The sequence below is a fragment of the Rhinolophus sinicus genome, linkage group LG03, assembly GCF_036562045.2.
Source record: "Rhinolophus sinicus isolate RSC01 linkage group LG03, ASM3656204v1, whole genome shotgun sequence".
In the NCBI taxonomy this organism is placed as follows: domain Eukaryota; kingdom Metazoa; phylum Chordata; class Mammalia; order Chiroptera; family Rhinolophidae; genus Rhinolophus; species Rhinolophus sinicus.
The window spans coordinates 34,616,730-34,760,908 of record NC_133753.1 but is presented as its reverse complement, the minus strand read 5'-3'; the positions used below and the strand labels follow the sequence as shown (position 1 = coordinate 34,760,908).

At 37.9% G+C, this 144,179-nt stretch overlaps 1 protein-coding gene across 8 annotated transcripts; it reads left to right on the top strand.

Moving 5' to 3' along the window:
- Positions 1-47,951: 47,951 nt before the first annotated feature.
- PPM1A (protein phosphatase, Mg2+/Mn2+ dependent 1A) lies at positions 47,952-90,235 on the top strand. 8 transcript variants are annotated; one of them, XM_019750765.2, is made up of 7 exons: positions 47,952-48,089; positions 73,670-74,523; positions 75,915-76,032; positions 80,786-80,894; positions 82,542-82,599; positions 82,676-82,771; positions 83,586-90,235. In XM_019750765.2, exons 2-6 carry the CDS (start codon positions 73,690-73,692, stop codon positions 82,712-82,714), a joined length of 1,158 nt encoding a protein of 385 aa, XP_019606324.1. In that variant the 5' UTR covers positions 47,952-48,089; positions 73,670-73,689; the 3' UTR covers positions 82,715-82,771; positions 83,586-90,235. The 8 variants fall into 8 exon arrangements, with proteins under 8 accessions (XP_019606324.1, XP_074183507.1, XP_074183506.1 ...); XM_074327405.1 differs by lacking the exons at positions 47,952-48,089; positions 82,676-82,771 and adding exons at positions 48,738-49,197; positions 49,916-50,006; XM_074327402.1 differs by lacking the exon at positions 47,952-48,089 and adding an exon at positions 48,792-49,197.
- The last annotated feature ends 53,944 nt before the right edge of the window (positions 90,236-144,179 follow it).

Here is a 144,179-nt window from a genome sequence, read left to right as displayed (position 1 = left end):
AAGAATCCAAAAAATAAATGAAGATAGTTAAGGGACCTCTGGGACAACATCAAGCATGCCAACATTTGCATCATAAGAGTACCAGAAGGAGAAGAGAGAGAACAAGGAATTGAAAACCCATTTGAAGAAATAATGATTGAAAACTTCCATAATCTGGCAAAGGAAATAGACATACAAGCCCAGGAAGCACAGATAGTCCCCAACAAAGTGAACCCAAAGAGATACACACCAAGACACATCATAATTAAAATGGCAAAGGTTAAAGACAAAGAGAGAATCTTAAAAGCAGCAAGAGAAAAGCAGTTAGTTACCTACAAGGGAGCACCCATAAAACTGTCAGCTGATTTCTCAACAGAAACTTTGCATGTCAGAAGGGATTGGCAGGAAATATTCAAAGTGATGAAAAGCAAGGACTTACAATCAAGATTACTCCACCCAGCAAAGCTATCATTTAGAATCAAAGGGCAGATAAAGAGTTTCCCAGACAAGAAAAAAACTAAAGGAGTTTATCACCATCAAACCTGAATTACAAGGAATCTTAGAGGGACTTCTTTAAGACGAAAAAAAGAATGATAAAGAAAAGAATAATAAAATAGCAATAATTACATGTCTATGAACATTTACTTTAAATTCTCCAATCAAAAGATAGGGTGGCTGAATGGATAAGACAATGAAGGACCCAGTAATCCCACTTCTGGGTATCCAAAAAATCCCAAAACGCTACTTCGAGAGGACATGTGCATCCATGTGTTCATTGTAGCACTGCTTACCATGGCTAAAATGTGGAAGCAGCCTGGGTGTTGAATGGATAAAGAGGAGGTGGTACATATATACAATGGAATATTGCTCAGCCATGGAAGGGAATGGGTTCTTGCCACTGCTGCAGCATGGATGGACCTGGTGGGTATTATGCTGAGTGAAGTATGGCAGACAGAGAAAGACAGATGCCATGTGATTTCAATTATACTTGGACTCTAAAGAACAAAATAAATAAACAGACAGAAGAGAAAGAAACTCATAAATACTGAGAACATTTTGATGGTTGCCTGATGGCAGAGGTGTTGGGGGTTAGGTGAAAAAGGGAAAAGGATTAAGAAGAACAAATTGGTTGTTACAAAGTAGTCATGTGGATGTAGGGTATAGCGTAAGGAACATCATCAATAATATTATAATAACTATGTATGGTATCAGATGGGACTAGATTTATCAGAGTGATAGATGGGAGAAAAGTTGGGGGACAGACTGAAAAAGGTGAAGGGATTAAAAAGTACAAATTGGTAGTTTCAAAATAGTCATTGGGATGTAAAATAAAGCACAAGGAATATAGTCAATATTGGTGATAACTATGTATAGAGCCAGGTGGGCACGAAACTAGGCAGGTGGATCCCTTCTTAAATTACATAAGTGTCTAACCACTATGCTGTACACCTGAAATTAATATAAAATCATATTAAATATCAACAGTAATTGAAAAATTAAGAAAGGGGGGAATGGGTGAAGGGGAATAAGAGGTTCAGGTTTCTAGATATATAACAAATAAGTCATGGAGGTATAATGCACAACATAGGGAATATAGTCAATAATATTGTGACAACGTGGTACAGTATCAAGTGGTTACTGGGTCTATCATGGTAATCACTTCTTTAGATATACAAATGTTGAATAACTACAGTGTACACCTGAAACCAATATAATATTGTATGTTAGATTATTTTAATAAAAATCTTAAAAAAAAGAAAAGGCTTTCATTACCAAATTTTGCTTCTATTAAATATGTCCATGAATAAGTCAGCACTGCCCTCTACTGGATTATCTGTGTTTATTACTCAGTAGTTGTGTCCAAGATGCTTTAAATAGAATTTTTGATATTTTTTTCTTCACTTCAATGAAAGATGCTTGGAAACCCGAGCTGTCTCGATGTTCCTCCATGCCTATTAATATGGTCAGACAAAATGTTCCTCAAATGAAGCTTTCATTTACTAGTTGTAAGCATTACAAGTTTAAAAAGTAAATTCCAACGTGTTAACAAAGAGAAAGAAAGAGTTAGAGATACAGCAAAATAGATAAGGAAGTGGGAGAGAAAGAGATACAGAGTCAGTTCTCATCAGAGTAAATTGGGATGGCTTTCCAACTTTGCAAACTCCAAAATAACTTCAAGTGAATGCTTTCTTTATGACATCACCAGCTGCAGTTTTTATAGTGCATATATGAATTCTATCTCATGGGATAAACCTTTTATCTCTTTGAGACAAAATTTAAGCTGTGAGCGTGGTTAGGTATTGGTCCTCCTGCTATGAAAATGTTATTCTCCTATCAAAACAAATTAAATTGTGGTTGGTTGATAGTTAGCCAGAAAACTGTTGTAACAAACATAATAACAGCATTAAGAATGACTGAAATCTAGTCCAAATTTTGCCTTATAAGGTAAGAAGAAGTAAATAGTAATTAAAAGATACTACTACATAAATAGCGCTTAGAAAGAAAGAAAGGAAGAAAAGGAGGGAGGGAGAGAAACAAAAAAGAGCGAAGAAAAGAAAAAAGAGGAATACCTAATATAAATTAAACTATATGCTATAAATTACTGTGACAAGAACACTTGGATGCAATTTTAATAAGACAAATGCAAATGCAGAATGAGCCATCATTTGGGACTTAAAGACTCCCACATCAGACTCTCCAACCCTAACCTGCATCATGTCACTCAGAAGCAGTCTCTGATTCTGGAAAGACCATGGGTTTTAGCACAGACAACCTGGATTTAAATTCTCCCTGTGCCATTGTGGCCCTGAGAAACACCTTGTTTTCCTTGTCTGTAAGGTGGAGATAATAACAGGTAACTCATAGAGTCTGAGGAAAATTACATGAGATAAAGCATGTAAATTGCTTAACACTGTATGTGGCATATAATAGGTTTTCAATAAAAATTTGGTTTTCTTTTTTTCCCTCTCCTCCAAACTCCCATATTCACCATTACTAAACAACTCCGGGTGATACACAGGGCATCATTTCCAAGCAACGTGTCTAAAACTCTTCTTCCTCTAAATTCTCTTTCCTAATTACTGCCACCATTATCCACCCAGTTGTCCAAGCCAGACATTTGAACATTATTACCCTAGTTGCCATTCTGCTTATCTCACATGTGCTTGAAAAACGCCTTCTCTGCCTTCAAGGCTCAACTCAGATGTCAACTATCCTGAGAAGAGCTTGGATTTTTTGCTTCTCTCAGAATGAGTTAAATTCGTGTTCCCAAAGCACTCCATGTATATGTCTATTAAGAAACTGGTTGTACTACGTTGTCGTGACTTGATTGTCTTCCTCACTCGGTTGTGAGGACTGTTAGAACAGAAATTGTGTCTTATTCAAAGTTTTATCCCCAGGTTCCAGTATTGTACACGCCACAAGAAGATGCTGAAAAACATTTCTGGAAAAAATGAGTAAATGGATGCATAGATTTATGAGTATGTTGTTGGAGTTTCTGAGATGCTAATCTCCTCCCTTACCTCTATGAAGCAATAGAATTAGGAGTCAGATGGAGAATGCCGCGTGGACCTGCAGCCAGGATCAGGCTTCCTATTCCTTCCCCCAACTTTAGAATTCTAGACCCTGGAAGTCAGGCAAGGTTTGCTGAGCAGCCACCTTCCCACAGGGGAAATGGCCAGCTGCTTCATACCTGTCGAGCACAGCGTAGAGACAGGTCTGCCTCTGGAAACCAGTCCTTGGGGCTTGACCCAGGTGTGCTTACCTACTGAACCAGGGGCAGAGGAAAACGATGCTCTTTGCAGGCAGGGCAGTTCTAAAGTGAAAATGCATTCACTAGTGCACACTGTTCCCTGAACAGGGTGTCAGCTGAGGGGCAGGTGGGGGCTGAAATCCAGTCCACACTCCACTAGCCAAGCTGGGCACACTGGTGTGAGTCTGCGTTGCATAAAAATATTGTTGCTAATTAAGCCCTGTGGTCAGAGGGCTGTGTCCATTCAGAGTGGGACCTTTGTCTTATTTGTAAAAAATCTCCATGTGAACTCATGGTGCTCTACCAAATACACTTTCCTCAAATCTCACCAATCAGGTGAGTCTTCCCTCCTCCTATGAGTTCTCCCATGGAGAAGAATATAACAGATGGGAGCAAGGACAGAAGCTCCCTTCCCAGTCCTTCCAAAAGGGTAGACATTTCATTTTTATGAGCTAGAAGAGGAAGGGAAGTGTTCTCCGTAAGAAAAATAGGTGGGGAGATGAGATTTACCATTAATGAACATAACTATGTGCCAGGCACTGGAGCACATGATTTGGATAAACCATTTCATGTCGTTCAAACAAGCCTGTAAAAATCACTATCTTCAGATGAGTATAGTGAGGATTAGAGCTAGAAGACCACTCATCCAAAAGTGATGACATTTGGATCCAAAGCCCATCATTCTACCACCACCCCCTGACACTTTCTACTCTTCCAACAGAAGGTCCTACTATCAGTGACTTATTCTTTAGTATTTCCAGGAGCTAAAGAGCATAAAGTTTAACAATGCAGACACAAACTACTATCCCAATGATCTGAATTGAAGACGCTATCAAGGTAGCAGCCAGTTTTCAAATAAGTTCATTCCAAGACTAGAACTTAGCAAATATTTTTTTTCTAAGTTCTAAATGAAAGTTAGGTTCTTGGGCTAACTCACAACATTGTTTTTAGTGTGGTTTGGAACCTTAAACCTTGAAATATGGCTTCTCTGATCCTTTGTGAACATTGAGTCCTACTGGGTATCCTCGTGAGCTGGTAAGCTCCAAGATAGACTGACTAGCTGTGCATACAAGGGGTTTATAAGACAAGCAACACAAAATGAAGGGTATGTGTAAAAAGTCCTATCATTATTAAATCTCAATCCTATCACTATTAACATTCTGGGCCAGATAAATCTTTGTTGTAGGGGGCTACTTGGTGCATTGTAGGATATCTAGCAGCATCTCTGGCCTCAATCCACAAGATGCCAGTAACAACATCCTACCACCAGTTTTCTGTTTATAGCCCAAGAAAGGTTCCCTGGGGGACTGAAATTGCTCTCCATTGAGACGTTGGAATGCAATGGTCTCTGAACAATAGCTTACAACCACTTCCATCTTCTGCAACTCTCAAAGGCCAGCAACCCAGGTTTCTGTGAATAAATTACTAATTTAAAAAGTAAAACATAATTTCTGAGGGCTGTGAAGAATAATTTTTAATACCTTTAAAGATTTAATACAGTTAAAAATCTAGGCCTTTTTAATACATAGAAAGATTTAACACCATTTTCTTAAATAAGGGATGATTGAAAATTTCATTCCAGTCTCAAATAAAATATACTGTTCCCCAGGACAGTCTAAGATATTTTAGGTGAATTATGATACTGTTGTTTTCAAATGGTGATTTGGCATCAACAATGGGCCTTTTCTTTGGCCGTAAACAGAAAAATGTGGGTGTGGACATAATGAAGCAATTGTATGGCTGGAAATAGTGACTAACTCACACCCCTCATTGACAGAGGGTCATGCTACCTTCACAGGGCAGGCCAAGAAAATTCCCATGATGCTAAACCACATAGAAGAGTTTCAGATTCTACAAAATGCTTTGAGTCCCCTACTTTTTTCTCCCATCCCACTATTCTCTGCTTTCAAATGAACAAAAAGTGAAGTTTTCTTCACAGGCCAACAAGCTAATGCTCAATTGCCCCCTGGGGGAGTTCAACCTGCTTTTATAGGAAAATTAAAATTCTTATCTGACCAACTTCGAAATCTCCATTCAAAGATGAATACAGAGGTAGCAAGTTGCTGTATAGCTCTCCAAATGTTACACAAAGCAGAAGAAGGAATCAAATTCCAGGTCTCATATCTCCTGAGTCTTCTGTAGACATTATTAGATATTCTCCACCTGAAAGCTGAATTCTGTGAACTAGCAGTTACCGTTAAGCTGAACTCTCTCCTCCCCTAATACCAAAGCTTTCAAAGAGACTTCAAATATCCACAGTTTGTATATGAGCAGAATGCAGTGGTTAAAAAGTGAGATTCTGGAGCCACATCTGGACATGGCCCCAGAATCTCAGTTCTGTCACTTACTATCTAGTGACCTTGGGATGCTCATCTCAACCTCTGGACGCCTCCTTCCTCATCTATTCGATGGAGACAATAAAAGTGCTTACTTCTTAAGGTTGTTATGAAGAATAAGTTAGTTAATATTTGTAAAATGCATAGAGTGGTGTCTAGTAACATCTAGTAAGTGCTATGAAAGTATTTGTGAAACAAAATTATAAAATAAACAAAGCAGCCTGAGGCTTTTGCCCCATTGTTGTAACCAAGCAATGCTATAGGAGAAAATTAGGAAATAGGCTTTTTGTCTTCCCTACCCACACTTTCTTTGTTCTGTCCCTTCTTTCTTTTTCTATGTTCATGTTGAACCCGTTTCCAGGTTCCTACCAAGGTGTTAGCAGATCACAACTAATGGTATTTGAAGTGCCAACCTAAGCTTCCTTCTCCCAGGGGCCTTTGAATTCCCCCTGGAGACTCTGAAAGGCTGAAAAGTCACCAGAGCTTAAATAAATGAATCTCCAATACTGACATGTCATTGAGGAGCTGTATTTTCAGGTAGGGGGACCCTTTCATGCCTGGTCTGCACGTTTCTGAGGCTGGCCCTGGGGAGAACGGTAATGTGAATTCATACCTTTGAGCTTAAAAATTAAATTTAAAAAATAAACAGCCCAAATTTCTGTATTCTAGCATATGGCAATTGTGGCACTGTCTTGAAATGAGTCATCCTAAGCCCAAGTTAGAAGCAGACATAATTTCCAGATGTCAAAAAAATTTTACTTTTCACTGAATAAAAAAGCAAGCAAAATGGAGTGCGATTTTTAAGATTGCTTATTTTACTAGCCGTTATTGTTTACTCACTTCTGATTTTTCTAAGACTATCCTCTTGTAAGCTGTGGCCTAAATGCATTTAAAATGCCTTTGAATAACTCAAGCAATCCTTACTACCATGGAAACAGAACCAAGGATATGCAAAGATGACTCCTCTGGGGCATAATTTGGTGCTTTAGATACTTCTGGTTGGCTGATCCCTGCACTGCCACCCCTTCTCTGAAATGCAATCATGTTGGTTGGATTTATTTTTATTATCCATGAGAGCACACAATTCACCAAGTAGTGGAAAGTGCCATTCATCCATCAAAGTCCTTCCACACACATTCACAATCATGGGCAGCATTAGCAAAGGCAAATCTGTGTGTGTTAAAAATCATGTGCAAATTGATCCGGAAGAATTTAGGCATTTACCCAGTGGTCTGTGAGGTAACCTGCACATTTTGTACTTTTATTGGTGGAGGAGAAAAGAGCATGGCTTGGTGCCCCAAAGAATGCTGCCTAATGCCCTGGCTCCTGAGAACGTGACTTGGCAGTTGTACAATTCTGTATAAAGGGCATATGAGATAGTAACAATAAGGGACTATCCAACTTCTGACTCTGTTGGTAAAGTACTTATAACCTTATAAAATAACTTAGTTGTTTTTTCCCCATATGTAAAATGGCCATTTATAGAATGTAGAATTAGGCTTGGGTTCAGTTTGAGGTCAGTGTTTATAAATTTAATGATCCTTTGGATGAAAGATTAGACATAAAGAACAAATATTATTTACCTAACTTGTTTCATCAATCCATGATGAAGATGAGAGAAAAATGTCAAGGTCAAGTCTATCTTTCTTGTTCAAAAAATACCATCTGAGACATGAGTATCTCTCTCAGCCACTTAAAGACATAATGTTCTTATGCTTCCCAAAATCACTAGATTTATGAAATGCGCAAAGGCATAAAACAAATATTTGTGATTCTGAATTCATTTTTTTCTTCCCTTTTTAAGAGTTACTTGGAATGCTCTGGGCATACGTCAATAGACTACCTGCTTCTTAGAATAAATGATATCATGGTGGTGAAAGGACACAAGGGCCAGACAATCTGAGACTACCTGACCTTCACCTTGCATAGAAATGATGGTGACAGTGAGGTGTTGAAAGATGAAAACATTGACAAAGTTAACCTCTATGGTATATAAAAGTCCCTATACATCTATGAGAAATATAAATATATTCACAGGTATTTCTAATAGAAATCTTTATAATATTTCTAATAGATGAAGAAGGTGGACTGATAGTTTAGTGAGTAGATATACAATTAGTACATAGAAACTTGAAAAGAAATGTAAATAGTAATCAGATAAATGAAAAGAACTATTCTATAACTGATTAGCAAAAGCAACTTAGTTATCTAATGCTGGCAGGTATGGAAGGTGAGACAGACGTATATCATGTCTGTGGCCACCAGCATCTTTTGAACAACCTTCTTGTATTTGGGGAAGTTGTCAAATCGTGAGTCCTGCCTCTTAAGGAGAATACACAACTCTTTTTCCCAAGCTCCTTTGCAACAGGGATGTAAACATGTAACCTATAAATACATCCAATTAAGAGTTTCATATAGAAGAGGGAAACAGGAGGAAGCAGATGATGCAAAGAATTCATTTTCTGATAATGATGACCCAGAGGTGCCAAGCTTTGGGGGCAGCGAAGTTTCTGGCATCAGCCAGTGCCCAGACATAGCAGGTGAGTTTCAATGGTGTCTCCTGATGACAACACTATCTTTTCTGAACATAATGTGTTGTGCACATCCTTCATGGCAGTGGAGCCTCCAAGCCTTACTCTGTGAACTTCTGGAAGCACCAATAAATTTCTTAGTTTGCACCTAAGGACCCTGATTAATATAGTGTGCACATTCATACATTGGTGCAAATATAAGTTGGAACACCACTTCTGTAAAGTGGTGTAGTATTAAATATCAAGATTCAGAAAACATCTCTGACCCATTCACCCTCTTCTAAGAATTTATGCTAAGGAAATAGTCCAAAGGAAGTAAAATGGCCGTATGAATGATCACGATTTAAAATTTTAAAGGATTAGAAACAATCTGAAGGCTACCCAACAGGGGAACAATTAAATCGGTTATGGTATACCCTTGGTAGTCAGTAGAATGCCAGCATTTCTACACAGTAAGGGGTTGGGATAGACGATTTTGTTGGAGGAAGGCCAGGCGTCTTAAAGCTGCATTTAGATAGAGTGCATGCTCTTTTTCTTTAGACTGAATATTTATTTGGGGTTCCTTGTGGTGAATGAAGAATGGGATTGGAGGGCACTAAAATATGCCCAAACTATCTCTCTTGGAGCTGCCACTATTGGCAAAATATTAAACAAAACATAATAATTATTAGGACTCTTATGTAGCATGTAGTAAAAATGTGCATGATATCTTGTTAAGGGAATAGAGCAAAACACCAAATTTAGTCTGTGTTGTGACTACAGTTATGTAAAACATTGAAAAAGTAAATTGAACCAGGTCTGGAAGGAAACACAGAATAACTGTATGATTTGGTGAAGTAACAGGATTGTCAATAAAGATTTGGTTCTTGTTTTCTGCTAATGTCGTTTAATTCAACAAATCTTTTTATGCTTTACAAAGTTATCTTAAGTGTTCAAAATTATATCTTTTCTTTGGCAACATCTCAGTGATATGATGGCAATACTGCCACCTGCTCAGTAAGGGTGACTTTGACTCCTATTGTCTTTTGGCAGAGTGAGACTCAGCCTGAGCGCTAGATAGCATGGCTACTTTCGGTGTGCACGGATCCACAGGGAAAGTGGTTTAGCATTATATATCACCAAAGGAAAATGGCATCACTCTATGAAATCACCAGACACAGGCCATTCCACCAGAACTCTAAAGTACACCTGTTCACATGGGACAATGGGGACTGCTGGTGAGAGAGTAAATTGGAAAACCTCTTTGGTTAAATCTAGTAAAGTTGGAGGTACCCATACACTATGATCCAGTAATTCCATTCCTAGGTATTTACCCTGGAGAAACTATTGGCTCATTTGCACCAGCAAATATGTACTAGAATATTTATAGTAGCACTATTCCTATTTACCAAAAATTGAAAACAGCTTGTGTTAATCAACAGAATGGATTAAACAAAAGGGAGGGTAAATATATGGTGTAGTCAGATAACACTATGTAAAAATGAATATATACAACTAAATTTAGACTCAAAATGAATGAAGTTCATAAACATAATGGTTAATGAAAGACGCAAGATATACAACTTCTTTCATAAAAAGTTTAAAAGCAGGCAAATTTTAACTATGCTATTTAGGGATGCATACAAAATTGGTAAAACTATAAAGTAAGGAAATGATTAACTCAAATGTCAAGATAGTAGTCACCTCTGGGGAGGGAAGGGAGGGAGGAGTTGTGTTTGGAAAGGGACACACTTGGGACTTCTGACCTGGCAGTGTTCTTTATGATTCGGTGCTTTTGCAGATTTCACTTTATAATTTTGCATGAAACAGTGGTACATTTGTGTTCTATGCTCCTTTCTTTGTGGATGTTATAGTTTATATATTTCAGAAAGAAAGAGAGGAGACTAATAAAAAGGTCTACCTGAGGAGAGGGTGGAGAAATCACCTTTTCTAGAAACAGAAACCACGTTCAGGTCATTGTAGTAGGAGTTGAAGGGTAGCGAAGTTAGTTGAAACCTTGATTAATGAAATAGAGTCACCAGAAGGATTGGGTTATCCAGGAGAAGGGTTTAGAAGCACTACTTACTGAACAAACGTGCTCTTTTGAATTCCTCAAAGCAAGGTATTAGACCACCAGGAATTGTGCTTTTGAAAGGCTCCAAACGGTGGAAATGAGAGCTCTCTGCAGACCCTGGAGGTTGGTGCACCAGCAAAAAGAGTCCTCTCATGCCAGCACTTTCTCTTGCTAACTGAGAGCTCCAGGTTGCAGCTTCTGGATGCAAATTAGAGTTGTCCACCACTGTCATGAACGCAGGCATGTTTATTAACTGGCCAATCCCCATAGGGTTTGGTGGCCCATGAATGTGCCCTGAGATGAAGGGGGAAGCATTCCAGGGACTGTTAACCTGGAGGCAGGACTCCAAGAATTTTAAATGGAACCTAGATTGACAGAATAGTGAGGAGAGTGTGGTCACTACATTTTGCCATGAACAATGAGGCCACCTGACTTACACCCCTGGTTATAAACTGCTGCCCAGGAATATTTAAATTAAGCCTATTGAACCTTCCTCAAACTGACTTGGAAAGCAAAATACCTAGCAATTTGTTCAGTTGATTGGTCAGCATGAATGGTCTGTCTCAAACTAAACATTTTACCAAGAACCAGAAGTTTGTATCGTTACCTGTCTGAAATCTATCATTTAAAGCTCAAGACCTGAGGATTCTCACTGCCTTTAACTTAATTTTGTGTTCCTGGCATACTATTAAATTTGGGAAGAAGCAAAAGAGATTATTACTTAGTGCTCTTGCAATGTAGTGCTGAGCTTGACTTTCTATTGTCTGGGCTATTTACAACTCTGTAGGAGTGGAGGTGAACTTACAGATTCTTGTCAGGTAGAGATGCAGATTATTTCTGTCTGGTTGAACAGATAACCCTAAAGGTTAGAGTATGGACATTTGGACATTAACTAGCTTTTTATATAACCCAGCAATTTTACACTAGCACTGTCAAAAATACCTACTTTCTCAAATGCTCTTCAGAGAGGTTTTAAAATCAAATAAATATTCATAGGCCAAAAAAAAGAACGTTGCTCTGTGGGGAAAGAAAGAAAAAAACCATATGAACAGGATAAACAGACAAACTACAGACTGAGAGAAAATATTTGCAAACCACATATCCAACAAAGGACTGGTATCTAGAATATATAAAAATTAAAACTCAACACTTAAAAAAACCCAAATATATGAAAATGGGTCAGAGTCATAAACCAATATTTCAATGAATATGGTAAATAAACAAGTGAAAAGATGTCTACCATCATTAGCTACCAGAGAAATTCAAATTTAAACCACAATGCAATATCACTATACACCTCTCAGAATGGTGAAAATAAAAATTAGTGATAAAACCAAGGAATAAAGGCAAGGAATGAACAGAAACTGAATCACTCTTACATTGCCGGTGAGAATATAAATTGTAGAGTCACTCTGTAAAACAATTTGGTAGTTTCTCAGAAAACTAAACACACAAGTATCGTACAATGTAGCAATTGCACTCTTGGGCATTTATCACAAAGAAATGAATATTTATGTCCAAGTGAAAATCTGCTCACAAATGTTCATAGCAGCTTTATTCATAGTAGCCCCAAAAGGAAATACCCCAGAGGCCCTTCAATAGATGATGGTTAAACAAACTGTGACACAGCCAATCATGAAATACTACTCAGAAAAGAAGGGACGGAGGGAGAGAGAGAGACAGAGAGAGAGAGAGAGAGAGAGAGAGAATATTGGTACATTAATATTAAACATTAACGGTTAATGTTTACCATTTAATGTCCATTTATTTAACATTCCATATTTTAAATTATTGAACAGATTTAAACACTTATGTAGCATACAATTTTAGAAATAGAGAACAAATTAGTCGTTTCCAGGGTGAGGGATCAGGAGGGAGGATGGGAGAAGAGGGACGTATGTGTGGGTATAAAAGAGAACAAGAGGGATGCTTCTTACGGTAAAGGAACTGTTCTGTGTCTTGCCTGTGATGATGCGTACACAAACATACAGATGCAGTAAAATTATATAGAACTAAACACACATACACACACACACACACACACACACACACAAGTACAATAAAATAAGAAATCTGTACAAGATCAGTGGATTGTCTCAATGTCAGTACCCTCGTTGTGATATTGTACTACAGTTTTGCAAGATGTTTCCATTGTGGGAAACTAGGTAGAGGGTATCTGGGCTCTCTTAGTATTACTTCTTACAATTGCCTGTGAGTATATAATTATTTCAATTAACATTTCAACTAAACTAATACATGCTCTCTACAGAAAATATAGAAGATAAAGAAAAAGTATAAAGAAGAAAAATAAAATAATCCTCAATTTCATCACTTAGAAATAAACAACTGTAAAGACTTGAAAGTGTATCCTCCCACATCATATTCAGTTTCTGGAATGAATAACTTAATATTAATTGTTAGCATTATTATGTGAGCCCTTCTAAGAATATGGTATTTCATTTCATTTGTTTGTATTTTGGGTCCTCCAGTAGTATTTTAGTTTGCTCCATGTAGATCTTGCATATTATTTGTCAAGATTTTTCTTTCATGTTTGTTTTTTCTTATTTCATTCTTGTCCATTCTTTCCTGAAAATGGGATATTTTAAATATGGGCCAGGAATTTTTATTTTTAAAGGAGGAGAGAGTTAGTCTGGAATAAAAGATGCATGATAAGGAGTGGCTGGATTCACTCCTTATGACTGGGGAAGAATATTGGGGTCAAGTTTTCAAAAGCCTTGAATGTCATGAATTTTGAATCTTATTTTTTTTTTTTTGTTCATTTTAAAAATTACATTAAATTTAATTTTTGCTGAATATATTTGACATGTAACATTTTGGAAAAAAAAAAAAGTATATCCTTCCAGGCTTTAAAAAATTCGTATTAAAAATATTGGTATTGCTGTGTTCTAACTGAACATACTGTGAGCAGCTTTCCATATCATTATATAGTCTCTTAAAACATTATTTTTTTATTAGTTTCAGGTGTACAAAACAATGTAATAGCTAGACATTTACACCCTTCACAAAGTGATAACCACCCCCCAATCTACTACCCATCTGACATCGTATATAGCTGTTACAATTCCATTGACTCTATTCCCTGTGCTGTCCTCCATATCCCATCTAAAACATTATTTTTAATGACTACATATTATCCCTTCATATAGAAAAAGCATAATCTATTTACTTAATGCCTTGTTTTGTTCTATTTTTCTCTATTATGAGAAATGGTCAACGAGTATCTTTGCAAATAAACCTTGGCCACCATCCCTGATTATTTCCCACAGATAAATTTTAAGTGGAATTACTATTTAAAGGGTATAAGCATTTTTAAGACCTTTGACACTTATCACTAAAATGTCCTAAAGAAAGGTTGTAGCAAAATACACTCCCATTAACAAAAACTAAAAATATTTATTTCCCAAACCCTCACAAATAATGACTACAATTTATTAAAAGTTAATAATTTTTAATAAAATTTTATGAGAAATATGCTATCTCATTTTAAAACATTGTAGTCCTTTAAATATTAGTCCAATTAAAATTTTTGATATATTAGCTATTAAATTTCTTCCTTTAGGAATTGACCTTCTATGTCCTTTATCCATTTTTCTGTTTCAGTGGGTACTGTATTTTCTTATTAATTTGTAAATGAGCTTTATACATTAAGGCTCTTAACCTCATATGCAATGTTTTTCCCAAATCTTTACATTATTTTTTTTAATGTACAGAAGTTTCACGTTTTTGTATATTCAAATTAAGCTGTTTCATTGGAGCTTTTTATATTTTCAAGCTTATTAAGTCCTTTCTCACCCTAGTGACTGATTAGTAGTTATCTTTATCATCTATGTTTATTTTTCATCTTTACATATTTTCATTTTGTTTTTACATTTAACTTTAATCCACCTGGGTTTGGGTGTAAATTATAAAAAACAGATCTGACAACTTTTCTTAATTGTTCACCATTTGTCTCACCACTAGTTATAGGGTGGCTCAACTTTTCTTCCCAAATTTTAAATGTCAATTTTGAAAGATACTAAATTCTTGTGTGCTTTACGATTACTTTCAAAGATTTCTATTCTGTTCCATTGTTGCAATAGTCTCACTTTGTTTTACTGATTTTGTTGATTGTATTTACATATTGTAGTGCCTGGAAATGCAAGCCTTTATTTATTATTGTTTTTTAAAAAGTTTTCCTGATTATTCTCGCCAATATATTTGACATATTTCTTGCTGACTTTAGGATCCAACTAAATGTATATGTAGATTATGACCCATATTTCCATTTCACCAACCGCTGATTTTAATAGAGAACATCTATTGAGTGCTTTGTGCCAGGTATTGTTCTGTTTTTATGTGCATCAACTCATTTAATGCTGGTGACCCTATATGGTGGGTACTTTTACTATCTGTGTTTTATAGAAAAGGAAATGGAAACATGGAGAGGTTACATAAACTTGCCCCAAATCACATAGCTAGTATGTGACTGAGCTACCTGTTCCATGTAATATGCTCGCTAAATCCAGGTAGTCTGGCTCCAGAACTCACTATCTGTCAACCAGTACAGCTGGGGTTAAATGATCTTGATTTTTTTTTTTTTTTTTGCCTTAAACTGGAAATCCTATAGTATAATATGCCTTTGAGATAACACAATGACAAAAAACACTGTTCAAACCAGCTTTGTGTACATATTCTATAGCAATATATTTTTTCCCTTTAAAGTGATGAAAATGGGTTTTTCTTTACATTATAAAATAGTGCAAAAAGTGGTGAATCTTAATAAAGGAGAAAACAAGAAGCAGTGAATTATTGCTGCAAGGGTCCTGCACTAGGCGACAAGGAAAAAGGGTTCTTAGTCCTTATATTGGTGCTAACTAGCTTCCCCCCACTCCAAATATCTTCCATATTAGTATGTAACTCTGGCTAAAATTCCACTATTACAGATTAATTGCTTCAGGTTAACTCTCTTTCTAGGATGTGACTAGCTCTGGTGACATAATTCTTGTTAGGGTATTTATTATGTATACCATGGTGTGATTTCACGTCCTCCTAACTAAGAAACTAGCCCTGAGACAATAGGTGGTTCAACAGGAAGATGGGAATAGAAGGCAACTTTATTCTGGAGCCCGGAGAGAATGAGGGCTGCGAGAAGAACCTATGCGTGATGGGAGAGCACAACTGACAAAAACAGGCAGTTGGAGAGTAGACTCAGGTGACAAAGGGTGGTGAGCAGGGAGGTTGGGCAGAATAAGAGGGTCCCATGGGGAGAGTCTCTTCTACTGGAAGTTTTCCCAGGACTGGCGCTGGGTACAGCTGAGCATTCTAAAAGGAGGACTTCCTCTGGGGAATCAGAGAGGGGGGAAGGGAACATGAAAAGAGTCCCAAACATTGACATTCATCCAGAGGCTCTGAGTTTCACTGGAAAAGATGCATGAGAAGGAAGCTATGTCTGAGGACATGCAACCACACACACACACACCATAAAAGGAGATGATAGCTTTTTAGACTTTCTTTAAATCCTCAGGCCTGTGAATTTCTTCAACAAATTTCTTGAAACCTCATCATGTCTCTATCAAACCTTCCCCCATTTGTCACTGCCATGGAGATATTGACCTTAAATTCCAATACCAGGGGAAAAAAGGAGTGTGTATATATGGCGTGGGGGGACGGGGCGGGGGCCAATAGCATTACCTTTTATGTAAATTCTTCTAACTAGCTGACCCAAATAATTTTTGGTTTTTTGTTTTTTATAAGGGTTGTGAGTGGAATAATTTAAGTGGTTCTGCCGATTATGAAAGCAATGAATGCTTATTGTAAAAAATCAATGACATAGAAAAAGAAGAAAGTGAGCTTCTCTTCTCACCATGCCACATTATGTCTCTTTCAGATTTTTCAAAATGGTATCACACTGTTCTGCCATTGGCACTTTTACTTAACATAATATTGTGGACACCTATTTGTGTCAATAAATGTAGCATTCCATCATCTTTATCAATGGCTCCAGAGTAATCCACTATGTTTTCTGTACTACAGTTTATTCAAAAAATTTAGTTGACGGGCCAGCCTGGTGGCTCAGGCGGTTAGAGCTCCGTGCTCCTAACTCCGAAAGCTGCTGGTTCAATTCCCACATGGGCCAGTAGGCTCTCAACCAAAGGTTGCCAGTTCGACTCCTGCAAGGGATGGTGGGCTGCGCCCCCTGCAACTAGCAACGGCAACTGGACCTGGAGCTGAGCTGTGCCCTCCACAACTAAGACTGAAAGGACAACAACTTGAAGCTGAATGGCACCCTCCACAACTAAGATTGAAAGGACAACAACTTGACTTGGAAAAAAGTCCTGGAAGTACACACTGTTCCCCAATAAAGTCCTGTTCCCCTTCCCCAATTAAACAAAAAATCTAGTTGATGAATATTTAGGTCATTGTAATCTCTATTATGTATTATTCTTGTACTAATTGTCTCCAATATTAATTTCCTAAGAAAAGAATTACTAAGCCAATTGACAGATACATTGAATTTTACTGTATATTTCTCCACACATCTCCACTGCTTGTTTATATCCTTTGCCATGACCTTTGGTGGTGTGTTCAGCTTTTTTCAAGAATCATTTTAAACTTGTCCTATTGTTCCCTTGTTCCATTTCACAATTGGTAGAATATTGGTTAGGTTAACAGGAAATTCACAGATTCTCAAATTTGGGGCATCTTTTATTCTTTAGATCTTCAAGAGACCTTTTTAGGAGCATCAGACATCAAGCTGCTGAAAAATTAAAAGTCTACTTGAAAAGACCACCACAAAAGGAGTGATATTCTCACTATTCATTGTCATATAATTAAATCTTCTTTATGATTGCTCTGATTAAAATGAGTTAGGGAGAAAAGTGCACTTTTTTGGTTTGGTTATCTTGAACCACATGAGGGAATCTGGAAAGACGCTACTGAGCCCAATAACTCCCCTTCCCCTTTGTGCTGAACACTATATAAAGAGATCAAAGTCTTGGGTGTAATCTCTTCCTGGGCCACTTAGCTGCATTTTCTTCCTTGGCTCCTATTGTACCTTCAAACCTTGCCAAACTTAATAAATGAGAGCTGGAGATTATGAGAAGCCTGATCAAGACCAAATGGATGGCACCAAGGCAGATCTATTGGTCCCATTCAAAGAGTCGCAGCATAACGTCTGAGCAAATTACAATGCATTACACTTAGTTCATGGACTGCAGGCTGAGCTAAACTGGGCTGAGAATCAGGCCATGTGCCTATTGTATGATCAATGGGAGAAAGAAAAAAGAATTAAAAATTCGCAGAGTCAGAAGAGGACGGTCTTCAAAATCTCTCAGATTAAGGCCATCATCATCCACATCCAGTGTTGGAATGTGGCTGCTAAAGAAAGTCACAAATTCAATTGATGAGAACCCCAAAAATATGTGCCTAATATCAACTGGATCTTCTCTTCTCTCCCACCGACCATGTAAATCTGTACATCTTTGTTCTCTTGTGTCCTCTCTTTCTCTCTCTCCTTTTGGCTCCCTCCCTTTCCTTCTTTCATTCTTCCTATCCTAGGTGCAGAAAATCCAGGGGCAAAGAGACCTATATCACTTCTTTCTCTCTATGAATGCCTTCTCTCTTGCCTACAAACTGTTTCAGGCTTTCTCCATTGGAAAGGATTTCTTCTTTCAACTATGTTCTCCTATTCTGGGGAAATAGTTTACATGCAGTGAATACCGTAGTGTCAGTGCCTCAGCAAATAAGTGTCATAAATATAACAAAGCAATCCATATTGGTATCGCAATAAAATCTTAGCTACAGATTTCAGCAGGTGGCCTACGTGGCCCAGCAATCTTACTTTTGTTCACTAGGAAAGCCTGAGTTTCCATTTTCTAACCCCCTTCCTCCCCTCACTCTCAGAAGAACACCTACTGCAGACATTGTAGGTTTGTCCTTGTTTACAGAATCCTAATTTTATGTCAGTGAGATTGAATCACATTTGGGCTAAACCAGCAGTTTTTTAACCTGTGTTATGTGAGCTTTCAGGAGAACACAAACACTTTCCAAGGAGATATGAACTCAGACCCTCAACTATCTTTTGTAAATTTTTCTGAACTGATCCATCTGAAAATGCCCTACCAGGCCTCTGTTCTCACTGCCCCTCTTACAATTACCATTCTTTGACTTTATGGAAGAAATTAATACATTTCACCATTCTTAAATCTTACTCTAGGAAACCGTACAGTGATGTAAGCTCTGATGTACTAATGTTTTAAATATTAGTGTTTCAAATTTTGCTCTCAGAGAAGCTTTCTTTAATGAAGGCACCATATCGCATGATAGGGATTCATGTGTTTATAACATATTTCCATTTAGAATGAAGCATAGTTTTACATGGGGCATTGGTTCTATATTGGGATGTTTTGAATTAAGTTGTTAACCATAGTTATTCAGCATTTATATACCTAAAGAAGTGATCACCATGATAAGTCCAGCAAACATCTGACACCGTACCACGCTATCACAATATCATTGACCATATTCCCTATGCTGTATATTACATCCCCAGGACTTATTTGGGGTTTTTGTTGTTGTTGTTGTTGTTTAGTTTCAGGATGACTGACTTATTTGTTTTATACCTGCAAATTTTAACTTATTCCCCTTCAGCTCCCCCCGTTTTAAAAAACTTTTCAATTATAGTTGACATTCAATATTATTTTATATTAATTTCAGGTATAGAGCATAGTGGCTAGACATTTATATAATTTAAGAAGTGATCCCCTGACTAGTCTAGTACCTATGGGGCACTATACATAGTTATTACAATATTATTGACTATATTCCCTATGCTTTCCTTTACATCCCCATGACTATTTTATACTACAAATTTTACTTCTTAATCCCTTCTCCTTTTTCACCCGCCCCCTCAATCCCCCTCCCATCTGGCAACCATCAGCTTCTTCCCTGCATCTATGAGTCTGTTTCTGTTTTGTCTGTTCATTTATTCTGTTTTTTAGATTCCACATATAAGTGAGATCATATGGTATTGTCTTTCTCGGTCTGACTTATTTCACTTAGCATAATAAGGAGATGAAAAATTCTGTGCTGACTTCCGACAGGTAAACAATACTGCTCAGAATAAGAGGATTGTGGATCAAAGTTCATGTTTTATTCATTTTTTCAGACTAGTAGGAAAACATTTTCACTAATATGTACCAAAACATTACTGGTTACTGTAAATTCACATTTATTTTTCCTTAAGTGAACTTCTCCTACTAGCTGTCAGCATCAAACACTTCTCTACTAGTTTATTTATACATACCATCCTCTTACATGTTTTGGACTATTCCAACAAGAATATGTAGCAGATTCCACTATGCACTGAACAACTAGTGCTGCAAAATTACACAACTCCAGGGGCCACCTTTCTGGGCATCCCTGACAACAAACATTCACAGTCCTTTGGTAAGCTTGACTGTACAAAGGCCTTCTTTCTCCTTATTTTCTGCAACTTTTCACAAAGAAGACTAAACTGCACTATAAAAAGTAGAATTTCTGTTTATGTACAAGTGTAGGACAATAAGTTCGTTGAATGCAACCTAGGATGTAAAGCTGGCCTCACCCTCTAGATGAAGATATTCAAGTCTAAAAGTGCCAAATGCATAGCTATAAACTTCATCATTTTTAATTATGAAATAAAATTATTTATCTATAAATTGTAATTCCCAAGCATTCCTTCTTGGTATACCTGTTTCACCTTCCTCTGGTTGGACCTAAAAAATTGATATTTGGTATGAATATATGTTTTTGTTTATAACCAAAAGGAAAAAAATCTAAATGTACAATTTACAATTGTACAGTGTGTTAACAGGTTTGAGCCAATTTTAGCTCCATAAACAAGGTGAAGCTAAATGAAACAGTAGTTGTATAATTAATGGTCATTTAGTAAAAGACACTTCATAAGTCCTTTTTAATATTTTTCTCAGATATTGAGAAAAATGAATGAATAATATCTGGTTAACAAATTTCTTTGCAAATCAGATGAATTCAAATTCTTTCTTTTTCAACAGAACTGAAAGAGGACCTAGTTAAGCATGATAGATAACTAAAAATAATTTTGATTATAAGTAGCTGGGATTTTGTTATATAACTCAGAAAGAATTCAAAGAGTTGTGTAGTAGTAGTGCATGCCAAAACTCCTTTTATTACCATCTACCTATTTGTATGAACAAGGTTTTTCAATAATTTACTTTTATAAAAACAAAAAATAGGAAGAGACTTGATGCTGAACCCTGTTTCTTTCAAAAAGAAATGATTTTCATCCATGGATAAAGAAACTAATTTTTGAAAAGATCCTATCCATTTCCTCAAAAGATGCATTCTAATAGATTTTTACTTTGTATGTTTAATAAACATTATTCACAATATATATTTATATTGTTCTGATCTATGCTATACTAATAATGATGGTAATGATAGCTCAATCCAGAAAAATGTTTTAACATTTTGAACCCATTTATTCAATTTTTAAAATAAATTTAATGCATAAGAATATTGTTACTGCAAGGACATGTGACAGAGTGACAAGTTAAAGACTTTAAAGCATAAACATATTATATTAGGATAAAATTCTATGATAGAACTGGAATAAAAATAAGATTTCAAGAAAAAAATAACTGATGAAATGTACAACTGTTAAAGAAGGGCTTTATGTTTATGTTTTAATGAATACTAGTGAGTATCAGATCACTATGGTACTTGTGGTACCATAACATTTGAAAAAATGATATAAGAGTTTTATTACTTAATAGCAGTTTTATATTGTAGCGGAAATTACATTTTTATTAACCATTTACACTTTGGGTGAAAATGTTCAGATATCAACTTAAACATATGAAAGGGGGTACCCAATTTTCAAAATTATTCTAAAGACTACTGAAGCAAAATGGTGGAATGTTGCTCTCGTAAGCCAACCATAATATTCCTACTTCTCTTTGCCAGTGATTGGTCTATGGGCGAGCATGTGACCAATCCCTAGCTAATTAGGCCTCAGAGGAATTTGGCAGCAGGTTTCCTTAGAAAAGAATCTTTCTTCCCTTTCTTTTTGTTTTAATGTTTCTTGTGATGATACAACTGTTTTTACAGATGCAGCCATTCTGCAGGTTTGGGGGAGGTATCCCTGTCAGACTGAGCACAGTGGAATGAAAGGATGGGAAAGCTTGGGCCCTTGATCATGTTGCTGAGCTACTGATCCATCCCTGGAACTACTCAGCCCTCAACTTTATATTAAATGAGAAAAATAAAACTTTATTTCTTTAAGTTGCTTTTTGTTGGGTATTCTGTTACTTGCAGCCAAAGCATCCAAACTGACTCACCCTATTAACTCATCTCTCATGGCGAATATCTCATTCATCACACAGGAACTCCCAACCAACAAGCCCTCTTTCTCCTTCATTTCAAGAATAGGAGACATCCCTCCACAGACGGAAAGCCATTCTGCCACACATGGTCTGCCTTCCATCTGAGGACCTTGCTCTGGTGGTTATCCTCTCTATTTTGCATCTTTAGCCTCTTATTCTCTACTCAAGCCTTCCAAACAGTAGTCAGACATCCTCTTGTATCTTTCATCCTCAAACAACAAACAAAAATATCTCCTTTGATGACACATTATTCCCATCACTCTTCTCTCCTTTCCAGCTAACATTCACAAGAGTTATGTGCACTTGCTGTCTCTCCTTCCTTTCATTCTTCTACTCCCACCAATCTATAAAAACAGCTCCTGCTAAGGTCACCATGACATTTATGTTACTAAATCCAAAAGACACTTCTCAGTCTCATCATATTTAAGTTCTTAACAGCATTTGACACTGTTGACTACTGACCAATTCTTTGTGTGTGTGTGTGTGTGTGTGTGTGTGTGTGTGTGTGTGTGATAATAAATGTTTATTAATTTCATCTGGTACACTTTGATGTAAATTTTTATACATTTATAAGTAGCTAATGCACGAAAAATTTCCAACACTGAAATTTTTTTATAAAAAAAATAAAAAAAAATTATGAGCAGGATAAACACAAGAAAATTATACTAAACACCTAAGAACCAAACTACTAAAATGACCAATTCTTAAACCATTCTCTTCTTTTGGCACCTATGAGACCACACACTCTTGACTTACTGCTACCCCTGTGGTCATGGTTCCTCAGACTCCAGGTCTGATTTCTCCTTCTCAAGACACTTCTGAAAGTCGGGTCTCCTCGTGGCTCTATCTTGGTCTTTCTCCCCTGCTCTGTTCTGTCATCCCAGACTGGTCTTGACTGTAGAGGCTGCTAACTCTTGAATGGGAATCTCCGGTCTGATTTCCTTGCTGAACTCCAGCTTTGCATAGATCATTGCTAACTTGACTTCTCTATTTGGACGACTCACAGGCCCCTCAGACTTATGATTTACAAAACCAAACTCTTAAACTTTACCCACTCAAATGTGCTCCCCCTTTGATTTTTACATCAATAAATACCTTCATAGACCCAGATGTTCTTTCTAAAATATAAGGTACATTTATCCTTGACATAGGCCTTCAATCTCATTTCCCTCTTTTAACCCCAAATTCAATCCCAAATAAGTCATCACCAAGTCCTATAGATTATACCTGTAAAATATTCTTGTATCAACCATTTTCTCTGTTTCCACTCTAATCAAATCCAAACGAAGATTCTTACAATAGTTTCCTAACTGTGTTTCCTCCACCCATTTTCTAATCCATTCTTCACACAGAAGCCCAGCTCAATGGTTGAAAAGATAAATTTAATCATGTCATTTTCCAGTTTAAAACCGTTCAGTGGCCACCCATTGCATCTGGATAAAAACCGGCTATCTTTAATATTGCCTTCAAAGTATTGCATAATTTATCTCCCACCTACTATTCCAATCTCATCACACGTCTTTCCCCTTAGCTTACTGTGACCCAACTACATTAGCCTCCTTCAGTTCCTTGAGGGTTCCAAGTTCCTTGCTAATTCAAGGCCTGCTCAGTGTACAATACTCTTTGCCAAGCTTTGCCTTCTAGTCTAAATTTAAATGTCATTTCCTAAGAAAGTTCTTTCCTAATACTCAATGGAAGTTATACCTGTACAATTACTATATATGCACGTCTATCATTAGCCATATTCATATCCCACTTCTTTGCTATTTCAAACAATGTTACTATGGACACTTTTACATATGCGCTCAAGAGTTTCTCTAAAGCAGTGTTTTTCAAACTATGGGTCCCAACCTGCTGGTGGGTAGTAATATCATTTTTTTAAAAAAAAGAAGAAGAAGAAGAAAAATAAATAAATAATAGAATGGAAAATACTAGAGTATGTTGCATATAACAAGTGTAAGCTTTGTTTTATGAAACTTATGTCAGGTGTGTGTGTGTGTGTGTATGTGTTGGATCACAAGGTAAAATAGATTTACTACTGCAGGTCAAAATCAAAACGTGTTGAAAAGCCATTATTCCAGAGTATATTTTAGGAATGGATAATTTGCTACATCCTGTTAAATTGTAATTTTAAACACAAGTATTGGAAATTAAAAGCACTTTGACCTTAGTTTACTCATGTTAGTTTCCATAAAAGTTTATTAACATTAATAGTACCTTTTTTAAAGGGGGGAAAATTCTTTAATTTTTTTTTTTAATTGGGGGGGATTCTTAAAGTAAAATATCTTACAAATATTGTATAAGAGGTGAGTTATTTACATAAAAATCAGTGTTGTTTAAGCACGCAGCACACTGACAGAAACCAGGAGGTCTAAAGTTTTAGCATGCATTCTTTTGTCATAACTTTCCACATCACCAATTTACATTATGGCTAGAAATAAATCCTCCATGTTTATTTAAACACTAAAAGTACAGGACACATTTGTTTTATTATATAAAACTCTACTGGAAAAATCCTGGCTGCTTAGGATAGTAATCCCCAATCCATGGACAAAATGCCATCTCCATGCGCTGTTTTCTATTCTCGGTTCCATTTGGTGCACTGCTGCCCTTTGACCTACCTTTACTCCACAGCAAAGATCTGTGACTGTGCCAGTCCTATCAAGCTAGAGCAGACAGCTGCCTTTGTATAGGACCTGAAGGGGTCGGTCTATCCTACTGCCTGACTTCTCACCCTTAGGGTGACTTGTTTGGTTCCAGCCAGAAGACCCTCATTAAAAGCCAAATGCTTTACGTAGGAGGAAGTCACATGTTTAAACCATTCATTTCGAAAGTAGCATCAGGACTTGAAGAAATGGGATGGAGATAAGTTAGATCCTAGACAGACTGAGGGGAGAGGCAGCAGTGGTGCCTTTAGGGAGGAGGCAGTCTGAGTTCCCAGCTGAATGTGGAAAAGATCTAGAGACAAACGCTTCCTATTTAGCAGTTTTGCGCTGCCTCTAAACACTATCCCTGATAATGTGCGGACATCTTGGAAGCAGCAGGAATCACAGTCAACGTTTCGATTCAACCTCATTTACACACTGCATCCCCTGCGGGGTTTTCAGGCATTGCCCCATGCTCACATTCAAATAGTTTCTCAGAAGTCAATTTTTGAAATATAGAAACCAACCAGGTTTGGAAACCCAGCTGGTTTATGTGTCACCCTTTTATTTCTGTTATAATTATCTTTAGGACTAGCCTGACCCTTCTTTGAGCCAGCTTTGTTTTTTCAATCAACTCCAAATAGATATGCCAATTGAGTGAAACCACTACTGCCCTGTAGTCCAAGCCAGCAATGAAAAGAGGAATGCTGGATTTCAAAAACAATAAAAGAAAGAAAAAAAAACCAGGAGAGAGCAGGTCTGTTTCTTGGGACACATCAACCTTAACTGCGTTGTCAGAGTCACTTTTAATTGAAGATGACAAACAGATAAGATCCCTCCACAGCTGCTATAAGTAAGAAGTCTTTTGGTAAGAATAGCAGTAAAGAGAGCTCAGGTCCACCAGGTTGAGATTGCTAGGCCAAGACTCAGTTGTGGAAGATGAGTGGTGATCAGCCCACTTGCCTCGATATACAAGACATGACCTGATTTTGCTCCTAGGTGCCCCGGACTCTGCATTTGGGGGCAGGCTGGAGATAGTCAGTGTTCCTCACCTTCAGAGCCCACAACTTTTTCTACTATCCCATCACTCACTCCCTGGTAAGGTTTTCATTAAACTCATTCATTGCTCGGCATAAATGACAAATGCGGTTCCTTGTTCAGTTTTGACAATCCTCCTACTGGATATTCATAACGCTCATTAGTATATAATATATATTAGCATATAATGCACAGCAGACATTGGCGCCCTCATTTTCCAGAGGAGGAAACTAAGGTCAGAGAATCATGTGACCTTCCCAAGAGCATACAGCTACTCAGGGGGCAGAGTCAGGATTTAAACTCAAGTCTGCCTGAGTTCAAAGTCATGTGCCAAACTCACAACCTCCTGAAGGCAGCTACCTGTGCAAAAGGCCTGGTGCCATCGCCCATTCCCTCCCTAGAGCACCTAGTTCCTAAAGGCTTCTGTGTAGACCCTGGTCCCTGTGGAAGGTGCAGCAGATGACGACAAGTGTAGATGTCACATTCAGTGTTAGAAAGCATGACAGTAGGACACCAAAAGGCACCCTTCCGGACTCAAAGTACAATTCTGAGTACTGAAAGTGGACACCATTTTTCATTTCATGCTTTAAGCTAAGCTGTACTCCCCAGCGCAGAAGGGAAGACCAATGTGCCCTTTGAAAGTCTTGATTTCCCTGTAGTTCTGAGTCCTGAAAGGTGGCCGTGGTCTTTAGACATCCTAGGAACTGTAATAAGCTTGTGGCTTCCTGTGGGCCTCCATGCCAGCACTGCTGACCCCAGACCCTTCTGGAAGAGGGGTTGGTGATATGGATGTGGCCTAAGGAGATTCACAGCTTCCAATGAGGACTTGAGCTGCAGGGGAAGGGGAAGGGAGTTGGTTTCAAGGCTTTTTAGAAGATCTAAGTGTCTAGTAACCTGTTTCACCTGTAGAGTAGAAGCATGTGCTCAAAAAGCCCTAGGTCTAACTATTTCTTCTCTGGACTTTCATAAATGTAGAGTATCAGATGGGGCCAGAACCCATGCTTCTGACATTCTCTACACCATACAATTGTGTGCATATGTGTGTAAGTGTGCATGTGAACACACACACACACACACACACACACACACACACAAACACACAATTCTTTCCATCTCAGCACATTGCATGTTGTACCTGCTGTGGCCCTAACAACCAGTTGAATTTCAGAAATTCTGGAGCCTCTTATATCTAATAACTGTTCTGGTTGGAGATGCCCCAGTGAAATGTTATCTTTGGGGCTGAAATACCCCTCAGGGTTCTCCCTCACGCTAATACCCACTGGCCTATACAGGGACATAGTGGGAGACTCCAAGGGTACAACTAATTCCTGTAGCTCCTACTTGCCCTTCAGAACATTACTGCACAGGCTTTGACCATAAATACATCTGAGTTTGACTCATGGCTTGCTATGTGACTCTGAGCAAGACAATCAGCCTCAGTTTCTGCATCTGTAAAATGGAGCTAATATCTTCCTGCTGGGATTGTTGTAATGATAACATAAACTCATGTAAGTCAGTTTATAAAGTCCTTGGCACATGGGAAGGCTTTAATAAATGGTAGCAATTATTTCCTCAGTGATTACCAAGCAGAGGTCAAGGGCCAGAGAGAGACGGGTAAGCAGGAAGGACTAGCAAAGAAAATCTGCAGCAGTGTAATTTCTGACTCTGGCTCTGGCAACCCCACCCCTTCCTACTTTGATCTGCATTACATCTAAGGGTCCCTGAATGAACTGAAAAGTGGCCCAGCTCTTGGCCATCTTCCTGAGTCACAGCATGTCTTCAGAACTGAGACCACATGGGATAGCAGATCAGGAATTATCCCCACACTAGTCTTGCCATCATTTTTTCTTGACTATTTTATCTTAGGCAAATCATTTATACTCCCTACATCTCACTTCTCTCGTTTGCAAAATGAGAATAATAATGACACCTATCCCACAGGACATTTGTGCACATTAATGAGATAATGTAGAAAAGGTGCTTTAGGGTGTAGTTATGTTTTATGACGGAGAAAGAAGAGTAATTGTTCATAAATATGGCCTCTGCCAGAAAACTTCTGGTAACAATGAGTTCACAGAAAGCATGATTACATTGTCACTCAGTTATGGTTGTTTAAAGTTTTCCTTTTACATTAAGTAAATGCCTGTTCTTCATCTCAACTCTGACACATTTGGATGTTGTAGAAGCAGCCCCGGACTCTCTAAATCAGAATCACTGAGGACAGGACTTGACTTGTATCATTAAAATCCCCACAGGTGACTGAGGGACAGCCACCAGTAACCTAGAGACCAAGAATGACCTGGAGTTGGGCAGAACTCGCAGACTAACGTTGATGTGATCAAGTTCTGTGGACGGCAAGGACAGGAAACTACCCAGTATGATTCAAACTACCCCTGGGCAGGAGTCAGCTAGAGTGTGAAAAGATGTGGAAACTCTCCACTGGCTTAGACCTTCTGGGTTTATCAAACGTAACCTCCAAATGACCAAATCTCAATTTCTTCCTCTAATTGCTGCCCCCAGGTATCTCCAAAGTGATTTGGGGTGGGGGTGGGAAAGAGCAAGGAGAATGGTCACAGCGAAGGTGGCTGAAGCATTGAAGAAACTGAACAGAGCCAGGCTCAGGGGCTGTCAAACAGTGTAGTCAGAACAAAGTGAGACGTGAGTGAGGAGATTTCTCTACTGTCCTCCATCCCCTTTTACTGGTGCCTGTATGTATTTGGACTAAAAGGAACACATTCTAAAGTAATAAGAAACTTTAGCCATTATTAGCTTGTGGGTACATGAGAGATTCAGCTCATGAATCTCAGGTCAAGAAAGTGTTGCATGACACTTAATGTGTTTTGTATAGTAAGTTATTTAAAGCGTAGAATGTAAGTAATATCAGAAAAAGATACTGAATTCTATTATAGCATTCTTTTTCCATGCTCTTCACTTTGGGACATATTTATACACATTTTTACATGGCCATTTTATATAAAATTATGCCGTTTTCCCAAGGAGATTAAGAGCTCCTTGAGGGAAGGGATTCTGTCCTATGCAAACTGATACAGAATTCTGGGTGTTTGGGAGGTGCTCATCAAATACTTGATGAAATAATGAATAATGTGGGACCTTGTACTGCTGCTAACCTTGGGTCCAAGAGAGGTCTGGCTTGTTTGGAAAATACCATCCAGCACCTCATGTCAGACATGACAAAACATCTCTGGGAAGCCCCCAGAAGTTTCTCTGGCTGCTTTCTATAGCTGTCATCACCTGAATGACAGGATATGTGGGTCTCTAGAGACCAGGACTGCGGGATTCACTTTCTCTTCCCCTTTTCCTCACATTGCAGTCTTGACTGTAGGGCATCTCCTTTGCCTAGAGGGCAGGTTACATTACAGATAGATACTATCTCCATTTCTCAATTCACTGGGCACAGATTTGGGGCAATAAGCAGTCTCCCGCCTGCTGCCGTGGGTGGGTTCATTCTAACTCAATCCTTAGACTCCTACCCTTTCTTTTATTTTTCTTCTCTTATTTTTTTATTGAGATATAATTGAGATATAGCATTATATTAGTTTCAGGTATACAACATAAAGACCCCATATTTGTGTATATTGATCACCACAATAAGTCTAGCTAACATCCATCATATATATAATAGTTACAATTTTTTTCTTGTGATGAGAACTTTTACTAAGATGTACTCTTAGCAACTTTCAAATATGCAATACCATATTATTAACTATAATCACCATGCTGTACATAACGTTCCCATGACTTATTTATTTTATAACCGGAAGTTTGTACCTTTTGGCCCCCTTCTCCCATCTTGCCCCACACCCCTGCTCCCAACCTATCTTGGTAATTTGTCGTCCTTCTGCCGTTTTGTTTTAAGGTCTCTGATTTCTGAAGGTATAAAGTAACTTATGCCTGGGACCTGAGTTTCTCTCCTGGAATTATCTCTTTTTCTAACCACCAGAGCCCACCGTCAACCAAATGTCCTGAAGTGTTATTAAGGCTCAATATTATGTGCTGCCTTGATATCTTATAAAATCCAGAGGGTCTTTTATGGCCCAACTGCAAGTTCCTCTCCCTGTTCTGTTCTTGTGGATAAGGTCTCTGAGCCAAACGACCCTCCTTATCAAATGGACCAGGCACAGTGCCTGCTTACCTCTGAGCAGCAGATTTCAGTTCTTGCCAGCTCACAGAGTTATTCAGACAAGCTAATCACACCCTCCTGCGGGAATAAGAGGGCACCACACCCTCTTGATATTACAAAGCCTGCCTTCCACAGCCCCTGCTTGGTCACTCTGTCCCCATGTGTAACCCCCATGTGGCCCTGCATGCATTATGTGCCCTCCTCCCCAGGCTGTAAGTATATATGATTAATAAACTGCTGTTGATTTCATCTGTCCTGTGTTGGGTGTTTGGCCATCCTTATAATCCTAGAGCAGGAATCCTTCTGTCACTGAGGGGGGTGAAGAGGAGGCAATTAAAACATCTATGCCCACACCATTCCTAAAGTGAACCCTGTGGTGATTAGCTCTCATGCCCATTTCTCAGCACTCCTAAGCCACATCTGTTCCTTGCAGATGCTGAACTCCTTCTGCTGCCCTTCTGAAGTGCTATGTGCTGCATTTTCCCATACTTTCCCACCTTCAGTTTTTCATGCTCAGCAAGTTACCAACTCTTGCAATATCAACAGCCACATGGGACTGATTCAGAAGCACCTTGTTCCATGTCAATAAAATGTACTAATTGAGCATTTCACTTTCTTTCTCTGGAACATTAATGTATTCCAAATTCTCTATAATATTTTACTATATCTATCCCACCACTCTAAGGGTTATCCACACATATTCTGAGAGTAAAGGGAGTTTTTGCTATGGAGATTCAAATGTCAGATAGTTATACAGTAATATATCTTCTTTAAAACAAAAACCTCTCCACTACTTTGAATGAGAAGACGCTTTTTTTTTTTTCCACTTCCTGGCAACACTTAAACTGATTAAAGTATAGCCATAATAGAATGTATTATTAACTGACCAACATACTTCTAACATACAGTTTCTTCAGCAGGCTTTGACCTGCCCTCAGAAGCAATGAAGGGAAAAGAACATCCCCCTTTGCTGTCGCTATTGAATTTTGGTGGATTCTTCCCATAATCTAGGATACAGATCAGAACTCCCTTCTGCAACTTCCTGACAGTTTGATTAGTTCACCGGAAGATTTAGAAATTAGATTTACTTAGATTATCCAGAAATACAGGTAAATGGTAATCTAACTTTTGATTAGGGAAGGCCTAAGCTTAAAAGCAGAGTAAAAAAATATGAGAAAAGCTGATAGAGTTAACTTTATAAAATAGACAAACTTCTGCAGGCTAAAATTAAAAATTCCTAAATGAAGTTAAAGGTCAACTTGGAGAAAAGATGAAACATATACAGCTGTCAAAGTATTCATAGATGACTGTTACAGGAGCACTTACAAAAAACATAAATAAATGTTCCAGCAGAAAATTAATTTTTCCTATAGAAAAGTCATCAAAAGATCTGATTAGGTAGTTAACAAAAGAAAAAAATCACAAACTACAAATTGGTCTATCCAAAAAGTCCATCATCTCTAGCAAATAACTAAATGAAAATTAAAATAAGACTAGGGTACTATTTTTGCCTGTTAAACTAGTAGTGAGTGGACTTTCCCACCTCATGAGTGTTGCAAGAAGGCAGGGTTCAGCTATCTCTATGGGAGGTACACACACCGGGTACTCTCGGTCCCAGCCCCTAGGCTTGGGCACTCAGATGTGACGACCCAAGATTGTGTATCTGTTGCCTGTCACACTGAAAAGCTGGGAGAGAGCAGAACTCTTTCTGGCTGCAGTAGCACCATCCAGTTTCGAGGAGCTGCAGGGCCGTCGTGCCAGCATGGTGTCTGATGTCCAGTGTCCAGTGTCTAGGCCCAGAGCCAGCAGTGGCAGCAGAGCAAGTACAGCTCTCATTCAGCCTCAGTGCAATGGCAGAGAAGTCCTCAATGCACTGGATCTGTGCCATCCTTAACTGGGTCTCTGGCTGCACAGCCTTCCTCTGTTTCTGCCCATTTTCTAAGCGTGAGGCTCTAGCTTTCCTGACAAACTTGTGGGCTGCCCGACATGCTGCAGTCAATTCCTGAAATGTCTTCTTTTGCTTGACTGATATAGTAATATATAAAGAAAGTCCCCCAACCTAATATCTTCACTCCTCAGGACATGCCCTATGAAATAATTAGAAATGTGTGCATTTAAGTAAAATGATATTTTTGTAAACCCTGATTAGAGCAGCAAAAACATGGATACAATCTGCATATTTTACCATAGAGAATCGGTTAAATGGATTGTAATACATCTATAACATAGAATATTATATAGTAATTAAAAATCATGTTCTTACAACAAAAGAACAAGACAAACAAATGAGAAACAAAAACTCATAGACATAGACAATAGTTTAGTGGTTACCAGAGGGCAAGGGGTGGGGGGTGGAAGATGAGGGTAAGGGGGATCAAATATATGGTGATGGAAGGAGAACTGACTCTGGGTGGTGAACACACAATGGGATTTATAGATGATGTAATACATCTTGTACACCTGAAATCTATGTAATTTTACTAATAATTGTCACCCCTATAAATTTAAAAAATAAATTAAAAAAAACTCATGTTCTTAAACAATATTAAAAGACATGAAAAAGACTCATAATATAATGAATTTAAAAAGCAAAGTGTTCATAAAAGTTCAATTCTTCATAACCAAAATGTTAACAGTTGCTTTCTCTTGAGAAAGAGACATGGGATATGGGATTACTGGTGAGGTTTATTTTCTTTGTACTTATTGGGTATCTTTTAATTCTTTATAATGAACATGTATTTTTTTGCCAATATCAAAAAAAGTAAGAGCTAAGTTAGAAAAAAATATTTATGTACAATTGTCCGCTGTGTTAATTGGTCTTTCGTTTGATTGTGTGTTTGCTTTTTGCAGTTTGGTAATAGATCTACTGGCAAAGGACAGGGGAGATTCAACAAGTTTCTGCAGAGATCTAATACTCTGTTTTCTGCACATTATAGACTGAATGTTTGCATGCTCCCAAAATTCATATGTTGAAATCCTAAGCCCCAAAGTGATGGTATTCGGAAGTGGAGTCTTTGAGAGTTGATTAGGTCATGAGAGTGGAGTCCTTATGAATAGGATTAGTGCCCTTATATAAAAAAAACAAAAACAAAACAAAACAAAACAAAAACAGAGAACTCTCTTAATCCTTCTGCCACTGAGGACACAGTGAGAAGATGGCCATCTATGAACCAGGAACCAGGAACCAGGCCCTCACCAGACACTTGATTTGTTGGTGTCTTGATCTTGGATTTTCCAGCTTCCAGAACAAAGAAATAAATTTCTTTTGTTTATAAGCCACCCAGTCTGTGATACTTTGTTTTAACAGCCCAAACTAAGACACTATTTTTTTTCACAACTACCCAAAGAACTGCCTCAATGAAACAATGGTGTTAACTTAGAAAACTTGTTTTTCATTTGTTTGTTTTTAAAGTAGCCTGGAATTCTTTTGTACACTCAAGGCAGGTAGTTAACAAAAGAAAATTCAGGTCTGAATTGGGGGAAAGATCTGAAGATAGGGGTATGGACTTACAGAGAGACTCACATAAGGAGGGTGGAGGGTCATAAAAGCAACACAAACTCTAAAAACCTACGGAGAATACATCATCATTCTCCACAGAGAATATGTTAATTGTCTTTGCCTTATGCTGCTGCTGCTCTTAATAACTTTTATTACAGTAGCAGGATGCTTTACAGTTTATGAAATAGTTGAACTTCCCCAGATATTATTATTAGGCTCATTTTACTAAAGAGAAAATTAAGCCCTAGAGAAGTTAAATGATTTATTGACTGTCTCATGCTTATTATGTGGCAGAACTGCGCCTACAAACCAGGTTTTCTGCTCTTTTGACGATTCCTGGAGGTGGCAGAGCAAAGTGATTGAAAGCTTGGGCTTTGGAGCCAGAGAAATCTGGGTATGCACCCAGCTCTAGCCCCATATAACCGTGTGAACGTGGAGAAATTGCCTAGCTCCTCTCAGCCTCAGTTTCCTCATCTCTGAGGTAGAGATTTTACCGTGGAGAGTCCCTGTGAGAATAAAAGGTTAGCTGTTATTATTACCATCCCCCCATCTTCTTGACAAGCCTTGTTTTCCGTCTCCCAAGACTTACATCCCTGTTATGGGTTGAATTGTATCCTCTCAAAACTCATATGTTGAAGTCCTAACCCCCAGAACCTCAGAATGCAGCCTTATTTGAAAATAGGGTCTGTGCAGATGGAATGAGTGAAGATGTGATCATGCTGAAGTAAGGTGAGTTCCTCACCCAATATGACCGGTGTCCCCATGAAGAAGGGACATTTGAAGACAGACAGACACAGGGAGAATGCCATGCGAAGGTTTTAGTTATGCTGCCATAAGCCAAGGAACTATCAGAAGCTAAGAGAGAGGCCTGGAAAGACCCTTCCTACTGCCTTCCAAGGGGAACATGGCCCTGCTGCTACCTTGATTTTGGACTTCTGGCCCCTAAACTGTGAAACAGTACATTTTGGTTGTTTAAGCCAGTCAGTTTGTGGTACTTTGTTGTGATAGCCCTAAGAAAAAGCAGTCCAAAGATATTAAATACAAATTTCAGAAATAAACAATTCATAAGTTTTAACTTGAATGCTATCCTGAGTAGTGTGATGAAATCTCCCGCCATCCTGCTCAGTTCTACCTTCAACATGACTCATCCCTTTGCCCAGTGTACCCACACTGTATACACTACCCACCCCTCAGTCCCTTAATAGCTGTTTGAATTATCAGATTGACTGTCACAGTATTACAGTTTTTGTGTTCAAGAAACCCTTATTTTACTTGATAATAGCCCCAAAGCACAAGAGTAATGATTCTGGCAATTCGGATATGCCAAAGAGAAGCTGTCAAGTTCTTTCTTTAAGTGAAAAGGTATGTATACGAGTATATAAGAAAAAACATAATATGTACAGAGGCTGCCCAAAAAAATCTATATACATTTTAAGAAAGGAAAAAAACTATTAAAACTATAATAATATATACCGACAACAAAAGATGAATATAAGTCACGTTTGACTTCTGTAATTACAAGAGGTGCTCAAAGTAGTTACCATCAGCATCCAGACACTTCTGATTATGGCAAACTACTGCTTGAGCAACGTTGACCAAAGTGTCCACTTGTATACATGTTTTTTTGGCACCCCCATATATTTTATGGTTCAATACTATCCACAATTTCAGGCATCCACTGGGGGTCTTGGAATTTATCCCCCATGAATAAATGGGGACTACTATATATACATTAGTTTTCTATTGCTGCTGTAAAAAATTACCATAAACTTGTGTGGCTTAAAATAACCCAAATTTATTATCATACAGTTCTGGAGGTCAGAAGTAGTAAGATCTGTCTGTAGCACTATGTTCCTCCTGGAGAAGAATCAGTCTCCTTGCCTTTTCCACCTTCTAGAGGCCACCTGCTCTCCTTGGCTTGTGACCCCTTCCTATCACTCTGACTTTTGCTTCCATCATCACATCTCCTCCGACTCCGCCCTTCCTGCCTCCATTTTATAAGGACACTGTGATTACATTGGGCCTACCCTCCCAGCACATCAATGTGTGACAATATGCAGAGTATTGCCAACCATGGAAGCTCACCCAAACTTCAGTCTCCAGAGTTTCCATTAGGGTCTCATTGCATAGGAATGACTAATTAAATCACTGGCCATGTAACTCAATCTCCAGTTCCCACTTCCTCCCCATAGGTTGCACTGATATTACTCAATTCAAAAGCCCAACCCTCTGATCACATGGTGCGGTCAGCTTCTGTCCTGAGTCATCCCATTTGTTTAAACTAAGGGCCCACCATTTGTCACCTCATCAGCGTAAACTATCAGGGAACATACGAATAACCAAGACACTGCTATCATTTGATAAATACAGGGTTTTAGAGGCTACTTCCCAGGCACTGGGACAAAGGCCAATTTTCTTTATTACACGTATTGTCAACTAGAACACCTACACATGGCCTCCTCATATTACCTGGGCTTCCTCACAACATGGTAGTGTGGTTCCAAGGGCAAACGTTCTGAAAGAGAGAGAACCTGGGTAGAAACTATATTGCTTTTTATGACCTAGCCTTTGAAGTAATGTGGCATCATTTTAATCGCATTCTATTTGTTAAGGAATTTCCGAAAACTCACCCAAAACATCTAGGTCTTCTCCCACCTCTTCATGAAAGAATGGTAATGTTTGGAAGAAGAGAGTTGGAACAAGAAATACCATAAAGGCCTTTTTCAAAAAATAAATCTGATATAACCATAAGTCTAAAGTTCTCCTATATGACTTTCCTAAGTTGTACACTTTGGCATAGCATCAAAGCCAAGACTAAAACCCTGTGTTCTCTCTTTGTATAGCCTGATGTTTTAATAGACACCAAGATTATATTTTAAATTTCAGTTTTGTGTTATAAAGAACAGGCAAAACTAGAATCACATGGGCTTTGTATTCTACCCAGTCATTTGCTCTACTAATTCAGACAAGTGACTTAACCTCCTGAGCCTCCATTTTGCATCTGCAAAATATAGCAATAACAGCTACCTTGAAGGGATATTGTCAGGATTACATTAAATATTGTAGAAATAAAAATTCTAGCAAACAGGAAATGCTCAATAAATAGTAGCTGTTATTTGTATCTCTTGCCATGTTCAAAAGGGTTTGACACATATTCCATACTTGGTGTTTGACTTACTTAATTCTTTTCATAGGTGAGGGGTTAAGGGTTATATCATCCGGAGCATTTATTGAGAAGTCAGTGAAAGTTCTTGCCCTTGACAATCTTCAAATAAATATTAAATAATCAAAAAGGAACTAGCTAATCCAAATTATATAGAATTAGAAGGAGATTTCATGGACTTTTGAACACCCTTTTGCAGCATTGCGTTTGGGAATCCAAGAGTAGGACAGCAGAAATTTTATGTTGTCCATTCCATGTGTTTCTATATTTTACTTTTTGCTTTTCAAATTCAGGCAGGACTGACATGTGATGATGAGTTTGATGATGACAGTCTAAATAGCCTGACTGCCTTTAAGCCAATGTTTATGGGTACATACCCCAGATATGATACACATGACTCACCAGGCCATATAAATCACTGGTATTTTATATCAAGCCAAAATTTTTCTTTTGGCATTGCATGTTTCAAGTACTCACAATGTTCCCTTTAACCTTTCCATGCTTTTGTTGTGATTGACAACACAAAACAATTTTGTATGTCTTGCCTACTTGGACAAAGGTCAGTACTTTTACTGACCTCCAAGAGATGTACATATGATTCTTTAAAAGAACAGATGCATGTGTTTATTAAATATATCTTTCAAGAACTTATAATTTCCATAAAGTGTAACTTGTTTCTAACAGATATTTTGACTAGAACCGACATGACACTTATAAGAGTCTGTAAGTAAGAGGTCTGCAATATAATACAGCAGCTATTATTTGCATCCCTCTCTATGTTTAATGGTGTTTGACACATGGTAGGTTCTTATTCAGTACTGGCTCTGAATGATTGATTATTATTTCCAATGGTAGGTGCTTATGATTTACACCATCTAGTGCATAGGCTGAATTTGGCACCATAGGCAGAAATTATCGTTTGGCTCATCAATGTAGAAATTACAGCTTCTACAGTTGTAATATAATAGCCATATAATTTTTATTATGAAATATTATTTGGATACTTATAATGTGCTAGTCATAAGATTAAACATAAAATTAGTCATGGTCCTTTGCCAAAGGCCTGTTCTAGTTTTACTTTGAAGACTACTAATATATGACCATCAAAGTAAATGAAGAAAACCCAGTATCAATAAGAAGACTAAATGTATGAAATACATGTATTTCTTTCATAGGTCCATGAGCAAGACTGAACCTTGGCATGGTTGTGGAAGAACTAGAATTCATCTTTGGTGTTACTGAGGTCTTTACTAAATTCCTTCTTAAATTTCTTTTACCACCTACACACGTCAAAGCAACTTGCTTACTGAGTATTAAAGCTTGAGTGCAAAAGATCTAAAGACCGACACATGCAAAAAAATGAAGCTGGACCACCTCCTTACGCCATATACAAAAATAAATTCAAAATGGCTTAAAGACTTAAATGTAAGATCTGAAACCATAAAATTCCTAGAAGAAAATATAGGAAGAAACTTCACAGACATTACCCAGAGTAAGATTTTTACTGATATATCCCCTCGCATGAGGGAAGTAAGAGAAAAAATAAACGTGGGATTACATCAAACTAAAAACTTTTTTCACAGCAAAGGAAACCATCACTAAAACAAAAAGGGATCCTACCGAATGGGAAAAGATATTTGCCAATGATATATCTGATAAGGGCTTTATGTCACAAATTTATAAAAAACTCACTCAACTCAACTCCAAAAAAACAAACAACCCAATTAAAAAATGGGCAGAGGACATGAAGAGACATTTTTCTAAAAAGGACATACAGATGGCAAACAGACATATGAAAAAATGCTCAACCTCACTAACCATCAGAGAAATGCAAATAAAAACCACAATGAGATACCACCTCACCCCAGTCAAAATGGCTATTATCAATAAATCAACAAACAACAAGTGCTGGCAAGGATGTGGAGAAAAGGGAACCCTTGTGCACTGTTGGTGGGATTGCAGATTGGTGCAGCCACTATGGAAAACAGTATGGAGGTATCTCAAAAATCTGAAAATGGAACTACCTTATGATCCAACAATTCCACTCCTAGGTATCTATCTGGAGAAATCCAAAACTCTAACTCAAAAATCTTTATGCACTCCTATGTTTATTGCAGCACTATACACAATAGCCAACACATGGAAACAACTGAAATGCCCATCGGTAGATGACTGGATTAAGAAACTGTGGTACATTTATACAATGGAGTATTACGCAGCCATAAAGAAGAATGAAATCTTACCATTTGCAACAACATGGGTGGACCTAGAGAACATTATGTTAAGTGAAATAAGTCAGACAGAAAAATACAAATACCATGTGATCTCACTTATACGTGGAATCTAAAGAAAAGAATAAGTGAATGAACTAATCAGAAACAGTTTTGGAGACATAGAGGAAAAACTGAGTGTTGCTAGATGGGCGGGGGGGTGGGGATAAGGGGGAAGGTGAGGGGATTAGAAAACAGTCGGTAACCACAAGATGGCCATGGGGTTTTGAAAATTAATTTGGGGAATGTAATCAATAATGTTGTAAAGATTTTGTAGGGTATCCGATGGACACTTGTCTCATTAGGGAGACCACCTCAGGGATGATGTAGATGCCTGATCACTGCACTGTACACCTGAAGCTGAACAATAATGAATGCCAACTATAATTTTATATATATACATATATATATGTATGTATATATATGTATGTATATACTTGCAAGAAGCGGAGTACAGCATTAGGAATAGAGACAGTGGAAATGTAGTGGCTCAGTGCGATGTCAGAGGGATAGTGGATGGGGGGAGGGGTGTTCACACAGTGTGACAGATATAAATGATAAACGTCTAAGTATTACTTTGTCTTGTGTACCTAAGACTAATAAAAAAAAAAAGCCAAAAAAAAAAAAAGATCTAAAGACCTTCATATTAGGATGTAAATGTCTGCCTTAGGTTAAAACACCTCAACTATCATCTTCATTGGATATACAAGATATAAATTAATTAGTAAACTTTTAGTCTTCAGTCTTCAGATGTATGTTGGGAGAGCAGTGAGTGAACAGGGAGAGAGTAATGAGGTTCTTAGAGCATACTTTTAAGGACAATAAGGATGCACCTGTATTGAACTGCTTAAATGGGTATTAATGACTCTTGGCCTTTTCTATAAAGTACTCCTTACTACATTTTACTAAACTTCCCAAGAAAGGTTACTTGATGAGTCATTGGCAAAAATATCTAAGTATACTTCCCAGATAATGAAAACATGAGCCCTAGTAACAAGACCGCTCTAAAGACCACATTTCTACCATGAAAACATAATCACTCTATGCCATTTAAAGCTGAAAGACAATTTCACTTCCTCTTTAAGGATTTATGAAACTGACATGAAACAATTTTTCTACTTCCACTTTTGCTTTCCTAAAATCTCTTCTCCATACTTCAGCAAGAGCAAAATCTAAATCAGATCACATCACTCTCCTGCATAAAAACCTCCAGTGGTTTTCCATAACACTTAAAATCAAAATCTTTACTGTGGCCTATAGGCACCCAGCCTACATAGCACTCTCCTCCTCTTACTTTATGCCCCAGACATCCCAGAGTTCTGACTGTTTCTTGACAGGCAAGGCTCACTCCCACCACAGAGCCTTTGCTCTTACCTGAGACACTCTTTTCCCATAACCAACCTGATCTCACACTTATAGTAGACCTGCCTGGTCTCTAGTGTAGTCTCTTGAGTTTTCAGTCTCTGATGCTAACCTGAATTCTTCCCACTACCTGATGCTTCTCTACAAAGAGGCCTCTGCCATGTTTGTACCAATGGCAGGATAACAGGCTCCATAGTGAAATGTGAGGTGCAGGTCAATGGGTGATGTGTTTGCTTTTGTCTTGCTAAGTGGAATTTTTAAGTATATCAACAGGATAGTGTCAGAAGGGAAGAGATACATTTTACTTGAGTGGAGAGAGCAGGAGAATGGAGGAGGTGACAGCTGGAAGAAAAACTCTTTAAAAAAGTGATGATTTTACATGGAGCTTCGGGAATATGTTATTACAACTAAAGAAGCTGAAACTTCTACACTGATGAGCCAAACGATAATTTCTGCCTATGGTGCCAAATTCAGCCTATGCACTAGATGGTATAAATCATAAGCACCTACCATTGGAAATAATAATCAATCATTCAGAGAGAAATCATTGAGAGAGAAAGTCATCAAGAAGGTCCAGTCAGGCGAGGATGTGGAGAAACCCATCAGGTAGTGGGAAGAATTCAGGTTAGCATCAGAGACTGAAAACTCAAGAGACTATACTAGAGACCAGGCAGGTCTACTATTGTGCACTGTTGGTGGGATTGCAGATTGGTGCAGCCACTATGGAAAACAGTATGGAGGTATCTCAAAAATCTGAAAATGGAACTACCTTATGACCCAGCAATTCCACTCCTAGGTATCTATCTGGAGAAATCTAAAACTCTAATTCAAAAAAATTTATGCACCCCAATGTTTATTGCAGCACTATACACAATAACCAAGACATGAAAACAACCGAAATGCCCATCAGTAGATGACTGGATTAAGAAACTGTGGTACATTTATACAATGGAGTATTACGCAGCCATAAAGAAGAATGAAATCTTACCATTTGCAACAACATGGGTGGACCTAGAGAACATTATGCTAAGAGAAATAAGTCAGACAGAGAACGACAAATATCGTATGATCTCACTTATATGTGGAACCTAAAGAAAAGAATAAATGAATGAACTAATCAGAAACAGTTTTGGAGACATAGAGGAAAAACTGAGGGTTGCTAGATGGGAGGGGTGCTCTGAGACTTTTGCTGAGTAGTTAACTCTAGGCTCAGCACTGGCACCAAACCAGAATCTATATTAACCTGGTGACCACAACTCTTCCCACTCTAGTGACTCCCTGAGATTCTGCCTTACCCAAATGTGTACTGCATGAGACTTTATCAGTGCCTGAAACATACGGAAGCTGGCAGGTGGCAGCAGGCTTCAAGGAGTCCTGGCTTTTCGTGGAGCTACCCCAGGCCCGGTACTCATGGCAGCCATCCTTGGTTCGCAGATTAGCCTCTCCCACGCGCCCCCAGGTTTCATACAAGCAGCGAACAGCCACAGATCACTTTGTAGCTCCTACCAGATAGTCCCCAGCCAGCCACAGGCAATGAGTGACCTGGGTCTGCTCCGGAGACCCTCCCAAGAGGCCCCAGAACCAACTACTTGCAGGTTGGCTTCAGAGCACAGCCCAATTAGCCCCACAAGTGGCACACACAAAGGGGGTCTCAACAGACACCTGAGCCCACTGGGGCAGATTCCACTCAGTGGGGTAAGGCCCCCGTACAGCAGCCTGTAAGCTGTGGATGTGGCCAAACCCCACAGCCAAGTCAGCCGGAGGGTCAATTCCAGCCACTGACATTCTAATAGCAATCAAGGCTCAACTTAACAGGGGGGCACACACAACCCACACAAGGGACACCCCTGGAGCATCTGGAGCAGGTGACCTGGAGATTGTGCCAGGACCCCACAGGGCCCCTACTACATAAAGCCACCTGGCCAAGACTGGGAGACATAACAAATCTACCTAATACACAGAAACAAACAAAGAGGTAGCCAAAATGAGCAAGACGAAATCAGTTAGTTACCTACAAGGGAGCTTCCATAATGCTGTCAGCTGATTTCTCAACAGAAACTTTGCAGGCCAGAAGGGATTAGCACAAAATATTCAATGTGATGAAAAGCAAGGATATACAACCAAGGGGTATTCTACCCAGCAAGTCTATCATTTACAATTGAAGGACAGATAAAGAGCTGCCCAAACATGAAAAAGCTAATGGAGTTCATCACCACCAAACCAGTATGACAGAAAGTTAGAGGGACTTATTTAAGATGAAAAAAAAAAGGATGGAAATTATGAGTAATAAAATGGCAATAACTATAGCTACATATCTATCAACAATTATTCTCAAAGTAAGTGGATTGATTTCTCTAATCAAAAGACATAGGATGGGATAGGGCTGATGGGTAAGAAAACAAAATCTTTACATATGCTACCTATAAGAGACTCACTTTAGATTGAAAGACACATACTGATGGAAAGTAAAGGGATGGATAAAAAGATATTTAATGAAAATGAAAACAAACAACAACAAAAAACCTGAGGAAGAAGTACTTATACCAGACAAAATAGACTTTAAAACAAAGGCTATAACAAGAGACAAAGAAGGACCCAATAATCCCACTTGTGGGTACTATCTGAGGAAACCCAAAACATTACTTTGGAGAGGATGTGTGCATCCATATGTTCATTACAGCACTGTTTATTGCTGTGGAGGCAGCCTGGGTGTCCATCGATGGATGAATGGATACAGAGGAGGTGGTACATACCGTATATACAATGGAATATTGCTCAGCCATGGAAGGGAATGGGTTCTTGCCATCTGCGATGGCATGGCTGGACCTGGAGGGTATTGTGATGAGTGGAGTGTCAGAAAGAGAAAGACAGATACAATGTGATTTTGCTTATATGGGGAATCTAAAGAACAAAATAAACAAACAAAACGGAAACAAACTCAGGTACAGAAACCATTTTGATGGTTGCCAGATGGGAGGGGGGTTTGGGGTGAGGGTGAAAAAAGGGCAAGGGATTAAGAAGTACAAATTGGTTGTTACAAAGTAGTTATGGAGATGTAGGGTATAGCATAAGGGATATAGTTAATAATATGGTAATAACTATGTATAGTGCCACGTGGGTACTAGACTAGTCAGGGGGATCACTTCTTAAATTATATAAATGTGTAATCACTATGTCACACACCTGAAATTAATCTAAAATAATATTGAATGCCAACTGCAATTGGAAAAAAAAATTCACTGGAGAACTTTTTTCCCAAATGAATGAATGAATAAATAAATAAATAAATAAAATTATCTTCTCTATAATTCCCATGAATTGGTTCTCATTGTACTCAGCAAAAGACAAAGGGATTTTGTTACCTTTTTTCTCTGATGGAGCTCTAGTTTGTCTAGATCCTACAAGAAAATAAAATGCATATTAATATCTCTGTATTTAATTGCTCTAAGCTTAAAATGATTTCATTATTCAGTTATTGCTTTTACCATAAATTATTGTTTTTATTGTTCTTTCTTAAAAGTAATAATCAAGATAAAGATTAAAAGTAAATTTAAGTACTGAACAAATTCCTCAAATATTTAAAGGATAAGATCAGTTCATATCTCACCATGGCAGCTTTTCTATAGGCAAAGGATTTGTTTTGGTGATTAACTATTTAATTGGAAGTTTATATAAGTTATTTTTTAATAATGGCTGTGTATAACAAATAGCTGACAAATTCCTAAAAATTTAAGTCTGTTCTCATGAGCTAGTACAAGCCAGCTCCATACACCACAACATGCACTTTCCACAACTTGACTCTCCTTGCTGCTTTATTACTGGCATGTAAAAGTTAGGGGTGATCAGCAGAATACAGGGGAGAACCTGGCATTACTTTTGGTGACTCTGGGTAGTTGCTACCCCTCTGACACTGAGTATTCTCTTCTGTGAAAGTTGAGAACAACAGTCCTTGCCCTGTCTACCCACAAGAGTTGTTGTGAGTATTAAATTGGTTGACCTATGTGGCAGTGCAGAGCGAGATATAGAAAAAAGCCTTTATGATGATGGTCATTTCATCATTGGTTTTCAACCAGACCACCCTTGTTAAGGATGCAAAATGTGTTGCAACTTTCAAAAGTATGGCTTAGTTTGAGATATTCTTTGATACCCGCATTAGACAGTAAACACCCAGAAAAAAATATGTTCTTAAGAAGTCCAAACTATTGCTAGTCTTTACTCATTAAGAACAGCTATCTATATTGGGCAGGGGCACATTTTTTTCAAAGCTTATAGTTTAGTCATTTCTAGCTTCTGTTGGATTGTCTGAAGAGAACAATGGAGTGGTGGAATGCTTCTTAACTTCAATAGTTACATAATGGTCCTTTGATTTTTAATTTTTATTTTTCAAGCTGCTTTGCTTTTTGGGCCTGACCAATTCACTATATTATTTTGAATGGATTGTGCCCTTCTGCTCAAGGTGGTTTCCTAATTGTAAACTGGATTAAGTATCCCAAATATCCTAAGTTGGAATTCTAAACTTGAGTGACTTTATAAAATATTTGCCTCGAGTTTGTTGAATTTCGCTTTGGTCTATAGACAATTATTTTTCTGTTTGAGTTTCCCACATCAAACTCGTGCTGATCCCTTTGCCTGGAAAGCTCTCCTCTGATTCTTCGCAAAGCTGACTCTCATCCTTCACCTCAAATGCTATCTTCTTAGAAAGGTCTCGTCTGAATGCTTGTTTCAGGTCATCTCCCTGATCTATTTCCTTATTTATTTCGTTTACAACACTGGTCACAATCAGCAATTTCCTTATTTATTTGTTTATGTCTTTGTCTGTAGCCCTCACTATAACATAATTGATATTATAATGCTGGGCCTTTCCCTACTGATGTCATTATCTACCTTCAGCACCCAGCACAGTACCTGGCACACATATAACTCTGTTGAACAGATGAACTTGTTTGATAAGAACCATACCAACATTAAGGCTGTGGCCATATACAGTTCTCTCAAGGCAAGAATCTACCCTAAAGACTCTCCAAGGCTTGGCCTGTGATGTTCATGGTGGCTCACATTTCTCTCAGGGAACAGCGTGAGCCCGAATGGCAGCAGAAGACTACTGATTTTCTTCTGTCCCATCCTAATGGGGCTGCCTTAGTGATGTCACATAGGACAGGATTCTCTAATCCTTTTCATTCTGTGATAGTCCTTTAGACAGCTAAGTTTTTCATGACTTGATATGGTGTGTGTGGGGGGCGGGGGGAATGAGGACTGAGGTGGGGGGGATACACCCCCCCACAACAAAATTAGTTTAGGGGCATTATCCACTCATATGTGTTGGTTCAGGAGAAAGTGGGTAGCAGAAACTGTAATTTGGATTAAGCTAAGGAAAAGAGAGAAAAGAAGAATGGGGAAAAGGGTAAAGAAGATGAAAAGAGAACAGATGAAAGAACGAAGAATGATTAAAAGAAAAGGGAGAAGAGGACAAAGGAAGAGGATGCTGGTGAGGAAAAAACATGAAATAGGTAATGAAGGAGGAGGAGGAAGGAAGAGCCGAACCTGTGTTCTGCTTGGTTTTGTAACTCTTGGGTAATGACTGGCTTCAGTGTGAAAGGATTGAATGGCTCAGGTTAGGGGGAGTCTCAGGTATTCTCCTGAGGGATCACTTAAATTGCTGAGATTTCTTTTGAGAGGCCTAAGCAAGACTGTCTCAGGGGTAACTCTCCTGGGTGGATTCAGAGTAGTAATTTGGGAATCAGGAATGTTAACCTTTTCTTTAAATCATGATTGTGGAAGAAAAGAGGAGAGAGTATTACTGACTGGACTAAGCTTTAGACTTCTCACTGCAGTTCCAGTCCTCATCCCACGCCTCCCAATTACCAGGCTAATAGCGTACAGTTAAATTTAGGACTTGAAAGCCAATCTTTCAGAAAATCACCTTTCTCTTTGGTAATTGAAATATCAACAGATGTCCAAAGCAGAGTAGGATAGTTTTAGAATATACCTATAAAAATTATTAAAAACAATTATGGCAGCATATTCCACTGATGTCTCACAAAACCTATGCACATTACTAACATGTGTAGGCCAAAGCAAAGCCTTGTAGTTCAAAAAGAAAAGAAAACTTCTAGCCCTCTTTTTTCGATGTCCTTTTCCCCCTCTATACATAGTTAAGCTTTTTGCCCTTAGTATATTATTTAGGGAATATTTAGTATAATATTTAGAGAAAAAATATTTAGTATAACAATAAAGAAGGAGATATTATAATATCAGGCATATTTATCCAGACAGCTTTAAAAATATTTGTCCCCAATTTTAAAATGTTAGTCTTATAACCTCTGAGTTTCCTACTTTATACCAAAATGTCCCTGCAAGCTGTATCCAGAAATAAGAGAGAAAGGTGTAACTTTATCAGTAGTCTGTGGTACACTGTGCAGACTCCTTAAAAATCTCTTTACTTTCATATTTTCTATTTTTCTACCTCTTCTGCTACAATTGACCCAGATTCCTCTACAAGTGTAGAGCAGAGAGAAGAAAGGTATGGGTGCCTAATAGAAGAAAGCAGAAAGACAGGCAAGACCTTCAAGATCAACGCCACTACTGCCATTGGCAACCCTAGTTCTGCCTTACGAATAAGAAATTTTGTTTTCTAAGACACTCCAAATAGTGTTTGCCACATGGGCTTTTCTATTTTGGAATGGTAATGAGTCCACTAGCATGCTAATCATGCTGCTACTTGTCTGAAGTATTAAGGATTCCAATAAGGCAGAGTTTCAAAGATCTTTGATCTAATAATGTTCCTTTTTTTTTTTTTTTTTGGCACGTGTGTACAGAAGTAATTAGGAAATGTGTCCTCACATGATACTGGGACCAAATGCAGAAGTGAATTTTATTTTTACTTTGTATATCTCAAAATGATCTATCTTCATCTTACTAGAAGAAATTCTAACCCAAATATATTGGGTAGAGTGATTGTTCTGAGTTCCTTGAAGATTTTGGCCTGCCAGTGACCATTTGGTGGTAGTTTGTTAGGTCCCAGGGCTGAAAATGAAAGGAACAGAATCTTCCCAAGAAAGTCATGTTGAAGAAACTGGAGATGGCTTCTACAAATTTAAAAGCAGCTAAATGTTTGCTGGTGGCAGAAAGGCAGAATAAATAGGATACTTTTGATCTAAGAGCTGGGGCAACAGAGTGGTTTTAGGAGATACAAAGCAGCAGGGTATAACTTGCTACAATAAGTTCCTGAGATAAAATGGAGAGGCCTCATCATAAATTTAGCTTTTTATTTGTCAGAATACAATTTGGCTAATATTTTCCTGTGTTCTTTTTAAAGTATCTGCCTCCTACAATGAAGTATGTGTTTTTCCTTAGTGTATACCAGATAATTTTTTTTTTTTTTAACACGGATTTTTCTTTTAAGTTACGTTCCTGCAAATGTGGTGCAGGTCAAATCCATGAACAGGTTAAGCCTTTGACAAGGGAAAGGCACCCCAGCCAATGGGAACCCGTGCTGGTGATGTACTGCTCCCCAGTTCTGATTCATTGGCCTGCTAGCGTTTGTCATTCTATCCCCGGCGTCTGCAAACCGCGTGGGTCGGGTTTTCCGTAGTCTAGCTAGCTAAACTGGATTTTGGCCTCCTGCACGTGCAGTTTCAATTAGGTTTAGTTGATCTCTAACTCTTCATACAAGTAGCTGTTAATGTTTCTGATTATCCCACAGATTTTGAAAAATCCTCCGTTCCTTTAACCTCACTGGAGGTCGTTGGAGGTCCCCTGTGACAGAATCATGTGACTGTAACAAGTGAAAATAAATACAATGTGGGATGCCACGAGCTACAGCTCCACAGAAAACCTGCCAGGAATTCAGCATGTGCCCTGTGCCTGTATGTAGGTGGGCGGCGGCAGGCTGCGTGTGTCGCTGCCCTTCGGGACACGAGGTGTGTGGCTGGGGCACTTGCGTGGTCCTCCCGAGGTCACTGGGGGAGAATGGCTCGGGAACCGTGGGGCCCTGGGGAAGGGGGTCTGCCGGCGGCCTGGGACCCAGCGCGCGTTTGAGCTACAGCAGCCAGGCGGTGAACAGTCCGCGACTGTGCCCGAGAGAAGCGGAAAGAACTGGGTCGGTCCTCGGGGCTCTGCGGAAAGCGTCTCCGCGGGGATTGGGTGTGCATTTGTAGACAGGTGGCAGCGCCGGGACGGGAGACGCGGACGCCCTAGGGGGAGCTTCCGAGCCCTGGCTCGGTAGACTGCAGGGGTTGGAGAGCGCTCCATTCTCCGGGATCCTAACAGTCGCACACTCGGTCCAGCTCCCGGCGCCGGGGCTCAAGGTCCCAGTCGCGGTTCCGATCCGGGATTTGGATGCTCCCTTCGGCTTCGGCCTGGGGCCCCGGCCGCCGAGACAAGAAAAGCTGGGTAGGGCAGTGGCGTCATCTGCGGCCGCTCCTCCCCCGCCAGCCGCCACTCGCCGCAGTTCCTGCCCAACGACATCCGGGTCTCTCCAGCTGCTCCGTCGCGCCTCAGCTGTAGCGGCGGCGAACCCGGAGGGGCGGGGTGGGGCGGGCGGAGGAGTGGGGGTGGGGCAGCTCGGCGCCTTCGTGGGCGCGCCTGCGCGGGGACGCGCTCGAGGCGGCGGCGGCGGCGCTGCTAGGGGCGGGAGCGCGCGCGGGAGCGAGGGAGCAGTGGTCTCGGCGCCGGCGGGGCCCGCAGCTTCGGGTGCTCGGGCGGCTGCAGCTCAGGAGCGGGTGGTTGGGGAGGGGGGGTGGGGGGGCTCCAGGCAGGTGGGGCGCGAAAGCAATGAATCTTTGGCTCTTCCTCCTTCTCCTCCGGGACCCGCTGTCCGCCTCCTGTTCCAACGCCTGGATGATCTGAGCCGCGAGGGCGCCGAGAGCGGGGGCCCGGACGCAGCCCGGCTCCTCCCCTCGTCCGCCCCCTCCCCTGCCTGACCTGGCCGGCCGCAGCCGTGGTGACCCCTTTCCCGCCCCCTCCCCGGCCGCCGTCGCCGCCGCCGCCTCGGCCGACCAGGGACCTGCCCGCCCGCGGCTGCTCCGGGTAAGCGCGACGCATGGGCCGAGGGCGGGCGGCCGGCGCGGGCCTGCGCGGCGGCAGTGGCGGCCAGGCCTGGGGCCTGGGGCCTGTAAACAAGCCAGGCGTCTGCCCGAGCGCTCCCGGGAGGAGACGCGACAACTCCACCCCCTGGCCCGGCCTCCTCCCCGGAGCCGGGCGACGGACGGCTAGGGGTTAACGCTCCGCGAGGGCGGTGGCGGGGAGGCGGGGGCGGGGTGTTTGTGCGGCGGCGCGGGGAGGGGGCGCGACCCTCTGGCCGCCTGCGCCGGGTTGGGTGTTGGTGGCGGCGACGCGGACGAGGGCCGCAGGCCGGCCTGGCCCTAGAGCGGCCGGTGGAACTTTTCCCGGGCGGGGAGTGGGCTCCCAGCGCCCCCACCCTCCGGGCCGCGCCTCCCTGCTCTCCAACCCCTGGGAGGGCGACCCGGAGAAAGAAGGGGGGGGCTTCCTTTGGACCGGACTTAGCGTCGAAATACCAAATTGTGTAGAATTTGCTTCAGATTTTATAGGGGGCAGAACTGAGAGGGAGACTCCTTGAGAACTCAAGCCAGTGATGCCTCCAATTCATTCATTATTAAGGCATCGAACAAATCCATTGAAGTAAAATCACACTGATTTCTTCGCCTGGTCTTTTTAACTGTGTAAATGTGTGGGTAAAAGTTCTTGATGTTAGTTTCGTTGAAGTATGGTTTTGTTCTGCTTGTAGATTTGAAATAATTTCTTGAAAGAGAGCTGACTGTGGAGAGCCTTCTACCAACTGCAGTTTTAGATACGTTTTGAAAATTTCATTACCTGAGGTATTTTTCCTTTTCCTCAAGCAACTCATGGTACTTAACAAATCCACAGAGTACATAACTCCAGCTGTCCAAGCCAAGAAATGTATGCGCCGCCCTCACCCCCAACCCTGTTTTCTGCTAATTGGAATAATGAGCCGAATGCCTTTTAAGAAATTATTGGAAGAGTATGGGAGGTGTAAAAAAAAATCTATGGGAGATAGTTATTATTTTCCCAAAGTAAATGATTTTGACATTGAAAGATTAGAAATTTAAAAAATTGTTTTGAAAAAAAGGCTTAATCCTTTCAAACTTGCAAGTTGTGATTTTAAACAACCGCTTTTCAGATGCAAAGAGCTCTGAAGTGTCAGCGGATTTATTTATTTAAACAGTACTGAGTCTTACCGGTTCCAGAGCTCTCAGAAGTCAAGCAGGGCTTGCTCCCCAACTCTAATCTAACTAGAACAACCTCACTTTTATAGTTTTATATTTTTACCTAACTGGCCTTTGCCAAAGATTGTATTTCTATAATACACATTAGAAAACTGACTGGGAAGGTAGTGACCCACCCTACGGTCTGTTTTCTAATCATAGATGTTAACTTTATTGATTTAATGTTTCCTTTGCTAGCAAATAATTTGAAGCACAAAGTAACATTCCTTGCCTGATGTTACAGTTCTGTTCTTATGTGTAATTCCCATATAGCTGATTAAACATCCAATCATGTAGTGATGATTACTTTTAACTTGCAAGTTAGAACAATTCCGCATCAAAACTATAATGAACTGCCCATGGAAGTTGCTTAAGACATTTTTTATTTAATATAATTAAACATTTTTTCATATCAATGAAGTCATTATGGGCTAGGTAAATTAAGACTGGTAAAGTTTGGCTAGCTACCGTAGTATATGTTTGATAAATAACATGGTTGAATGCTGCAGTCATCAAATTTTTTTTACGTGTGTGTGTGTGTGTGTGTGTGTGTGTATTTTAACACGGATTGTATCTGTTTATATTTTAGTTTGAAGGGCTGAAGTGATGACCATAATTACAGTATAAACTGTTGAAGGGAACACTGCACTAGGAGACAAGAATTGTTTAGTCATGGCTATGCTCCAAATATCTGTGTCCATGGATGAGTCCTTTAACTTTTTGCGTCTCAGCTTACAAATCAGTAAAACCAAAGGGGTAGATTATATTATCGAATGTACTGCCAGTTGTTAAATATTTTTGATTCTCTTAACATGGTCTAGTCAGTATGCTTTGGCGTGTACTTAGAGGTTCAGCATTCTAAAGCTGATTTTCTTTCTGGGTTTTGTCTTATGTAAAAGAATTTTAAGTTGGTATTGTTCTTTAGGAAAGATATTCCTATAGGTAGCCTTTATTGATTTTTCTGTTGGTATTGGGAAATCTAGGAAAACTCTTGGGAGGAAGGAGAGTAAAGATTCCACAGGAGACAAACGGTGGTTGAGACTACAGTTTTGAACAATCTCACAACCCTTGGTAATCTGATGTGAAGGGCATTATAAGGTTTTTCTGTCAGTTCAAGCTGTGTCTTGATTATCTTTTTAATAAACCTCCATATGAAAATTTGTTCCCTAATACCTAATGTGTTTTTTTCCCCAAAGAAATCTATGGCAACATCATGTTGTCACATGTAAATATTGCTAAGCAGTTATGAAAAACCTACAGTCTTTGAATTTATTCACATTACATCTAGACTATGTATTGTAATGGCTAACAGACTGTGTAGCTGATTCTGGGTTAACTGTGAATGCTTATTTATTTAATAATTAAAACTAAAGATGGACATATGTCCGCAGGGAGCTTGTTATCTATCCCTAAAGTGCTCCCCCATGGGAACTGGATTAATTTCTTAAGGTGGAAGTCCGTGATCATGTAGAAATAATCATAAGGTGATATGTTGATGATTACCCCAAATGATTATCTAACTTTTGCCTGGGCACCTGATCCTGAGTGGTACTCTTGACTGCTTTTCATCCTTAGTCAAATCAGAGGAAGGAGGCAGCCATGTTAGAAAGTCAGCTCAAGGAGAGTCCTTAATAGGGGTTAAGCAAGAAGATAAAATGCAGTGTGACCCTGTGAAATACATGGACCTTGGGGGAGGGGGAGGTTTTATGAGGAAACTAGGTAAAAGTTTGTGTCTTCCTATACCTTGGGTAGTAATGTTATGCCAGAATATGTTCTGTTTTCCATCTCAAATAATGGTGGTGACAAAATTTTAAAAATTCAGTTGCTTCATTTATTATTTCACCATTAGCCAGGATGTATAAATTCTCTGAATTTCTATCTGGGATTATTAACCACTCTTATATGAAAGAAGCTTGGGTTAAATTATATCAAAATCAGAAGGTTGATTATGTTATTCTTTTCCTCTTTCTAATATCTAATGTGTTCCATATTACACAAGTAACAATTTTATATTTTATTATGAGTCTCCAGAATATATTCCTTGATGGTTTTCACCTTTGCGTGTCCTATTTGTGTACCACCTAGATAATCTCTTTCTTTACCTAGCTTTTCTTTTGCTGAGGCAGGTACTAGGAGCTAGGGAAAATAGTTAAGAGAGGTGAGCTTCAATATTCCTTTATGTAAAATGTAATGAACTTTAGAATTTTTATAAGAAACTGAGGGAAAGGTACTGAATGTAAACATTCATTGAGTAAAATGTGTGATAAAGGAGGGAACTTGAGTTTTTATAATTCTTAATATGTTTATTTAGAATCCATTGACCAAATTTATGTAATATTCATATTTAGGGTCTGGTTTGAAAGTCATTAGAGTTTTTGTGGCTGAGACCAAACTACTTTTAGATCAGAAGAAAGTGAATAATAAAAGCTATAACTTATTGACCATTTATGTCAGTCTTTAGTTTTCATCACAACCCTCTTTCTAACATGATGATATTTCTGTTTTACAAATGAAGAAAAATAGGCTCAGAATCTAAGTTATATGCCAGGATCAGATCTATGTAGATACAAAATTATTTTCAAAATATTTCTGAGAGGATTTTTCCCAATTAGACAAGCGTTGTTCCTAGGAATCAAAATTTGAAAAGCTTAATGTTAGTACTTCTGATCCAGGTTCCTAGAACTAAGTTCATAAATTTAATTAAGTCTTCCAATGCAATGATCCCTTCTAAAACATTCAGAAAAGATTTAAGAAGTTAAGTTCATTTTCTCATTCCCAAAGTTGCAGAAGTCAACAGAGCTCAACAATTTTATATCTTCAACTATCATTGTTCAGACTGAGGAAATAATGAAGGTCTAAGGTAGGGTTGTCAAAACTGCGGCCCGCGGGCCAACTGCGGTCCGCAATCCATTTTTAATTGGCCCGCAGCAAATTCCAAAAATATACTTAGTTTACTTAAACCAGGTGAGGCAATACATACTTCACCTCGAGTGAGTGGCCCGGCTGTTTGTGTATTTTACCACATATGGCCCTTGGTAAAAAACGTTGAAAAAAGTTTTGACACCCCTGGTCTAAGGGAAATGTTTCTGAGTACACAGTCAGTGGAGCCACGTTGAAGACTACAGAGAGAAAAAGGTAAAACTTCCTAGTTGGGCGATCTTGGGCACCTGATTTCTCTAAGCCTTAGTTTTCTTTGTCAAATGAAGCCTTTCTGATAAGGTAATCTTGAAGATTAAATGATATAATTATATAATGCAATTAACATATGTTCTACCATGAAGATAAAGTACCAAAGAAATATGGTAGCTGCTGTTGAGCATATGAAATCTTGGGATTCTTAGGGGAATAGAGATTTAGTGGCTATGAGAGGCTTGTCTTTGAGTATAGTTTTAGCAGTGAGCCTGGAAGCTATAAAAACTACAAGAGAGTGAGTAGAGACTTTAGAAGACATTGTAAAGGTTGCGGGTATATAGAACTTGTATATGAATAGACTAAAAGTTAAGAGGTAATGGAAGAGAAAGTTGAGTATGAGTAGTTTTATTTGTATGAAGCTGGAGAAAAATCATGGGTTTAGAGTTATGATTAGGTGGGAGTAGATGGTTAAATAGAGGCTATAAAGTAAGTAATAAAGCAAAGGTGAATGTTCAGTAAGTGAAGGAAATACAAGGGTTGGTATTTTGAAAAGTTAACAGTTCATGATTAGAAACGGACAATAAGATTGCTGCAGGAAAAGATGAAAGAATAAGAAAACTAAATTATTCTAATTTAGTTCTTCCTGTAAAAAATAGGGAGTCTTCATAAAAGGCATTAAAGCTTTATATGTGAGTCCTGGGTTATTTAAAATTGAAGAATTGTATTGGAACAGTTTGGTCTTATTACCTCATACCCCAACCATGTTTTTTTAGAACTCTAACTGGTCTTTCCCCCTAGCGTCTTGTACTGTATCTCCCTCCCCCATTCTATAAACGTTACAAAATTCTTCCTAAAATACTGTTTTCATCATATTATTTATCTTTTCAATATACTTAGTGACTTCTTTTGCTCTAGAATAAAGTTTAGAATTCTTGGTTTGGCTTTTGAAGCTTTTCCATGATTGGACCTCAGAACTGATCTATTTCAACCAAACTGGTATACTTGCACTCCCTGGAACACACCCTGTACTTTTCTCTGTGTGTCTGCTTATGCTAATCGGTAGCTTGGAATTCTTGCCTTCTCCAGCTTTTGTTTTGTCCTTTATCAGGGCTCATTTCTAATATTTCCTTTTCCACAAACCTTCCCTGATCACCAGAGTATTTCCTCTCTCCTTTCCTCGGTACATGTATTTCTATAGCAGTATCTATTGTATTATTTGTATGGCTTTAGTCATATACTTTACTACTAGGTATTTGTGTTTTAATTATAATTGTGTGTTCAATTTAATTATAAAATTCTTAAGGGAAAAAAAAATAACTTTTTATTATCTCCAAAACTTTGCACAGTGCCTTGTGGATAGTCTACATTCAGCTATTTTATAAGTATAGTATTAGGCAAACCTAGAGTGGGAGTGATTGCTGTAGGAGGTGGTGGAAGAAGTTAAGAGCTTTGGGGGAGCAGATATTTATGACTCTTGCTATGCATTATTTTGGCTGATATTTAAGAGTGAAGATTATACAAATCTGAAATGTGGTAGAGTTAATGCTGGTATAGAAAATCAGGTTGACTGATTATGCACCTAAAGGTTTCTTTTTAACTTCCTGTGTTTGGGCTTTGAAGATTAACAGGACATTCAAAATCATGCATCTCTTTCCAGAGTTACAGTTGCAAATATTACAAACTAGGCATCCTTTTAAACAGAGAGGAATTGTGGAATCACAGTAATTAGGCAATGTATTAGTTAAAGGTGGGAAATAACTGTCAGTTGATTTAATGTGAACCAAACAGATGTCTATTATATGAGTAGTCTGTGTTCCTATAAACCTCTAAGCTAAACTTTAAACTTTAAGCTGAAGAGTTGCTTTAGAGTCCAGTATTTTCTTATTAGAAATCAATTATATTTCTGTAGAGATTTAAAAAATGAACAGTATGTTTTCTATAATATAACCAGTGGAAATGGTAGGATAGAGTTTGTTTGCAGGTCATCTTCTCTGGGAATACCTGGGGAGGAAAGAATTCCTGACTGTTGACAAGGGAGAAGTCACAGTCATTTGTTCTATATATTAATCAAGTGTCACTGTGTGGTTAAGTACTATGAATAAAAAAGACATGCTCCCTTCCCTCCTGGATCTTAATCTTAAAATCTTAAATGAGAGATAGTGTATTTACAGAGTCTTATGTGCTATGATAAGGGAAATACAGGATTCAGTGAGCTCATGACTAATGGTAGATCTATTTCCTGAGACGGGGAACTGGGTAGGAGAAGTGGTAGGGAGTTGAGAAATTCATTTTGGGCCATGTCATTTGAGGTGGGGCAGAGAGAAAGACAGACAGTGAGAGAGAAATAGAGAGAGAGAGAGAGAGAGAGAGAGAGAGAGAGAGAGAGAGAGAGAGAGATTAAAGCTATTAGAAACATAGAATTTTCACTTCACTTAAAAAGAACAAACGCCTTTTTTTCTGTACTTTCCCAGCACCCTTTTCCATACACACAAAACATCTCATATCACAGTTTATGGACTCAGTGAATGATTCTGTTTTAAGGATGTTAGATGGTATGGACAGAAGTCTGTCTTAAGAGAAAAATACTTTTTGCCCCTTTTTTCCAGCAGGGACATTTTATATGTGTTAAAGACTTAGAATCCCCACATATTTTGTGAGTGAATAAACCTTTTACTGTCTTAAATATTTAATGTTTTATTTTCCCTTCTTTCAACTTAAATATACAAGTTTATGAGCAAACACTGTGTGAAGGGTGTTGTTTGTTTTAAGCAAAAGAAAAAAGGATGCGTTGGCTGAAGAAGTCAGTTATTCTTTTCTGGGTCAGTCTGAATCTGAATCCTCACATATACAAGGATTAGAAAATAGCAAACTGGGAATTGAATCCATTTCTTAATCTGTACACAAGTTATCCAAAACCGAGGAATTTGAAATAGTTAACAGATGAGGCAAATTGAGATTGTGAATACCAAACCATTCTTAGAAAACTTTAAAAACTAAATAGCTCTATGCCTTTTAAATCTTTTCTACTTTTAAAAAAATTTGTTTCTACTGTAATTGTTAGTGAAAATAGGTCAGTATCTAATTTTCATAGTCACTAAACTACTCCAACTAAATTTAGCTTAGATATTTTTCAGGCAATTATATACTTCTAAAGTTTACTTTAAATTGTGTAGTACATACCTTTGTAGAAATTTAAGAAGACTATCTTATGGAGTGTGTAGTTCAGATCATAGCATGTGACTAGAAGATGATGGTACATTAAAAATCTTGAAACATGAAGAACACATAAACAGTGGCAAGCTCTGTCTCACACACATTTTGTGTAACTGAAACTGCTGCTAATACCTGTGCAAACTAACTATGGTGTAAGTACTTGTAAATTGTTACAGTCTAACATTCTCAAAACAATAATTTGGCAGACTAATTATTTTTTAATAGTTTTAGATAGAAAAAAATGACCTGTGTCATGTGCTTTATGGAAATAGTACTTAGCATAAAAGAGCTTTATCTGACTTATTTTGGTTGGTTCGATTGTCGATTTTGGTTTGCTTCTTGAAATACGTTTTTTAAAGTTTTAATTTAGGGCATTTAAATTAGAGTATTTAACTCAGTACAATCTTTTGCACTAGAATTCATTTGGATGATATTTGGTTGGAGGAGGTTAAGTAAATATTTAATTGAAATACTGATGTAAATATTTAGTTGAAGTTTTAAGATGAAGAAATATTAAAACAGCTGAGAAATTTTCAGCTAACTTTTTAATCTTTGAAAATATTTTAATACATTTTCCATATTACTACATCTAATTGCCATCTTTTTAAACCTTTTTGTGTAAAATAAAATATAGATACAGAAAATCATATAAAACCATAGTAATTTTTTAAATGGCATTGTTGAGATATAACTCACATAGCATAAAATTCACCCATTTAAAATTCACAGCTCAGTAGTTTTTACTATATTCACAGAATTGTGCAACCATTACCACAATTTAATTTTAGAACATTTTTATCACCCCCAAAAGAAACATTGTACTCATTAGCAGCCACTCCCCATTCTCCTCCCCCAGCTCTTGTCAGCTACTCACCTACTTTCTGTCTAGGTTTTTTGTCTTTTGGGTATTTCATGTAAGTGGAATCCAGATAACATTTTGATCAGTTTCTAGTTTTTATCAACATCTTGCGTATATAAGATAGCCAGTTGTGAATAATTTAGCCTCCTTTTATAGCTTAAATAATGGCTATTTTCTCACTTTCTTGACCAGGAGAAATTATTCAATAATTGAAAGATTATAACCAAATTTAAACCAAGAATCAGGCTTTTCTCCAGTATTATAACTTTCATAAATATGTACCATTAGTCCTCACCTCCAGTAGTGCTTTTCACTGTGGGTTGCTCAGTACCCCTCAGCTTTCCCTAAAATGTTGATGTAGTAGCCATTTCTCTTCCACTTCTCAAACTCTTACTTGCATTAGTTCACTGAATGCTTCCCTTTGCAACTGGCTTGCCTGAACTCTACCTTCTTATTTCTCTAAACACAAGAATGAGGAAGAATTAAAAGCAAGAAGGGAAAATAAGAGAAGAGATTGCTCAGGTGGTGGGCCAAGGTGGTAAGAGCAGGCATAGAAATGGTATAACATTTGTGAGGAGACTGAATTAGGCAGAAGAATAAAACTTCGCAACTGCTTAGGAGACACTAAGACCTAGAGGGAAGAAATAGAAGGCAAATATGTTATAATGTAATAGAAGATAAAAAGATAGGTGAAATTTTAAATTGTTTTCAGTTCTGAATTTTGAATTTTAGTTGTATGTCAGTGAAGCACAAAGGATTTCATTTTCTGATGAGGATTAGTATCCTTGACATACTTTCTTTCCAAAATTTTGTGTAGGATTTTTGAAGCTGAACCGTAGTCATTTTGTCTTTTGGATTATTCGAAGATCTTCAGGTTTGAACCAGTGCAGAGTGGGAAACCCATTTCACCTTGGAATTATTCTTCAGAGAATTCTCACAGAATTAAAGGCATTGTCCTTTTGGGGTTTCCTAATTGGAGGGGCAGAATCTTCTTCTGGGTGCCCTATACTCAGTGGGCTGCTTCAGATGTCTAGAATTAGCCAGAGTATGGCCACTAATTGAGAAGTTGCCGCTATCAAGGAAGATCTTAATTTGATAAGTCAGGGGCCTTCTGGTTGGATTAGAATTGTTAGTGAGATTTTAGGGACTGTCAGTAAAAGTGCCCCAAAAGAGCCAGAATCCCACATATGAGATGTGATCAAAAACTATGGTGAATGTTTAAATTAAATTTTAAAAAATTATTAGGTGGTGCAAAAGTAATTGCTGTTTAAAAGGTTAAAAATAATTACAAAAACCACAATTACTTTTGTACCAGCCTAATATTACAGTAAAAGACACATTGCCATTAATTCCCCTCAAAATACTTCCCCTCGCTTGGAGCACCCTGATCTATCGTTCTTGCCACTTTCTGAAGCAGTTCCGGAAGTCTTTTTGTGAGTGTCTTTAGTTGCTGTTGTGGCTGCCTTCATGTCCTGAATCAATTCAAAATGTTTAGTACCTTTCATGGTCATTTTAGCTTTGGGGAAGAGCCAGAAGTCTCATGGTACCAGATCTGATGAATATGGTGGGTGAGGACACACCATGTTTTTATTTGACAGATACTGCCGTGTCAGAAGTGATGTGTGACATGGAGCCTTTCCGTTGTGATCACAAAATATGGTGAAGGCTGCTGCTGAGTGCCATCCAACAGAAAGGCAGAGATCTTAAATATGGGGAGCAGTGCATCGAACCTTAGTAACAGTGTGTGACAAGTTTCAACTTGTTTGGTGCAGTCAGTTGGGTGTGAGCTACGGTTGAGAGAAGTGTATTTTAAAGTGTGCCGTAAATTATCCTCCTTCATGATAATGCTCCTTGTCACACACCGCTTCTGGTATATGGCAATGTCTGTCAAAAACATGGTGTGTCCTCATCCACCTTATTTACCGGATCTGGCACTCTGTGACTTCTGGCTCTTCCCCAAAGTCAAAATGATTCAGGACATCAAGGCAGCCATGGCAACGCAACTAATGACCCTCACAAAAGAGGACTTCCAGAACTGCTTCAGAAAGTGGAAAGAATTATGGGATAAGTGTGTTCAAAGTGAGGGGGAGTATTTTAAAGGGGATTAATAGCGATGTGTCTTACTGTAATAATTTTTTTTTTATTTAAACATTCATCGAATTGTTTGATCACACCTCGTATAGCTTTAAAGTAAGTAAAGACCTATAATAAGCAAACTGGAACTTTGGGATGAGTAGAGTGTAGACCAATAGGAGCTTTTAGTACCTGTATTTGACCACTTGAATGACATATTTCAAATACTATATTCAGTTCCTTAATCAGAAATGCTGCCATCGTATTTTGTATGTAACTTTTTTAAGGACCATGTGATGAAGACAGGTTACCTTTTTTAGAACAATTGAGATTTATTATTTAACAGATAAAATATATTATCTGATTTAAATGAATTTAGTATTTGAAACCAAGTTTACAAAATATCTGTGTGTATAATTTTAATAACAAGTATTCCTGTCTTTACAAAAGAACTCTATATACATTTGATCCTTAAACAACACAGGTTTGAACTGCGCAGGTCCACTTATACATGTTTTTTTTTTTTTCCCCAATAAATACTGTAAATGTTTTTTCTCTTAGTTATGATTTTCTTAACATTTTCTTTAGCTTATTTTATTGTAAGAATACAGTATATAATACATTCAACAGACAAAGTATGTGCTAATCAACTGTTTATGTTATCAGTAAGACTTCCTGTCAACAGTAGGCTATTAGTATAATAGTTAAGTTTTGCGTGAGTCAAATTGTACTTGGATTTTCGAGTGATTGGAGGGGTCATTGCCCCCAGTTCCCTCGTTGCTCAGGTCAACTGCAAATCTTCAAACTATTTATAGCTTATTTACATTGTAGAAGGAGAAGCTTAAGAATATTTGTTGATTTAAGTAATTATAGGATTGAGCTTTATTAAAGAAATATTTAACCAGAAAAACCTGTGAAAATGTCCTGAGGAAGATTTGAAACAGAGACCTTGGCTCTGTGAATGGCAAACAAATGGACCCTGTAAGAAATTTGTACCTCTACCTAAAGTAAGATGTGAGGATTTAAAAATTGCTATGGTTTAAGTATATTAAGAAAAATAAAATACCAGAGGAGCATTTGTTAAATGAGATTAAGCTTTACTGTATAGAATTAAGGTACCATTATTTTGCTGGTGTTTTCTGATTCTCTCAGTGGAATAAATGTTACTGTAAGAGTCGAGAGAACTCTGCTATTACAGTACATATTCAATTCCAGGGAGTTGACAGGAACAGAGAGATTAGTTAATAGTTCCTGGGCTTCCAGGCGTATACAATGTCCAAGTCTTAAATTTCTTAACTCCTGCATCTGTGGAGTATTTATGCTACTTACTCTCATTAGAGAATTTTATTTTATTTTTCTCCTTCCCCTTTCTGTCATCCTCTGGTTTTAGGTTTTTTGAAGTGAACATAATTTTTGTTTTTATTTCACTCAATGGGCAAATTTACTGCATTTTATTCCTAATCCAATGTTTAAGTCATCCTTTGAGTTTTCACTATCAACAAGTTTTTTATTTCCAAAAGTGGTATTTAATTCTTTCCCAATTGCCTGGGAATTTTAAACTAAATTTTCTTTCTAATTTGTTTGGGATTTTTGGAAATCTTGTTAAAACATTTTATAAATAGTTATTTTATACCTTATATTTGCTAATTCCAATTATCTGAAGTCTTAAGGTGAGTTGTATTTATTATATGTTAACTCCTACTCATGGCAGCTTGTTCCCTTGTACATTTGGTGATTTTTTAAATAAGTTCATACTCGATTAAACACTAAACATTCCTCCATCATTTGTATAATTGCCTACAATTTTATTTATCCTTTTTGTAGCATAAAAAAAAAAGTTTCATTTTTTTAATAGTTAATACCTAATTTAATCAGACAGTACATTTTACCAGTTTCTGTAATACCTACTGCTGTTCCTTGTGTGTCACTCCTGGATTCACCTTTCTTCCTAAAGTATATCTTACTAAAGTATATCCTTTAGTAATCTTTTTAGTTACCAAGTATGGCCCTTTTTGTATGAAAGTCTATTTTACACATTACTTTCTGTTTTTAGCAAATAAAGAATTCTTGGTTAATGTTTTTCCCCCTACCATTATGAAACTTGGCAAAGCTGGATCTCTGAAAAGTCTGCTCTCTATATAATTGCTAGGTTTGTATACAATTTTTTGTGTATAATTTTTGTATATAGTTTTTCTCTCTGGTAGTTTTTTAAAAGATTCCTATTCTGTATCTTGTTACCACTATTTACTGTGTGACCTTGGACAAGTTTAAACAGAGATCATGAAAAAGTATCTATCATTGTAGTGATGATTACATTAATATATATAAAGCACTTAGGACGGAGCCTTGCATATTTTAAGTGTGATATAAATGTTAGTATTGTTTGTTTTACCATTCTTGATGTTCTGAACACATTCCCATGATATACCTAGGTATGTGTATGCTGTGTTATCTGTAGGTTCCCTGAAATACACTGTTGATCTCATGATGCGTATCTTTCTTCAGTTCTAGAAAATTCATTAGCCTTTATATCTTTGAATATTGCTTTTCCAGTATTTCTTCTTAATCTTTGTGTTTTTGTTCTAGGCAATCCTAAGTATCATTTTCCACTTTACTATTTTACATCTAGACTTTGTTCATGTAGAATTTGTTTCTTCAGTTTTTGTTTCTCAGTGAATGTTTTTCTCATGTTCAGGTTCTTTGGTTCTCTCTCTCTCTCTCTTTTTTTTTTTTTTTGGTCTCTCTCTTTAATAGCCACCTATTCTGGTTTGATTTCTGACTTTTTAAAATTCTTTTTTCCCCCTTTCTGTCTACAGTTCATTTTAACTTTGGAAGGATCCTAAACATACACATTTTAAATTATTTTCAGATTATTTTTTTCTAGATTGAATTCTTAGAGTTGTTGATTTTGTTGGCTGTCTATTAGTTTAGTTTTCCTTGTGTGTTTTGGAGTTTGCTTTTGCAGTCTCATATTAAACAAGTTTTTTGTTCTGCTTTCTTTCTTTTCACCCTTCTTATCCAGTGTTTTTGAGTGTGCCTACGTCTTGGCCTGGGGTGCCCAGTCTGAAACAATATCTTATATTGGAGGCTTGGTTCCCCTGATTCTTGATAACATCAGGATCAGTCTTATCTCTCCAAGAATAAGTAAGTCACAGGCTAAAAGAAGATCTATACTTCTGCTCACTGGACACATAACTGCATCTTCAGTGAGCTCGGGCTGCTGTACATGGGGACATTTTTAGTCCCTGTTACTATCTCTCCAGTATGTGGACTTCTCTCCATCTCTGTTACTTGAGCCCAGGAAGCTCACAGTTTCAGCTTCACAAAGTGCTTTGTATTTGCTGAGTTTATCTTTAGCAGGTGACTTGGTCTTCTTATATTTCTGTTTTATAATCTATTTTTTGAAATACATTTGAAACAGAGGAACACTTCAGAGTGTGAATATATAAAATCGTTTAAATGGAAGTCAACATTTAAAATGAACATATTGTACATATCCTTCAGAAAGGTACCAGTTTATTCTCCTTCCTTCGAGAAGTACGTATTTTTACTCCTTTGCCAGTAGTGGACATTATAAATTTTTAATCTTTGATAAAATAATGGATAAAAATAAATTTGTGTTTAGTGACTAATGAGAATTGGTCTTTGCTTCATATATTTATTGGCCAATTGTATTCTTTTATGAATTAAATTGCTGGTTCATGTTCTTTGTCCATTTCATTTCCTTTAAAGTGTTCGTTTGTTGTTTTAGAAGAGCCTTTTGTCTATGTTAAGAATATTAATTTATATATATTGCAAGTGCTTATTTTAAAAATATTTGCCACTTGGGGCGGCCGGATGGCTCAGTCGGTTGGAGTGCGAGCTCTGAACAACAGGGTTGACAGTTCGATTCCCACATGGGTCAGTGATCTGCGCCCACCACAGCTAGGTTGAAGGACGACTTGGGGCAGATGGGCCCTGGAGAAACACGGTGTTCCCCAATATTCCCCAATTTAAAAAAAAAAAAATTTTTTAATTTGCCATTTATGTTTATGAGCTGTTTTATAGTGTTGAGGTTTTATTCTCTGGAGTCACTTTTTATAACTTTGGAGCAGGTCTTTTCCTTTTTGCCATTGATGTCATACTTAAAAAGCCCTTTTTTATAATAAGATTATAAAAATATTTGCCTAGATGTACTTGCGTGGTTTTATTATTAGTATTTCAAACTTAAATCTTTAATCACCTGGTAGTTATTTTAAGATATGTGATAGGGATTCAGCTACCCTCAACAGGAGAGCAGGAGTGGAATAATAATAGGCCAGCTGTTCTAACACTATTTTTTGAATTTTTGTTCCCACAGCTTTCTTTCTAGACTCTCAATTCTATTCCACTGATCAATTCCCTCTTAAATACCATAATTTGAATTTTTTTAATCCTAGGTATTGCAAATTCTTGTGTTTTTTGGAATATTTTCGCTGTTCTCAAACATTTATTCTTTCCTATGAATTTTGGGATAATTTTATCAAAGTCTGGGAACAAAAAGACCCAGCTGTGATTATACTGAATTTATTGATTAATAAAGGGGAGAGTAACATCTTTACAATATTGACTCTTCCTATCTAAGAAAAAGGAGTGTCTTACCCTGAGTCTCTGTTCTTAAAAGTCCTGCATATTTCTTATCAATTATTTAGTTATCTATAGTTGTATTTTCTAAGAGATTATTATTATTAATAGTTTTCTTAGTCTGGTAACCTTATTGAACTTTCCTTTTTCCTAGTAATGTCTTAGATTTTGAGTTTGCCATCACATAGTCATTATGTCCAAATAATAATTTCTCATTTCATAATTTTATGCCTTTTTTAAAACCTTGACTTTTACTGCATTGATCACTATTTCTAGACATTGTTAAATAATAGGATAAGAGCAGGAATCTTGTTCTTGTTTCTTTTCTGGGAATTGTTCGAGTGACTATGCTTTCTGTTTGGTTTGAAATATGTATTAAGGAATGAATTTTATCAGATTCCTTTTAGCATATGAAGAGATGATCATATGGTTTTTCTCCTTTGAACTTTTTAAAAGACGACTTATATTAGTAGGTTGCTGAATGTTGGCTCATAGTTAAATTCCTAAAATGAATCCTACTTGGTGATTTATATTAAATGCTTATATTTTACTTAGGGTTTTTGCATTTGTATTAATAGTTATGTTTAGACTATAGGTTTTTTAGTGCTATCGTTGTCAAATTTTATGTCAGGATTATGGTATGTTTATAAAAAGAAGTGGGATTCTTTTTTTCTCTGTTCGTTAGGTAATTTAGGAGTTATGTGTTCTTTTAGACTTCAAAGATCTTGGTTATCAAATTGTCTTGCCCGGTGCACTTTTAACAGAAATTTGAAAAAAGGGTACAGTGAACTTCCATATTTACCTACATGACCAATTGTTAGCATTTTACCATATTTGTTTTATAAACTTTGTTTTTTACCCTTCTGTGTGTGTACATGCATGTTCTCTTTGCACACATAAGTATATATAAGCCAGTGCACAATCACTTACTCACTTTTTTGTAATATCTCTTTGGTCTTCTTCAACCTGGAATGGTTCTTCAGCCTTTTTGTTTCTTGTTTTTTATGAGCCCCGAAGCTTTTTTTGAGGGATAGTTCTTTGATAACTTTCTTATTTTGTTCCAGAGTGACTAGTCTTTATTCTCTCATTTCTTGAAAAAAAAATGGTAATTTGTTTTTCAAGAATATTGTCAGTTTCCTCCATATTTTCAAATTTATTAGCAAAGAATTATACAGTGTGTTCTATAAAAACTAAAACAACAACAAAACACCTTTTTATCTGTCAGGTATGTATAACCTGTTTGGTTTCTAATTTTAAATAATAGTTTTTCTTAGGCTAACTAGTGGTTTACCTATTTTACTCATGTTTCTCTCATATGACTTATTATATGCTTATGTACCTTAATCTTTCATAATATATTCCTTCAGCTTTCCTTAGATCTTGTGTATATGTTTGTTCTTTTTACTTGAGTTGAATATTTAATATACTGATTTTCACTTTTTTTAGTAAGAGAGTGTGAGTTTTCCTGAAAAAGATTTGATCATATCTTACAGAATTTGATCTGAGGTTTTTCTCATTGTTATTGTTTCTAAATATTCTGTAATTGTGAAAATATAGAAGCTCAATGCAAAGATGATTAGAAGCATGGCTTTTAAAGCAATTTTCAGATGTTTGAATTTTTTTTATTATTACCAATGTCTGCTGTTATAGCAAAGTCAGACAATATAGTCTGGATCATTTGATTTCTATTTCTCTTTCTTTTTTTTTTTTTTTTTTTTGGTTCCTGGGGTAAGGTAGGTGGTAGTATGTTAGGAAACAAAAGCTTTTGTTTTCCAATATAAAATTCAATAAATGCTTGATTTTTATTAATGTTTTAAGCATGTTTGAACAGAATATATAGTCTTAATTTCAGCACATAGTATTTTTGAGAGGTTTGCTATGAATTGTCTGGCATAAAAATATCTAGCACGTAAAATTCATAAATTAAATTATAATTTTAGAGTACACCCTTATCAATTAAAAAAGACACTCACGCTGTTTATTGCTTTATTCCTAATGCTTTCCTTGTCTGAGATTAAAATTGCAACCCTTGATTTCTTTTTGGTTGTTTTTGCTTGGTATATTTTGCCCACCCCAAAGCCCTACATTCTATGACATCTTCATTATTGAGTTTCTTATTTGATTAATATCTTGATTGCATCAGTCTATCTTTTCAGGAATGGTACATGGATGATATACTTTTTTAGTGCTGGCGTATTTGATGATATCTTTCTATTACCTTCATACTAGACCATAAATGCCAACTTTTCTGGGCATAGAATTCTTGGAATATCCCCTTTTATCCTCAACATTTATAGGCATTACTTTATTATTGCCTGTCATGTGACATTGCAAAGAAGTTTGAGGTGAGCCTGATTTGTTTTTGTTTTTGTTTGGGGGGATATATTTTGTTGTCTAAATTCTTGTATTCTTGAAATTCGTTATCTTCCACAAATTATGCTTTGGTGTTGATCAGTTTCTACTAAAATTATCTAGTATTTTCAATCATCAAGTTCACAGTTTCTCTCAGTTTGGTATTAATTTCTTCTTTTTTTAAAGTTTAATTTCTCTTCCACTATTTGATTTTCTTTTTACAATATACTAATTAAACTGTTGTTTGTACCTTTTCTCCAATATACTCTGATCCCTTTATTCTTATGCATACTTAATGATTTTTTTCTTATTTTGGTTTTTATCCCTTGCAGATTGTGTTCTGTAGGTTCTTTGTTCCTCATTATTGCTTTTCCGGTGATTTAAAATATTACAATATTTTTTTTATCTCTTAAATTTGTTTCCTTAGCTCTGCTAATACTTTTCTTATTCTAGTTTCTTATTTTTCATAGACATTTGTTCTGTTACAGCTTTGGCTGTCACAAGTCCAAAATCAGTTTCAATGGGCCGAAATCAAGGTGTCATGTCAGCAGGAATGTGCTCATTGTGGAGGTTTTAGGGAAGAATGCATTCCTTGCCTTTTCCAGCTTCTGGTGGCTGTCATCATTCCTTGGATTGTAGCTAAATCACTGTAATCTTTAAGGCCAGTGTCTTCAAATCTCTCTCTGCTCTGTCTTCATATCATTTTTTCTGTGTGTGTGTCAAACCTTCTCTGCCTGTCTTATGAGGACACTTGCAATTGCATTTAGAGGCCCCAGTATACTCCAAAATAATCCCCCCTCCCCACCATTGAGCTTCTTAACTTAATAACATCTGCAAAGACTTCTTTTCAAATAAGGTAACGTTTATAGGATTAGGATCTGATACCATTAGGAGCCACCATGTGGCCTACAACAGGTATGTTTTTGTTTTGATACTTTAGGATGAGTTGGCCACATTAGTGAAAAATCAGATTAGAATAAATCCCCGTGGATTATGTGCTGTTAGAATCAACAGGTATTCTCTTTACCAAATGAGGCAAACTCAGATGCCGTGGCGAAAAAGTAGATGAAATGGTCTGGATGCCTTCAGTAAAGAATAGTGCGGACTCTGGAGAACCCATGCTGTTGAGGGAGATGAGATAACAATATATGTGAAGGTCAAATTCAGGCTACCAGCTTGCGGTCCTGGTTGGCAGCTGCCTTTTTTTTTTTTTTCATTCCTTACAAGTTGATTTTTCTATAGTAAAATATTCTTGTTTATTTCTTATCTTTATCTTGGTGTTGAGAATAAGAATTTTTTAATGGGAATTCATCACCATTATTTTAGACTAAAGTGTTAATTTACTAATGCCATTTACCTAGGTATTCCTAGAACTTGACTCACTTCTTACACAATTCTCAGAACATGGTAATTGTTCTTAGAACAATTATTCAAAGTTGCTTATTTATCAATGAGGAAAGTTAAACGTTAAGCTCAAGGACTTGACCAAAGTCACATATTGGATAGATATATAACTTTTAAGTTTTATCTTATAAAATATATTTTCATTTTTTGATGTTTCATATATGATTTGCTGTAGTATGTGAAGAATTTAAAGACATAAAGGGAGTGTCTCCCTTTGGATAATTGGGCAATTTCCCAAGTTATTTTTACTTTATATATTTAGGATTTTGTTTTTCTAGATTGTTATTTTTAAGAAGCAGATCATTTTTAACTTTTTCTGTAATATTATTAAAGAGTTACACTAATGACAAGTCATAGAGATGAACTTAGTTTTAAGACATAGTGAGTAAGATGTTTGCTTGGCTGGAATTTTTTCTTGAATTTTTCATAAAGGAGGTGGTATGAGTACATACTTTGAGTCCTTCTGTACCTTAAAATATTTTCTGCCTCCCTGTCTCCATCACATTTGAAGACGTCAGTTGAAGGAAAATGCTTTTATTTCTTTGATTATAGCTCTGTAGTTCCTTTATTCAGCAAATGTTTATTGAAGATCTTGGGGAATTGACCTAGGATTATTTAAAGGAGTCTCTCCTGAAGAACTGATACTTAAAATCTGAAGAATGACTACAAATTCACTGGAATAAGAGCCAAGGGAATAGTTTTTTAGGTAACAGAAGTAGCATGTGTTTATCTTATTTGGAGGAAGGGAGCATGACAAGTACTAGGTACTGTAAGAAGGCCCGTATGGTTGGAGCAGAGAAGGGGGTTACGTTATGAAGCGAGATAAGTCTGGAGAAGGTTGGTAGGGTCCTGACTACTCAGGGCCTTCACGTAAGCTATGTTAAGCAGTTCTTTATCCCCCAAAAGCCATGGAATAACTTTTAGTACAGATATGGTGAAATTTGTATTTTGAAAGATTTACTTAGGCTTGGGTTTATAGAGTGAATTGGAGAAGGCTAGCATGCATGTGAAGACAAAATAGGAGGCTGGTATAGAATGATGCAGTGAGAGGTGATGGTAGCTTAAAGACTAAGGTGTTAGAGAAAAAAACGGAGCAGATTTGAGAATATTTAGGAAGTATAATCCATGGGACTTAATGATGGACTGATGGGAGATGAGGTAAAAGGTGTCAAAGGTTGTTCTTGGTTTCTATTCACTTTGATGGATAATGGTGTATTCACTGGCAAAAGGTGCATATATATGAAAGAGTGCCTAGGGAGCCAGAATGGAGTGAAAAGGGTCTACATCTAAGCCTTGAATGTCAACATTTAATGGCTTGGGAAATGAGATTGGGGCTTGCAAAGGAGACAAAGATGGAAAAGCTAGGGGCAGGAGGAAAGCTGGGAGTGTATGGCATCTTGCAAAGCCAATGGGAAAAATGTTTCAAGAGGGAGTGTTGTGTTGAGTGCTGCTGTGAGCAGTCAATCAAATGAAAGCTAAAAAACGTTCATTGGATTAAGCAACTTGGAGGAGCTCATTTTGGTGGAATGGCCAGACCTTTTTTTTTTTTTTTTTTTTTAAGAAGCTGAACTATAAAGGGAAGAGAGGCACGTGGGTAGCTAGAGGGGAATGAGTCACATAAAGACTTAAAAGTATTTTTTAATGGGTGACATTTGAATGTCTTTAAAAGTTGTACTCCAGTTGAAAGGGAGAGGTTGACTATAAAGGAGAAAAAGAGAATAATAGTATAAGGTTCCTGAGAAGATTCTTTGAAGCATGGACTCCAAAGCTCTAATAGAGATTTGTCTTAAGTGAGAGGACAGAGAGTCCTCTATTATAACAGAAAGATATGAAAATAGTATGGGTACAAATGCGGGTGGGTTTATATGTTTGGAATCATCAGGATGAGAAAAGACCTTCTGAATTCTAAAAGAATTCCTTGAGGTGATCTCATTTATTGGTTTGGTTTTTTAGGGGGTTTTTTGTTTGTTTTTTTCTGTGTTCTCCAACTGACCATTCATTGTGTATTGACATTTTTAGTTCAGTGATTGTTTTTCATTTCCATGAACTGACTTTCAAGAGGTTTTTTTTTAATTGACAGCCTAAAATTGTTTTATTCATTCATCTCATATCTTGATGGGTAGTTCCTAGTTAGGAGCTACCTAACTAGGAACGTGAATACTGAGTGCCTCCCACACCCCCCTTTAACGTCTGAATTTTTAAAAATACATGCTCTTTTTTTTCTCATTTATTTAGTCTGAGTGTTTGAAATTGGCTTTGCCAGAAATTGCAATTGGTTCAAGTCTCTTTGCTATGATTATGAGATCAGTTTTACTTAACAAGCACAATGGTTGAACCTTTATGAATGACTTTCTGGCCCAACCTTAGAATTTTTCAGTTTAGAAGTTAGTTTGGTTTTAAAAGACAAAAATGTTCACCATATTTTCTGGTTATATCATTGATGAGATAAACTCAGTCCTATGACTGTCATAATACTTTGTTTTGCAAAGTTCAGATCAACGGATAATGCTAGTATTGTGATAAAATCCAGCATGATCTCACAGTAGATTTAAGACTAGGTGAGAACTAGAATTTTCTCAGAAACTGACTTAGACTTTCATGGGCAAATTGAATCCCTTTGGAGTCTACTATTTATAGATATTGCCAACTTAATAATTTGATTAAATAAAATATTCTTTAGTGGTCCACTTATGGAAGATGACTAAAAATAGTATTTATAAGTAAATAATTTCTGGTATTATATTTACATAACCATCTGCTGTATTTATATAACTATAGTTGGCTGCTTCACCAGGATTTTACAAATTACTCAATCCTCGGACGTAAGATTTTTTTGAATCACCTATTTTCAGTATGTGAAAGTCCAACTACAAAATTATTAATTTGCCCTTGACTATATTTTTACATTTGCTATGAAGCTGGACCTAAAATTTTAACACATGGCTGACTTGTTACATTTTTACATTTCTAATATATATTGTTCAAAGATTTGGGTTTTGTTTTTAGAAAGTGTACCCTGTTTATCTTCAAAGAGTTATTTATTTGGTAGTTTTATATGTATATCTGGAAAGTAACTACTGGACTTTTCTATAAAAGAGATAGGCCCCTGTTATGTAATATCAGAATCTGGATGTGGCTGTATATGTAGGAATATAGTAATAACTAGTTTTCCATTTGCTGAGTGCCTCATTTTTGCCAGACTGCCTCATTTTTGCCAGACTATATGGCTACTTTGTAGCCATTACCTCATTTAAACCTTGCAGCAACATTCAGAGGTAAGTATTAATAAGCTCATTGTACAGATAAGAAATGCTAGATTAGTAGGTATCAGGAGTCTTAAATATAATACCTTCCTGCTCCCCTTAGCCTCGCTAAAGGAGTCAAGGTACAGAGATGAGGCAGCTTACTGTTTGCCTTAAACAGATGACTTACCCTCACCATGGCTCAATCATCTACCTACCTATGCATCTAGGCATTCTGTCTAATCTTTTCCACAGATACACCAATGCCGAGGTTCTAGCCCTACCCTGGAAATTCTGGTTTGTTAATCTTAATTTTTCAAAAGGTCCACAGATAATTTTTTTGTGAGCTATTGCCTTAGTAGTAAATGGTGCTTTAAAATCAGGTAGGCTTGAATTAGAGTCCTGATTCATCTAAACTTATCACTTGGATGACCTTGGCCAAGTTCTTTGGTCTCACTAAAGTTCTTCATCTGTAAATTGGAGATGATAATATTACTCACTTTACAGGGTTGTTGAGGAGAATGAATGAGGTAATGCTTGTAAAACACTTAGAGTTATTTTTAGAATTATTCTTAAACATTGTCTGCTATTCAGGTTTCATCATTATGTTAACCTTTGTCCAATCAAAACATTCACCCTTGCCATCATGTGTATCAACTTGGTGTCAGAAAGGTAATCTGATGCATGTGGTCATGGTCATGAATATGAACATGGTCATTCTTTGCTGAGTATAATGGGTGTGCTGGTTCTCAGGTTGCCAAATAAGGAATGAATGATGGTTAGTTTTCATTATTTACCTTCCATTAGTGGAATTGTAATGGAGGGCAGAGGAGTAGGCAGGAGATCATTTTATTGCACCAATCAGCTAGACTTCTCTGCCTCTGTATTACCCTAGAAGGAAAAAGAACAGGGAGAGGTTGCTGGTAGACTGTTTCTTTCCTTAGAGGTGGTCTTCTTCCCCTTTCTCTCCTAGCTTCTTCTCGGAGCTTAGCATCACCAACATCATCAATGCCCTGGTCTCATAGCTGCATCCTGATTGATGTAGGTACTTTTCCCCATCCCTGCCCCCTAGCATCTATCTCCCCTTCACCTCCATTACATGTCATTCTATCTTTTTCAGATTATTTTGTGTTCAGTTGTGACTCATTTGATGACTCGGACCCCAAGTCTCTACATTCCTAGGCTATTATAAATCCTGACCAACTGTTTCCCTGCTTTGTGGCCCCATTCCAATAATCAATCATTTTTGATTATTGGGAAAGGATTAGATTAGCTAAACTTTCAGGGTTGTCCACAGGGCTGTCCCTAGACCCTTTTATCTCCTTTACTATTTATACCTAATAATCATAGAGTATACTAATAATGATCCACGTTATTACTACTAGATTAATAGAATACCAGTAAATTATAGATTAATTTTGTTGTATACAGAGGGTGCCAAAGGTGCCAAAAAAATGTATACGCATTTTAAGAAAGGAAAAAAAACTGTATTAAAATGGTAATACTCAATATATACCAGTAACAAAAGATGAACAAAAGTCATGTGTATACATTTTTGGGGCACCCCCTGTATAATAAGTTTTGTTTTATATACATATACATAATTGTTTTGCAATTTGAAAATTGAACTGAACACTTATGGTAATTTAATAATTTACTGGCTTTATCAAAGACTGAAAAACCTATGGAAAAGGTAGAATTTGAGCTAGATTTTAAAGAGTGGGTATACGTTTTTTATAAGTAGGGAGGAGAGGCAAGGGATTCCAGTTAATAGGGCTGACATGAACAGAGGCTTAAAGGAAAGAGCGTGCAAATTTGGATCATTGAGAGTAGATCATTTCTTCCTTTTTCACAGGGTTGATGGAGTAGGAATAAAACTAGGTAGGTCAGAATCAAACTTTGGAAAGTTTGAATGTTCAGCTAAGATGTCTGAATTAGTGATAGGCTGTTGGTATGTCCTGTGAATTCATTGGGCTTTTCTTGATTTATATATACATACAACTCAGTTCTGAGATTCCCTAAGAAATTCACATGCATCCTTCATTGCTTGGCCTGGTTTGTATAAGTTGATAGCCACTGCAAAGTCTTCTTTCTACCTCAAGTGGTTGTGCCTTGAAGAAAGTATCAGGTCTGCAACCTTTATCCTGATGCTTTAGTTCTTTCTGTTGTCCATTCTGAGCCTGATCAATCTTTCCCCCAGTTCTTCTTGTTAATCTCCAGGATCCAAGCCAGCAATACAATGAGTGTCTACTTATTACATGAGTTGTGAATTCTTACTGAAAGCATTCTTTGTAACTCTTTCCCTCTTAAAAAGGTTATTGGATATGTATTTTGTTTATAAAATAGTTAATAACTTTCTTGTTTTTCTTCTTTTGCAGACCTACAGGATCAAGACATAATGGGAGCATTTTTAGACAAGCCAAAGATGGAAAAACATAATGCCCAGGGGCAGGGTAATGGGTTGCGATATGGGCTAAGCAGCATGCAAGGCTGGCGAGTTGAAATGGAGGATGCACATACAGCTGTGATTGGTTTGCCAAGTGGACTTGAAACATGGTCATTCTTTGCTGTGTATGATGGGCATGCTGGTTCTCAGGTTGCCAAATACTGCTGTGAGCATTTGTTAGATCACATCACCAATAACCAGGATTTTAAAGGGTCTGCAGGAGCACCTTCTGTGGAAAATGTAAAGAATGGAATCAGAACAGGTTTTCTGGAGATTGATGAACACATGAGAGTTATGTCAGAGAAGAAACATGGTGCAGATAGAAGTGGGTCAACAGCTGTGGGTGTCTTAATTTCTCCTCAACATACTTATTTCATTAACTGTGGAGACTCGAGAGGTTTACTTTGTAGGAACAGGAAAGTTCACTTCTTCACACAAGATCACAAACCAAGTAATCCGCTGGAGAAAGAACGAATTCAGAATGCAGGTGGTTCTGTAATGATTCAGCGTGTGAATGGCTCTCTGGCTGTATCGAGGGCCCTTGGGGACTTTGATTACAAATGTGTCCATGGAAAAGGTCCTACAGAACAGCTTGTCTCACCAGAGCCTGAAGTCCATGATATTGAAAGATCTGAAGAAGATGATCAGTTCATTATCCTTGCATGTGATGGTATTTGGGATGTTATGGGAAATGAAGAGCTCTGTGATTTTGTAAGATCCAGACTTGAAGTCACTGATGACCTTGAGAAAGTTTGCAATGAAGTAGTCGACACCTGTTTGTATAAGGTAGCTAGACTTTTTTTAAAAAAAGATAAAATAATTAAATGCCATCTTAAGTACTACTGTAGTATTAAATCATCTTAGGACCTGTAATTCTCAGAAATAAGTTTTTGGCACAATTGCAGGATATTCTTCACTGGTTATGAAACTATAGGAACACTTTTTAGAAATAAATTACCCAATTACCAAATGTGCGAAAGTTATAATCTAAATGTTTAGTCTCTTAGCAACCATGACTACTTGAGCTTTCTAATTATCAAAGGTAGAAGGATTATATCAAAGCGCATGTTTTAGAAAAGGGGATGGTGAGGCATTAGACCTCAGTGTCTATAAATAAAAAGTATTTTAGGATTTTAAAATTTTATTTTTACCGTGGTATCTCAGTACATTTCGTACTTTGAGACTATGGTCTAATGAATCTGTAGCACCAACAAAGAGAATTCAGTGATCATCTGGTGTGATGTAATAGAAATAGTGTTGGACACAGAGTCAGAAGAACTTGGTATAAGACTGTATGACTTCAGGTAAGCTGTTTAAACTATCTGGAAAATCAGATTCAGCTATTAGTAAATTATGACTCAGATTCCACTTTTTCTCTTCTGCATTCTACTCTTTTTAAAAATTATTCAATACCTTATCATTTGCTACATTTTATAGTTTTCCCCCAAGATTATTTTTAGTATTAAATCTTTTGTATTGTTTGCTTAAAGTGATGGTATAAGGTCAATTTTCCCATATAGTGAAATTAATAGTTAAAATGTAAAAGTTCAATTACTAATAGGAAGGGGATTTGTGGGGAGTCCAACATTGATTCAAGTATCTTTAATTACAGCATTTTGAACACCTAGGTGTCTTTAAAAATGAATATGCTTTCTAAGTTGTCAATTTTTTTGAATTATGAAAGTTAAAAACTGGTTTGTAAACTTTATGTAGTTTTACTTCTAATTCCATATTTCTACTTATGAAACAAATTAATTAGCCCCTCAATTTATTATAATTTATTATAGGTCAAATTTTTTTGTAAGAAATACCACTAGAATTTTTCATTTTGTTGAGTTGAATGTATGTCTATGTGTTTAGGTATGACTTCAAGTTAAGTAGGCCACCAGTAAATGTTCAGAAATATTTTTATTTTATAGAATTTTTTAAAATATTTGTTGCAATGGAATTTAACCTGTAGTATTTCTCTCCTGTCTTTTAGAGTGTTGGTTATACTATATATACCATATGTGTATGGGGGAGGTGCCCCCTGCACAACATTTATTTTTCCTTCTTAAAAATAATACGTATTTTCATTAGAAGAAGTATAATTATAATTGGCATGGCTGTAAAGTTTCTCAAAACTTTCAAGAGAAAAAAGAAAACCAAAATATTTTCTCAAACTCTTTTCTTCCCAGGGAAGTCGAGACAACATGAGTGTGATATTGATCTGTTTTCCAAATGCACCCAAAGTATCACCAGAGGCAGTGAAGAAGGAAGCAGAGTTGGACAAGTACCTGGAAAGCAGAGTAGAAGGTGGATCATTTAACAAAAATAAGTAGCTTTATTAAAGAAAAACCTCAACACAATCAAACTTTAACATTTTAGCTTCTAGATCTTTACATGCCTTTGACATCTAGTGTTTAGTGTACGAAAGTGGGAAAGGGCATTTCTGTAGTAGCTGTTTAGATGTTTGCGATTGTTTTATCAGTTACATTAGAAATAACAACCAGTGTGTCCCTGTACATTCTGTTCAGGATACTTTTATTTAAAAAGGCTCATGTATTTGTATGCTTTAAAATTCTTAATGAATTCAGTGGCATGAGTAATCTTACGCCAGGGAAGTTTGATTTGTGGTTTACTTCATTATAAACAGATTATTTTTGATGGTGATAATTTGAATACCATCTTTCTCTGTAAAGCTATGTATGTGAATTTAAGATCTATAGGAGTTTTGTTTTGTTTTTAATAACTTGAAGATCACATCCTCGTTATTAACAACTTTCATGTGCCACAGTTTTTAAAAATTTATTTTAAACTGTTTTAAGGCTTTCTTGCCTAAGCCATAAACTGCCTCACCTGGACAACATAGACCTGAATAGAAGAATACTAGATCTCTACCTGGCAGAAATGTAAATGCTGAATAAAATCAAGAAATAAGTTGGGAATTCCAGGAGTATATTTATCAGAATTCTGCATATTACTTTGAGACAATTAGAAAGATGTTTGTAACTCTCAAGTGTAATGCCTTTAAATAAATATTTGAAAAAATTTAAAAGCTCTTTGATGCAGCTACTACTTGATATAAATACAGAGGATGCCAAAAAAAAATGTATACACATGTTAAGACAGGAAAACTATTAAAATTGTAATAATATATACTGATGACAAAAGATAAATACAAGTCACGTTTGACTTCTGCAAGGACAAGAGGTGCTCAAAGTGGTGACCATCAGCGTCCAGACACTTCTGATGATGGCGAACTACTGCTTGAGCAACACTGACCAAAGTGTCCACTTGTATCTCTGTGCATGCCGTTTCAATTTCTTCCTGAAGTACCGCCAGCATAGCCAGTTTTCTACGGTACAGCACATCCTTTAAGGTCCCCCCACAGGTAGAAGTCAGGAGAATGTTCTCAAATTTCAAATACCACTTCCAAATGGTCTTGCGCTCATCAAACAACCGTGTTTCCACCATTTTCTTTGACTGTCCTTCCTGTCGCATGGTAACACTAGCATGCATTTGATTAACGCCATCTTTTGAGCGAATGTCATACTACACGTTGCTACTGTAATTCAATTCAACTTTGAAAAGTAATACATAGATAACATTTCTTAAAATGTGTATACATATTTTTGGCACCCCGTATTAATTCTCCCCAGAGAATTCCAATTTACTGCATATGTGCAATAAGCATGTAAATTATGCAGTTTCTTTAAGCATGAAAGCTTGACATGGCTATAATAGCTTTAAAATGCATTTTGTGCTCCTAATGTCTTTACTTTGCACGTTAAAGACCTCTAATAGCATGTAAGCATTGACCTACACACTACTAAATCCTGCTGTGCCTACATTATTAAAATTAATATACATTTTAATTTTTTCTCCCCTATTACTGTTTGATATCAATTATAATTGATCTAATATTAAAATCATGATTGATTTTTGACTTACAGTAAACCTAGAGCTGCTATTACATTTTTATTGCTCTCCCCTGGTTGGTAGTAATATATCTAGTACTATGTGAATGTACTGTTTAGTATTTCATTCATTGGACATACTATTTAATGAGTGTGTTTCCTCAGTATTACGAAGGGTCTTAGAATTTTTATATTTTAAATGAATCATTTCAACATAAGTTATTTATATATAATACAGGAAAATAAAATATTTAGAATGGTACCAAGTCGTATCACGTTGGTTCAGACTGCTGGTTAGTGGAAAAGTATGAAACCATAGGAGGAATACATATTGGGATAAGTTGATACTTAATTTATTGGCATTTTAGCTTGGGCTTACATGTTTTCTTACTGATTTAAAGAAAGAAGAAGTACTTTAGTTTTATTTACTATGAAATGGGATTAAATTTTAGAAATAAGTTTCTAATTTTCTTTTTAGTGTGCACTCTTAAATTTTTGATGCAATTGTAAATTGCTTTAGATACATAATTTTATGTTGCACTATTAAGTTTTATATTGCTTATTATCAAGCAAGAATTGCCACCTGAACAGAGTTTACATTATAATACTCAATATTTTTGATATGTTGTTGTGTTAGTACACTTGTATCGTTCAGTTGGAGATCATTATGTCATAAATACGATATTCTTTACTGAGATTTGATGAGACTGAAACTAGAGAATAAGTATTACATTAATTAAAACTGTTACTTTATTTAAAAACATAGAAAGAATGTAACTATTTGCATTGTAAAAGTTATGTCTTAAAAAAGTGAAAAATACTCCATTTAGCTTCTAAAACACACACCGAATACCTTTTTCTCTCTTTCTTTACATGCCTTCACTAAATTGCTGTGACCTACTAAAGCTCATTTTATTTGTTTTGAATACTTTTGGCTTCTCTGTCTATACCACAGAAAAGGACAGGCTTTTCAGCTCTCCTCCTATTATCTGTGCCCTTCTAAATACTTGATTCTCTAGGGTTCTCAAAAGATTCAACTCATAATTTAAACCATACCGCCTAAGTTTGTGGTCCTTCTAAGCCAATTTAAGATTCATACATATTTTTAAAATCTTTGCTAATGACTGCCCCAACTTTAAAGTTGCTAATTTGGAGATAATTGATAGAATCCCTCAAACTTGGTGGAGAGGAGTGGGGAGGAGCAAAATTGTCTATATTATGAGTATGTGAAACATAGATCTTCTATAGATATAAATATTGTTTAATAAAAAAAGCATTCAGTCTTTTTACAATTCTAATTAAAGTGTATAGTCCAAGAGCAATTAAAGGAATATTTCTTAAAATGTGTCTCTTTTTATGTTTTAAAAGCAGAAAAAGCAAGCCTAGTGTAGTTTGATGGTCAGATAGTTTAAATGCATTACCCCATGTAGAATAGAAAATAGTAACAGTTTTTAAAGCATTACATTATTTTTTTTTAAGAATTTGTCTTCCTGTAATTTTCTTCACAATTAAAATATCCTAATTTATATTTTAATAAAGGAGATGTAAGATACATAAAATATAGACTATCCAAGGTAATGTTTTTTAGATCTGAAACCATCATTGATTGACTTTATCATCAGTGTTCATTTCTGTTGTCTAGTTATCTATCCAATAATTGTATTGGCATAACAGAGACTGTATGTTAAGTGTAATACAGCTTTAGATTGTGAAATTGTGCAGTTTAGGTAAACATCAAATCCCTTTATTTTTGTACAGCAGATTTCCAACATTAGAACCATGTAGAATAAATATACTAGATGTTAAAGATTACACAATAAACGAACTTGGCAAACCAAATCTGAGATCCTTGCTTTTTGTTCAGATTTAAGACTGGTTTGTTTTTGTGGTTTTTTTGTTTTTGTTTTTGTTTTTTTAAAGGCAAAATATAATAGATGGTAAAATTTGGCAGTAATTCTAAAAGGATAGTTTGAGCCATTTAAAAAACTATGGGTAGCATTGTCTGTTTTTCAATATGTGGCTTTAATGATGAATTAATATTTTGAGATTTGATCAGAGGATGAAAGATCTTTATATGCATTGTTAGTTTCAAAGGTATTTACAAATTGATTACTAGAATGATAATTTTCTTACCCCATCAGTGACAAAGAAAATATCTTAGTATAGGCATTGAAATACAAAAAAATTGAACAAAATTTAACATATATCTTACACAAATACCTTTAGCATGATCTTGCATTTAGAATAAATACGCTAAAATTCCAAGTAAAGAATTCTTGCGCTTAAAGTGAATAGTTTGAGAGTTCTTTAAGTTGCTTGTGCATAATTATTGGTATTCTGTGGTATGCATCTGCATGACAACACTGCAGGTCATATCAATATTCCCATTTAATAACTGCGTGTTTTGAAATTGATTTCAAATGCAGTTGTATGGTTTATCAGTTTTTTTCTTTTTAAAAAATTTGTCATGAAATTTAGACTTTAGGCTTTATAGGCTTCAAGTAATCAACTAAGAAAATGGTATTATATATCTATTTATTGCTTAAAGATAGTTTAGACAAAAATTAAACTGAGAATGGTGTTGAAGTACATAACCTAATCTGCACATGCTACTTAAGTATCATTTTGCAAATATAAGCATTTATGTAAAATGATTTGCATTAGTATAGAATCAGTAAATTCCCCTATACTTAAAGGTTATTTTTTTTTTCCAAATCTTAAAATTGTTTTAAAATCTGTGCAGTGTATTTTCAGGGCAAAGTTTAGGAAACATATTTCCAGTCTAAAGAAAGGAGTTGATCTCCTCAGAAGTAACTAGTTCGCATCTTAAGAAGAATGTTCTCATTTGTACACTCATATATCTGATTATGTAATACATTGATTTTAACTGAAATTTTGTTTTCATATTTTTGTCTTGTTTATTTTCATGCTTTGCAGTAATATGAAAAATATCTTCTGTGTCATTTTGTGCATTCCTTTGCCATAAATTTTCAAAGGTCAACTTGATTTTTTTTTCTTGTACCAGTTTAGAAAATCTCAGATATGGTAAATGCCATCTTTAAAAACTTAAGTTGTCTTTGTTTCAGTTTTTTTTTTTTTTTTAATTAAACTTGGATAACACTTACAAAAAAAGTACTTCTGATTCCCAGAAATCCTAAAGAAGCAGGGGGAAGGCGTCCCTGACTTAGTCCATGTGATGCGCACATTAGCGAGTGAGAACATCCCCAGCCTCCCACCAGGGGGTGAATTGGCAAGCAAGTAAGTTACAGTCCACATGCTCTTACGATTTATCTCAGTACGTGAAAATGTTAGGTGTTTGTTTATCAGATGTGCATTTACCTAATTTCTAAAGTGATGCTATTATCTATTTGTGTCTTCAAAACACTTAATTTGTGGTTTAGTGTTTTTTCGATATTAATATATGGTGCTTGTTTAGAGTAGGTATCACAATGTCATTGGTTGTGACTATACTGAAGGCTGTCTTTTTCTTTTCTTTTTTTAGTTTCAGGTATACAAAACAATGTAATAGTTAGACATTTACACCCCTCACAAAGTGATAACCCCCCCCAATCTACTACCCCTCTGACATCACTCACAGCCGTTACATTTCCACTGTCTCTATTCCTTATGCTGTACTCCACATCCTGTAACTATATATATATATTAAATTATAGTTGACATTCATTATTATTCAGCTTCAGCTGACTGAAGGCTGTCTTTAGTGGAGGTTTGGGTTACATTCATTTCTTCATATAGCATAAGTGAGATAATGTAATGAAAGAATTTTTTAAACTAAGTTACATAACACTACAAAATTCTAAGTATCATTATTATAATTTGATCTTGTCAGTCCCTGGATAACTTAACACCCCAGAGATGAGCATCTTTCTCTTCCTGCATCTGGGCCATTTTTCTATATCTGACTTCCCAGTTGTTTTAGTTGCTGGTTAGTTGGATTATTGTGTGAGGATGCAGTTCTTGCCTTTTTCTCTTTGCACTTTATTTCATAGAACTGGACTAATGAAGCTTACATCTTTGTAAACTAAAGTGGAGACTTTAAGCTATTTTATAATTTAAGGCTTAACACATTTTTACCTCGGATATCCATATAACTGACCTACAAAGATATAAATGTTGACTACTTTCCTTGATTCTCTACTGCATTCTATAAGTGTAGCCATATTCTTTATAATCATTTCACTAAACAGCAATTGGAAAAATATGTGTTCAAAGTTTTTATTTTTTTGGAAACGTTTTTTTCCAATATGACCTTTTATGAAATGGTTGTCCGTAAAATTGCTTCAAATAAATTTTGGAAGTAGGGAGGCTTCAGAAACTAATTCCTAGACTTGTCAGGGAAATGTCATACTTCACATTTTCAGTTTTAGTAGAGCTTTTGTAAAGGGGCATTACAAAGAGTACAAATTATAAATTATTTTACTACAACAGATATTGAAGTTACTCCTACTTCAAAAGTAGTATTCAGCTCTTAACCAGAATATATTAGTATGATTACCTTAAGAACTGCATCGTCATTGCTGACTCATAATCACTTAAGCCAGTTCAAATAGAAGTTGACCATATAGACTGATTTAAATAAATAAATAAATGACTTTTAGTCTTCTATTAATTGGGTAGGTGGAATGTTACACTTTAGAGTAAATTTACCTCTGCTTTAACATTGGGCCCCAAGTATCTTAAAGTGAGTCTCACTTATTGACACTAAGAAATAGAACTAAATAGACAGTAGAAATTGAACTAGCAGAAATTGACGGTAGAAATAGAACTAAAATAATTTCCAAGTGTAAGATTGTTTTTGACATTTTAATGAACACCTGGCTGTGAGTTATTAAATAGTTTTATGCTCTGAAGAAGAATTAACTTTCTGCATTTTTTAAAATTTAGGCGGAATGTAATTGAAGCCGTTTACAATAGACTGAATCCTTACAAAAACGATGACACTGTAAGTAGCATTTTAGCTCCTCTGCTTTCCCTTCCCCTCCACTCTAAATGCATATCCTTCCTACCTGTTTTTGCAGAGCTGTTCACTGCACCCATTCTCTTACACACACCCCTGATTGATTGCTCTGAACTCTGCCTGCACCACAGTTCTAGTGATTGAGGACATAATCATGGTGAGTGGCCAACCTCTCTCCAAATAGAAGAAAGAAAGTCTCTTTGAATTATTCTGGGTTTTTAAAGCCTCTACAAACAACTTCAGAAGGTTTGCCTCCGCTAAATGTTTTTTTGAAGTCGGGAATGATATCTCTACTCAGAATCTTCAATTATTATCAGTTTTGTAAGCAGCTGCAAAAGAACTTCAGAATGCCCATCTCCACTAAATAGTTTTTGTGGTTGGAAATAGCTTTGCCAAGAACCATGAAGTATGTACTTCATTTAAATATTAAAGTAGAGAATTCTGTGTATATAAATAGACATTAGAATGCCATATTCTTCAATTACGTTTCCTGTTATAGTTCTGATGTAGTATGGTGTTTACAGAAAAGTGGTGATTTCAAATCATTTGGGCACAGCTCTGAAATATTTTGTGTGTTGCATTATGAAGCCTCCTCAAATCTCATATCACTTGAGGTCTTAATTTCTTCATATGCAATAAAAGTAGTGTTCTAAAAATAAATTGGGTTTGTTGAAGAAAATTTTAAAAATTTTAGTAGTTTTATTGGGTTAGAAATACATTTGGTCAGCCTCATAATAAAATCATGGTTCAAATAGTATTTTATTCCAAAACAAAACAAAGGGTTAATTCTTTGAACAGGTTAAATATTGATATTTCGTGTACACACATACACAAACTTACATACTTTAAAACACATTTATATCCTAAAAGTCAACTTTACAAACCTTTCTGCATTATCCGTAAAGTTACGTATTTTTGACACCTCTAAGCTTTAATTTAGTTCCTGTTTTGCTTTATTTTCTTTTATAAAGGACTCTACATCAGCTGATGATATGTGGTAAAACCGCTCATTCTGCCATGGAGTTTACCTTCACCTCCAAAGGAGAGTACAGCTCAACTTCACTGAACCTTTTAAACATCCATCCTCAACTTTAAAGAAGGGCATATGATATGGGTGAGAATGATTACACCAGAGAACTTCAGCAGTACAACAGCTAGCCCAGAACTGATTTTTTTTTTTTTTTTTTTGTAAATTTGAGACTTATGTAAACGTGATTTCAAACCATAATTCATGTTGTAAATCAGACTCCAGCAATTTTTGTTGTATGATTTTGTTTTTTGTAAAGTGTAATTGTCCTTGTACAAAATGCTCATATTTAATTATGAACTGCTTCAAATCACTATCAAAGTTATAAGAAATGTTTAGCTTGTTGTGTGATGCAACAGATACATAGCCCTTTCAAGTCATGTTGTGTTTGGACTTGGGGTTGGGACAGGGAGAGCAGCAGCCATGTCAGCAAGGCATTCAAATATGCACGTGATTATGGAGAATAATTCCAAAATCTTAAAAAGTTGAACATCCAGGGAGTTCATTGAAATCTATCTTAATGTTCTTGGCAGTGGGATTGGCATTGTTGATAAAGCTGGTCCTTTCATTTAACTGTCTTTTAGGTTGTTCTCTATTTGTTGCCATGAGTATTGCAGGTAATACAGTATATTCATAAGAATATCAATCTTGGGGCTAAAATGCCTTGATTCTTTGCACCTATTTTACAAGTCCTTACATTTAGTTATTAATTGATAAGCAGCAGCTTCCTACGTATAGTAGGAGACTGCCACATTTTTGCTATCATGATTGGCTGGGCCTGCTGCTGTTCCTAGTAAGATATTCTGAATTCCATTTTATCAATAAAGCTTGATTTAACAAACAAGAAATTTAATCATGTATGTGTAATTCCTCTTTTACCCTACCTTTTTAAAACACCATGCCATTGTAAATGAGAAGTTTCTCATGGGGAAAGATGTTAGTCTCTTTTAATTGGAAAATCCTGTTACTCAAGGCATAGATGGAACTGTTTCCCTTCCATTAGAAAGACTAAAAGATTTAAGTCTCTGTTGTTCCTTAATCTGTTTTTAAAATGGGTTTCTTTCTTGCTGCTTAATTTTCATTAAGATATGTATCAGCTTGAATTTGCCTACTGTTTAATTAAAATAATTGTCAAAGCTTGACAATCTAACACTCTATGGTAGGTGTGTGTGTGTGTGTTTGTGAGTGTGTTTGCCTGTGATTTTTAATTGACCCATGTCTTTAGAATCCAAGTAGTTAAGATGTATTGTGATTTGAAATATAGCATGTTGATAATATTTAGCTGTTGGCCTTTAAAAATAACTTTCAAAGCTTATTGAATTGTAGATATAAAAATAACCTAATTTAATTTAGGCTTAAATTCCTCTGATTAAGCATGTGAAAGTAAGTTTTAAAATCTGTCACATTGAAAAGACTACTGTTCTGTGCCCTTCTGTATTTTTGTCTTTTTAGGTTGAATATTGTATTTACCACCATGTAATTTAATCATTCAGTAGGCAGATTCCCCACTAGAAAACTATTAGAATATAACATTGAATACAAAATCAAAACTTTGTATAAAAGATAATCAATTTTGTTATATTTGTTTTTTCCATAACTTGGAAATACACATATTTGTATATATAGACTTAAAACTAATGTAAAGTTAGGGGAGTAGTGGGAAAAGTAATGTGAAATGTCTCAGATTTAAGTAGTTATATACCAGCAAAATATTTTCATTATCCCTCTTATTTGTGAGGTGACTAAATGTAACTTAATTGTATTTAATTTATATCTTAATCTAGCATGAAGAAAAAAAGTACTATTTATATTTAGAAATTCATAACAGTTGGAATTACAGAATCAATTCCGTACTTAACTTACAAATAAATGCTTAATGTCTAAATCTGTGGTAGAGTGCGAAGTATGATAATGTTTTAAGTTATGGCTTTGCAAGCATCTAAATGTGCATTTAATGAATACCAGTGCTTCTGGTATAGATTTACCAAGCATGCTAGTACTGAAAACCAAATCCCTGTTACAAGAAGCCAGATCCTTAATTTTTTAAGTAGACTCAAGTTTTTAGTTGCAGAAATTTCAAAATCTTTAATTAGATTTTGAAATGCAAAATCTTAAATCACAAGTAAAATATGTGATGGAAAGCTGTATTTCAAATCATTAGAGCATATTTAGAGCAATTTTTAATTTGAGTCTTTAAATAAAACAGAGGAGGTTAAAATATTCCTCTGTTAAAGTTATTAGTACTGAAATTAGGCTTGGAAGTGAGAGAAACCTATTATTAAGTGTGATCTAAGAAGACTAAATCTTTTCCACATGAGTCAGCATTGGCATACTAGATATAGTTTTTGATTATAAAAATACAGGAAGGAAGTATACATTATAACAGTGGACTGTGTGTGTTCTTGATTTTGGGGGGTAATGGTGGTGGTAGGGGACCAACCACATTTTTACAAGGCACTTTTGCACTTCTATTGTGCACTTCATTTTTGTACCACTTAAATTCTTGACCTCCCACCCCCCCCTTTTGTGTGCTAATTAGCATCTCAGGGCAATGCCTCAAATTTTTTTGATGTGTTATATGTTATTTTCTTTGGAGGGAAAAAGTTCATGTGTAATGATAATATACTATTCAAAGTGTACTTTCATTTAAATGTTTTAATAGGATGAACCCAATTTGCTGCTTTTAATAGGAAATTCATTTTGTATAGCAGACTCTTGTTACCCTAATGTTAAGGAATTTCACTATCTTTTATTGTTTTAGCAAGGTAAATCTCTTGATTGCTACTTTCTTAGGGAATATACTTTTACAGATAACAGAAGCAGTTCTCAGTATTAGCATTAACTTTTAAAAATCCAAGAGGTATTTTTCTTACTCAGCTTTAGAACTATTTCAAACATATTTTTAATTATAATGCATTAACTTGCTTCTAGAATACTATGCAATTAGTGGACTGCTTTAGCCACTTAATTTTTTTTACTAACTTCATAACATTAAGAAATTTAGATCAAAGAAAAATCAATCATGTAATTCAAACAATCTGAATTATAGCAGTACTTTTAGTGATCATCCGTTTGACCATATAGTAATCCAGCTTATAACTGCTTTTCCACAAAATGTATTCACTAGTTATCTTCAAAGCATTGTTCTAAGCTAAACACCTTGGACTTTAAAGAAATGAATAGGTCCTTGCCCTCAAGGAGTTTACATTTGAGTAGAATTTATAATCTAATGTATGTTAATATAACTATCAGTCATCCAACCTGAACAAGGCAGGTCTCTGCCCTAAAGAGCTCTCGTTTACTTCTTTTATTCATTTGAAAACTCTTTTCTTCTGTTTATTTTCTGCTCTGCAAAATTTAAAAAGCTCATTCAAAAGAAAATTTTGCTCAGCATAGGAATAAAGTTGGATTAATCAGGCTCAAGTTTATTCAGTATGTTTGATTGCCTTTAACAAATGGCCTTTACTCTTCCTGCTGAGAGCAGCAAGTCAGAGAAATAGGTAATGAATTTCTTAGAATTCTCCAACCCTGAAATATTGATGGAATTTGAGTTTAAGGCATTTTAATACATATGTATATACACACACACACACACACACACACACACACACACACACACACACACACATATATGTAGCTGACTTTATCTTATCTAAGTAAAACTGTTCTTTCTTGAAAACACACTGCCAGTGTTAATATCCAATTTTAGCCAAATAATTACTATGTGTTTTAATTTTTTAAAATAATTTCACTATCTTTTCTGGACAAATTCATATAGGAATTCAGTTTGTGATTTCTGAAAGAAGGGATTAAATTGGTTAAGGGTTTTTTGTTTTCTTTTAATTTTGAATTTCATAATGTGTATACTTTTAATTCATAAAGTTTGAATGAGAGGTTTAAGCCTTTTATTGTTTTGATTGCTATTTGTACAGTATCATGTTAGGATTTGGTATTAGAAACTATTATGTAAATATTTCAGTATATAAATGTTTCTCATTGGAGGTTTTTCTTTGAAGGAAACTTAAAGAGTTTCATTTATTTTTGCTTGTAGATCCTGCTGGTGAGATGACCATTTTTTAATTGAGTCATCTAGTCTTCTAATTAGTTGTTTTCCCTCTAGAATTTAGGAAGACTTCTTTATAGTTAAAAATTTTAGAAGCCTAATTTTACTTTATTTTTTTCATTAATGTGCCATGAGTTTTGGATTGTATTTGTTTTAAATTATACATTTCTTCAGAATATGCTTGAAATATTTAAGAATACATTTTCCAAATGTTATAATACTGTGTTGTTTTGTTGGTCAGAATAAGTGTCAGTTAAGTGTTAGTTATTACTGATAGTCAGAATGCTATATACAGAAATGATGGGAGGCAGTAGGTTCCAGTTCATTGTCAAATGAACATTTCCAGTTTGGGTCCCCTCAGCACAGATTCTTTCCCTTTTACCTGCTTTATACATACATTAAACTCATGGTTTCTGCTTCCATCTTTTCCTAATTATGTTACCAGCAAGTAGAAGTGTGCCAATTAGAAAAATTAAGATGTATTGAAATTGTAGTTCACACCGTATACTTTTATATACTTAGATGGGGGAAAGTTTGTTTAAACTGATATAATAACAAAAGGACTTTTTTTTTGCCCTTATTCTGCACGAAATGTTGCCTCATTTCTTCTACTACCCTCTTGGTGGTTTCTCTCTCTCTCTTTTTTCAAACTGAAACAGGCCAATTCCATTTTCTTGAGCATTACCTCACCAAGGCCAATTAATACTATGTAAAACGGCCAAAAATAAGAAAACTTGGGAGACTGAGGGGTGGGGCCATGGCAGTGAGCACAACAGAGGAGGATTACTCTTACAAATTTTTAAAGCCATGGGAAGGTCTTCCGTGGACCCAGCTGTACATTAAGAACTGTTGCATCACATAAACCAGCAAGAACCAACCTTTGCTTGTTCAGATAATTTGATTTTTCCAGCAAGGGAAATAATGATAAAAATTACTGCTGCTTCAACATAGAAACAACGGAAAAATGAATGCAATGTTTCTTTACCACAAAACCCAACCCTTCAGTTCTTTTCATTGCTCTAAAACCCAGTTTTCTACTAATAGCTTTGTCACTGAATTAAATGTTTAGAAAAATTGTTAAGAGTTTTTCCTTTCTTTTTATAGTACTCCTGATCCAGTAAAGGACATTTAGTCACATTTGCATTTGTATGGTACTATCTGAGGTAAGTTAGATTTGTGTAGGAGATTGGGTAGCTGCAAAACAAAATTAATAATAATTAGGTATAGACATAAATTCATTATAGCAATGGTTCTTAACCTTTTAGGGTCACAGGCCCTTTGAGACTGATGAATCCTAGGAACTTCCTTACCCAGGAAAATGCATACACTGTACATAACTCCCCAAAGTTTACAATATTGCAGTAGTTCAGGGGCCCCTGCTTAAATCCCATACTATAGCATAATAATAGGGCATCAGCTTTTTTCCTGCAAAGCCATAAGAAATATTTCAAGGGCATCAAAATAATTTGACTCTATTTTAAAGAATTGTTTCACTTTTTAAAAGATAGAGGAGGTGGATGTGGGCCTACGCTGGAATCTGATATTAAAATGTTCTTTTTAAAGGTGGTATTTTGGGGAAAAGGAGAGTGATTAAAGGTGGAAAAAAATAGTATTGAGACTAGTTTTGGAGAATAACATAATTCTCTGATTTTGCTACTTTCGAAACTCAACAAATTGAATGTTTGGAATGTTTCTGACCTGCATTAGTGCAAATATATTCACAAACAACACACCTAACTGTTAGATCTCACTCAGGTTTTAAGATTTTGAGCTTCCTGGTATTAAGAGTTCATTAAATTTTTAATTTATTTCAGATTCCAAGGAATTAGATATTTATTTACTGATACAAAATGTTAAAATAGGATCTAATATACTGCAACGTATAGGATTAATGAGACTTCTACTAAAATATAACTACTATGAAAAAATTCATTAGCTTGTTGCCAAAATTGGACATTCAGTCCATTCCCATTTGTGGGAATTTTGAAACAGAAACTATTGTCTTACCTGGGTAGCCCTTAACGAAGTCAATAGCATACCTGCAGGAAAATACCTTGTTTGTAGTAATGTGCCCCAGTTCTGGTTGGTTTCAATGTTCAAATGATTTTGTTTCACTTAATTTGTATAAATGTTATAAGTGGAGAGACCATCTACATGTTAAAAGCATTTTGCATTATCTATAGATTGATTTTTTTAAATCTATAAATGTAAAACTAATACAACTGCAGAAATATTTTTCCTAAACAGTGTATAACAAAATTCACAGTAACTCACTCACTGTTTGCAGTTTATGTGATCCAAACTTTTAAAGAAATTCCACAAATGTATATTTTGTATTATGTGCCATTTCCTGGTCCAAAGAAAATATGTGAATTCAGTTCTAACTTTAAGAATGTACTTTTTTGTTTTCAAGTCTGTTGGAGAAATTGCATTCAGCCTGTGGATGGTTGCCGATTATATGTGAGATGAAAAGTAGAAATAATTTCTAGTTTGCAAAACTGGTGCCACTAAATAAACAGGCAATTGCATAATGTGTGTGTATTTATGATTGATATTGCAAGCAGCATTTCTGTTCTGGCTAGAGGCCTGGAAAATTTGAAATTAGTTATTAGGAGTCCTCAAGAGAATCTTTTTCAACTGAACTTGATTAATTTGCTTAAAAAGATAGACCTGATAGTCACAATTTCAATTAGACCTGTCCATTTCTGACTTTAGGAATATTACTTTTGAAAGCCAGTAAGTTTGGGTTGATGGTTATTTTCATGAAAACATCCCCAAAATAAAGAAGCCAGAAGTAGTTCCTCTTTGACAAGAACATTCCCATTGTCTTACAGATAATACATATGTCTTACACCCTTGAGGAGTTGAGATTGGGAGTGGTCTGGAAAAGGACTTACCCCCCTGGTGTCCCTGGTGTCCCTGGCGTACTGCCAGCTTTGTAGGAGAGAGAGAGAGAGAGAGAGAGAGAGAGAGAGAGATCGTTCAGGATGCATCCTTTCTCTCCTGATTCTGATAAGTGGTTGTACTTCTGTGTCCATTCTTGTCTGAAAGTGTAACTTATTTTATAGGCTTGCACAATTAATTATTGGGATTTTAGAGTACATTGAATTGTTGACGTAAGTGAACTTATGTGACTGCAAGAGCTTATTTTGTTCATTATAAAATAAATGTGTAATGAGCACATAATAATGAGGCATCCTAATCGAAGGTAGCAAATCTTAGAACTAAGTACGGTTGAGGCAAATAAGGATTTACTTGGCTTACTTGTAGCTAGTACTGTTCACTTGTCAAGGCATATCCTTTTTTTTTTTCTTTTGTACTTTTCCACTTGAAAATTGAAGCTAGGTTTTTGTGGTTTTTTAGTAAAAAAGTTTATTTCAGTTATTTTCCCTCTTAATTACTTACTAAAAACCTAATATTGAAGTATTTGTCTTTCTCTTTGTTCTTGTTACCACTTAATAGCGCAGACTGAAATTCCCATCAAATCACAGACGTTTCAATTCCAGTTAAAAAGTCTATTCTTAAATGATCTACCCCAGAAAAACTTGGCTTGCATGCCCTCTGTAAGACTTTTGTTTACTTGCCACAAAACCAACCACTTACCAGAGACTGGTAAAAGATTTGTGCTCTGCTGCTGCCTCTCGTCTACATGAGATTTAGATTTGTTCTAATACCTCATATAAGGTGATTCAGAGAGTAAAAAGCTTTTTATTAGATTGTGTGTTTCATGTTAATAGCTGTACTGTTATCTAAATATGGTGTAGTGGATTTGCTAAACGTACTACATGTGTGTCCTTTGTTCTCTGCTATAGTTTAGGTCCAGGCTTGGGTCTGCCAAACCCAGGCACTTTCTTCATGGCTTTCCTTACAATGACACAAAAGCTTTTCCAGGTGGTAATTTAAACCAGTGAAATTTCCCAATATTTGACCATTTTTGATCTACCAAAATGGCAGTTTTATCTGGTTCAATTTACTAGTTTCTGAAATTCTTGAATGATCAGATTCCAAGTCAGTATTTCTCTCATTACTTATATTTCAATTTAATCATGTCTCCTTAGAATTGATCCTCAGAACTGGATAACAGGTTTTTTAAAAAACATATACTTGTATATATATTTGAGTAAATTTGCAAATACGACATTTGATATAGACAATACCAAATTTATAATTCCTATCTTGAAATTAAATGAGAACTCTTAAGATAACTTTATTTTAAATTACTAACTTATTCTATGTCACTTCCAACTTTTCATAGATTATGATCCTACAGATGCTCTAGTATTAGATCAACTTGCTGCTTAGACATTGGTATGAGAAATGTATCAGCAGTGACCTGGAAAGGAAATAATATTGAATTTAAGTGTCCAGGCAAGATTATAATAAAGATAATAAAGATTGTATAATAAAGCATAAAGATGGGAAAGTTATGTTAAGGTTTTGTTTTGAATTACATAATTAAGTGAGGTGAGTGGAAAGTTCCTTTCAGACATTTTATTAAAAGTATTAAGATGCATGGATCCATTCAGTCGATGACTGAAACATCATTCACTGAAGTCTCTGAAACAGTTATTCTTTTAAGTGCAGTCTTTGTTTAAAGGTGGGTGAGAGCTCTAACTTTGTTCTAGATGACGTACTCCGACTTAGGTTGTAGCCATGTTGTGCCCTTCCTATAGATCTTTTTTGTATTATATTTTGCTATTTGTGTTTGTTTTGTTAATAGTGGACTAAAATTGTCTGGTGGTGAAAAATCAAAGGGTTTGCCAGAAGAGTTTGTGGCCTTTCTAGGTGAAGGGGTTGTATGTATACCTTACATTAGCATACTGAAACCATCCAGGATTGTTTTCTAAATTCTCAGTATAACAATCTAGGATGTGTATTTGATTCTATTTAAGAAAACAAAGATTTACTATATATCAGAAAATACTTTTAATTATTTTAGCCATTGATATTTTACCTGCTTACTAAGTAAACTGAAAGATTTTTTAAAACTAAGTCTCCAGAACATGCCTAGCAAAACTAAAATTTTCTAGTGATTGCATGTAGTAGAAGTACATGGGAAGTGGTTTTTGAAATGTCATGTTAGGAAATTAAAAGTCTCATGTAACCAATGCAAATTCAAATTTTATAACTGCCTTTCTTGATGTATTTTGACCAACAGACTCTTTGCTGCAGTGATCCTTAAAATAAAAAGAGAGCGGTCTTAACATTTAATAATAAGGGCAAGGAAACTGCTGCTGTGCCTAGATCACAGAAAGGAAGTTTGCTTGGTGTCCTCCTTCATCTCTAAAGTCAGAATGATTGCCTTGTTATTTTCCTTTGTTTTTGTTTTAAATATATAAGTTCCAAGACGAAATTCTGCTTTAGGGCTTTTGCAAATACTTTTTTAGAAAAGTCTGAGGGCATTGAATTCTGCATCTTTGGATATCATAAAGGTTTGCCAGGTGCTCTGTCCTGACTTTCTCAACTGGACTGTTTAATGACAATATGCTATGAGTGTATTACATATGCATGTATAAATATCCTTGTTCAAGGTCAACTCCGCAGAGCCTGTCACTAGTGTTACTGGTTCAACCTGACCTTCAGAGAGGTCTGCCGGCTTCACGACCAGATGGACTTGGCATCTGACAGGGACCACAGTATTGGTAAAAGCTTCATCTCAGGTGAAGCAGGGCTCCAAGAAGGAAACTTCCTAGAGGGCAAATCTCCATAATTTGAGATAAGAAGACAATAGCAATTTTTGAAGATCACATAGTTGGTTCTCTAAATCTACTGCAACTGTCTTGATATTTTAGTTTTCTTGGACTGAAAGTCAAACACTTGTTCAAAAATCATTTGTTCAGGTATAAAAATTTGAATATGAAAATAATTGTACTTTTTAATCTTAGAATCTGATTTTCTTTGACTTTAACTTGAAGTCATTTAATAAAGTTGACATTTTTCTTTTTGGCAAGGAAGGAAGAAGAAAAGAAACTGGAGGAGGGGAAAAATAAATACTAAGGGCAAAAAGAGGAGGTTTTAAAGTAAAAAAAACCAAGGTATCTTTTTGAGTTAAAATTCTACTTTTCTGAAATTCAAATGGAATTATTCAATTTAGGCCCCATAAATCATCCTTAGGTTTTATAACAGTCAATAATATGTCACAGGTTGGTAAATCAGTCAAGTCTCTCTTCTCCATTATGTCCCTCCAAAGTATTAGGGAAAGGACGAGGAGCTCTAACTTTAGTTGTCAACTGCTACTTGTATATTCGATTAGAAAAGCAATTAAAATGAAGTTAAGATAAGGGGTGCAGATTTTCATTTTACTACCAGTTTTATTCTCTGAAGCATTGGTTCTCAATGTGCCACCTGCCAGCAAGATAGAATGACCTAGGAAGCTTAAAAAAAATCCTTCAGCAATAAAGATGAAATTAGAAGGTTCACGCTGAATGCCTGCATTCTCCCTTGTACCCCCTCAGATCTTCTGTTCAAATCCCTGCTGTGGCTCCTGTTTCACTCAGTAAAAGCCAAAGTCCTTAACCGTGGCCTACAAAGCCCCCTATATGGTCTGGTTCCTGTGACCTCTCGGACTTAACTTCCCTCACCCTGAGTTAGCCACACTGGTCTCCTGGCTGTCCCCAGAACCTGTTTGCACTCAAACCCTAGGGTCTTTCAGGCACTTGCTTCAGCTGTTCCCTTGGATTGTTTCATTGGCCAAAGCAAGTCACATATAACTTCAAGGGGACCTGAAACGAACAAACCAGAATACTTGTGAGCAACCCTAATTACCATGGAACCCCAATATGCATCCGATGGCTGAATAAGCCCGTGGGTGTGTATAGGCCTACAGAAAATGAGATGGGAGTTATGTACACTCCAAGAGACTGTCTTACTGGAACTGAGCTTTGAGCAAGGCTTGCTAGCAGAGGCTGGGGCCCTATGAGACGGTCTCGTACTGTGAGTACTCATAATTATGAGAAAGAGGTTGATGTTCCTGCATCTTCGGAGTGATACGGACAGCCCGGCATTGAGGTGAGGTTAACGGTGCATAGGCAGAGCTAAGTAGGAAGAGTTCCAAGCAGAAGACACGTGTGCGCAAAGTAGGGAAGGCAGCTGAGGCCAGTGGAGGTGTTGGTCCTTACAGGAGCTTCCCACACTCGGAACCCCTAAGAGAGCTGAAAAGGTATATCCCCAACAAGACCTGTTTTCTATGTCCTTTGCTTCTTGAAAAGAGCTTTCTCTAAGTTATCTAAGTACTTATCTCAAATCAGCTTTCCTGTCAAGTCCAGTGGCATTTCAGTGACACAGGGAGAAGTTGTCCTTCCCTCACACACCACCCTGTGCAGTGCTGCCCCAAACCTAACAGTTTAATATGGGCTGATTGCCCAGCCAGAAAAATGTGTCTGTGACGTGCCCCACCCGAGTGGAGTGTTCTGGAGCCTCTGGAAAAGGTATGGGTTGGGCTGTAAAGAGCCTTGGCGATGGTCTGGCAGCTGTGCATCTACACAGAAGACATTCTTCATAAACTTAGCTGAGCCCCCCTGAGCTGGCCTGGCTAGCCCCTGGCCAGCATGAGCCAGGAGCTGTGGTCTAATTTGAACTGTGCTCTTTAAGGCAAGTGCATGAGAGAAGCGGGGACCACATGAAATGCTGTTTGAGGTTTCCTGTTTGCTCTCCCTCTTCTGTCACTGCCCTCGGCCACCACCACCCTCCAAGCCAAAACAACATTCAGGCAATGAAGTTAGAGCTAAAAGCAGTCAAGTATTTGATAGTTCATCATGTTCCAAGTTTTTACAATGGACAACATATATTTCATAATTTAAAAAACAGTCTATGAAAGAGGGACTCCCATTTATCAGCAACTTATTTCTGATATGACTGTCTTAAGATGTATCATTATTATGTGCAGATTTTTGAGCTGCTTCTAAAGCTATTACCCTAGTACATTCATTGTATAATTTGGATGTAAACTTTGCAAGACCCTTTGTTGTATCCAAAAGCTTCCCTTCACCCATGGTGCTCTGCTTCCTTCCATTCTAAAGCAGTAACCTATACCAGTTGTGGCTAGGACATGAGGTAAAACAATAACATTTTCTTAGTAAATATGATTCTCTGAATGTAAGTGGTGAGCAAAAAAACAAGCAAAACCCAACAGCATGGGCTTTGCTCACTCACGGATACTTCCTACTGGTCCAGCTGTCCTGTCCCCACATTTCTGGGGGAGAATTATTAACCAATATTAAATAAACCCTGCTGTCACTAATACTGAAATATGCTAAAGCTGCCCCTGTCAGAGGCCTGTCCACTACCATCCACACCTGCCATCCAGATTTCTTCCTCTGAGACTCCTGGGCAGTTCATGTGGAAACTGTTTGCGGTCTCTTGCTGTGGACCAGCAGATACAGTCCTCAATCTCATCATCTTCTCTATATAATGATGCCTTATCTCATGGGGGTGCTTCTGGGAGCCCCAACGTGAATTGATGTTTGCCACAGAGCCTATATTTTAAGTTCGACTACATATGCATCCAAATTTGTGATAATCTTTCCAGTCCTGTTCTTGTGATGCAGGGAAAAGACGAATCAAATAGAAATTCTAAAACTATGAATTATTGTATAAGTTGAAGAATATTAATAATTAAAATGTACTAGATTTATCTCCCAGAGTGATTTAAAATAATCTATAAAACAAAAGTCCTCAAGCTGGGGAAAAAACAGGATTTTTTCCAAACATTTTTGATTGACATTAACCACCCAAACTGACTTCTCAGGGAAGGTCTCACCAGCTTTATTACCTTTTGACATAATTTTTTCATTGTAAAATTTATCATTTTAACCACTTTAAACATAAAATTCAGTGGCATTTACAATGTTATTTAACCATCACCACTATCTATTTCCAGAGCAATTTCATCATCACAAACAGAAACTCTGTACTGGTTAGGCAATAACTCCCCATTCTTTCCTCCCCTCAGCCCTTGGCAACCTCTGTTCTACTTTCTATCTCTAGGAATTTCCCTATTCTAGATATTTCATATAAGTGAAATCATACACTATTTGTCTTCTGTGTCTGGCTTATTTCACTTTGCATAATGTTTTCAAGTTTCATCCATGTTGTAGCATGTGTAGGAATTTTATTCCTTCTTATGACTATTCCCATGATGTATATACTGCAGTTAGTTTATTTATCTATTTCTCCATTGATGGACACTTGGGTTTTTTCCACCTTTGGTCTATTGTGAATAATATTGCTATGAGCATGGTTGTACAAGTGTGAGTCCCTGTTTTCAATTATTTTGAGTTTATATCTAGAAGTGGAATTCTGGGTCATTTTGTAATGCTACGTTCAACTTACTAAGGAACTGCCAGACTGTTTTCACAGAGGTTACACCATTTTACATTCCCACCAGCAATGCATGAGGGTTCCAATTTCTCCACATCCTCACCAACACTTATTTTCTGTTTGCTTGCTTGCTTGTTTGTTTATATAATAGCCTTCTAATGAGTGTGAAGTGATATCTCACTCTGGATTTGATTTGCATTTACTTGATGACTAATGATGTGGAGCATCTTTTCATGTACTTATTGGCTATTTATGCCTTTTTGGAGAAATTCTAAGTTCTTTGCCCATTTTTTAATTGCGTTGTTTGGGGGTTTTTTGGTGTGTTGTATGAGTTCTTTATATATTCTGAATATTAATACCTTATCATATAGGTGATTTGCAAATATTTTCTCCCATTCTATGGGTTGTCTTTTTTACTCTGTTGATATTTAAACTGTTTAGTGTCTTTTGATGGAAAAAAGTTTTTAATTTGGGTGAACTCCAATTTTTTTTCTTTTGTTACCTGTGCTTTTAGTGTCATACGTGAGAAATTATTGCCTAATCTAGGGTCATGATTTTCACCTATATTTTATTAAGGGTTATATAGCTCTTAAATTTAGGTCTGTGATCCATTTTTCAGTTAAATTTTGTATACAGTATAAGGTAAGGGTCCAACTTCATTCTTTTGCATGTGGATATACAGTTTTCCCAGCACCTTTTGTTGAAAAGATTACCAGCTTTATTTATGATGATGGATTGAGCTATTACTTTTCTCTTCCTGCCTCACCTGACATTGGAGACAGAAAGCTTGCAAACTGCAAACTGCTTCTTCCCCCTCCTATTACCTGGCTGGTGAGAATCAGTCCTGTTTCCTACAGTAATAATGGCACTTACACTCCCCATTTAAAATTTCCAATTAGCCAAGACAAATAGATTCTGCAGTTCTGACTACCAGCAATTTATCTGCCTGCCCTCCCCATGAGGCTGGTAGATGGCTGTGAGAATTAAGGAGACAATATATACAAAATACGGAGCATAGTGCCTACCACACAGCGGATGGATCAGGGCGCTTCCTTTCTAGGCAATAGATCCTATACTCTCTCGATAACTTAAGCAAAAAGTGAGATTTATAGAAAGGTCATTAGAAGCTCACGTACATATAGGAAGGCTGGAAAACCAGGCTTGGAAATGGGTTTCCAAGGTAATTAGAGGAAGGGTCTATCCTCTTAGCTTCATACTGGAGCAGACACCAAAATTTAGTGAAGCACCAAGACTGTACATAATGCTGTATAAGAGATTTCCCAAAGGAAATCAGAGCACAGTGAGCAAGAAAGAGTGAATGCTAGGCAACAATTTATGGCAACTGTTATAATTCATCTCGTTGGTTTCCCAGTATCCACATCCACACCCTTTTCATTCATATACTCCCCAAAATGCCTCACATGATGCAGGGAGACAATGCGAAGTGTTGTCAGTTACTGTTCCAAGTCCAGGATAGCTCTGTGATGTATGTGTATGTATGTATATGTGTCTATATGTGTGTGTGTACACACACTCATATACAGGGGGTGGTGCCAAAAAAATGTACACAAGTGGACACTGTGGTCGATGTTGCTCAAGCAGTAGTTCAGCGTAATCAGAAGTGTCTGGACGCTGATGGTAACCACTTTGAGCACCTCTTGTCATTGCAGACATCAAACGTGACTTGTATTCATCTTTTGTTATCGGTATATATTGAGTATTACAATTAATACAGTTTTTTTCCTTTCTTAAAATGTGTATGCATCTCTCTCTCTCTCTCTCTCTCTCTCTCTCTCTCTCTCTCTTTCTCCCCACCCTCCCCCCCCAAAATAATATATTTGGTGGAACAATCTGAGAATACATTGGAAGCATTATGCTTCTTTGCCTCTGGAAACTTCAATGTGTATTTCCTGAGAACAAAAACATTTTCTTACATAATCACAGTGCAATTATTACAATCAGGAAATATACATTGATAAAATGCAGTGACCTAATCCACAGTCCATATTCAAATTTCATCAATTACCCAAAAATGTCTAGCATAACTGTTTTTGCCTCTCCAAGGTTCAACCCAGGATCATGCGTTGCATTCAGTTGTCACGTCTCTTTAGTTTCCTCATTCTGGAACAGTTCCTCAGCCTGCCTTTGTCTTTAACGACTTTGCCACTTTTGAGGAGCAGAGACCAGTTACTCTGAGAGTATTCCTCAGTTTGGGTTTGTCCAATGTCCCCTCATTATTAGTTTTAGATTATGCATTTTTGGCAGAATCACCACAGAGTTGATGTCATGTCCTTAGAGCGTCACATGAGGAGGCACATGTTATCTATTTGTCCCATTATTGGTGACATGATGTTTGATTACTTGGATAACGTGATGCCTGCTTTCTTCCTCCACTGTGAAGTCATTGTTTTTCCTTTTGTAATTAATGTGTGATTTGTGGGGAGATTGTTGGAGACTGTGTAAATAGTCTATTCCTCATGAAACTCACCTACCAGTTTTAGTATCAATTGATTTTCTAACTCCACTCCTTTCTATATTCTACTATAAGGAAAGGCTTTCCCTTTTTCCACCTTTTAGCTTTCTGAAAATTAACACATGTGCCCAACATATTCTCACCCTATTCCTCACTCCCCCTCTGGCTCCTACTCCAGCTCTGGGCTTCACCCATGCCCAAGCATTCCTGTCTCCCTCACCCCACCCTACTTTTGGCCTTGAGTCTGGACAATGTGCCCTGGCAAGTAGAGTGGACATTGATAATGTGCTATCAAAAACATTTATCTCTGAGAGAACATTACATCACTCTTCCCCTCCTTTTAAGTATTTTATTCCCTATCTTACATCTTGTGGATTTCTACTATTTTCCATCATCCCTTACAGTTTTAGACTTGCTATCACTGCTAATCTTTGTTTCATTGGCTTTTCCAAAAGTCAAAACTAGTTTTTTTTTTTCTTCTCAAAACATGAGTCCTGATTTGACTATTTTTTTATATCTTATTCTAAAGGTAGTTTTCAAAAATATACAATCCAATGATGTTTCTGTGAGACAGAATAGGGAGTAAAGGAACTGCAATGGGCTGAATGTTCATATGTTTCATATGGTCATATATAAAAACTCATGTTGAAACCCTAATCTCCAATGTGATGGTATTTGGAGATGGGATCTTTAGGAGGTAATTAGCTCAGGAGGGTGGAGCCCTCATGAATGGGATTAGTGCCCTCACTAGCTCTCTTTCCACCAGGTGAAAATACAAGAAATTGTCAGTTTGCAACCCAGAAGAGGGCCTTAACCAGAACCTGTGCATGCTGCCACCTTGGTTTCGGACTTCCAGCTTCCAGGACTATAAGCAATAAATGTTTGTTGTTTATAAGCCACCCAGTCTATGTCCTTTGTTATAAGCAGCCCATCCTGAGTAAGAAGGCAAGAATAGCAAAAGTAAGGTTAAGCCTGAAGTCAGGCTAGTATATAGGACACATATATTAGGGGCTTTGGTTGGTTTGGGGTTCCTAGTAGCCAGTGCAAAAGGATGCTTTATCATTAACTTATCTTCTATCATCACATAGAGGGTGATACTTTTTAAGTTTCCCAAACTGAAGTCACATAAAGTTTCCTACTGAACATGTGGAGTATTTTTGCTGTTATCCAGTGCATGGCGATTCTGTCCTGGCCTTAACATAGTTTCCTCACATGCATGCGCTGAGCAGAACTCAGACTTGCAGGAACCTCTGCAGATCTCTAGAGCTCTTTCCCTCTTCACCTTTTTCAGAGACTCCTGAGAATTTTAGTGGCCTAGGCTCCCCTGGACTCCCAGCTCTATCTGCTCAACGCAGGTAGGTCACCAGGCCCCACGTGCTCTCCGTCTCCCCAGGAAGGAAGTTGGGGCTTTCATGTTCCATGTTTCCCTTCTCTTGGGGATCCCTGTGTCTTGCTGCCTGATTGTTCAATGTCCCAAAAACGTTTGTTTCATATAGTTCATCTGTTTCCTTAAATGCTTCATGTGGAAGGATAAATCTGATCCCTGATACTTCATCTTGACTAGAATCTAAAGTCCCTTGCTTCTTAATAACCCCACACTTTTAAGTCCTAGCCTGGATGCACTAACCTGTGCTCAGAAATTTCAGGAACTGCTGTGTCTTCTGGGCAATATTTGTATAAAAATATCGTATCAGAAACTCAGTGACATTTTATTTCCTCTAACTGCATCCAAGTTGGATGTCCTCAAATCCACAATGACTGGGGAAAGGAGATTATGTGTTATGACAAAATCATGTTATGGTATTAGCTGAACCCAAGATTTCTTTCATTTTCTAGAAAGTAGTCATTGTTGGTTATCATGTCACATTTGTAGTCAATATTCGTCATGTAAACATGTTTACATCTTATATGGCTATGTATGGATATATGTAAATTTACTGAGTATACTCAATTCCCCATTTTCTGGGGAAAAGTAAACTATAATAAGTATAGAAAAAGTCAGTGCACTTAGAAAAAAATTAAAATCACCTAGGTATCGACAGAAGGGATCTACATGATAGAAGACATCTATTGTCTGGCGTCCTATGCTGGGTCTGCCACAGCCTGGGAATGCTCCTCCCTGGCCAACCAGACATACAACTTCTCCAAATAGAGCTGGGTTTCTCAACCCACAGCCCCTCTGGAGAACAAGGCTGTGGCCTACAGTGTAGGAATAGCAGCCTGCACAGCCAGAGATCCCATTCCAGTCAGCCATATTGCGACCATAAAATTGGGTGAGGAAGGGGCGAGAGAAGGAGGGTTCAAGCAATGGAGAATGCTTGACCTTGTCCTGGATTTCAAAAGAATGGGCTCAGCTAAGAAACTGCTCGCTGTTTTTTATTTTGGTTTATGTTTCCAAACGCTTTTACAGTGTTTATACCTTTGGATGATGGTTGTAGACGAGAAAACATGTTCCTAAATATAGCATGTAATTTTAGCTAGACAAAGCCTCAGGCTTACATCTAAATGATGATTCAAGGATATAACAGTTCCAGCCTTTACCCATGGGTAGTCATTGCTGGTCACTTTCGAGATACTACCGCATTTGCGGCTCAACTTGTTTCTACTACTTTTGCTGCCACCAACTGATGAACTCCTTCCATAGATCTTTAATCCAAATTCCCCGAGAGAGAATCTGATTGGCTGGCCAGTCAACCTCCATTCTCCAGTCTTGCTGGGCTGAGCTCCCTCTCTGGGCCACCTCATGGGACACGGCCAGACTGTGAAACAGGTGCCTTAAACTCAGGGGCCAACCTTTGACCTAGGGCTACAAGGTTACATGGGATAAAGCAGGAGCACCTGTGAGTATAGTGGGCATTCAGTCGCTCACATCCAGCATGTGAGTGGAGGATTTTACTTAACATTTACATGCAAGCCCCTGAGCTAATCTCTGTAGGAACTAAAGATGTGGAAAGGACCTGATTCCTGTCACTGAGAAGCAGGGACAGATGCTGTACGCAGTTATGAGACACACCAGTGAATGAACGAGAGTGGAAGAATGGCAGTGTCCAACTGATGCGTAATGTTTGTTCTGCCCTGAGCCAAGCCTGAGGATCCATTGCTTATCTCAACACCTGCTCCCTAATGAGAGCTCAGTGATAGTTGTTACTGTGGAGACAGCAGATAAAGCCCCATTCCAGAGTCTCCCAGGCATGTTCTTGTGTCCCACCCTGTTCTGTTGGACCAAGAAGCACAGCCAGTCCATGGTGATGCAGCTGCTTTTCTTGCAAATGGGAAAGAGCAGAGCGGGGGCTGAGTCCACAGGGACTGCCACGGTCATTCCAAATGGCTCCTAACTATTCCCCCAGGGCTGCCCCAAGCCCTGGCAGGCACTTTGGCTGGGCAAACGGGAGGTGTTCACTGGGGACTCAAGGAAGCTTTGAATGCATTCAGTTCTCCAGTCCCTCCACTCCCTGCTTGTTAGCAGGTCAGCTGACACCATTGTTTCATGGCATAGCTCCTATGTCTCTCTTGGAATTTGTGGATTCAGGTGAACTTCTCTTGCTGGGTTCTTGGCAGCACATTCAACTACTTTAGAGCTATCACCACAGTGGGTGGCTGGAGGGTCTTCCTGAACAGCAAGTGGCTGTGTTTCTCTGGGTGTCCCCCAGGCCCTATGGAGCCAGCCTTGTCCCCGTGGGTAAGAGGAAGGGTCACATGAGGGCTCCTACCCATTGCTTCTTAGGCAGAATGAGCCCTTGGCCTCAGAGTGATGCTTCCCAGGTCAGGGTGAGTCTAAGTGAATGAATAGCAAGGAATATTTTATGTAGCACTGCAGACACTGCTTGTACAAAGTCCATTTGTGTCTTAAGTTCAAACTGGTCAAAATTAATCTTTTCACTATAAAAACTCAGAATCACAATGCAAGCATGACTTTTGGAAAATCACCATTGAAATATATTTAGCTGTCAGCTTTTGGGAAGCACAGAAGCCAGTGGTCTCTTGCCCTGATGGAACCTGGGAGCAAGGGGCCACCCTCAATGACTGCTCCCACTGCTCCCACTGGCCAGGAGAGTTTTTCAAGGGCTTTGAATATGAATTGTATCGCTATGACTAGATTTGGCCTAATTTCTAATTTGTGAGCCATACTTGTTTGCTCTTTAAATGGAGGGTAGGAAATGTTTTCAGCAGTTGCCAGGGATTAAGAGGAAGTCTCACAAGCCAGTTAGGGATGCAGAGTTGTGGCTGATGTCTCACCCTCCCCCAACCCCTTCCTCCCAGGGGCCCCACAGCAACACTCCACTTTATCCTTAAATCCTTGACTTGCTAAATCCTTCGTAAATCTCTCTCCGAGAAAGGAACATGGCCCGGGAAATGGCATTCTCACAAACTCCTCAAAGGCAGTGTAGGCCACAGAAGTGCTGGTGGGAAGGCGTGGCGGGCAAACCTGATTTCTAAATGGGATTGTTAAATGCTCCAGAATTGCCCTCTTAGAAAGTGCATTGGTCTTGAAGAACCTGCTAGGGACACTTGGGGTTTTTACCTCATTATCCCACCCCTGAGAAACCCCAAAGTAGGGAGATAGGCTGAACACACAGATTAGAGTCCCTTATATTTGAGTCACAATATGTCATCTGTTCAACCTTCTGTCATCCAAGATGAAAGTTATTTACTACTTACTCCCTTCTTATCAATTTTAATTCACTGGACAGGACTTTCCAACCTCTCAATCCAGAATGGTAGGCCCCCTGAGCCAGGTAAAGACATAAAAGGAGAGAGCAGTCTTTTTCAGTCTGCTTTCCTAAGGAAAGAGACTTGTATGGGGGACCCATAGAAGCAAGAGACACGTATTAGGTTGGTACAAAAGTAATTGCGGTTTAAACGGCTAAAAATAATTCCAAAAACCACAATTACTTTTGCACTAGCCTAATAAAAGCAGCTTCTGACACACCATTCCCTTCTTCAAGACAAGGGCTGTGACATGCCTGAAAGAACATGGCTGCTTCCTCCCACTTTGCACAGGGCCAGACAAAGCAGCTCAAGCGAGCACCACCACGTGGTTGACACTTACGGTGTACACTCTGTGCCAGGGACCACACAAAGTGCTTCCCATGCAGCACCTCATTTAAATCCCCAAGGAAACACCTGAAAATCATCCTGAGGATTAGAGACGGGGCACCACTGCTACCTGATTAAGCTGGGGCTTGAACCCAGGAAGTCTGCCTTCTAGTCCAGTCTCCTAACCACTCTTTGGTCCCCACTGGCAATCTGCTGAGTGGGTGAGCCACAGCCTTTTGCTTCCTCACCTTAATCTCAATTTGGCATTTATAGCAAATGCCCCACTGGAGGCCACTATGCACTGAACCCAGGAGCTTCTCTTGCAAGAAGCCCCTCCCTTCCCAGCCTGGGCACAGCCTCTGTCGCCTCCTCCACCCCCCCTCCACCCCTGCAGTCGATCCTACATAGTTATCCAGGGCTGAAGAGAAGTAAGCTGCAGATTCCTTTGTTCCCCAACTAAATTCCATTTCCTTTTCTATTGTCTAAGGAGTCTTAGCGATGAAACTTTACACCCAGCATATCCTGCTATTAAAAAGAAACTTCCATGGAGGTTGGCAAATTACCACTCACAGCTCCGTGAATGATAAAGTCGCAGGAGATGAGTGGCAGCAGTGCACCTGGTGGCAATAATTACAGGCTTGGCCAGAGAGGAAAGAAGGGATGAGGGCAGGCCAAATACAGCTGGGTGTGGGAGACGGCTCAGGCGGGGGTTTGAGCATGCTGGGGACAGGAAACCGGGCAGCTGAGGAGGTTACCACAGCTCCCACCCCAACCCTGCCCCTCCACCTTTTACTCTTTGCCTTGGGTTTCTTTTCTGATCTGTTTTTTTCCCTTATCTCAGATCTCTTTGTCCATCTTCCCACACCAGTACCAGATGGCTTATGAGGATCAAAATAAAAGCTCTTAGGCATCCTCATGTCAAACAATCTGTGTTTTGCTTCTTCATCTGGGTTCTCTGATCTGTATGATGTGTCAAAACCTGCCAGGAACACTCCAGAATGTTACTCCAGAGACAAGACTGAAGGGACTAGAAAACAGAGGTCACGATGTCCACTTTCCCTCAAGCGGGACTTCTTCAGTTACTCCTTTTAAAGTGGTGGTAGTACATCTTTTACCTGGAAAATAACCTACTCTCTTAGATCTATACTGTGGCTATTTAAATTATAACTTAAGCTAATAAAGATGAAATAAAATTAAAAATCCAGTTCTTCAGCTGCACAGCCATACTTCAAGTGCTCAGTAGCTAGTACATGCGGTTCACAGTACCATACATGACGGTGCAGCTAGAGAACATTTCCTTTAGTACAGGAAGGTCTGTTGGACAGTGTGCCTCACACACCATCATTTTTGTCCTAATGTTGATGACATATCACTGGGCAGCACTTCTGAAAGATGAGCTAAAACAGACTGTTAACAGTGAGGTAAAGGCTCCAGTCCATTTAGCATTTTTTGGAAACCACTTAGACAAGGATCCCATCCTCCGCCTCCTTCTCTCCAGGGGTAATCTGAGTTCTGAGGGTGAAACTGTGCCATAAAAATAGCTCCAAGAGTTATTGTGGCATTAAGGGTGGGGCATCCAGGACATGTGACAGCCTTAGTCCTTGCTGGCATTTGGATATAGGCTCTGTCTTTGCTGCAGCTTCTGTCCTGCTGGCATCTCCTGCTGGTATGTTCCAGCCCATTTGTTGATGGCATTCCATGTCATAACTGAGAGATGTCAGTTAGGCTGCCAGCCCTCTCGGTCACCTCCAGCCTTTTTTTAGGGGACAAGAAACTTCGGGATGTTCCTGCAGATCACTCTGCATTGAGGCTGCCACCAGCCCCTTCATGTGATCACCTGCAGGCAAAGAGTCCTCTATTCTCCCATTCCAAGTTGCTCTCTGGTTTTATTTCGCACTCCCTCTTTTGGACTTAGCTCAGGATGGTGGGCTCTGTGCTCAGAAAGTTCTCCAAGGCCCAGAACGTTCTCAGCTCTAGTAACCCTTCTGTAAATTTCTCCCCCCCCCTCCTGCAAGGTCAAACGCTTATCTCCTTTGGAGACAGAAAACACCAGCTCTTCTGCTTTTTCTCCTTGCTATTTTATGCAGAGCAAACTTTTCAAAAAGGGCTAGATAATAAATAGTCTCAACTTTGTAGTCCATACAATCTCTGTTGCAGCCACTCAACTCTAGTGCAAAAGAAGCTATAAACAATATATAAACAAATGGGTGTGACTGGGTTTCAATAAAACTTTATTTATAAAACTTTACCTCTATAGGCCATAGCCTGCCAACCCCTGGTATATAAAGTCTAGACTCTAGGTCCTCTTGTATTTAGCACTTAGTATTAAAAACAATCATTTAGAATTAAAAAGAAAAGAAAAGAAAAATTATTCATGTGCATGGCTCTTACATTTAAAAGTCAGATGACTCTGCTATCAATTTTTAAAAATTACTTTTACACTCAAACGAGAATTTCCTTCTTTCTTCTAGGATATTAGTCCTACCCAGAGAGCACATAGAAAGTCCCCATGGATGTTTGAATGGTAAAAGAAAAAAATATGGGTAAAGGGATTAGAAAATAGTTAAAATAGTAATATTTCTCACCTACATTACAAAATGGACTAGCAATTCCAACCTAACTGTGAATGTGAGGCTTAATGAAAAAGGGTAGTTTGTAAAATGTGACTCACACACTGTCATGCACATTCCATAAATGCCCATCTCTTTCCATTCCAAACACTTTAGGGGCTAGGATGTCATGTGAGCAGGAGCTGTAAGACCCGCTCTCTCCTATTGTACCTGCACTCACCAACTTGAACTCAAATGCAATCTCTTCTGCATTAAGAAGAAGAAAAAAAAGCAGATTTTCCCCAAAGGAAAAAAATTTGAAATACTTAGCTTTTTCTTAAAACCACATAGCAGAGAGAGACGTCATCAAAATGGCAGCGTGAGGTGAGCCTCTGTAAAGCTCCCCTGGAATTTACAACTAATCGAACAACAATAACTCCACAAAGGACTCCCTGCACAGCAGACAGGCAAGATGAAGAGGCCCACTACTAAATTCACCTAAAGGTGGGCAGAGCGGGTGAGGAGGAAGTGCGGAGATGGAACCGCGTGGGCACAGGACGCAGACTAGCTCAGTGCTCCGAGCTCGCTGCTTCCCGGAACCACCGCAGTTGCAGGAGAGGGAAGAACTCGGACTGCTAGGGCTCCGCTTATGGCCCACAGGGCTGAAGGGACAGCATATAACACAGCTGAACCCAACGCTCACGGCAGAGACCTCGTAGAAAAGACTGAGGGAAGAAGGCTGAAAACGGTGGTTTAAGCCCTCACTGCCAAGCAGAGAATGGAAGCCTTAGGCACTGAGACTAGCCGCCCTCTCCCTACTCTCCCGGAGCTCGCCCCGCTCCCACCTGCCCAGTGCTAGAAGCGAAACAGTAGCAGTGTCAGATCAAAAGAACAGAATATTTGCTGTTCTGAGCACTGTGGACCACAGACACAGATTCGCAGCCCGACTGGTTCCGGCAGAGGGGAGGGAGCTGTGGAAGCAGGACCGGCTGTGGTGGTGGATGCCGCCATTGCTCTGGGCCACCTCTCACAACTCACCCCGCCCCTGACCCACCTATCTGGGAGGATCCCTGCAGAACTGCTGAAACATACGGGCTCTGAATCTGGTGCAGGAAGAGCTTTGGAACTTCAAAAGCTCTGCATACCCACACGGACACTGCGTCCTGTGACCCAGGCAAACTATTAACAGAGAAATCCGTCTCCCAGGGAATCCCCCCATTGTGTGAGAAGCTGTAATAGTGCAGAGAAAACATAGCAGTACCGTGTGAGAGAGAAAAAAAAGGCTGCAGTCGGAGAGAAAATAAAACATTCTACCAACAAGTACTGGAAAACAAAAGAAAGAACTCTTCCTATCAACCTGTTGCAGAAGCCACTCCTGTAGATGTCTAGGAAGAGAAACAATAAATCAGTAATTGCCATTAATAACCAAGGCAACAAGACAGCTCAGAAAGAAAGTGAAAAGTCTCCAGAAAAGGAACTTAAAAATATGGAAATATGTGACTTAAATGACAGAGAATTCAAGATTGCAGTTCTGAAAAAACTCAATGAGATGCAAGAAAACACAGAAATGCCGTTTAATGAACTCAGAAACACAATCAAAGAACAGCATGAGCATTTTACGAAAGAGATTGAAATTTTAAAAAGAACCAAATAGAATTTCTGGAGATTAAGAACTCAATAGAAGAAATTAAGAATGAAATAACCAGCTTAAGTAGTAGAGTTGACCAGATGGAGGAAAGAATCAATGACATTGAAGATAGAAACATGGAAATTACACAGATGGAAGAAGAAAGAGACTTGAGACTTAAAAGAAATGAAAGAACTCTACAAGAACTTTCTGACTCCATCAGAAAGAGCAATATAAGAATAATGGGCATACCAGAAGGAGAAGAAAGAGAAAAAGGAACAGAGAATATATTCAAACAAATTGTTGATGAGAACTTCCCAAACTTGTGGACAGAACTGGATCCTCAAATCCAAGAAGCAAATAGAACACCTAATTACCTCAATCCCAACAGGCCTTCTCCAAGGCACATTGTATTGAAGCTGTCTAAAATCAACGACAAAGAAAGAATCCTCAAGGCAGCCAGGGAAAAGAAGATGGTAACCTACAAAGGAAAGCCCATTAGATTATCATCAGATTTTTCAGCAGAAACTCTACAAGCCAGGAGGGAGTGGAACCAAATATTCAAACTATTGAAAGAGAGAAATTATGAGCCAAGAATAATATATCCAGCAAAGATATCCTTTAGATATGAAGGAAGAATGAAGACCTTTCCAGACATACAGAAGCTGAGGAAATTTTCTAATACACAACCTGCACTAGAAGAAATACTAAAGGAGCCTATTTGACCACCATCAACAGGGACAATCTGTGGCAACCAAAACATAAAAAGGGGGAGAGTACAGCCTGAACCGGAATATGGGAATGGAGAAAGTAAGCGTGCTGAAGAAAATGGAATACTCTATCAAACTTTCTTTTACATAAACTTAAGGGTAACCACTCAAAAAAATCCAGAACTGAAATATATACTGTAATAAAAGAAGAAACAGAGGGAAACATTATAGAATACCACCACACAGAAATAATAGACAACAACTAAAAGACAAAGAAACAATGGAGACACAGGCTTACCAGAAAACTAAAGACAGAATGACAGAAAATCCTCACATATCAATAATTACCCTAAATGTAAATGGACTGAACTCACCAATAAAAAGGCACAGAGTAGCAGAGTGGATCAAAAAACTAAACCCAACCATATGCTGTCTCCAAGAGACACATCTCAGCTACAAGGACAAGCATAGACTCAAAGTGAAAGGGTGGAAATTGACACTCCAAGCAAATGGTACCCAGAGAAAATCAGGTGTAGCCATAATGATATCAGATGAAACAGACTTCAGGGTAAAAAAGATAACAAGAGACAAAGATGGACATTTCATAATGGTAAAGGGGACTATACAACAAGAAGACATAACAGTCATCAATATTTATGCCCCCAATCAGGGAGCACCGAAATACACCAAGCAACTACTAACAGAACTAAAGGGAGAAATTGACCAAAACACAATTATACTAGGGGACTTAAATACATCATTGACAGCTATGGATAGATCATCCAAACAGAAAATAAATAACGAAATAGCAGCCCTAAATGACACATTAGATGAAATGGACATAATTGACATATATAGAGCACTTCATCCTAAAACATCAGACTATACATTCTTTTCTAGTGTACATGGAACATTCTCAAGGATAGACCATATATTGGGACATAAAATCAGCCTCAGCAAATTTAAGAAGATTGAAATCATACCAAGCATATTCTCTGATCACAAGGCTTTGAAATTGGATAGCAGCTGCAAAAAGGAAGCAGGAAAAAACACAAATACATGGAGATTAAACAACATACTTTGAAAGAACGACCAGGTCAAAGAAGAAATTAGAGGATAGATCAAAAGATACGTAGAAACAAATGACAATGAAAATACATCCTACCAAAATTTTTGGGATGCAGCCAAAGCAGTTTTAAGAGGGAAATTTATATCATTACGGGCCTATCTCAAGAAACAAGAAAAATCCCAAATAAATAACCTCATGTTACACCTTAAAGAACTAGAAAAAGAAGAACAAGTGAAACCCAAGGTCAGCAGAAGAAAGGAAATAACAAAAATCAGAGCAGAACTAAATGAAATAGAGAACAAAAAGACAATAGAAAAAAATTAATGTGACAAAGAGCTGGTTCTTTGAAAAGATTAACAAAATTGACAAACCCTTGGCTAGACTCACTAAGATAAAAAGAGAGAAGACACTAATTAACAAAATCAGAAATGAAAAAGGGGAAGTTATCACGGACACCACAGAAATACAAAGGATCATCCAAGAATACTATGAAGGACTATATGCCACCAAATTCAATAACCTAGAAGAAATGGACAAGTTCTTAGAAACATATAGCCTTCCAAGGCTGAACCATGAAGAACTGGAAAATCTAAACAGACCGATCACCAGTAATGAAATTGAATCAGTCATCCAAAACCTTCCCAAAAGCAAAAGTCTGGGACCAGATGGCTTCACTAGTGAATTCTACCAAACCTTCAAAGAGGATTTAATACCAATCCTGCTCAAACTCTTCCAAAATATTGAAGAAGAGACAGTACTCCCTAACTCATTTTATGAGGCCAACATTACCCTGATACCAAAACCTGGTAAGGACAACACAAAAAAAGAAAACTGCAGACCAATATCTCTGATGAATACAGATGCAAAAATCCTAAACAAAATTCTAGCAAATTGCATGCAACAATGCATTAAAAAGATTATACATCACGGCCAAGTGGGGTTCATCCCTGGGGCACAAGGATGGTTCAACATCTGCAAATCCATCAATGTGATACATCACATAAACAAAATAAAGGACAAAAATCATATGATTTTATCAATTGATGCAGAAAAAGCATTTGACAAGATACAACATCCATTTATGATTAAAACACTTAATAAAATAGGTATAGAAGGAAAATACCTTAACATAATAAAGGCCATATATGACAAGCCCTCTGCTAATCTCATAATTAATGATGAAAAACTGAAGCCCTTTGCTCTACGTTCAGGAACACGACAGGGCTGTCCCCTATCACCTCTGCTTTTCAACGTAGTGTTGGAAGTCCTTGCCAGAGCAATCAGGCAAGAGAAAGAAATAAAAGGCATCCAAATTGGGAATGAAGAAGTTAAATTATCACTCTTTGCAGATGACATGATGCTATATATAGAAAACCCTAAAGACTCCACCAAAAAGCTATTAGAAACAATCAACGAATACAGTAAAGTTGCTGGCTACAAAATCAACGTACAAAAGTCCATTGCATTCCTATATACTAACAATGAAATCTCAGAAAAGAAATACAAAAACAATTCCTTTTGCAATTGCAGCAAAAAGAATAAAATACCTAGGAATAAACTTAACCAAGGATGTGAAGGACCTATATGCTGAAAACTATAAGACATTTTTGAAAGAAATTGAAGAAGACACAAAGAAATGGAAAGACATTCCGTGCTCATGGATTGGAAGAATCAACATAGTTAAAATGGCCATATTACCCAAAGCAATATACAGATTTAATGCAATCCCCATCAAAATCCCAATGGCATTTTTTTAAAGAAATAGAACAAAAAATCATCAGATTTGTTTGGAACCACAAAAGACCCCGAATAGCCAAAGCAATCTTAAGAAAAAAGAACAATACTGGAGGTATCACACTCCCTGACTTTAGCTTGTACTACAGGGCTACAATAATCAAAACAGCATGGTATTGGCAGAAAAACAGACACATAGACCAATGGAATAGAATTGAGAACCCAGAAATAAAACCACATAAATATGGACAGATAATTTTTGACAAAGAAGCTAAAAACATACAATGGAGCAAAGACAGCCTCTTCAATAAATGGTGCTGGGAGAATTGGATAGCCACATGCAAAAGAATGAAACTGGACTGCTATCTGTCACCATGTACCAAAATTAATTCAAAATTGATCAAAGACTTAAGCATAAGACCTGACACAATAAACTGTATAAAAAAAAAACATAGGTACTAAACTTATGGACCTTGGGTTCAAAGAGCATTTTATGAATTTGACTCCAAAGGCAATGGAAGTAAAAGTGAAAAAAAAAGAATTGGGCTATATGAAATTTAAAAGCTTCTGCACAGCAAAAGAAACCATTGACAAAATAAAGAGGCAACCAACTTAATGGGAGAAGATTTTTGCAAACAGTGCTTCCCATAAGAGGCTGATATCCAAAATATACAAGGAACTCATGCAACTCAACAACAAAAAAACAAACAACCCAATTGAAAAAGGGGAAGAGGACTTGAAGAGACATTTCTCCAAAGAGGACATACAAATGGCAAATAGACATATGAAAAAATGCTCAACATCACTAATCATCAGAGAAATGCAAATGAAAACCACAATGAGATATCACCTCACCCCAGTCAGAATGGCTATCATCAACAAGACAAATAGTAACAAGTGTTGGAGAGGCTGTGGAGAAAAAGGAACCCTCATGCACTGTTGGTGGGCATACAGACTGGTGCAGCTGTTATGGAAGGCAGTGTGGAGGTTCCTCAAAAAATTACGAATAGAATTGCCATATGACCCAGCAATCCCTCTTCTGGGTATCTACCCAAAAAATCTGAAAACATTTATACATAAAGACACGTGTGCTCCAATGTTCATTGCAGCTTTGTTTACGGTGGCCAAGACATGGAAATAACCAAAATGTCCTTCGATAGATGAATGGATAAAGAAGTTGTGGTATATATACACAATAGAATACTATTCGGCGGTAAGAAAAGATGATATAGGAACATTTGCGACAACATGGATGGATCTTGAGAGTATAATGCTAAGCGAAATAAGTCAGACAGAAAAAGCAGAGAACCATATGATTTCACTGATATGTGGTATATAAACAAAAAGAACAAGACAAACAAGTGAGAAACAAAAACTCATAGACATAGACTATACTTTAGTGGTTACCAGAGGGTAAGGGGGGTGCGGGGTGGGAGATGAGGGTAAAGGGGATCAAATATATGGTGAAGGAAGGAGAACTGACTCTGGGTGGTGAACACACAATGGGATTTATAGATGATGTAATACAAAATTTTACACCTGAAATCTATGTAATTTCACTAACAATTGTCACCCCAATAAATTAAAAAACAAAACAAAAAACCGCATGGCAGAAAGCTGAGGGCCAGATCCTTTGGGCAGGAGCCATCAGCTGGCTGGTTTTGAAATGGGAGAAAACAGTGTCTGCCACAGGAAGGTGCTGCTTGTCCACTTCAGAGGAGAGGATGCTGAAAACTAAATGGAGGGCTAAAATTGCATTTCACACCCTTCCTCTGTGTTAGTACTTTATTGGTGACAAATGTTAGAAACTTAACCAAAGTAGGTTAGGTGAAGGGGAATTCGTTAGTTCAGAGTATGTAAGGCTGAGCAACTAAATTCACAGCTGGGTCTCAGGAACAATTGGGGCGGGGGATCTGAGCAGTCTCCTTACGCTTTCCTGGCCTGTCTTATCATCTATGCTCCACAGACCAGCTTCCTCCCTGTGGGGGCAAAATAGTGGCCCACAGATCCTAAACCTCAACTCTTACTCCCCTGCCACCCGGAGGACAGAGAGTTCTTTTTCCACTTCCAATTTTTAAAATTCCAGGGAAGGACTCTGATTAGCCCAGCTGGGGCCATGCATCAGTGCATCCACCCAGCCAACTGTTGTCATAGCTGTTCCCATTCTAGCCACAGGGATGAGGGAGGTGGCAGGCCTGGGAGTGGGTCCGGACGCCCCCATCTTTCTCCTAGCACAGGCCCAGGACAGCAATGCTGTGTTGTATTTGTCATGTGTAAAGTTGTTTGTTACCATGTTGACCTCAAAGCTGATAGATTTTTGTTCTCCTCAAGCAAATTCTGCATTTTAGGTTGAAATCTTGGAAACGCTAACTGTCCTTAGGAAAGTGTTACATGAGCTAAGTTCCTCTGCAGTCTTGTGTGGTTGGGTAGCTCTGCAGTAGAGGCAGATCAGTGAGCGTGTGCCGAGCTTGCCCTTTCTGGCAATGTAATTCAGTCCTTTGTCACGCTCTGTTTCTTCTCTCGTTCATTGAGTCGGCCTTATGCAGCCCCTCAGAGCCAGCCTGGTGCTCCCCAAGGCCGAGGATATAATGTCAGTAGGACATGATTCAATTCACATTGAATATGGATATTAAGTCTTTTTACTTAGGGTCTTTTCAAGAAAAACAAATCTGCCTGCTATCAAAGCACAGAAAATGCCTTTTCCTATAACAGCAGTTGTCTGTGTTCACTGATATCGAAGGGCCTGTCTGTCCCGAAGCCTCTAAGGCTGTTTTATCAAGGTCAATTCAGCTGATCTTTTTCAGTGATAACCCAAAGAGGATTAAGTTAACATCTGACCTTTAAAGAGCTTTATCTTTGGGGAACCAGGCTAATTACAAAATTAAAAGGCAGCTTTTTAAAAATATTAGACCACAACTGAAGGAAAACATGAATACACTGCTTATAGCAGCAGAAATATCCATAGAAAATTCCAGACAGCAAGCTAGATTTATCATCACATGGATGAACTTAATGTGTGGATTCTGGCATCAAACAGAAGTGGGTTCCAATCTTGGCTCTGCCACTTTCTAGCTGTGTGTTCTCAGGCAAGTGTCTCACCTTCTCCAAGCTCTGTTGTCTTGTTTGTAAAATAGGGATAATAATAGTAACCACCCAATATGGTTGTTGAAAGGATTAAGTGAGATAGTATAGGTAGAGCTCTGTCATTTAGGTTAGCTATTAATAGTTAACACTGTGGATTAAAAGCTTGGTTTACTTACTTGTCCCATTATGTTGAATGTTAAATGGGATCCATTGACAAAGTGTCTGGTTCTCACTATAAGCAGAACTCAGAGAAACCTCTAGGTTCTGAGATGGCTCTGCTTTTGATCAGATGTTACGAGCACAGATGCAGCAACCAGTGCCAGCACCCCAGCTGCTCTTATACTCAACCAGATACCATTATGATGACTCTCCTACTACTAACACCATCTTGAGGAAAGAGTAACATGAGAATAGGAAGGGGAATATTGTCCAGAAAAGTCAGGAACAGATCTGTCCTTTAAATTCTGTAAATACTTTTCCATTCAAGGAGACACTGATCACTTAAATATTTTCGTCCAAAGCAATGTTCTTGGTGTTGGTTTTCTTTTCACTGGTTTATGATGTTTGAAGTTATCTCTTTTGCATGTTGACAAATGTCATAAAGCTATAGGGACTTTGAGATTGCCTGAAAATAAGACCATGCAAGAACTCTTACTGGGAGAGAGCGTATTCTAGTTTCAAAGGCCTCTGGCCTTGTACTACTCAAAGCCTGGTGCATGGACCAGACAGAGCTTTGACACATCTGAGCATCCCTTAGAATTGCAAAAGCTCTGGCCCCACCCAGACCTGCTGAATCAACATCTGTATTTTAGCAAAATCCCTGGGTGGTGCTACTGCACACTGCCGACAGTGAGCACCGCTCCCTTCTCCTCCTGAGCTGCACATCAGAATCACCCAGGGGGCTTTAAAAAAATAGTGATGCCTGGGTCCTGCCCACAAAGATCCTGTCTTAATTGGCACTGGGGTTTTTGAAAGCTTCCCAGGTAATTGCGATGTGCAACCAAGGTAGGGAACTTGTGCTCCAGAGACATTCTTTCCTCTTCCTCCACTTCCTCCTACAATATTTATTTCTCTAAAAATGAAAATCTCTCAAGCTGCCGTGAAGTCTCATTTCATGCTGTTTACATCAATGGGCAGATGACCGTTTTCTAGATAGTGCCACACAATTTGAAGATTCACTTTGAATTTTAAAAGCAACCATTAGAAATTTCTTCTGAACTTTTGCCAGGGTCTCTACATCCCTCTTTTATTGTGAAGTCCAGAACAAGACACAGTCCTCCAGTACAGCTCTAAACAGCACTGAGCATCAGCATAAAGGACTTTTGTGTCCTTCTGAATGAAAGGTACTGTTATAAATAAAGTCAGACCATTTGAATGGGGGGGGGTAGTTTTAATGGCCAAGCAAAAGATTTTCTCATGCCTACACTCAATCTAGGAGTGAATGAGCCAGTTATACAAGGAGAAAACCCACCTTCCCAGTTTTGAGCTTTCCTAATGGAGCAATCAGTGTGTTGTGATTTAACCAAATAATTCATCAGCTTTCTTTCTTCTGTAATTCATGGATGACCAAACAGATAAACTCATCTGTACCAAACTTTAAGACAACTCTGACTCAAGAAATTTGGCTGATGTCATAAGCATAAAAGTCACCTGAACCTTAGAGGCCAGTAACCTCCAAACTTAACTATTCAACCTGTAAGAGTCACCTGGGCTGTTTACGAAACACATATAGATGCTTGGACAAAGGTATTTGTGGTTTTAAAAAGCTAGATCAGTCTTTCTCAAATTTCAATGCAGAGGTCTTCTTAAAAATTTAGATTCCCATTCCATAAGCCTGGGTGGGACCTGAGATTCTGCATTTCTAAGCACCTTGAAAGTGATGTGGTGCTTCTGGTTCAGAGACCACAGTTTGAGTGGCATGGCAATGCTCTGGAAAATTCTAATAATCATCCAGTTGAAGAACCAGAATGCTAGGCATCTCAAATGTTGCCTGAAATAGGAAAAAGAGCTCATTTTCAATGTTTATCAGGGTATGTCGATGAGAATGGGACACAGCCTCATGTAAAGTGTCAGTGGGCAAATGCAGTTTCAATTGGTGGAAGAAACCTGGTGCAGAATGTTTAATTACATTCATGCTTTGCCAATACAAGAAGAGAGTGGAATATTAGTTCCTTTGTCTAGTGATCTATTCATCTATTCATTAGAGTTCACCAGCAAACACAAAGGCAGGAAGAACCATTACTTTAAATTCATATTATTTTAGCTGATGTATCTGGGGCACGGTGATAAATTAATCATGACGTCTGGTTTGATTCACAATCATATTCTAGCCCAATTTACACTTCACATATGCAGACCTGAAATACGATGCATTAAAATGGTGAACGCATCACAGATTGTTCCCTTCACTAACCCCATGGAGGAGGCACTCGCTCCGCCTTTTCACCCAAGCACCTGCCTGTAGGCCCCGCCCGGAGGCAGGGAGAAAGAAGGATTTGGCGCTGAAGACTCAGCCGCTGCCTAATGGGCAAAGCCTGCTTGCGAGAGGGAGTGGGAGTCGTTAAAAAATAACTTCCTGGCTTAATGACCGAGGCAGGCTTATTCACGGGGCAGGGGAGCGGCGTGGGTTTGTTACTAAGCATAACAGATGGCAGCTGTCTGAGGCTATATAGGGCGCACTGACAAATCCCCGGGACTGCCCTGGGCGCTCCCGGCCGCGCGAGGGAGGCGGCGGCGGGCTGCGGACCTGGCGCAGCTGCCCAACCCGCTCCGAGGACCCCAAAGGAGGCTGTGCTCCTGCGAGGCCCCGGGAGTGCGGGGCTGACCCGGGCTCACGCGGAGCAGGGCTCACGCGGGGCAGGGCTCCCGCAGCCCGGGCAGTCAAGGCTGGCTTAACTCCCCAGCGGGGTTTACACGATGCGGGCGGAGGCCTCTGCGTGGCTTTCATCTACCCCCCGCCCCTGCAGACGCCCGCCCCGGGAGGCGCTCAGGAGGCTCCCCGCCCTCGGACCCCGACGCCCCGAGCTCCCAGGGAGATGTTACTGAGCCACACAAGCATTTATCCAGGCCTGCTCTGCTGGGTGCCCAGGAGGTGCGCGCGCCTGAGGCTAAGATGTGGTCTCCTCTGTGCAGCCTTACAAGGCCCGAGTGTGGCTGGTAAGGATGATGCCGAATCGCGTCTGAGGGTTAATTTCTTGTGAAATGAGTCTTAGCCATGATTTCCATGTACTAAGCCTGTTTCCCAAACCCCAAATCAATCATCCAAATATACTACCTTTTGGTATCTGACAGATGACTTTTTTCTCCGATTCGGAGATTTATTCAGATGGGGAAAGTCTTCCAAAGCTAGAAAAGTTAGGTGGCTTTTAGGGATTTTTAAAAAATTTTTATTGAAAATAATACAATTTAAAGGCACGGGCAGTCAGGGAAGCTTCCTGGAAGACAGGGAGGAGAGGCAGTTAGGCTTCCGAGCTGTGGCTGGGGGCAAAGGGGAGAGTATTTGAGAGTTCTGAGTTCTGAATATCCATAGTCACTATAATTTTCAAGCTGCAAAGACCATTGAAGAGTGAAGGCCATACAAACTATATACATCAGACAGCTCACCTCTCTGTGGGAACTGTCCCCGAGAGGAAACAGAGGAACTGCGCAGTGTCTGCACTTGAGGGCTAAGATTCTAAGTCTCTGAAATGGGCTACAAGAATGACCACATGGAGTGGTGGTGCATTTCATGCCTGGGACTCTGGTTTGTGTGGCAGAGTCCATGGAAAAGCCTCCTCTTCCCACCCCTCATAGACGTCTTGACTGTTCCATCAACCAGTGCCAGGGACCCAGGTTTCCTTATTTTCTGCTCAGTTGCCTCGCAGTGCTATTCACTGAAGCGAAGTAAGGCCAAGGTTTGTTTATCCATTTGACAATTGTTTACTAAGAGACTTTTATGTGCTAAGCCCAGGTGTTCCGACTCTGAACCAAATAGATGAGAATCCGTCCGTGTGGAGCTTGCAAGAAGCAAGATAAATCAATGAAATCTATAGATAGTGTCCACTGGCAATGGGCTGGTGATAGTCTCCTATAAACAGAATCCTTCCTTTTGACTTAATGAGAAGTCTAACACATGGAGGGTCCTCCACACATGTGGAGCCATTATTGTGATTACTCAGTAATTTCAAAGAAAAAGGCAGAGCTGATGGAGGAGGAACCCATATGTTTGAAAAATAGGAAGAAAATTCTAAGTCCTTCTTATGAACTTATCTGGTGGAGGCATCTTTGGCCACATGTGAACCTCTCCCCAGTAATGTGGGTCTGTGGAGACAGTCAGAATTTGACTATGACGCATTAAGAAACATGGATTTCCTGTCTCCATTCCTGGGAACTCAGGTCAAACAAAAAATGCAGGGCCTCTGGTACCCAAATAAATTCACTAGGACTACAATCTATTAACCCTTCTAACTCCCACTCATCCTCGCACCATGTCCTCGTCCTCACTTCCCTCCTTATCCACCTTCAATTCCATGGCCAAGCATTATAATTATTCCCATTTCTCTGCCACAGGATCTGTTTCAATGGTTTCCAAAGCCTAAAAGAAATTGTATATCTACCCTACATAAGACAGAACAGACTAACCTACATATCAAATTTCTTTGCTTTTGACTACAGCAATAATAATTCATTGTGGTAACACTGGCTGAGTATTTTACCAGTTACTTATTAAGGAGTATTTGGAAGTTAATACCAGAATGCCACATAAAGCCGCAATGAATATTAGATGTAATTGGTTGTTACACACACACACACACACACACACACACACACACACGTTCAAACTCATGCTTAAGTCAACTCTATCATAAACTTGCATGTACCCATTTTACAAACATGGGTTTATTTATTGTCTTTTTTTAATCCCTCTATTTTCTGTATAGAATATGGATTTTTAAAATCCTTTATATTATCATTATAGGTTATGGTTATAGTTATACTTACTCAAGATGATTTAAGGTAATATATGAACTTTATAGTTTTTAATAGTCATGCATATTTTTAAGTATATTTATAAAACATAAATGGCTTATCAAACTGTCATTTCACAGAAATCCCTTAGATACAAACAAGTTTTTTTAAAATGAGTTGATAAAAAAATCAAGTTAATTATAAGGCACATGATATTCAGATGCAACAAAAATAAAAGAGGCAGTAAGGAATGACTAAAATTTGTCATAGGTTCATATATGATCCAGAAGGACCAAAAAAGGCAATTGCAGTTGGCCCTACAGAAAGGGCCCTTAACAAAGTATGCTCCAGTCTGCCTTTGCCAAACATTCCATTAACCCTCACTAGCAGACAAATAAAACGGTACTCAAGGCTTAAGTAAAATATTTATTTATTTTTCTGCAACTCAAGAAAATTCTGCCATACAATTTTATCAACAGAACACTTTCCGGCTCACAGGACATCTGTGTTTAATGTGATCATGGCTTTAGATCTTTAGAGCTCACAGGCATTAGAAACATGCCAGAAATCCTCCAGTCACAGCAAAGCTGTTTCCTTTAGAAAATCACCCAGTATTTAAAAGTCTGTTTGTTTGGAAAGCTCCATGTAAATCATGAGCTTTTTTTTTTTTTTTTTTTTCCTCGCTTCTCTTTAACATTTTAACATTCAATTCTAAGAAGCCCATTTAACAGAACTGCAAAACTTAAAATGGATTTATTTATATTTGTATAAGAAGAAACAACCACATAGACCCTAAATCATCCAGTGTTTCTTAGCAGGGGTACTAATGGCCTCAGCACAATGTTTAGCATCGCTGGCTCCTGGGCCAGTAGTCCCCCACCTCCAAGTCTGTGACAATCAAAAATGTCCCCTACACACATTCCCAGTGCCCTCAGTGGGGTAGTATCACCCTAGCTTGAGAACACAACTGCCTGACTTACGAAAAAGAAACCTGAGACCCAGAAAGGGGAAGGGATTTGCCCCAAAATCTACACTGAATTGGTACTGTGTTAGGGTTACAGGCCAAAAGGAAGAAAGACAGCATCAGACCTCCTCAGTTGTCCCTGGGAGGGGGGGGGGGAGGCGGAAGATGTGGGGGGGGGGGTTGGGGGCCTGCCTGGAAGATTACATGCGAGGTGGGAAAACCTAGGAAGCCTCTCAGGGGTCGCCCAGCCAGGCCTAATGAAGCACGGTGCTGTTTCTCACTGTTGCGGATTCAATAGCAGACATGAGCTGTCAAGGGCTTGTCCACCATGTCATCTAAGGTACTCAAGAGGACACTGGGGACTTGCCTCTCTTCTGATTGCTTCTTCCTCTGCCTTTTTCCTGCTTTGCTTCCCTTTAGACTGTTTCCTTATTGTCTCTGCCCTGTTACTCTCTTTCTGATTGTCTTACATTCACACTTCCCTCAAGAAAATATAGATGGTATCACTGGACATCGTCATTATAAAGCATGCCCTCAGAGCCGTTTTCTTGCCAGGCTAACCCTACAGGCCACGGTGCAGCCCAAAGCTGGTTGCTCGGGCTTAGGGCCAACAGCCTATTTCCCCAGCAGGGGGCAGCATAGCTCGTCGGCCTCTTGAAATCCTATTGCTCTCTGTGGACCGGACTGCTGCGATTTGAAGGCCAGCTCCATCCCACAGCCCCTGTGTCACTTCAGCTGTGCCTCAATTTCTGAATGGCAAATTGACGCATTAATGGTATAAACCGCAAAAGATGTATTGGGGGGGAAGGCATTAAAAGTACTTAGCACTTAGTAAGCATTTGATGAACACATAGCTGTTGTTTTTTTTTGCTGCTATTGTTATTAACAAGTAGAAAATGGATTATTGCTATTATTAAATAGAAAGTTAGAACTTGTATCTTCTGACACCATCCGCCCCCCCACACACAAACCTTTCACCAGTGCTTTTCAGACTTTTCTACTCTTTATTGGCCAAAAGCAGTGAAGGTACAGACCCCAGGAAGATGGAGGGGACCTGAGGTTCTAAGTCTCCTCATGCAAGCCTGCTATTTCTTTGAAGTCATTTGCCTCATCTTTGTCTTATATTCAGTTTCACATATCACTGTACAGTATTAAAGATTCATTGAGCTGTTTTATATGCTATTGCCTAATATAGCCATGCCTATTCTAATACAAAATGTTTTAAACTACTTACAAGTTCAAATGTTTAGTTTTTGTCCAAAAAGTCTTTAGAGAAATTGATGCCCTAGGGAGAGGAATTTCATCACTTTTCTCTGCAAGCACGTACCTAGGAGTTACACATACTCATTCTATGTCACCATAATTCTTATACCTTCATGGTTGGAGGTTTTCCTTCCAGAAAGGTCAAATCGAAAAGACATGCAGTCATTAAACTGTCAAATATTTATAAAAGTGGGTTTTGTGGAAGACATGTAGTAAGTACTACAGAGGGCTCCACCTCAGGCCCGCTCTGTGCTCAGGGTTTAGCCATGCTAGTGACGTCCTCTGGCTGTACCCCACACCTGTCAGCCTTCTCCAGCTGATGAGAGGGATCTAAACCCATTCATGCCCAAATTTCAGTGACCTCGAGTCCCTATTTCCCTACTTGGCCATAGAAAATATCTTCTTTTACATAGTCCCTTTTTCCTAAAGTATGTCTAGGAACCACCCCTTCTCCCAAGGTCCTTGACAGGTATCCCCAGTACCAGGGGGCACCAGTGTTCTCCTGAAGACAGGAGAATCTGTTTTTACTTTTGCCCATTTGGGTCCCACAGCAAGATAGCTTGGGCTCCCAAATATTACATACTGAGTGATACCTTCTTCCTGGCCACCTGGGCCAGGACTCTGTAGCCTCCAGAGTTCCACAGAGGTGCTGCCCGAGCGTTACCTTATTCTCATCCCTGTCACTACTGTCACTACTGCCTGGATGTGGGCAGAGCAGAAAACCCTCCATGGCGCTGTGCCAGTGGAACAGCATTGCATTGTGGCCACCTGGAGGCTGACGGAACGTGAATGTGGGGGCTGCACCATAAGGCCAGAGATCCAAGTTACCACTGAGGGAAAGGGAGAAAAATGCCCCTTTTGAGTTGTACTTAGCCTGAGGGTAGACAGGAAGGTGTTCCACTGTAAGACTGCTTGAGTCCTAAAGTGTTACAGCCTTTCCTGTGCATGCACAGAAACCCACATCTCACAGCACATGGTATAAACAGAGCTGACTCTCACCACATTTCCTGCAAGCATTTCCTGCAATTTGGTTTTGCATATAGCTATGTATCTTTAAACCCCAGTTGGACGAGATAAAATCTTTTCCCCAGGAGGTTCCTCAGCCCTTATGTAAATCAGTGAACACAAGTAGCTCTGGGGACCCCTCCCAGTTCCATCAATCCCAGGAACCCTCTCGCTCACCTCTGAGCCTTTGCCATGCTCATCGCTCTACCTGTCTTAACTTTTCCTTTCTCCTTCCTCAGCCCGTTCACACTGTGTAATTTCTATCCTTCCTTCAGGTCTCAGGTCTTTCCTCTGAGAAGACTTCATCGACCTCTGGCCTCCAATTCTGAATTGGGTGCCCCTCCTCTGTTCTCACACAAACCTCTCCAATTTCCCTTCTCATTACACTTTATTATACTTGCTTGTTTGATTGTCTGTCTGCCCTGAAGATTGATCCTGTGGGGGTGGGGATTATAATTACGAAAAGACCGGCATTTGCCTGATGCTCAGCAGAGGGGCCATGGCATTTGTCAACCACATGCAGGAAGAGAGGGTGAGTGTGGCTTAGCTCCACACTCCAGAAACTTCCTGTGTTATGAGGTAAAGAGGAGAAAACTAGTTATGTGGACAGGATATTTTCATTTGGTATAAGTCATGTTCAGGTGAGCAAGGTGACCAATTGTGGTATAGCCAAACTGAGCTGCTTTTAGACCATCTTAGCAAACGATTCAACTTATATCCAATAATATCAGTGACAGGGAAAGTGGTTGATGATGTAATCATGTTCTTCAAACCCTAAGGTCTGTCAGCCACTTAGTCACAGTGTGATGATCTTGCCAGTGATAACAAATGCTTGACTTAGGGGGACTTGAACTTCAGAAGCCCTTAGTTGCAATTCAATAGGAAAGCTCCCCTCCCAACAGCATTGCCAATGGTAAAGCTGTTAGAGTAGCTGCCACTGACATGGGTTACCACGCTGGGCAAAGGTCCACCCCAGGCCAGCCTTTGGCAATAACAGAGGTCACGGCACCTGAGCTTTCTGGGATGTGGGGCTACACAACAGTTATGAGTTTGCATCTCAGAGAAGCAAAGCTGGGTTGGATCCTCTGAGCGAGTCTCTTATTCACCTTGTGACCTTGGACAATTCTCTAGCATAAGCTTCAGTTTCCTCATATGTAAAATGGAGATGATAATTAATCATCAGGTTATTATGATTAAATGAGAGATGTTCTTATACATGAAGTACTCAGAACAGTGCCAGGCACACAGCACGCTCTCAATTAATGTTCCCTACTATTATTAAATGACAGTACATGGTTCATCACACTTCTGTATTCTTGCAATGTGTGTGTTTTTAAAGTTACAACAACTGTTGGTAACAGCTTTTCTCACTGTGCAGAATGTTTCTGTCCTCGTTTTGTCTATAGTTCTGTTAGGCCCCCACTTCTCAAATGCATGTATCAGTTGCTGTCTATGGCACTGGGAATCCTGCCTCAATAGGAAATATGATCAAGTCCGATTATTTCCATTTTAAGGGAGCATTTGTGGAAGTCAGGTAATTGCATAGCATTTTGAACTATCTCATAACTATCTCATAAACAGTAGCAGTTGATGATGAAAATTGAAATACCTATAAATTTTTTCTTTTTAAAGAAAGGAAACCATGGGTATTGTTTTTTGGGTTTTTTGTTGTGTTGTTTTTTTTTGTAACATCACAGTGCAGTGTAAAAGTAAGAACTCTTTTTGAAATTCATTTTGAAGAAGGGATATTTTTCTTTGTCAGTAAAGCCATATACTTAATATGACTGCAGATTTCTTGGCATGTTTTCTATCATTTACTGATGAGTTACAAATATTCCTTTGCACATTATCTGGGTAACACCCTGGAAATGGTAATAAGCAAGATCTGTACATAGCAAAATTCAGTCTTTCAGATTTTCAGCACAAATTTATACTTGCAAAAAATAAGCAGCTTTTTTTTTTAGTACTCTATAGAAGTAGAATGCAAGAAAAACATTGGCTTTCTTGGAGAGATTTACTCTTCAATGATTAATTTATAAGTGGGTTATATCACAATGAATAATTCAATCCATTTTCTAAGTTTATTGACTTGTAAATTCAGTAAGTGAGACTTAACCATAATCTTGAGAATTGTTAAGAGGAAAAGTCAGGTATTTAGAGAAGGAGTGGAAAGGCTTTTTACTTCCTAGTTATGAAAGAAAAATACCCTCCATCTTTATCCTATATTTAGGGCATAAAGAATCTGCCAGCCATTGTGTCTAAACTCTAGGGGAGTTCTATGTCACTTGCCAAAAAAAAAAAAAAAAAATCACAAAGAGAACACATTTCATGATATTTCTTCCTAATTATTTTCTCTTTATTTTTGGCAATGTCACAAAGAGACTCAAAGGCTCAGAGTCAAGCACATGTGATGAAAGAAGATCCTTTTTCTACTTCTTTGACTGATAAGGCTAAGAGGATCTTTCAGGGATTTTCTAGTCTAGTATGGACACAAAAGTGGATTGGGTGAGTGTTAAGAATTTTCAAAGGTATTGCAAGGACTATGAAGCATTTAGCTTACCCATTTAAGTCAATTGGTCTGTTTCTGCTAGATGATAACTGTAATTTGTTACATGATAACTATTTGCCATAATAATTTTCAAAATAAAACCAAGAAAGCACTTGAAATTCAAAGCAGCATCTCAAGTCTGTGCTGTACACATCCCCCAACCCCCTGCCTACCTCCCAGAATAGAGACCAGAGTCAGTGAAATGCTGAGTCATTCTCACAGCTTCTTTGGTGATAAAATTCTTTCTTATATTTGTATTGTAGAGATTTAGCAATAAAAATGATTATTAACATTAAAAATTTTGACTACTAATGGAATTATAATTCAGACTAAGACTATAAGTCCATGTCAATTTTTGTTTACTTTCTTATGTTTCCATAGAAGCAAAATTCAAACTTACCATTATAATTTTCAACTATTAATGGCATTATTGTTGTACCTAGCACACCCCAAAGAGTTTGCAATGGTTTTAAGCAGTTTCCCTGCTGCTGCTCTCTCCACAGGACCTTCCCAGAGGCAAGCATGGTCCTGCGGGCCGCCTCGCCCAACACAGTTTCCCACAGTATTAAGCACACCCTTGGCAGATGCAGCTCTTTCTCTGCAACAGATCTGAGCAACGCCCCTTACTGGGCTCCTCTTGCCTCCACTCCTGGACTATTGTCAGGAGACACTTTCCCTGCCTACATCATCTTCTCCTGTTGAAATCTTAGCCATCTTCATTGCTAACAGCCACCCCTTACTATGTGCTGACACAGAGCAGCCCACAGTGTATTATGTGGCGGCCCCATCACAACCCAGGAAGTGGGTAGTACCACTCTGCTCTTACAGGTAGGAATCTAAGTAAAATGGTACGTGGGATGAAGCCAGGACTAGAAGTCAGGTCTGTGAATGCCATGCCCAAACCACTTCACCACCTGGCGCTCTACACCTTTCTCAAGGGCAGCCTGAGCCCGGAAGCTTTGCCTAATGGATACATCACTCTTCAAAAGTGGAGAGCAGGGACTATTTTATGTTCAATCTTGTGCCCCTTGCAGCACCTCCACAGGCTCGCTCACATAATGGAAGCTCACTATGTACCTGTTAAATTTACCTGGAGAACAATTCATCACAAAATGTCATGGTCCTGGCAGTAAATTCAGTGGAAGTTCAGAAGAGAGACAGTGAGAGTCACAAATGGCTGCCTGCGTGGGTGGGGCTGCCAAGGGCTTTTGAAGGCCTGGGCAGGTTCCATGAGTCAGAAGAGGAATCTACTCCAGGAGTGGTGCTAATCTAAGTGAAGTAAGGCAGAAGGAAGGAGGCAGGATCGTGGCATGCATGAAGAACAATGAAAAAAGCAGTGCCAATTAGATTCGATGACTTAATGTGCTGTGGGGAAGGATATGAGATTGGATAGATTAAATGGGTTTATGGATTATGGAATGATTTTAGTGCCAGGCAGATGAATATGTATAAAGCTTCTTGCTGCCTTTATATTTTTCTGTGACATTGTGTTCCTGATATTCATGTATGTTGGTGGTGTAGTTTTAGTTCATTCATTTTCAATATTATATAATATTCTATTGTATGACTAATAATATCACAATGTATTTATCTATTCTAACATGGATGAACATTTAGGCAATTTCCAGCTTTTTTACAATGATGAGTTTTGCCATTATGAATATCCTTGTACATGTTTCCTGGTGCATATGTACCATTTTCCCTTGTGTTTATATCGAATGGCCAGGTCACAATGCATGCATGTCTTCAACTTTTTCAGGTAAGGCCAAGTTGTTTTCCCAAGTGGTTGTGACAATCTACACATCGCCAGCAGTGTATAAGGGTTTCTATTCCTCTACATTCTTGCCAACACTTGATTTGGTCATACTTCAAAATTTTTGCCAACTTAGGGAGTGTGAAATATTATCTCAAATTTTTCTTGTTATGTTATTCTGACTTTTTTTTTAAAAAAATATTGTCAGTCTTTCCCCCACAGTTTGTACTTTTATTATCTTGCTTAAAAACCAATCCCCCATCATCAGGTCATAAAGATACTCATCTTCTAAAAGCTTTATAGTTTTACCTTTCACGTTTAAGTCTCTAATCCACCTGGAATTTCCACTTAGATGTGTGTTTAGGAGTGTTCTCTATTTTTTTTCTGTACTCCTTTCATGTTTGGTAAACTGTTAAAAAGTGAAGAAATCTGGCATTTAACCTCTGTGGAATTTTTTAACCACTAAATTCAGTTTCTTTAATATTTATAGAAACATTCGGATTTACTATTTTTTTTCTTGAGTCAGTTTCATGATTTATATATATATATTTAGAATTCATCCATTTCTCCTAAGTTTTCAAAAGTATTTGTGACGGTTTATAATATCCTCACAACTTATAAAAGAACCTCTGCAGCATCTGTAGTTGTGCTTCCTTTTCATTCCTGATTTTGCTTATATGTGTCCTCTATTTTTCACTGGATCAGTCTTTATGGAAAGTTGTAATTTATATCTTTTCAAATGGCATTTGGGACTTTGTTGATTCTCCTTCAATTCTATTTCACTAATTTATGCTCTTATCTTTATTACTTTCTTTCTCAGTTTGTCCCAAAGTTCTTTTTCTAACTTCTGGTGTGCAGCCTTTCCTCCTTTCTAACATAAGTACTATTAAAAACTATGAATTTTTTGAATAACTATCCATTTAGCCTTATCCCACTAGTTATGAAGTATTTTGTTGTCATACGATTCTTAGTATTTTCTCATTTTCATTATAGTTTCCTGTTTGATCTATGAATTATTTAAGTATGTTTCTTTCTTTGTCTTATTCTTTGATTAATATTTGATGAATTTAAATTTCCCTAAATTTTTATACCATTTATACAGTTATTCAAATTCCCTAAGACATTTCAGACTACAATTATGCATTCAACATATCTGATTCTCAAACACCTCTAACATCTAAAATGCAGATTTATACATTAAAATCAGCAAGAACTTCCTAAGCATGTAAATTAGACTTATCAACTTTGCAGTTTAAATTCTCTTAACTAGTTCAAATATCTGAAAAACATAAGCCAAACCACATAATGATAGCAGAACTCCTTGGAACACAAAAGTGTAACTATTATTTTAAAAATTACCTTCCCTAAGACTGTAAATGTATTCATTAAAAATGGAACAGAATTGCCTTCTTAAACCAGCTGAGCTTACTCTATCACTGTGCTACTCTAAGACCAGCAGCATCAACAGTAACTAAGAATTGGTTAGAAATGCAGAATCTCAGGCCCACCTGAAACATCCTACATCAGAATCTTTAACAATATCCCCAGGTGGCTTGTATGCACATCTGAAGTTTGAGAAGCACTGCTATCCAATACTCCATACTATAATACCTACAAGTGTGGGAAAAGTTAATTAGGTGACAACTCTGTACAGGCATACCTCGCAGTATTGCGGACTCGGTTCCATACCACTTCAATGAAGCAAGTATTGCAATAAAGAGAGTCATAATATTTTTGCTGGTGGAAGGTCTTGCCTTCATTTGTAAAAATGCAACATCTGTGAATCACAGTAAAGTAAAATGCAATGAAACCAGGTATGCCTGTATTGTGATAAGGGCTTTTGGTCTAAGAAACTCTAAATACCTGGATGGACCTTCCAGGATAGGTTTTCCATGATTTCCTGACTTCAGGTCTGGTACATCCTGGAGTCCTGTGCTTTTTCTAGAATCTTCCTATACCATTTATTAAATAATACTGTGTGTGACCCAGCGCTGTTCTCATGAATCGGGGCTCAGCCATGGAACTCTTTGAGCATTTTGCTCAACACCAAAGTTTTCACTCCTATCTTGCCTGCAGCACCCTCAGGAATCAAGAAGAAAAGTTTCTGAAGGACACATCAGTGTCGGGAGGCTTAAGAGCTACTGACTTCCAGCAAATGAGTGATATGAATGGGCGTCGTAGACTCTGGATCTTGCTGCCTGGGTTAGAATTCTTACTCAACCACTTACTACCTGGCCTTGGATAAATTAATCTCCTTAGGCCTCAGTTTCTGCACCTGTAAAATGAGGCAAATAATGGGAAATATCTCATAGGGCTGGTGTGAGGATTAAATGAGACAATACATATAAAAGAGTGTCTGGCACATGATAAGCACTCAATTATTATAAGCTATGTTTATGAAAACACTTAAGCTGAATGTAAAATACCACATTAAATACTCAGGTTATCTCAACATCGTTTAAAAGCAGATTTTCCCATGTACTTTAGTGGAAAAAAATTACTTTGTGGTACTTAATTGTGGAGGATATGTCATACAACCTGGAGAATTCCAGAATCACTGATCAAGCTTTCTTTACTTGAACCCGTTCCTGTGAGAAGAAAACCCCTAAAATATGGCTAACTCTTGACTCTGCCTTTTTCTTTCAACAACAGTAGGGCTTTTAATCCTTGCATTCAGAGTAATACCTGTCAATCACCTTTTTCCTAATTAAATTTACCTGGAGTTCATTTTAAGGAAAATAATTTGTTCAGCCAAAAGTGGTTGCATATTTATGCTACAATTAGTTAAGAACTCCACAAATGAACCCCTTCCCCTGAGCCTCTGTAAAGAAAGGAGAATGCAATTGAGAGCCTACAAGATTTCAGAGCAATTAAGCCTAGAAATGCAGGTGTTTGAAACACCTGTTTTCCCTTCCCTCCCATGCAGCCTGCCCCAGCCACCCCCTCATCAGTAGGTTAAAATAATTAACTTACCCTATTGGGAGAAAAGCCCAAGAACTGCTAAGGGCAACAAGTCTCCTTTTCTCCCCTTTCTCAGATTAAAAGAGAAAAATAAAAAGGTTCATGGGTGGTCTGCAAACAGGAGGGGGGAAAAACTTTCCTCTCCTAAAAAAAAATAAAAAAATAAAAAGACGAAATCAAGTGACAAGAAAGACATTGTCTCCCTCAAGCAGACTAAATGGCTTGCTTAGGTTCAGAATTCTGTGTTTGTTTTGTGAGAGTGATTGCAGTGCTGTTCAGGAGCATGAAAAAGCCTATTTTAAGGGATATTTATGTGAAGAAATAAAGCAATTTGGGATGATGTGATTTTGTCTGACCTTCCTTTTGTGAATACCTGCAAATTTATATTAAATCTCAACAACAGAGTCCCTCACAAGGATAAATTGTGGAAATTTTATTGGGCTTTTAAAAACAGAATAGTCCATAGCGAGGAAATCAAGAAATTGTTAGGGAAAAAAAGAAGAAAGTTCAATGTGGCAATTTGAATCAATTCAATTTTGGCCTTTATGCTTTGTGTATCTCGGTTTTGTTTCCCTGAGTTCCATTAAGGCTACCTTTGAATACTCTTTGGCATAACTAGAAAAGATCGTGAGGGTAATTTTGTTTTGATGATTACTGCTACTTTCTCTGTTCAAAGCACAAATTTTGGAAACTTTCAGCATTTTAATTGGAATAGGTGTTTTGGGAAGATGGAAGGATGATACAGGTCAGGGATCAGCTGATGTTGGAAACATGCAAATATGCATCTGCATTTATACTTTTCCATTTTTCTCAAGATGATTTAATGTCACTCCAGTTAGAATTTGGACTTTCAAAGCTTTGTGACAATGCCCACATGAAATACAGATTGCAGGAAGCCAAGGAATTACAGCACGCTGTTATTCAACCACTAACTCTGACCAATATATTTGTTTATATAATGCCTTATGGTTTTAAAAGCACTTTCCCATTTGAACTATGTAAGACAGGTCTCATTAACACCTGTCCTAGGGAGGAGGAAATTAAGGTGTTGGGTACAGCTGTCCACAGAGAGGGGGGAGAGCCACTGTGGTGATGGAGGGAGCCTTAGGCAGCTGGCCATAGAAGAACTGGTCCAAGTGGGACACCTGCATGACCACCGCCACCATCCCCTCTGCCCAGGCTTTCTGATGCCAGACCCAGTGCTGTTTCCACCACCACCCAGGCCAGGTGAATCCTTCTCTCTAACAGCATGACGTTTTCACAAACCAGGCCTGAGGTTTTGTGAAACCTGTGGCGAGGTCCTGAGAGCAGCAGTATTTTTAAATGACCAGCAGGTGGCAGGAGTAAACCCTGTTCCCAAATCTATTCCAGTGATATTTCAGTTATTTGAAACGTAACGGCTGAAAACATTCAGTATGATCGCAAGTAGATTTAGTATTCAAGATTTCATTAAATTATCAGCAATAATAATATTTAATATAAAGACTTAAGTCCACTGTCAAGCTAAATGCTGACTATAATTCATGCTGGCTTTTTCTTAGCATTGTGACACAATGGTAAAGTTATTTTTTAAAAATTCCAATTCTCTTTTCCTTTCAGTGCTACTGAGTCAGAGAGAAATGCTGGCTTATTACTCGTTTGAGTTCGTTTTCTTTGTGAGGAAATCTTTGTAACGATTAGCTAGGTGTGACATAAATTCACCAAACAGTACAGCTCTCTTTAGATCCAGGAATGTCTTTATTAATGTTCATGGTTGAGCACCGTTTCCTAACGCCTCCTAGCCTGATGCTCTGGGAGGCTAGCCTGCAGGAACTGCTGGAATTACATTACGCTCCTGGTAGCATCCTGAGCTGCTCCACAGGAAGGTGAATTGAAGAAGCCTCCCTCCTTACCAGAGCCTTCCTCTGCTCCATAGGGTCTTACTTTACAGTGTTATGATTTAAAGGACTGGAGGTCCCCAAACTCCTTTGTCAAATGCTTTCTTCAGCTGTTTTCACACATTCTTGGTAAGCACCAGTAATGACTAAAAGGGGTTTCCATCCAAACATTTTCAGCAACTTTCACTTAAAACACAATCACATGTAAGTATTGTATACATATACATTCCCATTTCCACACACACGTGCATTTATTTGCCGTTTCTTACATGTGTAGATATTTGCATACACTTGTACAAGTATCAAATCCTACTAAGGTGAATTTCATTGAATTATCCAACTCCCTATATTTTTTTGGAATTTTGATATCTAAAATACATTTTAACTAAATGAAAGGAACTACTGTATTTCCCCAAAAACAAGACCAGGTCTTATATTAATTTTTGCTCCAAAAGATGCATTAGGGTGTATTTTCAGGAGATGTCTTATTTTTTCATGTACAACAATCTACATTTATTCAAATACAGTCATGTCATCTTCTTCTGGAAAATCGTCGTAACATACTAAATGCATCCGTCTGGCTGATGATCTTAACTGGGGTTTATTTTCGGGGAAACACGGTAGGTTATAAATGATTGGAACTAAGTGACACCACCTATCACTTACAACTTATGAACTTAAAGATATTTTATCTTCAGTTTAATTTTTTAATATGAGATTTCCATATGTACATAGGCATCCATAAGTGAATTAAAGAAACCACACATTGAGACTACACATGTTGATATCTATTTATATATGCTTTGTCTTTTTTCAGAAACAGAGTTCAAAAGGACTTACAGAGTTACAAGAGAATTCATATAGAATCACTATGGGATTTGAGAGACTTTATCTTAAGGATGCAAAGATTGAGGCACAGAATGGTTAAGGACTCAAAGGCATAGAGCTAACTAGAGATTGAAGAGAGACTGGAATAGGAGGTGTTCTCAAATGTATGTGAGTTAAATAAGATGGAGAATAATGCAGTGAGACTTTAAAAGATGTGTTAGTGAATAGGTAAGCAGCTGTTATAGGACTCAAAACAGTAGAAAGGCTTATGGGAAAAGGTAGAAATGTATATGTTTGTGGAGTGGTGTATTACATGCTGGTGGAGGGCATGCATACGTACAGGTGGTGGTATTTGCTTCTGGATATTTGAAACAAAGCATTCTCTTTGGGAACTTGAGAGCAATGCTTTCCTCCTAATTCCAGAGCATTTTGAAAAGTGGAACAGAGTTCAATGAAAGCTGGGAAAAGAACCCAGGAATCCTTGCATTTCATCTCCTTAATGTACCGAGGAGATAGTTCTAGCTGAGGACTAAAATCCAATAACTATTTCATTTATATTATAAGTATCTTAATACATTTGGCTGCTAATATTTCATAATGTATTAATAACTGACCCTTCTAGAATGACATAATACCTTTTCGGAGGTGGTATGTATGTCAGCTGACCAAATAAAGGCAAATGTTAATAGTGCGCGCTAGCCGCCAACTTGCTCTCTAAGTCACTCTAGTCACCAATTGAAGAATGGGCTTTTTTAGCATATCTCAAATCCTGTCATAACACTGTTCCTTTTTAAGTGAATTCAAGGAAATTAAACAGTACAAAAGAATCCACCACGAATGGAACAAGTGTTGATGGTAATTTTAGAAATCATTTTGCCTTTCCTTGAAATTGAAAATTCCATTTCGTAACCATGTTAAACTCCTTCTGTGCCCAATTCCCCCATGACAGGTATTAATATTCATAAATACACACACACACACACACACACACACACACACACACACACACTTTACAAGGACCTTGAACTCTCCTCTCCAGGGTTGTTATTTTTTATTTTGGAACAATGCTCAGCCTACACAAAATTTACACTCTTTGTTTGCTTTTCCAGCATTATGTGTTTCTCTATTTTATAGATGGGGTTGAGAGCTAGATTTTTTTTTCCTCTTTCATCCTAAAAGCCTAAGGATCAATGCCAATTGCATACTTAGATATCAAGGCAACTTTTCCAGCTGTGCTCTAACTGTTTTCTATTGTGCTCACTACCATGTCCTTGGTGTCATTTTTCTGATTTGAGTGAAACCTATGCAAGACGTTAATTGTGTCTCATTACTGGTCCTTGCTCTTCTTTTCAATCCTGGAATGTATGAATGCTCCAAGAGAAATACAACCGATAAACAAAACAGCAGTGTATTCCTCTGTACATTGTTCATGAGGCAAAGAGTATGTGAGAAATTCACGTTTACCAGTGTATCTCAGGCATTTTGTGGGGTCTTTTAAAAAAATCTAATGCCCTATTTCTACCACAATACCACTTCAGACCCAAATATTGGGGTGTTTTAACCAGGATAATTATTATACATTCTTTCCATTAAAATGTTGCAGAATTTTGTGTAGCATTGTCCACTACCAACAGAACAAAAAGTGCTGCTATAGCAAAACTAAGGAAAATGTAAAATAGAAAAATACAGATGGTGCTAGGATAGTTTCTGAATAATTTATTAATAAAACAACATTTTTGCTTGTGTTATCTACAATCTGGATTCAAAGCAAAGGAGTGAGCTAGCAAAACCCACGTTCAAACCATAAAGTATTTTCTAAACCTATAGCACAAAAATGCCCATTTTGATTTTACATTTGATAAACCCTGCTTTAATATGGAGGTCATAAGAGAGTAATTACTAAAGTATGTGAAAATCATCTATTCAGAGAATCCTTATAATCTCCAGAGGCAAATCATGAGTATCAGGATCAAACCTTTCAACATTGTACAGCTCTACCTTAACGTAACTTCCTCTTTTGTTCAGCCAGAGAGTATAAGAAATGTGAGGTCCATCAGCTATTAACTTCAGTCTGACTAAATAAGAGATAATATAATTGAAGCACTTTTATCAGAGAGCAATTTCTGGAATAAAATATACATCATATAGCATAGCAAAGTTTTAAGAATTACTGAGAACATTAATTCAAAGCAATACCTTTTTTGGATTCCAACATAATCTTTTAAAATTTACATATATTCCCGTGTGTCCACATTATTGATAATCTCATATTGTTGAGCATGCAGTGGCAAAGTATAATAGTTAATTGACACTTTTGTGCATGACCATATTTTAACACTAAATTTTTTGTATGTTTAAGTGTGTTTCCTGCAGTTTTATTCACTTTGAAAAGAGAATATTTTAAGTGGAAATAAAAATTCATCCTCAAAGATAACATCGTTAAGGGAAATAAAATCTTTTTTTGACAATTACTAATTGATTTTGGTAACACAGTCATTGTCCAAGAAAAGTGAGTATTTTAGGGGGGCAATGGCCTGAAATTATACTTTCTTGTATTGAAAAAGGTTAATTAGGAATTGAGCTCAAAGTTAATTTTTTGAAGGTCAGCTCCTATGCTACTGGGTCCTGTGACCCTGTCTCAAGTAATCATAGCATTAGCATACAAGTTATAGCTTTCCTTTCACTTGATGACATAATCTCTTTAATTGGTGTCGGAAAGCCTGCATGTGAAAGAACCGTGGAAAACACCTAGAGACTATAATTTTACTCTCCCCATTCACAGAGCAAAAGAAACAAGCCTTAAGAATGTACTAGAGACTCATTACAACCCCTAGGCTGTCAACACAAAGCCCTCACATTTCAACCGCGAGTTTTAGGAATGATCAGTTCTGCTTAGTTCTAACTTCAGCTGGTGAACTATTAACCTTTGCAGAAAAACTGGTGAATGTGAAATGTCAGATAATCTTCTATGAGAAAGCTAAGAGGGTGGATAATATGGTTTAACTGATTAGACATAAATGTGAGAAGATAACATTTGCAAATTTATTAAGCATGCTCTTTGAAAGCAACTGTTGGAATGAGACTCTAACTCATACGTTTCCACCACCTTTGACAGAATGTGTTTTCATAAATCTCCCACGGCTCATCATGCAGTCTTGACATGGCCTGTTTTCATTTGAGAGTTGAACGCACCGTATGTGGGGAGCTGACCAGCACTGTCGTGATCCTATTTCCCCTAGGATTCTGCCTAGTAAAGGAGAAAGCTTTTGAGCTTTCTTTTTTGTGCAGTAGCCGTTGAAAGACCCACTTCGAAACTTTTGCCAGGATGTGCTTTTTAAAAGGAAGAAGGGGAAACTGGTCTTTGCTAAGCCCATTAGCACCAGGTTAGCAGCTGCTCACTATAAATGGAAGGGCCTGGGGCTGCTGTTAAGGTAGCTCCTGTCTTTACAGCTCTGAGTATTTCAATTGTGTCATGTGTCATGATTTTTTTCTTACCTCTTGAGTTCTGACATGACTTTTAAAAAATTAGGTAACCATCCAACCAAGAAGTGCTGTGCCTGGACTACTTTGTGCTGGTCCTTGTAGAGGGTGCCATCAGCAAAGTGGCAAATATGGGGATGTGTCACCTCGCAGACAAAACAATCATCCTTTAGAACGGGTTCAGCTTTGGTTCTGATATAAATACTGGACTCTCCCTCTTGTGCCTTATCTAGACACAACTGTACCCTGAGAGTGTGGGAAGAGAGAATGGGGTAGAAAAGGCAGACAGTACCTCCTCCCTATGACAACTACTAGACAATAGCTCTACTGTGTAGATAATAAACTGGTGTTTGGGGATCTATTTTGTATTTTAGATAGTCTTCCATTTTTATGCCTAGAACCATAGTGCCCGTAACCCATTAATTCAGTCCATTAACCAAGACAGTCAAAAAATACCAGTGTTTTTCATCAGAGAGACATAGCAACTTTCACTTCCAACGCTAGAAAGCCAGAAAATAACCTATGTTGCCCTGTTATTCTAATTTAGTCACTGCCATGATTTTATTAATCAGCAGAATAATGACTCACAAATGCCTTCACCATATTCTGCTTTGTTTCACTCTGTGCCAATCTGGTGCAGACTCAGGACTCATCACTTCACTTGGCCCTGAAAACTGAGGTCTGATTTTTCACTTTCAACCACTCAAAAAAAATCAACAATCCTCTTTTCCCATCAAAGTTTACAGCACAATCTGAACGCCATCATCTAATTTAAATAGTAAGTTAATCATGAGAAATTTGCAATCCTTTATTACCTGGAAGCTTTCCTCAGGAAGAGGAAATAAAAGTCACCTGTAAATGACACTGCAAATCTAAGCATCCCTAAGATCTATGAATATTTCCTCACTCCCTTGAAGAAAAGTCCTTAGCCTGGCACAGGAGGCTATGGCTACGGCTACAGCTACGAAAGATCTGGTCCTTGAATTCTTCTCCACCTCCAGCCTCCTGCCACATTGAACTCTTCTCAGTCACTCTTTCTCTTAGAATCCTCGTACAGTGTTCTCTCTGCTAAGAACTTCTCTTTCACTTGGACGTTCTCTAACCACATATCCTTAAGGGGTTTAGCTCTGCTGTCATCTCCCCCAGAAAAATCTTACGTGTGGACAACTACTTCCCCTACATTCTGGGCCATGTATTGCTAGAAGTTGTCTTACGACCCTGCACCAAACTCTATTCCAACACCCTCCACGCCATGCTTTACTGTACGCGGCTCCTCGGTTTCTCGAGGGCTAGAACTCTGTATTTTTATCTCTGAAACCCCAGCCTCTAGAACTTTGCCTGGCACAGGTTGGTCAGTGTCTTGTAAATGTTTATTAAATCATGTTCCAGTAAGAGTATTTTGTTAATGTGTGGGGGAGTCACTTGTTTTTTGTAAAATCCTTGAAGTATAGACACCCAGACACATACATTAATGCTTGCTGATCTAAAAATAACTTCAGCATTATTTCAAAATTAACAAATGTAATGATCTTGTTTTAAAACAATTGTGACTCTGCTGGGTCAGTCTTCACAAAGGTCCCAACGTAATCTTTTGATAGGAAATCGATTTAAGCCCTACACAGGTCACTTTAATGGTGTCCTCTAGATTAAGAAGATGAGCTATTCTGCCCTCTCCTTGTCTCTGCCCCTTCCTCTAAGCCAGGGTAAAATTTCAATGGGTGTTTCAACCCACATATTTGAAATGGTGACCGAGTTTTGATCAGCAATTTATGGTCTCTTCACGGAGGGTACAATCAAGAAATCAAAACTCGACCATTTTTCTCCAGTTTTTGTGCAAATGAATGAGCGTGCACTGCCTGTATGCCTTCCGCAAAGCATTTGTGACAGCAACTCTGAATAGAAGTTTTCCTGTTTACCTTCTTATCACTTGTTTAAGTTCTAAGGAGAGAGACCTGGCCATTTTGTTATAGAATGGGTGTTTTCAATGCAAAGGGGGAAAAAAATCACAGTTTTGAGTTTTTACAATGTTTGCCCCTTTTCCCAGCAGGGATGTGTTTTGAGTGCCAGGAGACAAAAAGTGTGGCCTCAACAAGCAGAATTTTAAAAAGAACATCATTTTCATTATGTAGTCAATCTCAATTACAAGCAAATGTTTTCTCTGTGGAGACTCTTCTCCTTTCAGGGCATTATGTGAGCCTCTTTTGTGGATTGAGAGAAAGGATCAGTGGTCAATAGGGAGCAGAGTGCTGTATACAGTGGAGTTTTGTATCCCTCAGTCTCCTACATAATGCGTTTTGTCAGGAGAACAGCCTGCCATCCTGAGCAGATTTGCTGAATTAAAGAGCACAGCGGGGATAGGAAACTTGTTGCTAGGTGACTGACCGCTGCTGCTTGGCGGGTCTGGGCCGAAGGTGACTCTCTGCTTTTCTTCCACTACTTAATCTTGCCTTTTAATCTGCATCTATAATTAACTCTGTTAATGCCACACATCCATTTGTTTCTTTTCTACTGCACTTCAGGCAACCAATTTATCATTATTTAGTCTTTACACTCAAACAACAAACTATTTTTTCTCCATTAGCGTCATATGAGGTGAAACATTCTGCAGGGCAAAGAAAGAGGTAGACTCCGTAAATATTGCCTGTGATTACTCACTTCCTCTGAGGATTTTCAGAAATACTCTTTGCTAATCTGAATGGAAAATGCGTCCTTGAGGAAACACTCCTGTTTTCCATTATCTCTACAGCTTGATTGTGCCTAATTAATGGAAATCTTCTTGGTGAGTTTAAATTCCTTTCAGTGGTGACACATATCAACAATTAAAAATTGCTTTCTCTATCAAAGGTTTACCTAATTGTTTCACCTGAAGCAAATGTGTTGCCTCCAATGTGTTTGCAGTACGTTTTCTCTGTGGTTATTATCAGTCAGAGAGACTGGACTTGGATGCAGGACCTAGGGATGCAAAGAAGTAGGGACTTGGCAAAATCAATTCCGGTGATGTGGTAGCTACCACATGTGTGGGGGATGCGTAGACGATTCTAACAGCAGCATACAGAATTCACCTTGGCTGATGTTGGTGGTTCAAATGTTCACGGAGGGAGAACTTTAAGGTGGCTTTAAGGAACCAGGTCTGTGGCATGATTTTCAACACTGTTCTTGAACGGATGGCCCCTTACCTGGCCCTCTGACCCTCCTGGACATTCTGTGAGCTAAAATACATTCTAAGAACCCTTACTGATACAAGAGAGCTTGACTTGAATTTCTGCACCCATATGAGACAGGTTAGTCATTATGACATCAGGCAGTTAGGAATTCCCTGGTAGACTGAGCAGAAACTGAACTGACCGTATCTTCCAAGCCCCAAGATAACCTGCTCCTGCAGGGCAAAAACCTTAATCATGCTCTGGGACAACCGGAACATTTCAAAAGTCTCCCCAGGCTGGAGCAGCAGAGTGGATCTGATAAACATCATACTGGTGGACACCAGCATTCCAATATTCCCCTCCTGGGTAGAAATAGAAATATAAAAGTAAAAGCCTTTTGCCTTAGCTAGTGGGCATCCCAGTTTTGGGTATCCCCTCCCGTTCGGGAGCTGTAACCTTCCCTCTTGCTTTAATAAACTATCTTGCTTTACAACTCTTTGCTTCTCCCTGGTCCATGTGTCCATTCTTCGGCTTCAGGAGACACGATCCCGGCCCACACCCAGAAATTGCCAGCAAATCCTACATCACATATAGGCAGTCTGGTACAGTAGTTAACACGTTGTGTACGGATCACGAGAATCTTCGTTTTTTTTCTGAGCCATGCGTTAAGGACAGATAACGAGAATTCTCGTTTTTACTGTTGACTCTTTTTACTTTGCATATTTTATTGAATTATTTGTGTTTCGTTAATATCTAACGGGCAAATGTCGTTAATGAATAAAGTCTGCATCATATGTACACTTTTTAGAATTCATATTATTTTTTTTTCTAAAAAAATAGTGATTTTGAATCGGATACATTTTTTCACCCATGAGTCATTTCACGTGTTACATTCACAACAGTGGATGTACGAATAAACAGAGTTTTCCAGAACTGTAGTGATTTGTTTATAACATTTGGAACCTTAGTATCCCTTAGGCGATTTTGAATTATGTTATTTTTGGAAAAACACTGAATTATTTTATTTAACTCTTCGGTGATACCTCATGAAATACATATTGTAACCTCGTCAATGCAAAGTTATAGGAAGTTGAAAGGAATTATTTTCATATTATTGGCCATAGTTACGCAACAACGCTACCATGCATTGCTATGTTCAACATATCATGCATTGCTATGCAGCAATGCTACCATTCGCGTTAGAATGGATTTTTTTCAAAGCCGCATTGTTCTCCATTGCACGATTCGAAATTTCAAAAGATTGGGCATAGAGCAGTGAGAGGCCAAGACAGGGAGGTGAGATGAGTGGCGATAGGGAACCAGCTGTGAAAGTGCCTACGCAGCGGGCCCCCAAGGAAGACAATCCGGCCAGGCTCTCGGGAGATTTGGCCATGCATCATCTGAAGCCCATAGTGGGAAGAGGAAAGAAAAAATATCACACACGGGTGTATAAAGTGTGGGCTTCAAAAAAAGTGAGAAGTGAAACTCGGTACATAGGCAATTTTTGCCGTGTCCCACTGCACAAAGGAAGCTGCTTTCTGCAGTATCACACCAGGAGGGATTACTAACATCATAGGTGAGTAAATCCTAAAAAATTCCATAGAAAAATCATAAATGACATACAAGCATTTACGCTTTAAAGAGAAGAGTGCATTTTAAAGTAGTTTCTTTTAAAAACCTGCCGGAACAGAGGGGTATGAGGGATTTAAACCCCCCCGTATGCAACGTGTTAAAAGATCTGATTTAGAAACAGACTGATGGCCTGGGTTCAAATTCTATGACTGCGATTTATATGCTGTGCAGCCTGAGATGACGTACTCAACCTCTCTGTGCTTTGGTTTCCTCATCTCTAAAATAGTGATGATGATGATAATACCTTCTGATTAGGATTGTTATAGGATTAAATGAAGTCAGCCTATGTAAAGCAATTAGTACTTATTAGCTGTTATTAATATATTGATAATATAATGAAACAATTATCTGACTAATTTATCCATGTCTTACTAAGACAAAACTTCATGCCCATGGTGAATAAAAATATTAAGAATGGAGATTAAATAATACATTTTACTGAGAGTTTTCACAGCAGTTTAATCACGACCTCATTAATCTTCAAACTCCTCTAGTTTTATAAATTCTCAATCTGTGTACAGAGATAGGTTATCATACCCAAGATAGCTTAAATGTACATTTTCCTTAAGAATGTATATTTTGTATGTACTATGAGGTTATACACTACAGCTCAGATTTTTTAAAGTGCTCAATCTGTCCCATCTAAATTAAGGAAAGGGAGGTTATGCAGGCTTTTATGCCAAATATATTTGGAGAGCATTAGGCTGTAATTAGACTAACTGGGGCTGGTTGGAGGTTGTGATGGCTCTACTTCAATGGTGCATAAAAGCATCTTGTGCACAGAGAATTAGGAAGCCAGAATAAGGGCCATTAAAATGTCACTTAATACATTTCCATTTTATTAATTTATACCTTTAATGCGATGGCCTTGTTTGCATCCTTTATTCAGGTGTTAATTCATTGCCTTTGACTCGCTTTAACACATGTCTGTTAAATGTGGCTGCCTGCAAGTCTGTGCGTGTGTAATGATAGAGATGAGATCACACAGTTGGGGACAGGGGGCCCAGACCGGTGCTCCCTATCACCAGCAAGCACAATGAGGCAGGTAGGAAACTTGATTTCTAATAGTCTGAGAGTGAGCTAAAAGCCCGAATCTCTTGCGAAGAGTACCTGATTCTACACAACACATTGAACTTGACTTTATTTCAGAACATTGCTTCCTTATCTTTCCTATCAACCATCAATGATAAACTAATGTACAATAATAGTTTGAAGTAGGTGGCTCATCTGAGAACACATATATGATCTCATTAACTAAAAAGTCTTCCTAGATAATCCCATTTTATAGGTGAGAAAATGTAAGCCCCACTGTTGACTGAGCTGCCCCAAATGATTCAGTGAGTCTCTATCAGGAATGCTATGAAGAACACATATAATTTCCTTTAGGCTGTGCTCCATGCTGCCTCTCGGCTAGTTCTTGCTGATTCAAGTACAGTGTAGATAGAACAGTAAGTTGTTTCTCTTCTTGTTTTTCAGAAAGGCTAAGTGATGATTTTAATTGAACTTCTAGAGTTAGTTCACATTTTGACACTTTTATAAGGTTTTTCCTCCAAAAACAAATAAGACATTCTTTAAAACTACAGTCAATTTGAGAGGCTGTTTCTTAGTTTGCCAGAGAAAGAATCCCTAGGGGCTGGGATCATGTCTCCTGGGTTCACGGCTCTGTCTTCAGCATTTAGCACAGGACTTGGGACATAGTAGGTGTTCATATCATACCTTTGAACAGTACGTTGGTGAGTGAATGAACTACTAAATTAAAATACTTAAAAGAAAAAGCTAGTGTCTACTGTTAGTTCCCTAGAATTCATTCCTTTCCAGTAATTGTCTTAAAGTGACTAAAATCTAACTCTTTAAAATGAATTTCAAGAGTTATTTAATACTTGGCTTTTAATGTGCTCATTTTCATTCCTGTTCTCTGCGTTTTAATAAAACCTCAGTTTTTCAGTGGACTGTGTAGACATTTGATTGGTCATTGTTTTAAAATCATGGAATGAAATAAACTCAGCAACAATAACCTATCAGTTTAATTTCTCTACATCCATAATAGATGGAACAAAATTAAAACGGTAATTTTAGAGGATGTCTACCCTTTGCTTTTTCCTGAGAAGTGACCAAAATTTAGAAATGTTTACAATAGAAAATTTTATTCTTACTCTCTAATACTTACGTGGTTGTGACAATGAAAAAATGGGTAAAAAGTTAAAATTTTAAACTTAAACTTGAGAGTATAGAAATTATATATCTTTTTCTTTTTGGCCTAATGAATTTTTAAAGAAATGTAATAAATGGTTGTATTAATGTACTAGAGCCATTATTAAATTAGTTTGTCATTCTAATATAGTTAGAGAAAATTATCAAGTAAAGTTAATTAATAAACTTTGATATTTGTTGGGTGATTATCTTTGATTTTGCAGCAGAATCTGTTTTTTCATTTAGTGCTAAAAATATACCTTTTTAGTTATTAAGTTCTGCT

What these genes read in the sequence shown, in the direction of transcription:
- PPM1A (XM_019750765.2), top strand. Translation starts at nt 73,690, where the DNA reads ATGGGAGCATTTTTAGACAAGCCAAAGATGGAAAAACATAATGCCCAG. An exon ending in CCTGGAAAGCAGAGTAGAAG is followed by an intron (nt 76,033 to 80,785) that starts GTGGATCATTTA and finishes TCTGATTCCCAG; the next exon opens with AAATCCTAAAGAAGCAGGGG. An exon ending in CTTACAAAAACGATGACACT is followed by an intron (nt 82,600 to 82,675) that starts GTAAGTAGCATT and finishes CTGTTTTTGCAG; the next exon opens with AGCTGTTCACTGCACCCATT.